The following is a 140,316-nucleotide window of genomic DNA, read 5'->3' as shown; positions in this document are numbered from 1 at the left end:
CTACAAAGATAGAAATGTCAAGCTGAACTGGGTGATGGGGGGGTGGGGTGGGGTGCGGGGTGGCAGGGGGGTGGTGGGTCGGGTGATGGGTGGGGGTTGATGTCAGGAGTGGTGGGGAGGAAAGACAGGAAGCCTGGAGTGATGAGTACATCGCCGCAGCCCCTGTCACTTCCTATTAGCACCCCATACACACAAACACACTGGCTGTGATTGTAATTAATTCATTAGGCTGGTTTGGAATGTGAGTGTTTGTCTGCCTGCGTGCGGGCCTGTGCACGTGCGTGTGCATGTACCACTGTATGTGCATGTGCACATGGACACATGCACGTGTGTATGTACGTATGTGTGTGTGTGTGTGTGTGTGTGAGGGGCATGAGGACCACCGTATGGAACGAGAGCTGACAGAATCTGTGATGGCTTGCTGTGGGTTAAACCAATAGGATGCTGTTCCACACACGATGACACCATTAACCCACTGTATGTTCTGTCATGCCCTGTTGTGGTGGCATGGATTACTGACCGGACAGCACTAGCATGTTTGCCGAGGAATAGCACTGAGTTGGGGTTTCGTGGATTAGTGGAGCTTTGGTTGCGCTCACTGGAACCATCGATTGAGACCATTTGGTCAAGTTGTACTATGTAAGCGATACGCTGTGTTCACGTGCTGTCGGATATTTTGGAAATATTCCCACACATTTTCCCAAAATTTTCCTACCTGAGTTTCAGAGTTATGATGCAATGATAACCTTTAGCCTTCACAACATGGTGGAAAAATCTAGTTTTGTGTCAGTCAACAGTAAGAAAACACATGCACCAACAGTTTAAATTACATGCATTAAATTCGCTTTTTAGCCAAATCCTCATCCTTTTCAGGACGTCGATGTTTGTTTATTGTTTGTCTTCCAGGTTTGGATTTTTGACATAATAGCATGTGAATGCAACGCTGTTTAGCTGGACCACCAGCACATAAATGCACAGCAGGGTGGCCTAGAGGCTGCAAAAAAAAACTTAGAATGGAAAAACACATAACAAACCACAAATTACTTCATGAAAGTTTTTATTACATTTTATATTTAGGTATTATGCATAACAGTGTTTAAAGTTCAACTTAAAGGAACCTCTTGGCGGTTATGTGTATCCATAGAGTGGTTGTTGTTGTTTTGTTATTATTTTCATCATAGTGACTGGAGAGTAGCTATTGTTTTGCTGTTGTGTTGTAGTTTTTCAGCCATAGGAGACATTGTGAATCGTCAAGGGACTGCACTGTTTCTGAGCTCTGCAGGCCTAGACAGACCCCCGAAAGCAGACCAGAGAGACTACATGCAAAAGACATGTAGCACCGCACTGTCTTCAGTGTACATATTGTTTTTGTTGTTCCCCATATATTTACATTTACATTTTAGGGATATAGCTGATGCTCTTATCTAGGGAGATTAATAATGAATGGAACACTTTAATTAAATCACAAGATAGAGAGAAAATGAACCAACAGTCAGGTACACGCAAAGGTGACATCCCTGTTTTCAAGAGCCGGTTGAAACAATGTGATATCATGGATGGGCTTGTTGTTTTATAACAAAACAAAACCTCTGTGTCAGACCCAGGTCTGCCCAGAAACCTGCAGGTGGTGCTTCAGGAGTTAGGCCCACTAATCTGGGAGTGGGCTCCGACCCAGATCTCACTGAGTGGGAACCACCCCGACCATCTGTGGGTCTCCACACCCTCCTGGCACCTCACACTGCACACACACACGATGGCTGTAGCACTATTCTTCATACACAGAAGACTGAGAAAGACAGAGAGACAGGGAGGGAGGGGGAGGAGAAAGAGATATATATTGTAAAGGCTATAAGGACTACTGTAAGGACAGAAAGCATGTGAGTGAGGGAGAAAGAGAAAGAGAGACAGAGCATAAAAAGACATGTCATTTGCGTGTGTATTTCTCTGGTAAAGTACACACTGTCGGTTTAAGGTCACCATTGTATATGCACCTGTTTAATGCGCTAGAATAATTTAGAATACACAAACTGGCATCTTTCATTGCTATTTTCTGGCTCTGTTTTTCTCTGGCAGGGAGCGAGCTGTTGGTCTGGAAGGCGGCGTTGCAGGGCAGGCGGGCGGCGCGGTCGAGTCGACCTTCTGCGGCGGCTGGGTGGGAGGGCAGGAGGACACCCCGCGCCCCGGCCCAGGCCTGCCGAGAGGCCATCTGGACGGGGGAAACACATGCAGAGTACCTGGCCAGACCTGGAGCTCAACTCTGACTCACACAATTGCACACGCGCACATACTGTATATATGCACTGACACATGCAACATACACATGTACGTACAAGCAGAAGTACACGTACGCACACGAGCACGCGCGCACACACACACGGGTACACACATGCTCACACTCACGAGCGCACAGGAATATGCGACTGCGTATCGGCATGCGTATCCGCAGAAATGCCACGCATTTACTGTATTCAAACAGGGATGTGTAAGTGTAACACACAAAATCGTGACCTTTATGCGTTATATATATAATCAAGACTGCACCAGGAATAGTCTGCAGCCTGAAAATCCCACTCAAACCCACAAATGCCTTCCACACCACACCATGCAGTCCTACACAACACTTGTCAGTCTGCGGCGATGTTAGCGTTAAGCCCCTCTGATTCTGCCTGCCGATGAGTGTTTTACATTTGGTTAAAACGGATTCTGCCTGGGCTGCTTTGGAGAGTGCTACATTTGGTTAAAAGCCATTATTATGGTAATGTGAGGGTGCTTGAGATAATGGCAAGATGAGAGCAGCTCGACTGCCTCTGACATAACAACCCTACTCCATCTATCTCTTCAGCTTCCTCTCCCTACATATTTTTCCCACCCCCTTCTCTATACCTCTCCGTTTCGCTCTCTCTCTCTGTCTCACCTCTCATGCTGATCAGTGTTTTTTGCAGGATAAAGAATACGTGCTCACTGCATAGGTATTTTGTCATTAAAATCAAACATTATTGTATGAGAGCCACGTTTCTACAGTATCCAAGAGATCCTATTTTACTCGTTATATCTGTGGTATTGAGAAACATTACATGGTATCCAACTTTAATCTGTCGCTATTAAGCCGGGGTACTACCTGTGACATGAGGAGCTAACAGGGTTTGTCCCCAGGGGGAGCCGCTGCCAGCCACAAGAAACAGAGGATCAGCTCATGAAAGAGGAAGGGACTGCATAAATCATTGGCAATGGATTTTTCAGGTCACTAGCGTTGAAAAACAGAGATAGGGAGGGGAAGATGATGATGATGATGATGACAGACAGAAAGAAGGACAGGAAGAAACGGAGTGAGACAGTCAAAGAGAGAACAAGGGAAAGAGGGAGAGAGGAGGAAGAGAAAGAGAAGAGAGGGGAGATTGAGAGCAATGTAATGCCATGCACATCGAATTTCCCTTAATATGATTTTGTGTTCTGTGTCTATTCAAGTCAGCCCTGATTTGGTTGTGTGTTATAATCGCATCAGAGCAGGGATTTGCTCTGGCTTTTTCACTGCTGTTGTGTTGTTTTTTCTCTTATTGGAGTTGGCATCAGCCTTCATGACACAAATCCCCTCTGATAAATTAAAAATGATTGATTCAGAGTCAAAGATGGAAACTGCACCGCAGGGAGTGAGCGAGTGAGTGTCCCCCCGCTTGCACACAAGTGCATGTGTAAAGTGCATGCATGTGCCCAAGTGCCGTACTGTACATGAGTGCGTTTTCTAAGTTCACGCATGTGTGTAAGTGCTGTGGCCTGCATGTGTGCAGTGTGCGCGCATCGCATGTATGCATGTACACTTGTGCGAGAAGAGGGAAGGGTGGGCTCATTACAGTGGATTCCTGACACTTTTAAAGAACGTGAGAAGATGGCAGATATCCGATGTGTGAACCTCAGTAGCATCGGCGTACATTTAATGCTCTAAGCTGAGTATCTTGCCAACATCAACTAAGAGCGTGAAATTCTGGACCAAAACGTGTGAAAATCCACAAAGAACACGGAGTGCGCTGCGAATAGCTACATTAGCACTGTTCCATACATCCACACACACACACCGACATACATTACGCAGGCTAAATTAAGTTAACATATATAAGTGTACTTTGTCTTACATTCACTTACTCCTCCTAAAACATATGCACAATCTCTCTGACACACACACACACACACACACACATACGTTGTGGGCTCTGGCTCTCCCAATTAAGCGGAGGAGTGTTGTGGAGCATCGGTGTCGGGGGATTCTGCTTTCTTCTCCTCTGTCAGGTCCCATCACAAAGGCTCCTCATTAGTGTCAACCTCAGCTGTGCCACCACTTTCTCCTTCCCTCTCCCTCTCTCTCTCTCTCTCTCTCTCTCCCTCTTTCTCTCTCTCCCTCTCCCCCTTCCTCCTTCGCTGCTCTCTCTCCCCACCTCTCCATCCTTCTCCCTTCCCCTATTTAACTCATTCACACGGCATTTAGTGCTGAATACCTTTCAAAAAGGTGCTGCTGATCACCATATTGTCACTCCTGTTGCGTCCGGTGCCGCTCACTCTGCCTCTTGCTCTCGTTTCAGAGAAGCACACCAGCATATCATCTCTCATAGAGCGTTAGAGCTGCCGGCAGCATGGCATTCACTCAGAGTGAGAGAGGCTGATAGAGGTTTATCGCATCTACAACAAACAGGTGTGTGTGGTTTTTTTTTACAGCATTTTAACTGCAGCGAACTAGATAAAAACAAGACATTTCAACAGATGAAGTGATCGCAAAGTTAGTCTAATCATGAGACCACCAGCAGGTTCGAAGTGAGTTGATTTGTGACTCCATGTGCAGTATCATAGGCGCATAATGACGTTAATGATCAACGCACCCGGAACACCACGGCAACAACAACATGTAAACAAGGCAACAGGGGAGTTGGCGTGGAAGCGTGGAGTTCAGAGATCACTCGATGCACACAGAGGACGAGATGCAGAGAAAAAGGCAGCGAGATAAAACAGACGATTGTTGTTTGTTGTTGTTGCCTCTTTTCCCTTAATCAACAGTTCCCTCTACCCCTTTACCCCCTACCCTTAGCCCATTCTTCCATCCCTTCATTCCCTCGCGCGCTTCTTTCTCCCCAGACCCCCCTCCATCTCTCTCTCTCTGTCTTTCTCTCTCTCTTACTTCATTCTGTAATTAAAAAATAGAGCTTTGATTTCAAGGAGGGGTTATGGGTGCCATATTGGGATACAGCTTAAGATCCTCCTCTCCCCAAGTCCCAGCCTGAACCTCCCCATACACACATTTCTCTCCCTCTCTCTCTCTCTCTCTCTCTCTCTCTCTGCACAATTTGGTATCAAAGACATGATAATTAGGCTGAACAGAAGTTCATCTGGCTTCTATTATATTCCTCTTTAATTAATAGTGTATAATAATGACATAGAGTTACTGCAATGCACTTTGTGACTCACTGTGTGTGTGTGTGTGTGTGCGCGCGTGTATGTGTGTGTGAGAGAGACAGAGAGCTCATGCCTGTGCGTGCGTGCCTGTGCATGAATATCTTTTAGAGCACACATAACTTTAAACCAAACCCTGAGACGCTGCACAGATAAAAGGCGCAGAGTGTCAAAAGCTCGCAAACTTTTCTCTCTCCCCTGCCTTTCCCTCTCCTCTCCTCTCTCCTCTCTCCTCTCTCCTCTCCTCTCCTCTCGGCTCTCTCTTCTCCCTGTGCAGCATGCCTCTCTTCATAGCATTTGTGGAGACCTAATGAGGACATTTCTGTCACGCTCCTCAATCACACACACAGCTGCCAGCCCCAGCCAGCTAAAAGTCCCAGGTATCTGAGACTTCACTTCTTTTTTCCCAGATGAAGAACAACAAATAAATAAATAAACAAATAAAAGCACATTTAATTCAGCGCGATGTGGGGAAGAAGAAGAGGAAGGGGGAGTATAAGAGGGAAGACTTAAAAGGAGACACGGCGGGAACAGAGCAGGGCTGAATTCACTAATCTCCGAGGAGGCATAAAGTGAACATGCCAACCACCTTCGGCTCTAAGGAAAAATTCCATTGGTTTGGTGATAAATAGGATTTAAGTTAGGGTGACAGCTCCTCTGTATGTGAATGTGTGTGTGCGTGTGCGTGTGTGTGAACACGCGCACATGCTTGCGTCTGTGTGTTTTTGTGTGCATATAGATATAAGCACATTCAAGCGATACGCAGCAGTGGGCATCCTTCCAGCTAGCCCCGGATGCTTTGCTCTGCGCCGGTTGTGACTTATCTCTCAGAAACAAAGATGGATGTGTCAGTGCGCTTATTAAAACATGCTTTTAGCCCTGGCCGCCACTCTTCAGGAGGAAATCGCTTTCTGGCGGAGATTGACAGAACAGAAAAGAGAAAACAACATCCTCATTTAGGCCCAACATCTCGGACATGATTGCTCGCTTTAAGCTGGGTGTTCCTATTGAGGTTTTTTAATTGTTGTTTGCAGCTTCTTTTGCTCATAGCTCCATATTCACCAACCAGGCAGCCATGGTTGGAATCTTTAATTACCTTCAATACTTCCCCTTATTTCAAACAATTGCATGATTAAATGTGTGTCCCACAGTATATGCCTTTTCCACTAAAGCCCACAGCAGTGCTTCCTCAAAAACACCACGGTTAAGTCAACAGTTTTTGTTGGTCGGCTTGTTTGTTAAACTGTTGAGCTTTTTTTTTCTTTCTGTTTTTTTCTTTTTTTCGCCACAGTGCACAAACCCGCAAAGGCTCCACTTGTACAGCGGCGGCCGGAACACGGTTTTGAACGCACACCGGCTCAGATTCAATCCAGCTTCGCCTCTATCACATTATCGCACAGACATGATGGTGTCAGCTTACAGAGGAAATGAATAGATTGTTGTTGACAAATCAACCCTGACAAGAGGAGCTGAAGAGATCCCTCCAGCTTCACACAGGATTAGCCGAGCGCCATCTTAACGACAAACACAGTGGCCCATGTGTTGCTATTTCCATCAGAGGCGAAGACAAAGGCAGGGGGGAGAGGAAGGCTTGTCTTAAGTCTCGGCTGGATGACGGGCTTTCTTCCCCCAGTATTAGCAGATTAGACATGTTTTATGAGCCAATCACTCTGGATGATATGCTGGTGTGTGTGAACGCAGGAACACAGCGGGGTGAAAGAGGGGTTTGGTTCACTTATAGATTTATAATTCAAGACGGAAAACAATATACTGTAGCATGGGGGATGTTGTGATTCCTGATCATGTAGCTGCACTATAATGCATCTGCTTCAGCTCAATCTTCTGCAGGCCCTTTGAAGTGACTGTCAGTTTAATTGAGGTTTGCTGTATGTTTGATCTTGAATGGATACTTTATTTATGAACCACAGGCCTAAACTGCTGCATGCACATGTAAAGCTGTCAGACCTGAGTCAGATAACATTCATATGCATCTGGTATGTTCCAGAAAAAATGGGGAAAAAAAGTGACAGATAAAGTTACAGAGTTACAGTTACATCTTTAACTTGACCAAAGTGTCTTACACACTTTCAGATGGCAGTAGCCCGCTAGCTACGATAAAGCCAGCCTTTCAGTCATGCAACAGTAATTCTTTGCCTTCTTTTTCCCTCTGTTTCCTGATTTCCCTCTGATGTCTTGCCAGAGTAATCGAGGTAATCTTCGGGAGGAGAAGAGAGGAGAGCAGAAGAGATGAGGAGAGTGGCAAAGTAGGAAGAGAGGGCCTGCCAGCACATCAGATCAGAGCTTATGTAAGTGTCGCTGAAACTCTTCCTGGGATTCACCTCTCTCTCACGCTGCTGGGCTACAGTGGGCCGAGGGCTTCCTTTTGGTTCTCAGGTTCTCAACCCTTTCACCATGAATGTGATTCACCAATGGCGTGCAGATAAACAAGACACCTGATGTGCAAACCTGTCTCTTTCGCTATCTGCTCCTGCCCTCCTCCGTCCCCAATGTCCTCCTGTCTACCTCCTTTCTATCCCAAATGAGGAGAAGCAAGCTAAGAGAAATCCTTTGCTATGCGAGGCTGATCAATTGATCCCAGATCGATTGAAGTCCCGTCTGCCCCCGGCAGTAATTAATCTGTCAACCAAGAAATCATCGATGGCTCGCAACACTGAACACAATGTCTGGTGTATCTTTTGAAGCTATGAGCCATGAAAATGTACCTTGAATATGTATATTCTTATAATAACATAACCAAAAATCAATCAATATAATATTTTCCGGTGAATGCAGGATATATTGCATTTTTCTTTTACAGTGACATGATGGGTGTGTTCAAACAGGAGTTCACAATTTTTTCATATCTATACTGCCTGGCTTATTTGGCGGAGTCTATTTGTCTATTTGTCAGATTTGAGAGGCCTGGGTGCACAGAAACATAGAGGAGCACTACACACACGCAAACACACAGCTCCATCAGATCAGCGCTGGTATCAGCCCTTAATCAGTTTTGTCAGTCTTTAATGTGGCTCTCAGTTTATGAGAGGTCATGCCGTGGTGGGTACAGCCTGCTGCCCATGTTAGAAACGCCTCTGTCTGTTTCCTGCCATGTCCAGGGGGGACAGCCTCTACAAGCCTGCCCTGGCCTGTCCTGTGCCCTCATGTGCCACCCTGCCTAGTCGTGTGGACATCTGCCATTCTGACTGGTGTCAGCGCCCGTTGCCTCTCCCTGGCTAACGGCTTGTGACAACCCGCACCCCCGGGCGCCAGGCGGCGTTGAGTGGTGGGCATCTCGTTTGTGTAGCGCAGCTACAAACCAGCAGACACATTGACCTATTCTTTTGGCTTTAGCATCAATGTCAGGCTGCGGCCCGCCGCTTGTTCACTCCAAACACCTCCAGATAGACCCGGACGCCAGATAACCCCGTCACTGGCGAACATCAAAGAGACAAATAAGCGTGCCGGCTAACGCACTCAGCAGGGGAGCTGTGGAGTTAACCCTTTCAGTGAAGCGCCTGTGGGACAACATCAAACACTGAGCAATGCCAGGGGCAGGAACAGCTAGTGATTACCACAGCAAGTGCCTACAGTGGTTGCTATAGAGACAGCTCAGGAACCAAGGAAAGTCTAAGCATGCGGCTCAAACCTGTTCCTAGCAGCAGTTCTGGCACTCCAGTCCCAAAGTTAAACTAAGCTTCCCTAGAACTGCTCTCAGCACAAGTTCCCTCTAAACTTTGAGGTAGTGGAAAATATTGTGGGATGCATATGCATCAGCACATGTGGCTCCTATGGCCTCGCACTAAACGACTCCATTGTCGAGCAACATCAGTATGGATCCTCAGTGTACAATATATCCTAGACACATTGTTATGTAAGTGTTAGCCTGGGGGCAGCTCTCTCTCCTCTCTGCTGCTCTCTTTCTCTCTCTGTCTGCCCCTCCCTACTTACCTCCTCCCTAAGCGCACATTTAGTATCCAGCGACACAGCCCGCTTCTATTTCTGTGAAGGCTACAATAAAGACATGGTTTTACTGTTTCTGTGCTCTTCCTTAGTGTAAACGCACATAAAGACGGAAGGGAAATATGCTACAGTTGCATTGTTCACACTGCACAGCTCATGTCTACCACATAAATATGACATGATCAAGAGACTGAGCGGAGCATTGGGTCACTGAATATTCCCATTGGTTTGAGTCCATCAAGCCCTGGCCTGTAGCCTCTATATTAGATCACTGTATACACATTATAAGAGAAAAGGGGCCGAGGTGTATTTGTATGAGTCCCAGGTATGGCGAGTTATGATTACCTATGGTGGTATAATTCTCAGCTTCATAAAGACAGTGGGTGCGGAGCAACGTCCAGAGGCGCGTGTGTGCATGTACATGCACTTTTTGTGAATGTGTGAGCACGCATATATGCATCAGTGTGTGTGTGTCTGTGTATGCGAGCTAGGAGGGCATCGGCGCACCAAAAGATCCATTTAGAAGTAATATGGTCTCTTTCTTTCCAAAGGTGGAGAAAGAGGGAGGGAGGTAAAAGAGTGCGAGGAGAGAGATGAGAGAACACGTGGACTTAAAAGCCTCTGGGCCTTTAAGAGATTACTGCCTTATTGCTTTGAGACTATCCACTCTGACATCAGCTGTGTAGCACTAAGAACAGCTGACCACACACACACACACACACACACACGCACACGCACATGCACACACAAACACAAGGAACCAGCAATAAAGAGAGTAACACAAAATTCAACAAAAACAGGCATAGAGCAATGACGCACAAAGTAAAGGACAAGGGATACAAAGAGAGAAACACAGAGAGAAACAGAGAGAAACAAAATGAGAATTGGCGATAATTAGAAGAGGGGGGAAGGGATAATGGAAGTCAATGATGCTACAGCGGATACTGTACATGTACTGTGCCTGTCGGTGTGTGGTGGAGTCGAGACGGGGAAGGGAGCGGGCAGGAAGGAAAAAGAAGGGAGGGAAGAAGGCGGCAAGGAAGGGGGTTCAGCCAGGTGGGTGGAGAGGTGGGGGTGGCGGAGAAAGGCCTTTCCTCAGACCACTGGGGAGTTCGGAAACCTCCATTCAAGAACAGAGGGAAGGGGCCAGCGTGGGAGGGAGAGAAACTGAGGAAAACCCATAAAGAACAAGGTGGAGGGAGAGGGAGACGCAGCGGCGGGCGTCGGAAGAAAGTAAAAAGATTGTGTAGGTGGGAGAGAGAGAAAGAGAAGGAAGGAAGAGAGGCACAGGAAGGGGGGTGTGGAGTGTGAGCTGGAGAGAGAGAAAGAGAGAGAGAGAGAGAAAAAGAGAGAGAAAGAGCGAGAAAAAGAGAGAGAGAGAGAGAAAAAGAGAGAGAGAGAGAGAAAAAGAGAGAGAGAGAGAGAGGTAGTCCCGTCCATCGCCCCCTCAGCCCAGTGAGTGTCAGGAGGAGAGAGGAGAGCCTGGCTGCCTGTAGCCACCCACAGAGCAACAGTAACCAGGGGAGCCCTGCTTCTGCCTGCCTCCCTCCCACTCTCCATCCAATAACAGCCAGTACCTTTCCTCCCACCACACCGCTACTTACAGAGTTTCTACTTATTACCTCACCCACACACATCACACTCTGTATCACTCCACACACAGGCAGACGGCTGATTAGTCATTAATGATGGGAATGAATTCATAAACGAATGATGCGCTTACTGTCGTATCACATGGAGCTGCACTGTACCTCTGTGGGGTTTCCTCTGGCATTTCAGAGAGTGGGTGTCAGGTCGACATGCTACTTCTTGTTGCAGGTTTCTGTGATTAAAGCAGAATGTATGCAGGTAAGATGGCTGATGCCGTCCAGTTAGTTTCAGCACATCGGGCAGCTCTGCAACAGAAGAGTAGTAAGTTTGGCCCCTTCAAAACAACCATTTCTGACACAATGCTTAAAGGAATAGTTCACCCAGAAATGAAAATTCTGTCATCATCTACTCACCCTCATGCCAGTTGAAACACAGGTGAAGTTTGTCCATATAACACACAGAGAGGTTGCCAGCACAACTCCATAGCAGCCTTCTCCAAAACAACTGAAGTCAGTGGGGACCAGTTCTTCAGAGTTCCAAAAAGACCTACAGTATATTTACATCATAATTTAGTGCCAATTTCAAGAACAGGTCCCCATTGACTTCAGTTGTTTTGGAGAAGGCTGCTACGAAGTTGCGCTGGCAACCTCCCTGTGTGTTATATGGACTAACAAATTTCACCTGTGTTTCATTTGGCATGAGGGTGAGTAGATGATGACAGAATTTTCATGTTTGGGTGAACTATTCCTTTAAGATTGTGATAAATATGATGCACCTTGTACAGAATAGTTCCACAGAAGATCATATATAACCTCATACAGAGTAGTGATTAGTGAGTCTCCTTCAGTGAGCAGAAGAGCTTACACCTTTGCTTCAATACACCACTGTCTAGCTATACTATGGATACATATACAAGTATATGCACCAAGGATCTGCTTAATTCCAGGTAAAGTCCAGGGCATTCTACTCTCTGTAAATCTCTACTGTGCTTACCCATAGATACAGACAGATAGTACAGACAGATATGTACAGACTCTGAAAGGGACAGGGGCACAGTTCTCTAACAGGCCAGCCCTGGACATCCCAGTGGCTCAGTGGGTTAAGGCGCCTACCATGAAAATGTAGGCTTGTGTTTGAATCCAACCTGGATCCTTTGTCGCTCGTCATTCCCCCCTATCCCATCTTTTCTGTCTGTTTTCACTAGGAAATGTCTGATAAAGCAGAAATGTCATAAAATAATCTTTAAAAGGTCATTTCCTTGGGAAGACATTTTTGAAAATCTGCTTTTAAAAACTGATTTCTGGTGGGTTTTGTAGCTACAGTGGCATATTTCAAAGGAGAATGTGCAATTTACTACTGAGCCTCCACTGAGATTTATATGTAATCAAATCTAAAAGTTACAGGTAAATAAAAAAAAAATCCAATGCAATATGAAATTAAACAACTTTGAAAAATTAAATAGGACTAAAGTAGTTTCTTTGTTTAGCGATTTTCCACTTCCATTTTAAGAAGAAATACTGTATGTATCTACACAATCTTAGAAAGAACTCAGTTAGTAGGCTATTAATATTTCTGGATTATATTACTGGTTTATACAAAATAATCAGTGATTGACATTTTCATCTTCATCCACAAGTTCCACTTTTCTATCAATAAGAGTCAATGCTCAACTCTTTTTGCCTCCAGATGAAACTGCACTAGTCTGCTGAAAGTGATGAGGCACTTTGAAAACCACTCTATTGATAGTTTGGCATGTTATTTAAACAAGTATAGATCCTGTCCAGGCCCACGGCGCGTGTGTTGAATTCCACTAGCTGCGGCCACACTGATCCTACCTGATCCACTAAATCAGGTGAAGCTGCTTTTAATAATCATGCTCCCAATTACTGGAATAAACTTCCAGAAGCACTGGGATGTGCTCCCACTGTCAGCTCTTTTAAAAGTCGGCTCAAAACTTTCCTTTTTTCTGTGGCCTTCTGCTAAATCATCTGTATGTAGATGCAACAGGTGTTATCTTTATTTATTTCTTTTATTTATGTTTTACCTATTTTATACAAAATTATTCATAAATTGGCGTCACGAACAGGATCCCAACAGGAGTCTAGAGGAACTCTGGTGAGTAGTTTATCCGATTTGACAGGATCCTCAAACCTGTATTGAGAATTGAAGGATTTCTTGAAATTTATAATTGTAATTGTTTAGATGATCTGTGTATTGTTCTACAGGAATATTTACAAGTCCTATAGGGGCTGTGGGGCCTGCCTATAGGGTGGGGTAAGACCACTGGAAAGACTCTAGGCTCCTTCGAAGAATCCTTCAAAGAATCCTTCAAGATCTCATCTAAATTGATTTCCTTTTGAGAGGAAAAATTGAGGGAGTCACTCTCAGAGAAGTTATACTGGCTAACCAGAGGTGTCACCAGTGTGAGAGTGACTGCTCAATATCTTTCTTTTCGTTTTTAATGTCATTTTATGTATTTTTTCTGTTTTATGTGAAGCACATTGTATTTGCCTTGTGTATAAAATGTGCTATATAAATAAAGTTTGCCTTGCCTTGCCTTGCCTTGATCCGTCGGAAAACAGACAGAATTATTGACGGATAGATTTCTGTCCACTGGGCTGTTTTCTAATGTCAACATGGTGGGAGAGGCAGAAATACAGTAGCCTAGCCTACCCTAACGGTGCTACTTCATAGAAACAAGTTAAATTCACTTGAACACATTGTACTCACATTGGGTTGAAAAAAAAATAGTGTAGTTTCTTCTTTCTCGACATTTTCACAACACAACATGTCAGCTCCGCGGCTCAGAGTAAACTGTCTGTGCTCGTCATTTGAATGTCCGTTTGTTTAATGTCGCTCCTAAAACAGGCACAACCACCGGTACTGCTCTGTATTTATTTTTGCAGAACCGGAATGCGTGTTATGTCGTCAAATTCACTCCTAGTGCGCTCCGGCCCATTCCTCTGTCAAGACACGCGGGGCCATCTCTTAGTCAGAGACGCCCTCTAGAGGCCATCTCACGACAGCGTTACCTGACTGACTGACTGACCTGAATTTGCCTCGTGGGCCGTGGAAAGAAAAATACAAATTATAGCCAATTTTCAGACCAAAACTCATGACACAGTTAACAGTGTGAAAATTAGACAAGAGAAACAGGTGTAGGTTTATTTGGAAGCCGTAATAGTTCCTTCTAATTCCAGCAAGGCATCTCTCACTGTTTTTTTTATTTTTATTTTTATTTTTTTTTCAAATCAAAGAAGCTTGACAATTTTTCTGCACACATTGGATAAGAGAAGGAAGCAAGTGATTTTATGATTTTGTGGAGAGGATGAAAACATTCTCGTGGCCTTAAATGTTCACTGCTGACTAACGTAAGTCCTCGAAGAGAGGGAGGGTGTGTGCGACTTGATGTGCGGTTTGAATAGCCTACATATAGTGGAAATACTGCAGTATCAATGCCCTTCAGACTAGTTATCTGTTGCTTTTAGTTCATAGCTCCTCCTGATCAGTGTTAGAAACTCTATCCAGCTGTTTCAATCTGAAAAAGGCACCTAGGAAAATATGGGGCAGGGGCAATCACCACCACCACCCCCCACCCCACCACACCACACCACCACCGCCACCCCAAATACACGCCTATATGTTTGAGTCTTGCCTTCCTCGAGTCGGCTTTGTGCCATAAGAGAGATACATGAGCCCTGCTGTAAGAGGACACAGACTAAAGCCTTATCTGTGCCCTTGGGTTGTAGAATAGAATACACTGGTGGGAGGAGGTGGGAGATTGGATGCATAAAGCTGTTATTGATTGGAAGAAAGACAACTAGAGGGAGCGAGAGAGAAGGGGAGAGAGATCCAGACGCTGATCTGTTTGTGGAGAGGGCGACAGTAACTCCTGAAAGCACACACACAATGGGTGCGCGCGCGCGCACACACACACACACACACACACACACACACACACAAGGGCACAAAGAGATACACACAGACATACAGAGGGAGACACAGTGATGCAGGGAGAGGTATCCAGCAACAGTGAGTGGGTGGAGGTTAGCCCCTGGGCTTTCCCCAGAAACCAGCAACCTCATTACAAAAGCAAACACACACACACACAAAGGGCTTCCCCCATGCTGTAACAGCTGTGAGGCCTGCGATCACAGTAAGGTATCAGAGCAAACAACAACACCTAGATGGCAGATAGCAGGTAAAGCATTTATTATTCACTGGCCCTACTGCTCTATTGTACCTACCAGACTCACACTAACAATACAGTCCAATCATGGATGAAAATGTGTCTATGGATATAGCAAACTATATTCCTACTGTACACACTATTTTAATCATGTACAAATGTGCAGTAAATAAACATATTTGGTAACTAGTGTGTGTGAGATCTACTGTATGTTTGCATATTTATTTATATAGTTCTGTCTATAGGCCTCTACACACAATATGGAGTGCTAGTTGCACAGTTTTGAGTTTTGAGGAGTTTTTGTTGTTTGGGTTGCTGCTTTGAACAAATAAGAAGGCAGGATTACATGGGAGGAAAACCCATTAATGTCAGATTATTGATGTAATATTTATGAAGTCATATCAAGAGGGTCGTGTTTCATTATTCAGGGAGGCAGTAGAGACTGTGTGTGTGTGTGTGTGTGTGTGTGTGTGTGTGTGTGTGCGTGTGTGTGTGTGTGTGTGTGTGTGGACTCAGCTGGCGCTAACAGACTGCAGCAGCGGATGTGGGTGGAAAAGGGCTTTCCCGATGCCATGGAACAGTGAAACGCTTGTTACTCTTATGTAAACAGAGACTCAAAGGATCTGTACTGTACACACCTACACACACACACACACACACACACACACACACACACATATGAGGGATGCATGTCAGCTCAGGGCAGCTGTTACATAAACACAAATAATGAAATGCCCGGCCTTAAATTATGCAGACTGGAATACTTGGAGCACAGAATGATCACATACATTTATACATGCATGAACATGAACAAAGAGCGGACACACAGAAATCCAAACACTGTACACTTGAGCTAATTCATAACACACACACAGCCATGCAAACATACATGCACATATACATGCACATACAGGGGGTGGACAAAATAACAAGCACACCACATGGAAAAAAAGACTTAACTTCTAAGTATTTAAATCACATTTACAAAGGCAGCAACACAGGTGAGTCATATTAAGCAGCATGTGTCAGCCTTAAAAGAGGTCTGACAATCCCCATTTTTATATGTGAGTTTTCAAAGCAACATGAGGCAACGACAAAGAGGCGCAGTGGTCGCTAGTCGAAACTCACCGACAGAGATAGGCAGACGTTTAGCAGAATAGTTGCCCATCACCACAAAAACTACGGCCTCTAAAATTACCACAGAATTGAATCAACACGTCTGTGACAGTCTCAACAAAAACTGTGTCAGGAGCTTCACAAAGCTGGTATTTAAGGCAGGGCCGCCATTTGGAAACCACTTGTATCCAAGGCCAACGCTCAACAACACATAATATGGTGTAAGGAGCACAAAACTTGGACCACTTGGCAATGGAAAAAAATGTAAAACATTTTCCTACATCTAGATGGGTTTGCATTTGGAGAAAGCCAAATGATGCCTTCAACCCACAATGTCTGACAAACTACTGAACATGGTGGTGGATCTGTAATGGTATGCGCAGCCATCTCATGGGAGTCATTAGGTCTGATGACTGCTCTGCATGGTCATATAACGGCCAAGGAATATGAGGCCAAGAAATTCAAGAGAGGCTTCATGAACACCAGGATGAAGTGAGACGCCCTTCATGGTCTCCACAATCAGATCTAAGGAGAGCAGCAGACTATGAAGCAGATTTTCACTCAAACATCTGGAGGATTTCCTTCTTGAATTCAGGTCACACACTTCAGGACTTGTATGACAGCCAGCGGTGGAACTTTGGGCACTAGCCCACTGGACTAGTAGCGTGAAATTTCTACTAGCCTGAACAAATTAATTCTGGCTCAATATAAGAAATGCAATGTTCACGTATAACAAGGTAAATCATGCTTTAAAATTATATACATTAAATTGCAATTATATACATTATATTACAATTATGTCAGCAGGCTGTCTGCCCCCTTCTTTCTCAGCTTTAATTTGATTGGTGGAAAATGTTTCATCATTGTCTCTGCATCCAAAAAATTAGGGGTTTGATCCAAAAATAGTTATGATTTTAGATGTTTTTTATCGTTGTAGTGGGAACACAAACATTCAATTGACTTAGAACAATTTAAATCTTTTTACAGTTATAGTTATCTTTATAGTTATTGCTCTAGATGTGAATGGGCCTCCTTTCTCTTCGTAATTTTTGGAGGATGGTTTATTTTCCAGAGGTGGTGGCAGTGGTGGTACATTTGCAAAAAAAATCAATACATTTAGTTTTTGGGTGAGGTTGGTGTTTTTTTTTTTACTTTAGATAGCTACTTCTGTCTATGAGCTAAAGAGCTAATAGGCAGTCTGAGGCAGTGACAAGCCATAGGATTTTAAGGTGGAACCTAAGACATAGCAACTGACTGAGGAGTACTCACATTTCTATGACACTTTAACTAAATGCATGAATCTACACTGTAGATTCATGCATGAGATCTCATTCCCTTTTCTGGAATCACCCAAATTTCATGCCCTGATAACAGCAATCCTAGGACTGAAGCCAAGGGCGGGCCTAGTCCTTTTTAAGTACTTAATATTCACATACTGTTGTGTTTCTGTTATTGTGTCCACCCCCTCTATACACACACACACACACACACACACACACAGACAGACAGACAGACAGACAGACAGACAGACACACACACACACACACACACAGAGGTGTTGATGTTCCCATTTGTCTACTGTTCTCAGGACCAGTGTGATTCATTTGTTCTGTCGTCTTCCAACTTCTCTCTTCTTCATTATTGATGAACGCTGCAGTTCTTTCTTAGTTCCTGGAAGCACACTGTGCAGCTAGCTTGTGTGTGTGTGTGTGTGTGTGTCTGTGTGTGTGTATGTATGCACATGCGTGTCTGTGTGCGTGTGTGCGCGCGTGTCTTAGATGCAAATTAAATGTCCCCAAAGTAATAATAGCTTTATTAAACCGAAGATTATCTGAATATTGCTTAATTAAATTCTACTTAATGTTACATTATTATGTATTTATTCCATAATCAAGCTATATCTCTCTTCACTCCCTTTCCCTCCATAATCAGCTCTCACCTCATTGGCTCGCCTATCACCATTCCATCATTTCCCCTCCTTATCTTAACCTTCTCTATTTTTTCTCTGCCACCTCCACCCCTTCTTCCTTCTCTCTTCTTGTTCCTCCCGTTCCTGTCTGTTCAGCACATTAAAGCTCAGCGGATGCCCCGAATTCTCGTGACTCACCCCTCCTGTGTGCATATGCGTGTGTGTTTGTGTGTGTGTGTGTGTGTGTGTGTGCGTGTGTGTGTGCTCATTGGCCCGGCATGGGGAAACAAATTGGTTTGTTTTCACTCCTCTGCTCCGTACCCGGAGAGATCTTCTAGGCAACTGTCAGGACGAGCCTGTGTCACTCATGCACTCCTAAGCAGGATTTCCTCATTCACTGTGTGTTCAAGCTACTACACGCAAGTTCAATGCGTCAGTGCATCTGTGTACTGTATGTGTGTTTTTGTCTGTGTCTATGTATATGAGTGTGTGTGTGTGGGGGTCTGTGCAGCAGTCATGACACACACACACACACACACACACACAAAGGGCCAGTAGATGAGTATATACTGTATGTGTGGCTGTAACATAGCAAGATACAGTCATTCTATAGTAGCTTCCTAAAGAAGAAGTACAGTACCATCACAGTAGAGCGAACTCATCTTATCGCCTCTACTGCAAATGCTATTGATGGGAATCCAATTCTTTGATATGCCAGTATGTACCATGAAGCACAAGCTATACAGAATATTAAGTGAGTTTTGCTATTTAATACGTGGATCCATATCATATCAAAAGAGGACTGCTGCTTCTCAAGCGCATTTCTAGATCGCTCACAGCCCAAAGCAGAGATGGGAACCTCAGCATGGCCCCTTGTTAAACCTCCCCCTGTGTGCACCACTCCGCAGCACGGGAGAGGATATCCTCTCGCCTGCGCGCACACACACACACACACACACACACACACACACACAACCACACACACAACCACACATGCACGTACATACACGGATACACATTCACACACATGCACAACAGAGCCTCCACACCCACTACGCATACACATTCATACGTATATAGACACCCACAACGCACCCACATTAAAGTACACACCCGCACCTCTACCAACCCCCCCCCAAATCTGTGTCGGTTATGTAAAACGCGGGGCGAGGAGTATGGGAAAGGTCCCCGGAGAGCGACGTTGTCATCATACATTAAACAGCACCCCAGGTCTGACTAAACACCCGCTCATTAATAAACAATGAGGAGAGTGGTTAAATATAGAACCTCCCTCCCTCCCTCCCTCCCCGCCCCCCTCCCCCTCCGGTTCTCCCGCTCTGACAGGAGCCTCTCCATATGGAGAGCAGAGGAGGAGGCCTGCCCCGTTCTGCTCTGTTCTGCTGTACTGGGTTCCTTTGTGTTGGGTTCAGCACCATGGAGAGAGCCAGTGTGAGGGCTGCTGTGTGTGTGTGTGTGTGTGTGTGCGCGTGTTGGGGGCGGGGTAGAGCACTCTGGAGCACAAGCACAGCCAACTGGAGCTTACATGAGAACGCTGAGTAGGAGAGGGGATGTTTGTGTGCATGTGCATTGTGTGTGTGTGTGTGTGTGTGTGTGTGTGTGTGTGTGTGTGTGTGTGTGTGTGTGTGTGTGTGTGGTGTGTGTGTGCAGCAGAGGTGAGGGTGGGGGTTGTGTGTAGGGGGTGATTGTTTATGCGTTTGTGTGTCCTTGTAAATGGGTGCAAGCGGAGTGAGGATATACTTGTGCGTCTGAGTTTAGGTGTGAAAGTGTGCGTCAGTGTGAGTGTGTGTTTGTACGTGTATGCGTGCACGCGCGTGCGCACGTGTGTGTGTGTGTGTGTGTGTGTGTGTTGACAGCTCACCAGGTGTCCTCTCAGCGTGAGTTCCACAGTAAACAGGAGCCGAGCGGTAAACACAAGGCCTGCTGACGGTAATGGTGTCAAACCCACATCTCACCTTATCTCCCCTCTTCCAGCGCTCTCATCGCTCACTCCGTCCATCCCCCCCTCCACATCAATCTGTTCTTTTTGTCTGCATCCTCCTCCCCGGGTCCTTTCTCGTTCTGTCTCCTATCACTTCTCCACTTACACTCTCCCCTGCCCTCTCTTTTACCACACTTTTGACTTTCAATCCACTCCTCCATCACTCCCTGCCTTCCTTCCTCTCTCTCTCTCTCCATCCATGCATAATGCCCATCGCTCACTCGTCCTATCACCAAACATTTCAATGCTGTCTTACCTCGGTGCTCCACTGAACACTTTAGTTTCCACTATCCACATTTTTTCTCTTCTTTTCCTAAGGACCTCTATCCATTCTTCTGTCTGATTTCAGCTGCAGGACTATTTTTTACTCCTTCCCCCTAAAGGGTAGATGGATCTCTTTTCATGAGCCTGGAGAACAAGAAAGATGGGGAGAATTTGAAACCTCAAGAAGGAGCGATAGAGGGGATAGGATAGAAGAAGTGGGTGATGCGTGGAAAGTAGCAGACACTACGGCACCTTCAGATCTATGGCAGAAAGGAGGACAGACGTGTTGTCCGTGCTGCATAGCTGCATATTTTAAGGATACATACAGTAAAATGTGTACACAGATGCTGGGATAAACAATAAATAGATAGAGGTATAGCCTCTGCTACTGCATGAAAACTATTTAGATCTTTCTCTTCTTTTCCTTGAATTGAAAGGGTTTTTTGTCCTATAAGGAGAGTAGGAGAGCAGTTTGGCATTTTGGATTCAAGCAGTGGGAAAGTAGAGAGGAGATGTAGTGCCAGAGGCAAAGGACTGAGTCATTCTATCTGTGGACACTTGAATTAAAAGATATAGGTTTGTCCCCATGGCACATATAACCCCAATCAACCCCAATCATGGTCAATCATAAAATCAGGTTGTTCTTAATTCCTGAAAAAAAATTATTTTATAGAGATATGTAATAATTTGACAGCAGAAATACATATAGAATAACGCATTTTTCTTGTTTAGGAGTGTGCGTGCCCAGGTAAGTTCACCCCACAGAAGCCACAGAATATTCTAGGTGTCTGTGAACGTTTCCAGGTTAGTTGATCTCGGAGTGGAATCAGATGCTGCTGTGGACTCCTGGAGGCTGTGAAGGTCAAAGCTCCACCCCTGGTTGGTGGCCAGCTGTCAGTCTGCCCAATCAGGTGGAGCGGAGGTAGGGAGGGAGGGATTTTCGGGGAAGGGAGCCAAGGATCTTGTGAAATTCATAACGCTCCCATCCAAAACAACACCCAAGAACTCAGAAAGACATGAGAGCAATAGTTATTTTGGAGCCAGTTACGATGCTAATAGCCATCAGCATCAGGTGATGGCTGTGAGGAGGTTGAGAGGGAGGGAATGAGGCTAAGGGCGACGGTGGAAAAAAGAGAGAGAGGGTGACAGAGGAGAGAGGAGAGGAGGGCAGGAGAGACTGAGAGGGAAGAAGGATAGAGGGGTGAAGGTGGAGTAGAGAAGTTGTCAGCGGAGGAGAAAGGGAAAGCGAGGGATGATACAGGAGAGGGTGGTGGATGAGGCAGGAAGGTGAGCCAATCGTCCTGCTCACTTGACCCCTCCGATTACCACGGCGACGGTTAATTAGCGCCGAGGTAAGCTCCAGTAATTACCACATTGTGTCTCGGACAAGAGGCTACACACGTAGATCACACACACGCACGCACGCACGCACACACACACACACACACACACACGTTGCTATGGATACCTGCAATCCTTTCTATCACTGTACTGGAAAACAGAGAACAAGAAGAGGAGCGATAGAAATAGATAAAAGAGATGAGAGGAAATGAGAAGGGAAGAGATGCGAACGAGAGGCAAAGCAAACAAGACTCTAGAAAGGCAAAGAATGTGGGAACAATGTTTAGTTCAGAGAAGGTGCTGCGTGTTGGCCGCACTGTCAGACCGGCACTTCAAAGAAGAACACTCACTCTGTCTAGGAATGAAAGTTGGTACTAATACATTAGCATTAAAAACAGTTTAATCTAATGCCCATCCATCTCCTCTCTTGTTCTTGCACTGAGACGATGATGTTAACTGGCAGTAAGCGTCGTATGGCTCTCTACAGCGCAAAGCCCAGTGCCTTATGGGATAGGACAGAGCACACTAACAGTAACTCTAGTCCATTGTTGCCAGGGGCAACCAGGACAACCTGTCCAGAAGTTTCCAAAGGCAATCCTGTTCGAGCATATAGGCTCTGACATACTGACCCCTGTCACCACCCTGAACAACCACACACACACACACACACACACACACACAGCACACTCGTATACGATTCTACACATACATACACACAGATACATGTGTGTGCCACGTATATGCACATGTACACACACACACACACAGCTCTGAAATTTGGACAGATAGGTCCTGACACTCTGACCCAACTTCTTGCCCCTGCCAACACCTTTAACCCCCTTAAACACTGATACTGTATGTCCTTAAACAGTAAACACACACACTCACACATACACACACACACACAAAAACACACACCAAATGTCTCCCCTGTTTAGTTGACATGTTACATAAGCCGTCAAAGAGTATATTTCTCAGAGGTGGGTGTAGCAGTAGCAGTAGCCTCCTTATACCTCAGTAGTGATGAAGCCTTGGTGTGCCGCCTCTCAGCACTCTGACAGGCCGGTGTCTGGGGCCATGTTTGGGTTAAAAGACATTGCCTTACTGTTAATACCTGGGAGGAAGCTATAAAGTCATGAAAAACAAAAGAGGTACAATGAAAATTCATAAGCAAACTGAATCTGCATACAGAAATATATGGAAATATGTGGAAATACATTTGTGTAGTCTAATGAATGGTTATTTTGTAATATATGAAGGTACTATGTCAATACTTTACAAACCTCTGTCCTAATTCTACGCACTATCAGTTGAACCAGATATCACTTTAAGCCAGCCATAATCTAGAGTGAGGCTGCCCTCTACAGCTCAAAGTGATGCCTCATTACTAGGTTACATGTTGCCACATGCAGATTGAAGCTCACCATCTCTCATTCTCTGCTAAGTAGACAGCTCCACCAAGTGTTGAGTGCACATATTGTATCTGTACTACAGACTAAACACTAATGTTATCCTGGTACAAACTTTTTCCCTGACTCATGTTCTGAGTCACAAGTTGGTGTTTTGTATTTTTGGAGCTAGCTTGTATTCAACAATATGACATGCTGAGACAAGATTTGCATGCATAACGTTTTATTTTATTTAGTGTACGTCCTCTAAAGTCCTGTATCCATCTGTTGAGCTTATTCAAAGTTTGAGTAAACCTTTATCACTGGCGCTGTACCTGCTTATCAGAAGGACATTTGGACTAAAATGTTACTGAGGCCAATGTAGTTCGTCAAATGTCATTGTCCTTTTTGTAAACGTTTGTCTTCCTTCAACAGCTTGAAGTAGTCTCTTGCTTATAAATGTAATCATTAACATAAACTGTTATATTGCAAAAGTTCAGCAGTGTAATCAGATGGCACTGAGGTACTTACAGGGGGTGCATAAAATAAAGGAAAGACCTAACAATATAGGGATATCCAGTACCTTATAAGGGGGAGGGCCAGCCTTGGATTATCAATTTAAAGTCTTTGTTCATGGGACCTTTCCATTATTTTCTCCACCTGCTGAATTATTTTGCTTCCATATTTTCAGTTTATGTTTAAGTGTGTAATTTGTGAACAACAGTACTTTAAACTCTAATTTGAAAAGCATTATCAAGGTAATATATAACTGTATAATAAATTAACATTGTGTCTCCAAAATCTCACAATAAAATTCCTCTCTAATGCATGTAGTCACCTAGTTTTTTGTGATCGAATTACTGTTATAATCCCATCATAATTTATCAGTTACTTGCTGCCCAATATCAGACACACACACACACACACACACCCTTAAACAGGCAACATGCACCACAAGATGCAATCTCTTTGACAGCATGCAGGGGGAAAGAGTGAGCCACATAACTTGGTTCAAGTTATCTAGAATCATCTAGTCAACCTAGTCAGAAACCTGTAGTGCCATTTTTGGAAAAAAAAAAAAAAGTTAATACACATATATATTATTAAATGTGAAGGGATACACTGCCAGATTAGGGATAGTAAAAGGCTCCTTTTGCAGTACTGGCAAAACATACATTTGCAGTTTTAAAGTGGACCAGTTCTTTGTGTACACTGGTAAAACAGATTATTACAGATATTTTGTATAGAAAAGTGCACTCTGAAGTATATCAGTATATAAGATGAAATACAGTTGGAGTTGGGTACTTCTGGGTGCTTCCAAGAGTGTTCAGTATAGGTAGTTGTGATTATTGATTGAAATCATGTTTCAAACTATAAACCATATTACACTCATTTGGAAGAAGAAGCAGTTTGAGCATCAGTCAGCTGCCAGAGAAAGCAAGTTTTATACCTTAATATGGCACAAAATTTGTAAAATCTAAAATAAACAATATTGTAGTTTTTGGATAGGGGTAAAAAAAAATAAAAAATCAAGCTATCATCAAATCAAACTATTTTTCATTACATATTTTTACAACTTATAAAATCTGTTGTTATCACCATCCAGAACAATTTAGTCAGTGAAGCAACTCCGTCACGTGATTTCCCTGAAATCTGTCCTGCTGCTCTTCTTTCATGTTTTATATGAAGCTTCAGATGATCAACAATTGGACCAATCAGGACTGACAGCATTCCATTAGTTAAACCTGTACAGGTGAAACAATTAAAATATGTTCAGTGGCATAATGTTAAAGAGAGAGTGAGCAGAGAACAGAAAGAAAAAAGCTTTTTAAAAAAAGTTACAAAGTGCTTCACAAACAAGAGAGTGAGCAGATGACATACATCAATACAACAGAGGAGCATTGAGGTAGAGCAGTGATAAAAAATTACTGAAATCAAGTAAAATAAAATAGAATAAATAGAAGGTTCACTCTCTGGATGCTCCGAATTACCCTTGACTGACACACACTGCTAATTGGCATTCAGCTGAAACCGAGTCGCCTATGTAACTGCTTTTGCAACTGTGATATATACTTCAAAGTTATAGTTAATTCATAGTGTTTCCATTACTTTGTCCACTGCCTGTAAGAATTAGGCAACTGTGCCTCCATAGTTTCAGTTATGTTTAAGTGTATAATTTGTCAATGACATTATTTTAAACTTTAATTTGAATGGTAATATACAACTTTCATTAACCAATTATTTGAAGTTGTATAAAGGGATTATGTTTCTATAATCTCACAATTGATTTACCCCTAATGCATTGTCTGCATAATTCAAATAATCACATTTTTTTTCTAAAAACGTCATATATTACTGTATTTTTTCCATTGTATCACATTTTAGTTCCCATTTTTTGTGATCTAATTACTGTAATCCCATTATATTTATCAGTTACTTACTGCCCAATCTTGCACACACACACACACACACACACACACACACACACACACATCCACATGCATACACTTTTCCACACAAAATTAAAGTAAAGCAACTCCATGTGACAAAGTGGGTGAGAACTCTCCTTTACTCACCACTTGTCCCTTACATAGTCATCTTATGCAGTACACCAGCTTATTTCTGTATGTGTCCATGTGGTTATAATTTACTATTGCTTTTGTAACATTGCATCACTTACTATCCCGGGTTTGTTTGTGGTAGCATTCTGTTACAGTTCACATCAAAGCACATGAGTAAGTTAAAGCAAACACACAACCATAAGTTAGTTTAAGTTACCTTTATTATGTTGCAAGTTGGAATAGTGTTTAAGTGTTTGTTCCTTTGTTCATACTTACATAGTGTGTTCCTTTGTTCAGACCCACCATGCAGGACTACTGTTTGGGAAGGGGCCCGCCCAGCATTTCCTGATTTATGGTATTGGTGATGTCATGCTGACATCACTGGGCCAGACCAAGTGGAAGGGTTTCTTTTTTTGTAGGAATGTTTCTTGGGGTTTGTTTAAGGCATTCTAAAAGTAATGTTAAGATTACTTACCTTTAAAGAGCCATTTAGTAGTGTAAATGAGCTTGTAAGTGAGTCAAGAACATCGTTTGATTTCTTGTATTAAGGTTACTGTGTAGGTCAACCTTTGTATGTTATGGTACTGGCTGAATTAGTCTGTGTGTGAATTGAACGCCCTATAAATTCAGAAGGGTTTGTGCTCCTGGGGGAGGGGAGGCTGTGCTGCCACAAACACGTGCCGTTTGTTTGATTTACCATGATTTAACTTTCAGAGATTATTTTTCTTGTGTTTTTTTTTGTTATTTAGCCTGAGTTACATGTGTAATGGCGAACACTGTAAATAAATATGCACCCCTGCAAACTGAAGATGTCTGCTGAGTCTGCCTACCTACCACCTTCCTTGCCATCCAAGCTAGACTACTCTACACTCCATCACGTGATTTCCATGAAATCTGTCCTGCTGCTCTTCTTGTCACATCATGTTTTATACGAAGCTTCAGATGATCAACAGTTGGGCCAATCAGGACTGACAGCATTCCATTGTTAAACCTGTACAGATGAAACAATTAAAATGTCAAAGAGAGACAGATGAGAGGACAGAAAGTACAAGAGGTATGAAAATAGCCTTAAAACTGACATTTAACACATTTGTGAACAGATTCAACAACAGATCCTGCTTTTAAGACAATAAAGCAATCTTGGGTCCTTCATTATTTTGCATTTCTATCCTTGCTTTACACTAAAGTTAGTATTTAAAAATAAAAGTAGATCCGGTCTCCCAAACAGGAACTATCTCTCCAAATGGTATCCATCCGCTATGTTCTCATCTATAATAGAAATGCTATTTGGCGAAATGACGTTCTAAAAATTAAAACCAAACATCAATTGAAAGTGACAGTAGTGGGATCTGTTGTTGAATCTGTTCACAAACGTGTTAAATGTCAGTTTTCAGGATATTTCCGTGGCCTCATTCAAATGAATGGGAAGTAAAAATCTGAACGCTACAAACTTGTTCAGCTGCATCCAATCTGGGTAATTAGTTTATATTCTGGTTTTCATGGCAGTCAAGTGCCGAATAACCCCATGTTAAACCTAAGTGGAATATTGCTTTAAGTTAATTAAAAACTTCATGCATTCAATCAGGTGTGTCCAAACTTTTGACTGGTAGTGTATGTGTTTAAAATTATAATGACTAACATAATCCATTGGATTGCTCAAATTCAATAGTGTAATCAGACTGCGTTGAGGTGCTTCCAATTTATTTTCGCATCATATTTTTAGTTTATGAATTTAAGTGATTTCCTAACAACTTTTGTCCCTCTCTTAAAGCTGACACATGCTGCTAATTGGCATTCAACTGAATCCAATTCGCCGATGTAACTGCCTTTGCAATTGTGATATATACTTCAAAGTTATAGTTCATGTAGCCTAGTGTTTCCATTACTTTGTCCACCGCCTGTAAGAATTAGGCAACTGTGCCTCCATAGTTTCAGTTCATGTTTAAGTGTATAATTTGTCAATGACATTATTTTAAACTTTAATTTGAATGGTAATATACAACTTTCATTAACCATTATTTGAAGTTGTATAAAGGGATTGTGTTTCTATAATCTCACAATTGTAATTGTAACAATTATAAATAATTCAAGTAATCACCTTCTTTTTTTTTCAAAAAACATCATATGATTACTGTATTTTTCCATTGTTTCACATTTTAGTTCCCATATTTTGTGATCTAACTATTGTAATCCCATTAGATTACATCAGTTACTTGCTGCCCAATCTTGCACACACATACACACACACACACACACACACACACGCACATGCACACACTTTTTCCACACAAAATGTCTGGTTATCACCATCCAGAACAAGTTAGTCAGTGAAGCAACTCCGTCACGTGATTTCCCTGAAATCTGTCCTGCTGCTCTTCTTGTCACATCATGTTTTATATGAAGCTTCAGATGATCAACAATTGGACCAATCAGGACTGATCCGCTTCCTTAAACCTGTACAGGTGACTTTACACCTTGCATTAAAATGCGTCTCGTATACAGATTGTATCTAGATATGATTTAACCTGATTACATTTACACCTGGTATTAATATGTGTCTCCAGTGTCCACGTTGAGATCTGATCGCTCTGTCCAGCTCAAACAACCGAACGTCACATCCTCCTCTCGTTTGCGCAGGTCCAAAAAGAAAAAAAGCCGCGCTATTGTATGGACTTACGGCCGAAATACATGGGACACGGATGCGACGCGTCACGTAGGCGGGGCGGGGCGGGGTTTTTTACCTGCTACACAGACTCCGGGTGCGTTCCAATACCCATACTTCCATACTATTTAGTATGCCAGAAAAAGATTTAGCATGTCCCAATTCATGCATGTCAATGCAGTATGCCAGAAAATACCCGGATACCCTACTACATCCGGTCGAATTTTGCAGTATGCAGGCCAGCATGCTTTTTTGGCTATTCTGACCCACAATCCTCTGCGCAGCGGAAGACACGTCACTTCGACTGAGCCGCATGCTGAGCCGCCAGAGAGAGAAAAAAACAAAACAAACAAACTGCAACCGTATTACTGCGACGGATATATAAGCAAGAGGGTCAAAGTTCAAGACGCAATGTGATGACGAAATAGTATGTCCCAATTGTCTGCCTACTACATGCACAGTACATACTTTCTAAGGGCAGATGTAGTACGTAGTGTAGTAAAAAGAAAAAGTATGTGATTTGGAACGCAGGGAACGTCTTTGTAGCGTGTGGTTGCGTGCCAGAGAGAGGCCAAAAGAAAACAAATAGTGAAGAAAATTATCAATCACCTGATGCTCCGACTGCAGAAGCTACTTCCTTCCATATGGCATCCTTTTTGAGGTTGTCCTTGTAAAACCAGTTAGATGGGTCATACAACTCCGGGTGTTTTTCAACTTCAACGATCAACTTCACCTCGTCCATGTTGATGTCCCTGTGTCCCCGTGTGTGTCTCTGTTACCCTACCCCCACCTGACAATCGTGGAGGACCTCCCACTCCCAACAAATTTGCATCTCTCCTGCTGGCTACATTGCCAGTATTTTTCCACATAGATGATCGGCTTCACTGTGTGCATATTGAGTTTTGCCAAGTGATAATGCAGTTGGTTATGCAGGGTTTGGAAGTATAGGCTATATTAACTGGTACTGAATTAATTAACTAGATCGTTTTAACAACAGGATCATTCATACACATTGATTTGATTGATTTAATTTAATGTGCAATGTAAAAACACCCACAAGGTTGCTCTGCTGCGTCACATTGCCTCTGGTACAATGAGGTATTTATTTTAATCATTTTTAAACAGATTGTACTCGTTTTTTATACAGTTCTATGGAGTTTTTACACGCCGCGTCCGTGTCCCATGTATTTCGGCCGTATGCTTGCTTTTGGAAGCTGGGGAAGAATCTGTCTTCAACAACTGGAATGCCGAAGACGAAAGTCGCGCGCGATTACGCATTTCCGCCCACGTAGTTGTTGTATGTGGATTGAAAACGCAATTGCATTTACACTTGTGTTCAATGTGGTCACCGTCAGTACCCGATCCGTACCGGCTGCCCAATCCGTTCTGCGCATGTGCGAGCGGGTCCGCCATCTTGGACAGCTAGATACAGCAACTCCACTTGGACAAACTTGATACTGCATGTTTTATGGTTTTATCGGGTTTTATCTTTAACAGGCCGTGCCGGCTGCCGTGCCGGCTGCCCAATCCGTTATGCACATGCGCGTTTGTACCACGCATGTGTGAACATTTTACGGTGGTTAAAACACTTGACGGCCGCCAGCGAGTTTACGTAACCGTCACGGTTTGCGGTTTCACTTTGGGCCAAAAGACTTTGGCTGGTGCAAACTAGTAAATAACTTTAGAAAACAACTATTGATAACTTAGCCACAGCAGCTGGTGAGCCAGAACAGTATCAGACATAGCTCAATCTCGTATCACTAGCTAATTTGACCCCGCATGTGTGGAACGGATCGGGCAGTGTATAAAACATGCAGTATCAAGTTTGTCCAAGTGGTGTCGCCGTACCTAGCTGTCCAATGCGCGCGCATGTGCAGAACGGATCGGGCAGTTGGTACGGATCGGGTACTGATAGTCACAATGCGTCCCTGACCACCTCCAGAGGAGGTTTGGCCGATCGGATCACAATCTGTCCTCAATGCGTCTTGGGTGCATTTACACCTGTACTTTCATGTGGTCAAGCACTATCCGACTGCAATCTGATCACCCAAAACGCATTTTAATGCAAGTTGTACATGATGGCAAACAGAGACAGATGAGAGAACTGACAGAGGAAGAGAAAGTATTTCTCTCTCTCTCTCTCTTTTCTGCCTGTTATTTTTATTTTTCTTGACTCTCTCTGTGTTTTATTTCCTTCTATGTGATGTCCCACTGGTCCACTTGTTCATTTTCTATTAGTTACTTTACCCCTATAGGGGACACCTAGACTTCCTGAGCACCTGTAGCCCAGATGGTTGAAACATGCTGGCTCTTTTAATGTGACTATTTACCTGCTGGAAAGCCAATAGAATAAAGACTTTTTACTGCTGTAACACCTTCAGCCCTCCTCTTTGCCTTTGGAGTGCCTATAACACCATAGTCTCTTGGACTATTTTTTATTAACATTACAACTTGTAAAATCTGTTGTTACCACCCAGAACAATTTAGTAAGTGACGCAACATTGTCACGTGATTTCCCTGAAACCTGTCCTGTTCTTATTTTCACATCATGTTTTATATTAAGCTTCAGATGATCAACAATTGGACCGATCAGGACTGACAGCATTCCATTAATTAATCCTGTACAGGTGAAACAATTAAAATATGTTTGGTGGCATAATGTCAAAGAGAGACAGATGAGAGAGAGGACAGAAAGAACAAGAGAAACTTTCCTCTCCTGTTCTTCACTGGTTTCCTCCCTGTGCCTGCTCTCTCCCAGCCTCTGAACCACAGAGCGGTTTCTCTCTGCAGCAATCGTATAACTTCCCACAATGTGACAAGGCTCCTACACGTCTCAGGCTTTTTGTTGATCAGCACTGCTGATTTCTGCCTGTCACATACACACACATAAAGAAATTGCATAAATAAGACACAAATAATTGATTAAAAGGCAATTAAATGTAATGTACTGGATACTGGAGGAACACTGTTGACCTTCAATAGTCCTACTCTTGACTCAGACACTACTTTGTAACAAACAGGAGGAGAGAGCCAGTCACAGTGTTTTCTTCCTGAGTTCTTATGCTTTTGGGGCAAACCACTTCTTACTGAGAGGTTTTTGAAGGGATAACTTAGTTAACAAGGATTTCTCAGACATACATAAAAATTATTTCACACCTAATGTTTGGTATATAGGCAATGAATGCTTGTCTGTCATGTTTATTTCATGTTCATGAAAGGAAAATGATGAAAAGATTTTATAAATGAGCTCATTTTATTGTTTTTTGGCTAATTAGAAGGTTGTGATTAAAATCGGACAGGGGAAAAACAGGTTTTTCAGTGGTATCCAGCTTATTTTTTTTACAAACAGATGATAGTTGCTATGATACATGATGATGGTATTTGTTCAAACATGATCATGTATTAAAATAAAAAAAAAGTTTCAAAAAATTTTCATGAAAAATATGCAAGATATACTCCATGGACATGAAATATCCCCCAATTATAGGATTACCAGTTATTCACAAAGAGATCCAGTTCTTCAGTCATTCAAGGGGAAAAATGCACCTCATCTGTCAAAGGTGTTGATAGCAACAGAGCATGTGTCATGCAAGTCCAATAGAAAACCAGCTTGGCCTGAAAGAGATCAGTGAAGTCCTGCATCATGTTGTCTTTGAATAGAAAGAAAATCACATTAGGTTTCAGTGTGTTTATCAATAGTCAGTCAAACCAGGTAATATATTTGTCAAGTATTATACCTGATGTTCCCGTTGGTGGAATAAATGTGCATAATAATGCATAGTGATAACAAGTTAGAGCTTTCTCTATGCTGCGGGGTTTGAACTGCTTGTTGTGTATCAGTAAGAACACAACAATTAAACATTTCAGATTTGCATTGAATCATAATAAGACAGGTATAAATCTCTCTCAGTGAAGACAGCTTAACGTCTGTGTGAGTGGTCATTATGCATCCTAACAATGCTTAAGCTTAACTGGAAATACTGGAATCAGCATTCCAGTATTTCTGTAGTCTACGTAGTGTAATTTGAGATGACAACAACCATTTCTCCAAAATGATTGGACAATGAAAGGATTCAGTATGCTATATATACAACATGCAAGCAATATTCTTTGTCAAATTCAAACTCAACCTGGTTGGTAAAAGGAAAAACGAAACTCAGGAGGGGGAGAAATCAAACATAAAACAAAGACAGGGGTAGGCAAACTTGCTTTGCCACAGGAATAACCTTTTTGAGACTTTGTATATTATAAACATCTTATCTACCAGTAAGATTCATTTATTTTTTTAAAGTTCAAGATCTATTTTCCTATAGCAAACCAGGTTTGTCTACCCCTTGTCTTGTCATTTTGTGAATCGGGCTGTGACAAGACAAAAAAATCTTGGCCCCTTGATCTTTCCACTCTTTCTTCATTTTCTGGTAAGTAATGACAACTTTCTGACAATTTTCGACTTATTTTTAACAGAGCAACTTGTATGCATCCTGAACATAAATGTGTGGGATTTGATTTTGGCCTATATCAATTCCTGATATGATAGGCATGGTCAAGACAACTGTAAAGGATTTAGTTCAAAGTTTTAGTCCAGTGCAATGATTTTAATTCAGTCAGGAAAAGTTTGCTATTTATTCTTGCTATATATATTTCTGTCAACAAGGAGGGTGATGATTTGATGATTCATCTAATTTGTTGTAACTGCTTTAGTGCTGAAATCCTCCTTCTGAAAGCAAAGTTTCTAAGACAGAGCGAGAGCCTAAACCTTCCCTCTAATTGTGCCATCCACCACATACAAATATATTTATATTTGGTGAACAAATATCCAGTATTGGATCTTCATCGAAAACATTATCGAGGCATCATGATTTTGGTGAGTTGGACAAATAGCAGCTAGCTCATTTACACTGGCAAAGTAGATTGGACATCTAAAACTGTTTGAATCTGGTGACAACCAATGAGTTTCTCAAAGGGTGTTAGTCAAATTTCTACAACACTGGCAGTTATTAATACTTCTGTAACTTTGCTTTAATATGTCCAATACCATAACATTGAGAAATCTGTCTTTCTGAAATCTGACTCTCAACACCTCACAGCTAATGTTATAGCTTTAGAGAGCACCTCACTAATTGTACCTGATTTTCCATTGCTCCTCCATAGATCTCTAACTAGCTCATCTTTACGCTTGCTGGGTGACCTTTACAACAGACATGGGAAAAGGTAAAACTTTTTAAAAACCTATTGTGCTATATTCTTCTTGGTCTAAATAAAAATAAAACCATTACTCAGAGGGTGAAGAAAATATTTTTTTAAATAACATATACTGTATAAGAAGGTATACAGTGCTTACCATTATAAGCATTCAATTAACTTTACACCTGGAAATGGTTTAACGTTCAAGAATAAATACAAGAAATAAATATAGCCGCAAGTGGCGATTGAGGGGTCCAAGCACAATTTGATAAGACAGACAGATAGAGAAAACATTACAGAAGGTAGAAAGACACACACAAAAACTGACATGTTGTGAAGTAGGGATGTGCACGATTAGTCGACTAGTCGTTTAAACGTTTCTACCTTCACTAATCGGCACCAGAAATACTAGTCAGTTAAACTAATTATAAATAATGTACGCCGCTTAACTGTTGCATCTAAGATATTACGCAGCCACTGCCACTAGCCGGGGCTGCAGCCCCAGCAGGCGGTAATGCCCGGATGTAAAGGTGGAAAGTGGGACCGGACAGAGATAACATCTCCAGCGTGGTTTGGCAGTATTTTGATCTAGAAAAGGAAAATAAGGTTGTAAACCTGTATCCCACCTAACGAAGATCCACTTGTGTGGTGGTGCGGGAAGACGCGACGCTTTCCAAAACTATGCCGGCTTGCAAGTTACTATCTCTGTGTGCCTGCAACATCTGTGCCAGCTGAGAGAGTTTTTTCAGCTGCTGGACTTATTGTTAATAGACTGAGGTCTCGCCTTTCACCCGAACATGTTGACATGTTGATTTCGCTGAACAAAAATGTTTCGCCAGTTGAGTAAGTAGGCCTACCACGTTGTGTGTGTGTGTGTGTACCTGCTGTTACCTGCAGGATTTCAACCGGCAATCTTTTGCATTGCAGACCTATGCATTAACCACTAGGCTACTGAGTCCACAGCATGACTGTCGAGGGAACACCAAAAAATAGGGCCAAGTTATGAGACTGTCCAAGCTATAGGCTATTTAGAGCCTTAGAGTATTTTAACTATGGTCAACTATGGTTACAATACCACCAAATGTTGCATGCTACCTCAGAGATGACCTGTGTACATATGTACCAAATTTGTTTGTAAGGTAGGCCAGCAACTTCCTGACTTATGGCAATTTTTGTATATTAGGCCTTGCCTACAAATTTTGAAAGCCAGTTGTAGCAAAACGGTATGTACTATCAAAAAACTACTCAATAACCTTTGTGCAGGACAGTCCAGACATGCTGTGAGCGAAAATTGGTGAAGATTGGACAAAATATGTAGGAGAAGAAGCGAAAAAACTGTTTTGGACAAAATTCAACATGGTGGAAAACCTTGTGGGCTGAAATGGGAGTGGCCTATATGGATAGATGCAACTTGGCCCAAGGAATCCAGCAATCAAGGAATTTTGTTCCTATGATCTACAGTCACCGAGTTATGGCCTTTTAAAATTTGAAATGTTGCTATAGCGCCCCCTATAGGTGAAATGTCACCAATTTTTGTATATTGGCTCAGAGTACATACCTGCACACGTGTACCAAGTTTGGTTAAGTTTGGTCAATAACTTTTGTGCAGGACAGTCCAGACATGCTGTGTTGCAAATTTGGTGACGATTGGACAAAATTTGTAGGAGGAGTAGCAAAAAAACAGTTTTGGACAAAATTCAAAATGGCGGAAAATCTACTTTGGCGGAAATGGGTGGGACCTGTATGGATGGATGCAGAATGAACCAAGGAATCCAGGGAAAGTGGAATTTTGATTGTGGCCCATACGGTTCCGAAGTTATAGGCCAAAACGTAAAGTTGCTTGCTATAGCACCAGCATGAGGCCAATTGACGTGGATTTCGTAACCTGAGTAGTGGCTGAGACTTTGGACCTATATGCCAAGTTTGGTCGCTGTAGCTCTTACGGTTTCTGAGATCCAGATACTTTTAGGGCAGAAGAAGAAGAAGAAGAAGAAAAAGAAGAAGAAGAAGAAAAAGAAGAAGAAGAAGAAAAACAATAGGGTTCCCCGCATGACGTGCTTGGACCCCTAAAAAACAATAAATAAGTATATGAAAAAGATCACCTGGGAGAGAAAAGAAAATTCAGTCTTTGAAAAATCTAACTTTACTTCTCAAATGATAACAGCACCTTAAAGTAGATGTTAATAACACCAGTATTTTCTGTCTCTCTCCACTATGTTGCTGTGCTCAGCCTTCAGTTTCTATCAGTGTGTAAACGGGAGCGGAGACCATCTATCTGACCAGAGCGGACCACAAGTTCCAGATATGCCTGAGAGGGGAGCGATGCCTTCAGACACGTAGGTTCATAAGTAATCACATAAACCGACAGACAGTATGCTGCTACTTGGAACATTACTCAGCACCCAGCAGGAGAGTTATAAATATCACTGGAAAACAACACTTTTAGAATTTTAAATTTGTATATGTGAATTAAATTAATTTTGACATTTTTGTTTTTCAGAGAGGAGGAAGAGGATGAGGATCATCCCTTTAACCCTGAAATGATGAGGCCTATACAATATTGTTTCTGCAGTCAAATTATTCAGTTATGCTTAATTAACTGGCACAGTGCACATTGCAACAAAAATCAGGATTTACAGGTTCATGTAAATTTGAAAGAAAAACAATACAAATTTTCCCTGACAACACTGCTATCTTTAACTAAATATATCAGCAAAGCAGAAATTGACCTTATCATTCAAAGTATTCAACAATTAACAGACTGGTTGGAAGAAATAAACTCTAAAGACAAAATACTTAGCTATAATCACATAATGAAACTGCCTTTAGAGGAATCTGATGATGATGTTGCAGCGCCCCCACATCTACTGGAGCTACACATGACATATCGACCTCAGGAAGAAGGAAAAGACAACCAATATGCGTATGCTGTAGTCACGGAAGACAATCATGAAAAGATTTTTGGACCATTCTATCCAGATTTAAAAAACAAAAAGCACTGCGAAGAACAATTGATTAAAGCAACTGAACCATTTTTAGAAAAGAGCAAGGGGGTAAAAGAAGTTTATATTTTTACATACAATACCCCATGTTTACAAAGAAAAGAAAACACTGACTCTTGCATGCTTCAACTTTTAGTTAAGGCTTGTGAATGGTACATTAAATATGGATTCATCACTTGTGTGTGCTACACAAAGTTTTGGGGATTAGCTGGCCCAAAATCTTTTAAACGTTTAACTTTTGGTAGCCGTGATTTTTATCAAAAGTTTGAAGAATGCAAGAGACCTTTCAAATTGGACCATAAAGAGTTAAGAGATAAGAGGATAGATAAACGTAGTGTGAAAGGAGACAAACAAAAATTACAGGTGGATATTACATCTGCTCGTCACAAGCTTGTGACACTGGCAAAGAGTTTGGAGAGTTCTGTCGGACTGTACGAGGAACATTTAGACAGGGGAAAGCAGAAGATCGCTTCCTTCACATTTCACCCAGAAGTGCATGATCAAGTTTGTCGAATATTACAGGAGGAGTGGGATAAAATGGTTAAGAAGTGTTTGATGACTACAGAATTCAATAGAAAAATATTTCAGATTTTTAGGAAACATTTAGAGAGAGCATTTCAGGGAAACTTCTGCCCCCTACTGCTTTACCATATTCCTCATATGGACCCCCCAAATAGACACACATTAGACCACGAACCCCCATTAGATAAGCTTTTGCCCAAAGTCTCCCCGTAGGAACATTTTTGGTGTTGATTTAATATTGAATTGTATAACTGCCTACACTGCACATTGTGAGATAATAATGTTGATTTTTATTCTACTACTACTACTACTACTACTACTAATAATAATAATAATAATAATAATAATAATGATATTATTAATATTATTATTATCATTTTATACATTATCTAATTGGGATAATTTCTAGTTAAATAAAAATGAATTTTTATTTTTATTTTTAATATTATTTAATTTAAATTAAATAATATTCTTCTGCTGATCTCTGCGGTCCCGAACCATACTTTGAGAACCAATGCCTAATTAGAGTCTTAATTAGATTATGGTTGGATCTCAAGTATATCTGTGAGCATCTGCTCTGGATCTTTTCTGTCTGTATTATTGGTCATCCTGCTCTAAGCTTCAGGCATATTCCTGTAATAAAAACTTTCTTAACTTCACCCAGGCTCCGTTTGCTTTTGCCCCCCCTTCATCAGACCTGAAGGCATAATGTGCTTTGGTCAGGTGTGTGAACAACTGTTGTGTTACTAACTGTGAGCAACCAGCTCCTAATGTATGAGGAAAAATGCACTTTTTTTATCTTGTGAGTTTAGTCATCCAACCACACATGGAAAAACAGAAGAAACAAAATCTGTCAAACCAAAAGCCAAATGTCATTCTTCAGTGGCAGGCCTGTTAGCTGTTTGAGGCTTTGTCACGTGGAAAGATGTGAAAAATGATCAGCTCCCCCCAAACTGCCCAATTGATCACCTCTATATACATAAGGATATTGATTTAACAGAAAGTGCTTGCAATGCTGCAAAAACTCAAATTGGCAGCATTATCTGGTTTAAATTGTACAACAGGCAGCAAATTACTGTTTTATTTTTCTTTATTAGTAGTATTTGTTACTGGTACATGACCATGTTAGATACCATTATCCCAGCACACAAACTTGTTATCCTTTATTACAGTGGAGTATTAAGAATTGGCACAAACAATATACTAATGTTGAATATTTTCTCACATGAAAGTCCCTGTATACAATAATACTGATTCCAAACACACAGAAAATAATCAACAATAAATATCCAAAAGGGAAATGAACACAAGTCAAAATGCAGAGTGGTGTCTTGGTGGCAGCAAAATTGTCATTTAATTATGTGCCACGTTTTCTTCCCTCAGTGCAAACTTAAAATAAATTAAAACCAAGCCTTTCAGAGAACCTGCAGCCAGCCTGAGTAGAGGGTGTGAATGTACAAAGTCAAAACCAGGCTTGGCTGCAGAACATCAGTTTAGCCTCAGGCAAGAAATCTAGGGATTCCCTATCTTGAGTTTGAGATGTTACGGTACAAGAAGAACTGTTAAAATGTCTCAAGAGGCAAAGAGAGAGAAAGTAAAGTACAAACATCAAAATGATTAAATTAAAAACACAAATAGCACTTCTGACACCAGAAGTCCTTACTGATGAAGGCTGAGCTTCCTTCCATTTCAGAACATATGATTCATCAGATTTAAAAAAAAATACAACCGATTAAAAAAGAAAATGAATTTAAGCCTTCCATGAAAATGAATAAGGCAAGCAAGCTCATTTATACAGTCAAGGTTACTATTTACATTGTGTTTACATTTTGTTAAGTAACTTTGCCAACAGTTGTGTGGGGTTTGTCTCCCCCTACTGGTTCAAACTAGTGTCACACTGCAGACAGCAGTAACAAGTGCAGAAGTAGTCTCATGCTTTCACTCATCACTCATTACAGAGCACTCAGAAGAAACCATGCCCAGTTCAACGGCATGCCCCCAAAAGAACCAACCCCCAAACAAAAGTCCAGTCTGATTAGAAATGCCCACAGCCTGGTTCCACACTCCCTCCAGGTCTGAAACGATAGGGTGGGTATGCGCAAATGACCGCTCCCAGTATCCTGACGTGGGTTTTGGTTAAGCCATTTCCATATTGCTTTGCTTTATCCTGGCTTCTAAGATCTATTATAATAAAGAGGCGTCCTGGCTTCTAAGATCTATTATAATAAAGAGGCGTCGCGACACCAGACAGCTGAGCAAAAGGGCCGACAGAGCGTAACGCTACTTCATGTCTTTCTAATGTAAAACACAAACAAAATACAGATATCATTACTGTAGTGAGAGGAGATTTTATGTTACCTCAAGTACACACAGGCAACTCATCTATGACTTACTGTATCTACTGGAGAAGACCGTTGTCATCACTGAGTGACAGCATTACCTAAAGTAAAGAGGCCAGGCTATGCACAACTCATCGTCATATTCACTGAATACACGATATGACCAAGTCAGCTGGATAATAGAGACTTAACAGTTAATAATCATGGATAAATACAACCTATGAGAGAGATGTCTAGATGAAGGATCGCTAAGCCAACACTAGACAGTTCACTAGAGAGAGGGAGTCGCCAGAGGTGAGACCTGAACTTAGTAGAGCCAGGCTCACTCAGAGGTATCAAGACTTGGTGGAAGGAAGCTACACTACTCTAGCAACCCTCCCACCTGCCAACAAGGAAACAGCGCACAAGCCATGGGGCCTAAAAAGCAGTCCAAGAGGTTAACCACGGTGCAGGTCAGATTTGAGGTAAAACAAGTAGAACGGGCTTTTTGAGTTAAAGTCAAAAATGTTTTGGTCATCAGAAATAGTGCTGTATAACTAGATAGTTACGTACAACAGTGTAAGACAGAGTGGTTGCTGACTGACAGGAGGCATGAGCTGAGCAGTGGCAGGGGTGAGACGGCTAAGGAGTGAAAAGAAAAAAAATCTCTACATCCATCTGTCAGCACAGGACTAACTGTTTCTCAGTCTGCTGCCCCCCCTGCTCCTCAGTACAGAAGTAGGGAAAACTGACCATGGCACGGGTCTAACACAGCTAAAGCCAACTGTCTTGTGATGTCCTCCGTTTCCCAGTGACGACCATCTTGGATCTACTATCTTTGACAGGACCAGATGAGGACCTAGACCTGTGGCCTCCTCACACCGAGAAGAAGAGAAGGGAAAGGTTTCTCTTCCTTTTTTTTTTTTTTTTAACTGGAACCTTGTAAGAGTAGCCCGCAAGAGACAGAAGAGACCCAAATACAAACAAAGTATTCCAGGAACGAGGAAGGTTAGCCTTGCCAAGAGAAGACCCCTCACTAAATAATGTAATATTCTACCGGTGAAGTATCTTTATCTTTACCATCGCTTATCTCACCTGTGCCCTATATAAAAAAAAAAATACTGTAATAAGAACAGTCCCCATAGCGTGTGGCCCAGAGAAAGTTATACTGCGTCCAGTGGAATGTGAACAAATACATTTGAGATCAATATGAGGCTGGAAGCTACACACACCCAGGAGAGGAACTTCACTGGTCTACTATGGGGACCCAAACGTCTGCAGAGGGTACAGGAGAAAGGAAAGCTAAAGAATAAATCACTGCCATTCTCTGACTTTAAAAAAAAACATAAAACTTCTTACTGTATAGTCTGAGATTAGCTCATAGTAGAGACTGAGACGAAAATAAGCAACAATCCAGCGAACGTAAAAGAACTGTGTTAATGACATGAGGCTGGCCACATACTGTTAAAATCTAAACCTGCACTTTTCACGAGTGTGACACAGTCTCCTTTCTTGATATGCGTGTGTGTGTGTGTGTGTGTGTGTGTGTGTGTGTGTGTGTGGAGACCGGAGACAGGAGACAGACGAAGGGGCCTGCTGGCTGTGGGAGGAGAGAGTGTCGGCCAGTGGATGTGGACAGCAGGCCTCATGGCGTCTCTGCATTAGTGGTGGTGGTCTTTTTCTTTGTCTGCTTCTTCACCGTCTTGGTTTGAGTCTTCCAGATAAACGACAAGAACAGGAAGGGGCAGAAAGCAAAGGACAATTAACAGACACAAACCATGCATATGTGTATTGAAAGCACATACAGAAACATGGAGCTGCTGCTGAGGTTTTAAGCAATTTTGTGCTCAGCCGAATATAATTCTGTTTTATTCCATAACTTTCATCACTATCACAGCGTCTCTGCCACACAACTGTTCCTGAAGCATCATCAGTGGTCAGGCACATGGCTAACAAGAAATAGTACTGGGGAAGAAATTCAGACATACCATCTTTTATAGTAGAAAAAATTGAGGAAGATGGAAGAGGAAGATTTAACATTCAAATAGCTGTTAATACCTAAGTAAGCATTCTCTGTCGCTCTGGTGCCTGTAATGATGCATAAGTCTTGCTCTCAGAGTGTGTGTGTGTGTGTGTTGATTGCTCCTACCTCTGTCTTGGCAGCAGCAGGTTTCTTGGTTGCCTTGACACTGGCGCTGCGCTTCGGGGCCTTCTCCCCCGCGTCCTCATCAGAGTGTTCAGTCCTTGTGTCTGACAGGTCAGAGCTGTGTTGGGATGACGCGTCGTCAGGAAGCGACATGGCCGCCAAGGAGCGGGCTGTGGGATTGGACAAAAATGGGTTAGTGGGCCACACTGTGATTGTAAGTCCTTTCATTTCCCATATAGGTGAGCAACCGGCGAAACTCGGCCGATCTGTGGAGGGTCAAAGGCTTGTCAGCCAAGAAAAATTGACCATGACTGAATTTAGGTGGCCATTGGCCATCAACAACCAATCAGATTTCCACGCTTCCTTGTTTCCCTACCAGTGTGATTACATTTCATGAATAACAGTTCCGCCTGGCAAGTGCAAAATGGATGAGAAGTTGATTACAAAGCATCCCAGTTCTCTACAATTCTTATTTGAAAGACTACAGGAATGAACGCCTCAAAAGTAATGCTTGAAGAATGGTTGCATCCAACTTGGGGGTCGATTGCAAGCTCTGAAGTAATGTTATTGAGATTTTTTCAGTTTTTTCTGTATTTTCGATTAATGCTACCCATCACGCGAGCTAGCTGTTAACTTATCAAACAATGTTACGTTATGAAAGCCAATACCAAAGCAGCTGTTCGGTCAGAAAAGAACAACACATCAACCAAGTTGCTCTCAGTGTGAACACAGGGTCAGGAAGAATCCTACACATTGTTTTCAGCATGGTTTGCACCATGGAGAGGTGTAGGATGACTCAAATTTGAAGAAAGGAGAAGATTTTGACAACTTTTTCACTGCTTCTTAATAGTGTAAGAAGAAAAAAAAATAAAAATAAGCCCACCCAGTGAGAGAATTTAACTTTATCCCCTCTTTCACTTCTGTGTTCGCTGTTCTATCTTTCTTTCAGTCCGTTTTTTGAAGTTGCACATGGCTTTAGATTCTTTTTTTGGCATAAATTGAATTGTACCACTTTGCTCTTTTCATTCATTGTTGCACTCGTTCTCTTTTCCTCCATCTCTCTCTCTCTGTATTCAGTTCACAGCTCGTCAGGCCCACACAGCCAGCCAGCCAGCCAGAAGTGTAACGTCAGACACAAAGAGTCCTCCTTCCAAGGCTCTCCTCCCACTGGAATCACATGCTTTTTTCCCCCTCTCCCCCCACCCTCCATCCTCTCCTCTCCCCGGAGTGAGTTTCCTCCCTGGCATCCTGCAGTGCTCTAAATCACATGACTCCACCCAGGCCGGCCGGCTAGCCACAGCCCCGGCCCCGCTCTGATAAGAGCTAAGCAGACAATAGGAAGTCCACTGACTGACACTGTTGCCAAATCAGCAAACTGGACTGGACACTGTTTGACTGCGCTGCTCTCCCTTCAATTCATTTTCAAAGGGTGAATTTGCAGTGCAAGTGACACATGTGGTGTGTTTGTTTGCATCTATGTATTTATGCAGGTGCGTATGCTTCTACACTCATCCATATGAAACTGCTCGGGATACAGCATGGGATGTGTGTGTTGTGTGGTCCTACTCTGCCGTGTCGCGGTGCTCTTGGCCCGGGGCAGCGTGCTGGCCCCTGAGCTCATGTCATCCATGGGGTCCCGTCTCATGCGGGGGTCTGAGGAGCGCAGAACCAGCTCGTCCTCGGCGTTGATCAGAGTCAGGTCCTGCATGCTGAAACTACGCAGCTTGTCTGACAGCACGCCCTGCCCCTGGGCGTTGAAGCAAAAACAAACACATTCACTTCAGAGTTAATAATATTAACTTAAGGTGTACAGCACTTTTTTTTTTAAAACAGTTTACAAAGCGCTTTGAGAATCAAATTAAAGAAAACAACATACTCATACATTAAAACAAGTAAAAACAAGAAGGCACCACAAGATTATAAGATTAGGGGGTAAAAAAAACAATATAAATCACAAAAATAATAGGATAAAAGACATCATATAAAAGCTTTAAGTAGTGATTTAAATATGTTACTGAATCTGCTAGCCTAAGCTCTTATGGCACATTGTTCCAAAGCCTTGGGGCCCTAATGGCAAAAGTCCAGTTACCTCTAGTATTAAGCCTCAACTTTAACAGCCAGAAGGGCCCTGAAGATCTGAGGCTGCACGCTGTGATATGGCTTAGGGCCAGACCTAACTATGCTTTAAAAGTGATCAGTAACATGAATGACTTTCTCCACATTAAGAAATTTTGGATATGGCTCTCAGCTGAAGCCTTTTCCCCTGTTCATTAAAACTTGAGTCAGCATCAAAAATTACACCCAAATAATAATGGAAACAATGCCACCAGTGGCCATGGCTCACCTTGGTGGCTGCAGTGACAGCAGCGTTAGCAGCCAGGTTGAGACCCCTCTTCCCAAACCTCATCATGGTCTCATAACTCCTGTCTTTGGCCTGTGTTATGTACTCATCTATCTCCTGTAGCAACAGAAGGATAGTCGAGGCGTCAGAGTGAAAGACAACAATGAAAACAATAAAAACAAGGACAAAATAGGAAAGCAAAACTGTAGAAGAGAGAGAAAACACAATATTTCCATGCGGATTGCAGTTCACAGTTACGAGGCTGACCGAACAGCTGAAAGGCCTTCGGTTGGGTTCCTACCTTCTCTTTGTTGGACAAGGTGGGGTGGACAAACTTGCGGTAGAGGACGCTGGAGCCCTTGGTGTACGGGGACAGGAGCCAGATGACAAAGGCAATCTTCAGCTCAAAGTAAAAAGGAAACCTGGGCAACGACACATTCCATAACACCATCAGAGGGGTTAAAAGAAAAAGTATAGAAGCTGTGAGGAAGATACAAGTCATCTTACATATAAAAAGGTTCAACAACTGGGCATGTTATGTTTTATTATGCTACAATGAAAACAAGAAAGAGTTTATTGTACTGAAAATATCAAGAACACTCTAGCCCTAGATACACACACATGAATGTGTCTATTGATATTATGTAAGCCGTTTATTTACTACAGGCCAGTTGCGGTAGGGACCACAGCACTCTGTTGGGCACGGGGTTTTTAGAGCCATGACCATCAGCATCTCCTGACTCACCATGACAGGACCAGGTCTGTGACTGTCTCTGCTGTTGTGAACAACGCAAACACTATCCAGTACATCATCCACTTCACCTGGACACAGACACACACAAAGAGAGAGACAGCATCACACAAATAGCACATGAAAAACCACAGCCTCCAGTGTACACGTGCTGAGGCACGTGCGGCCTAACAGAAGCTATGCACACATAGACATGCCAGCCCATAAACGCAACATATGTTTCAGCCCTTTCACATCACATCAGTATGCATGGTTGATCTCCTGGAGACAATGGAAATGTGGGGCATCTTATAAACTGAATAAATGCCATAAAGTAGGCAATTAGCAACCACTTCAATCTAGCTTAGTCAAGGAAGAACAGATAGTAAATGTCACAGATAGGGTGGAAATGCATTATAAATATAATCGGAATATAATATTAAAAATGAGAGATACATTGGATGGCAGTGGCGTGCTCAAGGCATTAACAGGCCACAGGCACCCTGTTGTAAACGCATCTAATGTTGAATCATTTGACTCATTAGAACAGAGACAAACAAGAGGATAAGGGCATGAAAACAACAGTTCTAAAAATGGCGTCCTCCACTCTCTCTTTCTCTTCCTCCTTCCCTCGTTCGCTGGTTCTGTGGCCGTCTGCTGGAGTAGTTATTGAGAGGGGGTTGCTATGGTAACCAGCCAGGAGGAGACTGTTCTCCAGTGCAAATCTAGGCGGAGGGCCAGAGTGCTGACGACTCCTCCTCCTCCTCCTCCTGTACCCCTACTCTTTCTCATCCCTCGTTCTCTTCTCCCTGGCAGCGATGAGGTAAGCAGGGAGGACCCCATTTAAAAAAAAAAAGACTCTCTCAGCCAAAGGCACAATGGGAAGCTGCTGCTCTGTATCCTGGTTTCCACTGGCAACACTGGATGTCCCATCCTAAAATCATTACCACTTTATCCTTTGTGTTATTTCAACTGTGAATTATTTTGGTTTCATTCTGAGAGCCATGACGTTGCTATGCGTATAAGTCTAAACTGGTCTCTGTGGGCTCTATCTGTTTTACATTCCTTTTCCTGATTAAAGCAAAGTTCAAATATGTACAGTTTATCAATTTCAGGCCAAGGGCTCAAACTACACCCAAATATCACAATGTGCATTTAAAGCTTTTAAAACATAGGACAACATATGGCAAACATTAGCCCAACAATGGCTGACAGGGTCCCGGGTGCAGTATCCAAAAAAGTCTTAACAGGGTAGACAAGGGTGGAAAACCAGTCTGTTGTGATTTGATAAGCAGGCTGATACTCACATATTCCTTCACATTCTTCGTTTTGACAGCCTTGTAGGAGGAGTATGCTGGGTAGAGCGTCCCAAAGGCAAGGCTGCAGACGAGAGATAGGCAAAAAGCCCTGGGTCAGAGGTGGGGGTTCAGGTTTCAAGGTAAACAACACCAATATCTAGAGATCATGGCCTCTGGGTGTTAACTTTGACACCTAACAAACTTGCTCCTGTTTGAATATTTTTCCACTAAGAAGCAGCTTACCATCTTTTGTCTAAGCTTATGTTTTTCCTAAGTAAACACAAGTCGCTTTGTGTATTCTGGGCTCCTTCTGCTTGAGCAAAACCTGTCTCTGGCTGGTTTTGATCAGTGAGGATGCCACATTAGTGAGTTGAAAGGCAGCGGCTTGTCAAAACACACTGGCCTGATAATCAGTGCAAAAAAAAAAAAGGAAAGAGAGGGATATAATGGAAATAGTGGAGCCGGGAAGGCTGCAGTCAGATAAACTGGAAAAACACACAAAAGACTGCCAGGGGTGGGTCACCGTGTGCTAGTCCACGTGCAGATGAGGACACCACATGCACAGAGCTGTGTTTTAGTGTGTATTTGGCCCCATCCTGTGCCACTGTGGTGATTTGTGCTGATGTGACAGGATGCTGAATGCTGAGTGAGGGGAGAGCAGGGAGGACACCGCCTGCAAATTTGCCACTATCACAGGAAGCCACCAGTGTGTCTGCATGTTTTGCACCTATGATTGGGACTTAGAATTCTCTATAGGCCGACGCTCCACGCCATGCCAATGAGATTCTCCCTTTGCTTTGCATCTGTCTGTATGAGCCTGAGCACACCCCCTCTGTTTTTCTGAGCATGTAACTAGCTCAGTCATGTGTGCAGTGCCTCTCAGCCCGGGTCTGTACAGTAAGCAGAGGCTATCTGAGGCTCGTGGCAGGCCTCTCGGCAAGCAGGCTCCCTCGGCAGATGCCCTCTGTCCCTTTGTGTCCCAATCTCAGGTTCACTTCTCTGCACCGATTTCCATAGCGCTCTGTCCTCCCGCTGAGACTCACAGATTATAGATTTCGGGCACGCATAGGATCGAGTTACGCTGTTCATCCACATGTATTGACTTAGGACTTGAGGCTGAGATCAAGTAGACTTTTTAGTTTACAAATCAGTGCGCTGTATAAGCATTCCAACACATCTGTTATCAAACTGCCCATGCGATATCTTAAACACAAAGTAAAGATGAAGAATTATTTATCTCGTATAAGATGTGCAACATCCATCATTTTGCAGATCCGGTCACATTGTTTGCCTTCCACTGACGCATGACTACCTGAAGTGCACTGAAGTGGAAGAGCCAGCTGGAAGCCACTAATATAGTAACAATTTGCCAATGTTATCCTCCACTTATGTAATCCTGGCAGAATATGCACATTATTTACAGGGATGAAACATCACTGACAATTATGCACCTGTTCCTGTCAAAGACAAGTCGCTGTGTAAACATAAGGATTAAACTACCAAACCCAGTTTAATCCACACCAATTTGACAGCATCACTACTAGACAGATAAATCAGGTGGATTTGCCTGTCTAGTAGTGATGCTGTCAAATTGGTCCAACCACACAAGAGCCTACGAAATGATAAGACCCCCAACTGTCACTTGACATTGGCCAACAACAAAAAGACAGCATCTTGAGTGTCTTGAGAAAACTGCACAGGGGAACAGGATGATGACAGCTGCTGGCTTTAGTTGAGTCATCCACACTGTCGGGCTGTGTACAGGTGGAAGCCTAGGCCCAGGCTACTGATCACAGCAAGGAATCTCTAATATGGAGACTACATCCAGTGTTTTGAATATATGCATTTCATTCACACATACATTACTACCAAAATCCTCCAACATAGGCCTATTCGTGGATGGATGGATGGATGGAGGGATGGATACACTCACATCCCTGATAGGGTTGCTGGGCTAAGCCTTGCCATCACATTTTACTAACATATGGTGCTGAGATGCTCACTCCAACACCAGACAGCATTCAGGCTGCAATGTTTTAAATAGCCATGGCAGGCAGTTTGGTGTCTGTTAACCTGCTTACCGCGAGGTTGGCATGTTAATTAGGTTTCAGTTGACAATATGTGGCAAGCTAATTCTTCTCCTTCTCCCTGCCATCACATCTCTGTCAGGTGGCTAGGCAACTAGCTAACAGTGGCTAGCAAGCGCTGGATACAGAATGCCCCGCACATATTGTAAAAATCACAAAAATAGGGCGATGGTCGCCGCAATGTACTTAAACAATTGATGGATACAGTTTTTAAATAACAGCTTGTGAACTGATGTGTTTTCATTATTAAATAATTGAAATATATGCAGACAGAAAAGGGATGGAAGCAGCCTAGCTAGTCGGTGCGGCGTAACGTTACACTGCACCAGACAGCTGATGAATGGAGGAGCCGCTCATTTGGCTAACGTTAATACACAACAGATGCCGCCGAGTCAATACTCACACAACTATCCTTGAAATAATCCAGGATACCATCTTGACGGACCGCCGTGAGCTTCCCCCGCTTCTCGGAAATCTAGCTGGTTAGCTAACGGGCTAGGTACCCCCCATTCCCTCCACGACACGGTTTGTTGTGATGTGAGCGGGGAAGCTGGCCGGCCTGTCTGCTGTGCTGCTGCTGTTGCTCTGCTCTTCTCAGGTAGGCAGCTGAGGATCTGCTGCAGTGGCTTCTGGCTGCCTTCTGCCACTGCTGGAGAGTAGACCCTTTCTCTTAAAGGCACAGAGCTTCATTGTAAACTGTGTCATGTTAGGTCCACAAAGCTTCTGCCTCCTATCCAGAGTGGGGACCATGGCACCCATGATCCAATTAGCTCAATTAATTGGTGAGAGTAATGTGAAAGCAACAGAAGAAAGCCCTGTATGAAGTGTTTGTGCATTGACTGAGTTTAGCATTCAACTACAGCTACAAATCATGGAATCATACCCAGTGGTAACCATTTGTTATGCATGAGAGGCCAGTGAACAGAGTATATTTGTAAAAAGGCCCAGGTTTGAAAATCACTATATATGCTCCAACTTAGTAAACTAATGATGGTACTTTGTTGCTTTACTCCTTTTATCTAACTGAATTTATACTTGCTTCCTCAGCTATGCAGCATCCAGTTTCACTGCCCCATTTCTGTGATCTACTTACTAATTCAGACACAAGCTGGTGATACCGTGAAAGCTAGGTCAGATAGGACAGACATGGACTGTAAAACACAAGATGTGATTTAAAGCCACACAGTAAACATCAGTACCATCTTGATTTGATGGCCCTTGAAGGATACATCAGCTAACAGAGTCCTGTATAGTTCTCAGTGGTATGGATATGTCCTTTGTAGGTGAAATAAACATTAAGCAAACAGTAGTTTTTGTAAACTTTATTTTGAAAAATCAAACAGACTGCTAAGATCAATATATATATTGATACAACGTTAACGGCCAGTAGTTCTGTTCAGCTGTAATTGTGATTCTTGAACAATGTTGTTGAAAGTCTGCAGTTCATTCAGACCATGGGACAGAGAGAGGTGACCAAACCAATGAAAAACAATTGTCAAAACCAGTCCTCTCTGAAGCATTCAATCGCACCAACCATCTTTGTTACCTTCTGGTGTATAAAAAGAAGAGAACACACTTTTTAAGTTCTTACTCTAAAAGTGAAAATAAGAAAACTAAAAATACAAAACTTTGGTCTGCTTCCCTTCACTGGCTGCTTCGCAAATTCATTTCAGCCACACAGGGCAGAAGGAATCAGCTGTTAAAAACTCCAACAACAAAAAAAACCTACAAAAACAGGTTAACCTCTCTCCTATTGAAGAAAAATAATATTGACGTCATCAAAAGAGGAAAGTTAGCCCAGTACTCACATTTTGTCAGACGCTTACACGGTAGCTGAACCTCTTTGCTCCAAAGGCACGTCAGCTTTTACCTCCCTTAGTCTCATGTCTTACATATACAATGAAAACAACAGAACAAACACACTGACCTTAAATACAGAGTTAATCAAAAAAGAATTGGAAAACAACTAGACGTGTTTGAGCGTACTGTGTAACAGCGATGAAGAGCTTCTTTCATCAAAGCGCTGACTAGCCCCTCCCCATCTAATCCCACCCCACCTCAAATGTTCTCTTTCCCCAAACCCAGACCTTCACTGCCCCACAAAAACCCTACACTCTATCACTGCAGCTTGTTTGTGTGTATGTAGGTAAGTAATGTATAGTGTGTGTGTGCGTAGAGGAGTGGTCTTCAGAGGCTGGTTGCCTTGGGACAGTGGTAAGCGAGGGAGACTAAGGGCGTGCTAGTTTAGGTTCGTGGGCCCTCAGTGTCCCAACCGCGTCCTTCACTGCATGATAGATGATGTTCTTCACCTGAGGAAAACAGTGGGAAACATCCATTAGAACAAAGACAGACATGGAACAACAGAATGGGAAACATACGGTTCGTTATTTGCTCATATCGAGTAATCTGCAATGTACTGGAATAGACAGGAGTCAACCACAGCCGCACAGGGATGACGTCGACTTCGGCTCCCTGTTGGAATCAAGGTTGACAGAACAACCTTTATTCCAAACCCTAACTCTTATGCCATATTTGAATTTCAGCCAAATGTCAAAAAATCATAACATTTGATGGCTCCTCGTGGCTTGGCTCCACAGACTCATTCTCTCTTGACCTAGCATTGCTCTTCTACTAGCCTGCTAGTTTGTCGTTAGCACACACATGCTTACTATCGGCATCCTGGCAGAATACACCCAGCTGAACGAGGAGATTACTACTCCTCCAAGCGATGTTTGGAAGATATTTGGACTGAATAAAAGAAAGCCTCTGTGAATCAACTCTGGGTAGAATCTGTATCTGAGCCCTGGTTTCATGAGTCAATATTATATAAATGTTATTAATATTTGAATTTCAGTCAAATTTCACTTATTTCAGTCAAATATATTTCATATTTCATAGTCAAATAATTTTTTTAGGGACAATTAACAATCACAATTGCAATGAATGACTTCTGGTGTCCATCAAACCAGCGGCACATGAACACAGCATTACATCAGCTGTGGCACACTGCTCAGGATCAACACTAAACAAAGGCTATTATCTCCGACAAGCTGAATACAATAACATGTTAGGCAGATGTTCAGGGAAAAGCACGGGCAAACCGACCTGTAGCTTGTCCTCGTGGTTGGAGTGAGTGGTGGACAGGTGTCTGAACTCCTGGGTCAGTCTGAAACAGTGCTTCACATGCTCTGGGGATACAAAGTCCTCCGCCACCTTGATACAGCTGTACAGGTTGTGGACCTGTGGGTACAAGAGGGAAAGGAACGTGAAAGACAAAAAGGTAAATGAAAGAATGATTGACAGACATGGACAATGAATCTTGAATCTAGGGGTATTTCTGCAAAAGGAGGAGAAGTGTCAGGTTATGTTCTCTTAAAATACCACAACATGTCTGACCTGGTGTGGCGCCCCAGCAGGGATAAAGACAGCGTCTCCTAAGAACTGCACAATGGCCCAGCCCTGGACGCCGTATTCTTCATAGAGCCTGCGGCGGAGCACCTGGTCCAGGTACCAGCTCTGGTCGTGGATGGGGTCGTGGTCTGGAGGGTTCTCCTGACCCTGCTCCTCTCCCACCTGACACAGATGAGGACAAACCATGGCATGGTGCCTTTCATTAATTTGAACCACACAATGATCTTGGGTCGTTGTTGGCCAAGTTACTTTCTTAGTATAATACACAAGGATGTAGTGTGGGGTAAACCTACCTAGACTCAGTTTACCCAGGTGCCGTTTTAGGCTGACAACTTTGTAGCATATAAGTAGCATCAAACTGTCTGTATGAAGGTTTGATCTTTTAAAGGATTCCAAAATGATTGGAGTTTTTGCTCATTTCCTGTATTCCCTTACTGTTGTATCAGTATGGGTTTCCAGTACTTTTATCACATTTTGAGATATTTGCCATTTTTCCCTCAACATAGTAGTTGTAATTACTTTGAAATTAATGCTGTGTAAATATTTGTGTGGTACTGCAGGTAAAGAAGAAGGTGCCAATTTTGAGCCGGAATTGTGTGAAATCAAGCTTTATTTTCAGTTCAATTGTGCGGACTATAGCTGGCGGAAGCATCTTGGTTTGGTTTTCTGTTGGCTTGACTGAGATGTGATTGACAGAAGGCAGGTCCTAACGTAACCGCAGAGAACATTAGCTATTGGCTGAAAGTTTTATCTTAGTGAGGAAAACGCAGAAAGTGAACAAGTAACTAGTAGTAAGACAGACACTTCTAGTGTTTACTGTGGGGATTGCTTGTAGGCGTGGTGGCATAGGTTGCTTTGGTCCCAGGCAAATAAAATCCAAAATGATTAGGAAATGGTCAGTATATGTGATTTTTCAAAAGTGTCTCAATAAAAATAGTAGTAATAATAATAATAATAATAATAATTATAATAACCGTTGACAATATAATTTTGAAAATGTTTTTACTATGAAAAACAATTTAATTCAAATATGGATGAAGAAATAAAACCTAAAATATTTACACAAAATATAAACTTGGTTTATATTTGGTATCATCCAAAACTTAACAATAAAGGGATGGAAAAAGTAAAAAAAACAAATTAGCAAAAACGCAAATCAAGCTGCAATTATCCTTAAAATGGGGGAAAAAATCATAAATTAATGCTTTTCTGAGTACAACAGATTTTTGTTTATGTTGGTGGTTGTTTGCGTTATAATGATCGACTGGAGGTCACAGGCTGCACACCTTTGTATTTACTAAATCACTGTTAATACATCAGTGTCCTTGTAAGAGACCCTGAGAGGATGAGGCTGAAATATGTCACCCAAGGACAGCCAATTATACTGCAGCTCAAGGGATCAAATGTCATGTGAGACAAATATACTGGCTGCTGACCTTGCGGAGCAGTTCTCTGATCTTCTCAGCATCCTTGGCGGCATAGATGTGCCAAAGTGCTCCAGGCTTCTCCTTTGCCTCGTACACCCTCCGCTTCGTCATTTCATCCACATCACCCTCCTCAATGGTGGTTATGACCTCTGCAGGACCAAACACACACGTACACACACATAGCATCGAAGGGTCACAAGCAGAGTCTCTCACTGATGGCGGCATTCAACAGTGATGAATCTTCTTAATGTGCTGCTTGAATTCTGGCCTACTAAATTAGCATTCGAGCTATGGTCATTGAAGTTTTGACATTATGAGAAAACTAGAGTGTCTCTGCTGACTCCTATTTTGACAACACCCTGTAACACCCTGTAACATGACTCAATCCTGGTCAATCAAGTCATTTTGGGCTGCCATGTTAAAACTGTATTTCCCATCTCACACAGTGTAATCCATAGACCAACATACTGTTTGAGAGGAATGGTATAAAGAAAAGGACAAGTTACAGACTACACAATCACATCTACTGTCACAACGTTCACATACAGAGGTCAACACTACTGCTCGAAACTACACCCACCTCTGACTTTAGTATTGATTCATTTCATTGATTCAGTATTTCATTCAAGACGCTACACGGAAACAGACACATCTGTGTATGATGCGTTTGCTGTGGTGGGTCAGTTTGGACCTATGGCTTCCACCAGCTCAAAGCTGTTTAGTCCCAGTGTTTCTCAGCAGTACCTAACCATGTGTATGCATTTAACTCGGTGCCCAATGAGGTATCTGAAGGTAGCATACTGCCATACATTATTAATAATCCGGTCACTCACACAAATGATCCCTAAAGAGCCATAAGTCCAAGTTGCTGGGCTAAATTGTTGCATGGGTGTGTGTAAAGTCCCCCTATATTCTCCTCAGTAGAAGCGAGACCAGTGAATGGGGAAAGTATGGCTACTGTTCCTGCAGCCTGCGACGAGTGAGAGGGAGCCTGCAAGGGAACAGGGATGCCAATACTAGATGCCCTTCATTCATAGCTTATCTCCCACAAAGTAAGGACCAGAGCACCACTCGCCCCAAGGCAACAGAAATAAAAGAACTGAACTGAAAAACACTCCCAGGGCAGGGGTCAAATGAAATCTTGTTCAATTCTGTCAAGGAATAAACTGGAATTCCATTTCAGTTATTTTTTTTCATAGGTTACTGCATTGACTGAATTGCAAAAATACACATTTTAACCTAACCCTGACATCTACACAGGAGGAAAGTTTGGGTTTCCAAAGGGTATTAATAGAGATTTCGACAATAACCGTTAATGAAGGTTGCGTTTACAGAAATGTAGAACAGGGTCCCACACATGCCACAGCAGAACTTTAAACAGTGCTCTGGCCCCTACTGCACAGATAATAACAGAGGGATGGGGTGGAAGAGTGAAGAAAGGGAGTTAGTCAAGAAGAAGGGCATGCTACTGGGGTGATACAATTGGAAGTCTACAGACCTTTGCGTCCAGCGATATCTGCCTCTGTGAATGAGAAATTTAGCCACAATCAAAACGAGTGAGACCCACTGAAGGGTCTTTTCAGGGTCCTGTCCAAGCCAATGATACCAGGAGTAGCTAAGACAGTAAAAGCTAGAAGTTTGGGACAAAGCTGTGAGAATATTCTAAAGGAGCGTTCAGGAGTGATCAGTTAAAACAAGAAGGTAAGATTAACATCCTCTGTTACAAAGGAGTTTATTATATTCTATGTAAGATGTTTTTGATGTGGTATAGAAAATGTCAAGACAATTCAAATAATTGTGATTTTTTTCAATTAAAAAAAAAAAAAAAAATCATACACAATGATTGCATGTGCTGGGAGGAAGGCAGTGCTTTTGATGAGATGTAGTGGCTCAGCCATCGGTGGCAATAAACAGTGTAATGGCTAAAAAAGCCTTGCAATAAATGAGGTGTGTGTGTGTGTGAGTCCACTCACCCTGCTCGTGGTCTCCCTCTCCCTGAGGGATGCCTACATAGACCATGACGTTGACGGCGTCAGACACATCCAGATGGAGGTTAGTGGTGCCCACCTTCCTGTCCTCAGTTGAGATCAGGCCTGAGGGAAGGAAAGGGGATGAGGGAGGGGAAATAGAAGACAAAAAGAGAGAGAAATGAGGACAACAGGAGGAATACCAGAGAGAGAGACATCTATTAGAACTGAGGTGAGTGAGTGAAGATGAAAGATTTCTACATTTGGTCTCAGTCATTCTTTCTTACCATAGGCGTTGTACATCTTAGGCCCCAGGTCAGGACGCACAAAAAAGTTGGGCAGACGGGCAGCCAGGTTTAGGCGGCCATCTCTCTTTGTGTACTCGGGCAGGGGGAGGTTGTCCATCAGATCGTCAAACCTGGGACACAAAACACATGAGAGGTTGTGTGATGGCTGAATACTCTTCTCACAGATTCTTTCAGGGACTCAAACTAAAGATGAAATGGAGAGCCAGTGGGGTGGGGTTGGGTGGGATAAGGCAGGTGGCTGGGTTGGTAAGCAAGTGTGTGAGTGACACCAGAAGTAACAAGCCTCTGGGGTGCCTCACCGTGTGGGCATCATGTCCCTGAAGTCTTCTCCTGGAGGCCAATCCTTTAGTTTCAACACCATGGGCTGGCCATCATTATCCTGCAGTCGCTCTGCACTCACAGGTAAACACACACATCAGCCACCATTTGAGCAGCATGGGAAAGAAACAGCTACACAAATGAATGCAGAGGCATGAGAACAAACCAAAAAACAAATAAGCGGAATCAAACACAAATAGTTTGGTTACTCACTGGAGATGACCTGGAAGCCGTCCCAGAATTCTCGCACCTTCACGTCAGAGATGATGGCACAGTTTCTACAGTTGACCAGGTCTACATCCTGGTCTCCAAACTCCTCACTGAAGGCCTCAGGTCGCCACAAGTTACCTTTCAGACGTTTATGTATCCCTGACACCAACACAGGCTAGACACAATGGAGACGAGATTAGAGAGATGAAAGAGCAACAGAATTCAGTGCAGTAAATTATGACTGCCAACAGCCGTCTTTGTTGTTCTGTCACATTCCAACATGTCGCAGATGCCCCTGAAGTTATACCCAATGTGGTTCTCTTACTTGTCCCTGCTTCCAGCACTCTCTGAAGATCTTCCAGTTGTTGCTGTTGCCGGGATCCTGTAGGCAAAGGAGTCGTCCGTCACAGAGCCAAGAGTGGGAGGTATGTGGGTCCAGAACACTGAGACCCATTACTCCGTCCCTGCGGCCACCCAACACACCAAGCTCGCCACCCTCAGAGCCCCCAGTGCGACGGCCCTCTGCCTTCTTGGTCTCCACCACTGAGGCGATGATGTGATCCAGGAAGTGCGGGAGGCTGCCCTTCAGCTTGTCACCCTGACAGACAAAAAAAAGGACTTTTGGGTTACAGAACAATGTACTCTGGGACACTACGTCCAAATTTGACTAAAGATGTGTACACTTGAGCCACTTATGATAATCATGTATGGAATGACAAGATGTTTTTAGGTAAACGTACGCCTGCTGAGGTAAAGACAGAAGGGAAGGGTACCCCACTCTCTCCGGGGCCCTGAGGGAGTCTGCCAGGGCCGGAGTTGAGCAGGTCCCGGAGACTGGAACCCTCAGGTTTGGGCTGGGCCATGCTGGAGCCTAGTAGCAGGCTGTTGAATAGCTTAGGGCTGGAAGCAGAAGGCTTTGACAGGGCACTGAGCGAGTCCAGGCCAAAGGGTGGCCGACTGTCCCGACTCATCATAGAGCGGAGCGAACCAGATTCTGGAAGGAGAAGACGGAGACGGTAACTACGAATTCAATACTGATCTCGACTTTTATTGCCAATTGAGATGACACAGATAGTTTCTTCTTTCAAAATTACCTTTCGTGTCATCCTTGGCTTTCTGTGTGGCCAAGTCTGCCAGCCAGTGCAGGGCAGAGCTGTTGCCCTCTCCTGAGGAGCGGGACTCCTTGGCAGAGGTCGGAGTGAGGTTACTGGGGGCACTTGTACCACTGGTGGAGTTACTGGTACTCTCCACAGACTCACCACCACCACTTTCTGATGATGTTGCTGTTTGTGTAGGTTCTGCTTTGATCGCTGATGTTTCCCCCTCTGGTTTGGGAGTGGTGCCAATGCTGGAGGCTACAACTCCGAGGCCACTACCACTGCTTGCTGTGGACTGCTGAGACAAGCACAACCAGACATTAGAGCCCACCAGTTTAACACATTTCACAATGCAAAAAATGCAGGTCTACATAAAAGATGGTGTGGCATAACAGAACCTGTGAAATCCCATTGGGGGCACTAGGGCGCACTAGAGGCTTGGTGTTTCGACTGGTACAGGGGCAATTGGCCTTAATACCCCACTTGCCTCTCGCCGAGTGCACCATGTCGCCTATGTTGTAGAGAGCTAAAGAAGAGCGGAGATAAAATCATTCATCACAACTCAGAATTAAGGATTCTGTACTAGGGATTATCATCTCAAATCCTGTCTTTATCTATGTCTGAGGTGTGTGCATGTGTGCATGTTACCTGCCCCCGGTATAATCTGTGTCGGCATGAGGTTCTGCGGCTCGTGAGGTTGGCCTTTGGCACACTTCAACCAAGAGAAGACCTCGTCCTCTGGACCCTCATCCACATCTGAATGAAAGGACACAAATTTTGACCCATGTGTATCCAATGCACACACAACCTGAAGGACTCACCAACTATCAATCTAGTTAACAGGAGTTTCATTCACACACAATACTGTTAAGTTAACTAAACTAAACTCTAGAGTTTGGCAAATGTCACCACAAAGACTCACCCTCCCTAGGCCTGTTCCTGCGGAGCCGGTAGCAGTCTAGACACACTCCAAAGCCACACTTGCGACACACCCAGTGGATGTTGAACAGGGTCGTCTCACACACGTCACACATTTCCCTGACGCCTCGCACAGCACGTTTCCACGCCACTTTCTCTGAAGGACAGGCCAGAAAGGAGGATTATATGACAAACAGCAGAGGGTTGACTTTTTTGAGAGACTATATGGAACAAAAGCACAAGAAAATATGATTCAGACACACTGAAAGCATGAAAATCGTCAATTAGATCTAAAATTAACTGAGTCCAAGTTAGTGCTTCCTGTAGATTTTTTGTATTTGTGTAGGGGTGGGGGTAATTTAACTCTTCGTCCCATTCCAGGATCAGTTCTCACATGTGAATTTGCTTTTAGTTGCTGTTTTCTTGCTGTGGGTAATGTGGGAGACCACAACAAAATGAATGCAACATTGGATTAAGGGAGATAATGGTTCTTTATACTCACGGTGAGGCTCCACCATCATCATGGCCTCCTTTTCAGACATGACCAACTGGCAGAACTGGTCTCCCACGTTGGCCAGGATGTACTTGGACGTATCCAGGTCCAGGCCCTCCTGGACAGCTGGTGCAGGAAGCCATAGGCCCATCGCCATGGAATCGCTCTGCTGGGGACTGAGGAAGCCCTCCACGCGCAACACACCTTTACGGGTGAATGCCAGCCTGGCCATGGGCGGAAAAAAAACAAGGTCAGGTCAGCATTTTTTTTATTTTGCTACAATTTAACTGAATCTCATACAAGAATGAACATTCAATGATGGTTAAGTATATGGCCTTTCCACTATGGTGACAATACACACACAAAGTAAGACACTGTTGTACACACAGACCAAGTACCATACTGGCATATAAATACACACCTGCGGAAGTGGAAGAAACGACAGGACACATTGGGGTCGTCGTCGTCATCAGTGTCTTCATCTGTATTTCGGTATTTACGGTAGCGCTCTAGACGGCATTCCCGGCACTTGTGCAGGTGAGGGGCCACGTTGATGCAGGAGCCGTCCTGGAGGAAGGACTCACCAGACTGCTTCAGACGACGCACCTTAGTCTGGTCTTTTAACACTGACTGGCCCACTGGAGGACACACACCACAGCATTATGTCCATTGTTCGGCTTGTACATGTCATTACAGAAGATAATGAGCTTGTCAAGAGTGTTCGAAGCTTACCTTTAAAAGGCTTGTTGCGTGGACGGCCCTTGGCAGCCCCTGGGACTTTATTTTTCTGCAGCATGGCCCCATCCTTGGCAGGGCCTTGTGGTCCTCCTGGGGCTTGGCCTCTCTCCGGGCCCTCCTCATTCTCACTCAGGTCTGACAGGTCACTGTTGGTGCTGGAGTCAGAGTCACGCTTGGATGCCTGGCCCCTTTCCTCCAGGGTAAACACAGGCACGTCGTCCGTTTCACCAGGGCCAGTGCTTCCAAACAGGGGGAAGCCTGAGGTGGATGTAGGCCTCTCCCCATCCTCTTGCTCCTCCTTGGGCTTAGTCCCTTCACTCTGTGACCTCTGAGATAAGGCAGGGGCTGGAGATGAGGAAGAGCTGGGGGAACCAGCTCCTGAGAGGGCTGCAAAAGGGGAAGACAGGATCCCCTTAGGCGGCTCTGCCATAGTAAACAGATTTGGGTTGCTGTCCGAGGCAGGGCCCAGGTTCTGCGGCTCAGTCCCAGAGAGGCCAGCAAAAGAGGTGTGGGGTGTTTTGTCCCCATATGCCAGGAAGGGGTTTGAGGGCTCTTTGGAGGCCTGGAGGAACAGGTTCTGGTGGCTGTCTGAAGTCTTCGAGCCAGAGAGCATCCCTAAGCCCCCTGCAGAAGTTCCATTACTGCCACTCCTCTTAGCAGCACCTTGGGCTCCAGAGGACGCAGCCAGACCACCCATACTCAGTCCAGAGCCTCTCAACCCTCCAGACCCACTCATGCCTGGGAAGGCGGATGAAGGTTTGTCTCCTCCAAAAGGCTTGTTGAGCACACCGTTTCCTGTTGGATGGGTCTCAGGCACTTTGGGCTGCTCTTTGTGTGGTGCTAGAGTTGAGGCTGGTGCTGACCCAAAAAGCCCAGCTGAGGCCCCCACAGGCTTTTTCAGGCCCTCAGTGGAGGTTGCAGGCTTGAAAAGGCTTGGGGGCTCCTTACTCAGGCTCTCTGACACTGCAGTGAAGTAGTTGGTGTCCTTTGACTGGGTCTGACCAGCAGCTGGACTCGGGTTGGGGCCGGGGCTCTGGGTCATGCATTGGAAAAACAGGTTTTGGTCTTGCTGGGATTGTGTCTCGTTCTTCGTTCCTCCAAAGCCAAAGCCAAAAGGCCTGGAGGTGTCCTGGGAAGCTGTAGTGGTGGTTGGGGCTCCGTTGGTCTGGGAGCTAACATCTCCAAATACTGGAGCAGCAGTGGGCATGGCCTGGGGCACACGGAAACCCAATGGAGTCTTAGAGCCCTGAGACACAAAACAGAGTAAATAATTTTTTTCACAGCAAAAAAAAAGAGATGCATCATGGTCAGGTGGTCAGTATGCATTCAATGCAATCAAAGTAAAATGATGTTAGTAACAAGGACAACACAGTAATGTCTTACAAAGGCTTCCTGTTGTGGTATTGACTATATTGATCATAATGATTGTCTTACCTCAGTCTGGTTTCCCCAGGTGGGGGCTTTAGGGCTGAAACCCACAGAGGCAGAAAGGGCCACACTGGGGCCACTGCCATGCGAAGAGGAAGAGATGGTGACAGGCCCCGGGGACACAAGAGCAGATGTTCTGGGGTAGGCTGACTGGGAGGGCTCCTCTCTGTCTGGCTGGGGGGCTGGGGAGGCCTTGGGGGCAGGAGCTCCAGGGACCAGGCTTGGCATCTGGCCTAGTGAGGGGAAAGATGTGTTGGAGAAGGGAGAGGGGGCCGGTTTGAGGGGAGGAGGGGTGGGGGTGTGAGTGACGGTGGTGGTGGAGTCCGCTGCCCCCTGTGTGGAGAGCGAGCGCCCATTTTCCTTGACGTGGGCAGGGTAACGAGGAGCATTTGATTGGTCCATTTGGAGTGAGGGATTGGTGTTGGGGGACGCCACTCTGCCTTGAGGAAAGGCTCCTTCTGAGGAGCTTCCGTTTTTGGTGGTGCTGCTGACTCTCTCGCCTCCTCCAGCCTCTCCTCCCCACATCCCCATCCCTTCCACTGAGGCTAAATTGGAATCGCCACAGTTTTGTCCATCAGCTCCCGCCTCTCCTGCGCCTTTGAAACGTTTCAAGTTCATGTCATCCTCACCCTCGGAGGCAGTCCTACGCCTACGCCCACTATCACCCTTCGCTGTTTCGCTTTCCTTTCTGCGTCGCCCATTCTTACCAAGCTGAGAGGAGAAAAGAGGAAGTAATGGTATTAGTTGGTTTGAAAAAAGGTCAATCTAGAACTAAAATCATTACAACCATTACAAATAATTACATTCATATGACCACCTTACCTCCTCCTCTGTCAGCATTACATGTATCACGCGAGGATCTACTACCTGATTTTCATCTCCCTATGACACAAAAAGTGACAATAACAAAAATGTACAAAACTGTTTCAAGTAAATCAACTCTTTAAGTGGTATCTATCCACACCATAACAGAAAAAACAAAACAAAAACAAAATTTGAGTGTCACCTTCTCCATGGTGATTTCCATGATGTGTGAGACAGGGTCGTGCTGAGAGACCAGTCCTAAGGCCCAGCACTCTTCAAACTCTGGCTGGTACACCCGAACCCTGCGTCCTTGAATAGTGTAGGAACCTGAGAACAGGCAGTAAGAAACGGGGTAAGGGGTAAACGCTGGCAGATAGTGAATCAGTGTCTCACAACACCATGCTCTGCACCATAGGTGCAATGAATTATGGTCGGTGCAGCCAATCATGCTTTTTAACATGCTTTCACGACTTGACAGCATTAAATCTTGTTGGGTTTTTTTTTGACAAAAAAAGTCAGGTCTGAACATCAACTTTGTGCATCATAGCACCTGAAATTAATCTAAAACAAAAATGTACTTGAGCGGCTGTTAATTTACTTGAGCGGACCACCCAGAAATGAACATTATGGGAAACACTGCAGAGAATATGGGGTATCAAAGGAGTCAAGAAAAGCAGGCTTTAACTGAGCTGGCCGCCCAGGAATATTAGCGGCCACCCAGGTAGATTTGGAGTCCCACTTTAATAATTTTCTACAGTGTGTCCCATACATAGGCTCATCCCATACATAGGCTCATCCCTTACATAGGCTCATCCCTTACATAGGCTCATCCCTTACATAGGCTCATCCCATACATAGGCACATCTGTGGTGCACCACCACAATATTGACATGGCCGCCACAAAATAAAAGGTTGGTCAACAGAGCAAGGGCATTGTCGGGATGGCCCGGGGGAGGACAGTATTAGGACAATAATGAGTTGGAGCGCAAGACTCACCCTTCCTGAAGATCTCCTGCAGCTCAAAGTCACTACACCAGCTGGAAATGGCAGCCTGCAGAGAAGGCTGCTCCAACAGCAAAGAGTGTCTTATGTCTTTATCCACCTGCACAGGCACACAAACCACAGTCATGAAATAGTGCTACAGTAATGAGACAGCACTAACACAGGAAGAAAAACAGCAGTAAAGCTTTGCACTAGAAAGTTATGTTGAAAAGGATGAATACCACTATAGCATTATTGGGCTTTGTCAATCAGGCTTACACACCTCAAACCTCTGGACAGATTTGTTATCAGGGAGGAACTCAAAAGTCCTGTTTCCAAAAAACTCCACTGGAACCAGAGATCCCAATCCCACTCTGTCCACTAGGGAGCGGAAGGCCTGAGGAGAAACGGAATACCATGTTATGGTGTGACACTGCCCATGTAGAAAGGCACATTACATTTCCATTTGTTTCAATGTGATAATTATAATGTTCTCATCATCTGATAGAGGACACTTGAATTAAATTCAACTCTCAAAAGGAGCAGATTACTGGGCTTTTTGCTATGTAATCCAAGTCATCCAGACTTCCCCCGGCACTTTGATTACAATTACAGAAGCTGGATTCAAGTCAAAGTTGCAGGCTCAGGGGAGTAACAGACAGAGTCTTTCTCCTCTTTATCCTCCCTAACAAAACTAAACTTGATCCCCATTTACAACTTGTGGACCAATCAGAGGCAGTACGGCAAGTTATGCCAACTTCCTGGAAACTGCTAGGATTTGAAAAAGTTAGGATTTGTTGCTTAACCTTAGTTAGTGATGGTCAAGGTCCAAACTTGAGAAGGCATACTCAATCAGGCACACTCAACACTAAAGTTAGTGAATAGCACCATGCCTGCCAAAGAGGAATAAGCCGTGCTGGTGCCTCTCTCACTACTTTAGTGTGGCACTTCACTTCAACAGTCACATTGTTTGAAGAAGTCATGACTTGTTCTTAAGCATGATCCAGGACGACCTGCTAACATCCACTGTCCAACTGAACACTCACCAGAGCGGGCCAGGCAGTGGCTGATGCTGGGGCTCCTGCAGTCCCGGTACCGTCACTCCGGTTGGCCCAGACGATGGACTCTTCCACCAACACGGCTCTCACCCCCTCACCATACACCTGTACCCAAGACCACCGCTGCACAGCATTCTCAAACTCAACAAACACCTGCAGAAGGAGGAACAGAGAGAAACAACACATAGGCATGAGAATAGCTAATGTAAAATGTATTGTAACTCTGTGCACAGTATTTATGTAACCACTTACAAAAGAATCCAGAGATTTGCATCACATGTCCTATTTGTAATTTCTGTTCATTGAATGCAGTGATTCTCTTTTACATATGAAATGGAAATTAGACATATTCTGCAACCATGTTTTTGTGTTTTTATCATAAATCTCCGTATTCCTTGCTAGCCAGTTCATCTTTCATTGAATAATATTTCCTATTTGTTTATGTCAATACAGCAAAGAATGAGGACTAGCAAAACCCACTGCTGCAACAGAAATTGACCAAAGAAAGTAATATCAAAACTCTAATGTACACTCTAATGTAAAGTACGTCTCTCATGGACTTGGAGCTTAAGCTTTATGCGCCAAGCATAAAACTAAACATCCATTGTCAGAAGAAGCGAACTTAAGATCTTTCCTCTCCTAAAGTACATTCCAAAACTCACTCTGGTGTGTGAGGTTTGGAAGCTGGGGATATTTCCAGATTTGTGATATAATTCAAAGTTCCACTTCCTCAGTGGCTTTCTTCCATCACCTGTCTTCATTGATAGTTGCTGCGTTCATGGTCGCCACAGGGATTACTCCAGTCAGTGTCATTGTGCTGCTCTCACTATCAGGATAGCTTGGATGATAACGGTGTCTCTTATTTTGATCTCCTCTGCTAAAATATACGTATATGGCTATGATCATATTTAGTCTGGGTCAATGGTAACAATGATGATGATTTATGTTGACAGTGATGATGGCAATCATGTTGGTAAAGAAAAGGGTCATGATTATTACAATGATGATGATGATGATGAAGTTTTTAATATATTTTCTGTTGCCTTATGTTTTTCTACTTGTTATGCATAGGTTTTATGGTGTTTACTGTTTGACAAGTTTTGCTTTTTATCTCTCAAACAGATATTTGTATGAAGAATTATGACTGAAATTAGTTAACTTGTGTAGTAGCTTGGTTAGCCACTGAACAAAAGTTTAGAGAACCAAGTGTATTAGTATGGATATAAAAAATAAGTAAAGGCAGGCTGCAAATGCAGCACTCTTTCTCCAAATTAAAAATCACCCTTGAAGCTAGAGAGCATGCTAGATTGTAAAAGAAAAAAAATGAGTGCAAGTATGAGAGTGTGTCCAAAGTATGGATCCAGCACAAAATGTCTATTGTGACATTTTCGTATCAGAAGATTTGGTACCATTAACTTTCTCTACATGGCTACTGTTTTGACCTCCAAATCATTTAGGTTTATAGTTCCAGGAAAGACTCATAAAATGATCTATGTTGTAGGCCTGACAATAAGATACCTAAGAAACCTTTACATCACAGCTTAGGGGTGCAAAAGAATAGTTTTTGTTCGGGGTTGTTTTTTTGTTGTTGTTTTTTTGCCTTGCTGGGAAAAAATGAAACATTAGGCCCTGTGTTGGCAGGGCAAGTGTGGGACAGCACACTTGACTCAGCAGAGCACTAGGATCTGACTGCCTCACAGACACGGTCAGCTTTTCTGCAGCTCAGCAGTGATCCCTTTGGCTAGTTCCCAGGAGGAGCTGCCTGTCAATCATTAAAGAACTCACTCACTCCATTTTATGTCCAAAAAAAAAAAATGTTAATCATTCACATATATTATCAACAAATAACAAGAACGGTTGAAAATTGCTTAAAATGGACCAGTTAAACACAAGTAAAAAAACCATAGCCTAAATGAAAATAACGCCCGATTCCATCACACATCTAAGAGTCTTTTGCTGCTAACTGGACAAGAGGCTTAGGTTCAATTTGAGTATTTTTTAGGGAGGGGGGGGGCTCTAGGATAACATGCTGAAGAAACTGAAGAAACAAGCAACAAAAGAAACAAGCAACAAAAATAAGAAGAAAATAGCTATTTGTTATGTATATATACAGCAAAAGCATACATACACCAAAGTACCATCTATCATCTATACCCAAAGCCCAAAACTCAAGAGCATCCTAACCTGGAACTGAGACTGAACAAAAAAGGCAGCTAGTGTCTATATGCTACACTGCTTTGTTCCTGCTAGAAAACTTTTCCCAGCAGCTGGTTTTGAGGAGACTTGCTATAAAGTGTTGAATAATCTGGATTAACTAGATGATACGATGCGACAGGCAATTGTACTGCGTTTTAAACTTTAATTAGCACAGATCCGTGGAGAGGTTCAGTGTTTGCAACACAGATCCTGAAACAATATCCCGCAATCAACACTGCAGCTATCTTTATGCTAGATGTTTTAGTGATGCATTCACCTCGCCATGTCGAAATACATCAAACAAGCGAAAAACTGATGAGCACAAGTATGCATGGATGCACAACAAAGAGTCCAATAGCCAGGTTTTAAAAGCAAAACGAAGTTAACCGTTCATAGCAATGTGTCACAAAGGAAATTTATGAAAATATGGACAAAACGTAACGTTAGGCTGATTAGTTCCAATCATGTAAGTGTTTATTTGATGGAAAACCTTTTATCAGACTTCAAAATACCATAACGATCTTGATGCCGTAGTCAGTCAAAAGAATTCCTGGTTTCACCCTTATGTGAACTTGTAAGGCCTTGAACTAAACTAGCTAACGTTAACGTAGGGAACTGACAAAGCTAATGCTAGCCTTCCCTGCAGGTTACATGGGAGTGAACCATAGGCTAAGTTATATAGCGACAACATGGTGAACCTTTAACAAACTCCAACGCATATATGCTATGCCATTACCTGCAAGACGTTAACATGAATATTGCTGGAGCTGAATGTCACCCGTGAATTTGATAAAAAAGCTAACAAAGCAAAGCCGAGGCCAGAAAATCCCCGGCCTCAAGTTTAGCTTCGCGTAACTGCCTGCGACTTCTAGCTAGCTAATACATTTAGGGGCGAACGTTACCTGGCATAAAAAATAATGCACCAACATGAACTATATACAACGAGCAGGAGGTGAAATTCACTGTCAATAATTAGCAGACGTAGTATGCATTACATTTAGTGGCTGTTTAGTTCAATGATACGACAGCCTTCGTATGTAAACACTGACCGTCAGTCCCGTAGCTGCTGTGCTTGTTGTTGTCGCCTCTCCTCCGCTAACCTCGGGGGCGGCCAGGCCCATGACGCTGACTGCCCGCACAGTCCCCCGGAGCCAGTCCCGGGCCCAGACGGCCAGCTCCGGCTCGGTTCCGGTCGTGGACCTGCCGTCGTTGAGGAGCAAAAACAGACGCTTCCCTATCAACTCGAGAGAGTCCCCCATGTTTTGCTTGCTAGCTAGCTAGCTCTAGGGAGCCACCATGAACAGAGTAACTTCGTCGCTTGGGATGGAAACTCAAAGATTATAGGAGCTAGGAGAGCAAGCAGAGTGTCAAGTAGCTGCTGCAGTTTAGTACTAAATGCAGAATAGACTCCCTTTCGACTGGCTCACCGCAGGATACTCAGCGGCGGACCGAGTCAGCCAGGAATCCAGACAGTAGAGATGTTATTGTCCTCGGTGCTAACGCCACTATCCCGCTCTATCCGCCATTGAGCCCTGCAACAATCAAACGCACTCCTCGTAGGCAGCACTGCAGAGACAGAGACCAAGTCTGGGGAAACAGCGACCTCTAGTGACAAGCCTGTGCTCTGCGCATAGAAGCTGTTTCTTGATTACCTTATTTTGTCCTGTAGAATAATTGTCTTTCTCTTATTCCGAGGCCGTGTATATTCTCTTAACGTTGTAAGCATTTGGATTTTATTGTGACTGTCTTTTACAAAAAAGAATGGCACAACCTGACCTGGGGCCACACATCACAACCCCCCCCCCCCCTTCTCCTCATACTCTGTTTGAATTTATTTCATTTTCATACAATATCGTTATATATTTAATTATCATACAGCTTCTTTAAAAAACACAAACATCTACCGTACTTGGACAGTGCAGACGGTTGATTGCCGTCAACTCGTGATAGAATTGTTTATCCACCACAAGGGGGCGCCAGACCGCCACTAACCCCACATTGCAGTGCAAGAGTCCAACAATACACCGATATTTCTAGGAGTAGTCTAGTCAGGAGAGTGGTCACTCACAGTCATAACTTTGACCAGTAAAAAGGTGGCATATACATCCTTCTGTTGCCCATCCAAATACCATCAGGTAGGAAAAGTAGCTTGATATCCCATTGTGCGCCTTTATCAAGGGCCACCTACCACTGAGTGATGGGTGACAATTTTTGGGATAGATATAATTTTCATCCATTAACATGTAGTACTATGGCATCTTCTATTTTATTTTTGTGCATATAAACAGTATAACCTTTTCACACTGTGATATTTATGGCTGTGTATTTTTGCTTTTAGGCTGTGAGTTCTTTGGACACGCAAATAAAGAAGTGTCAGTGCTGATAAAATTATAGTCTGGCATACACAAATAAGTTGATGTCATCATGTATTACTGGAAGCCTCACAGACACAAATCAAGGATGTTCTTTGGTTTGACAAGAGTTTCAGATTTGGACGTTGCCTTTGCATAACACCATAACACTTTCCAGCTGGAAAAAGAATTGAGAGGCAAAGTAACATAGACCTTTCCTATTTAAAGAAAAACAACACCTCCATATTTATTCATGAGTTATACAAGATCAGATACATCATACAGTATATACAAAATCTCAACATGTCCTACAATATCAAAAGAGATAACAGTACAAATACCTAGCACTTTTTTCATCTTGAAAAACCTGCATCTTTTAAAACGGGCCAGTTTCCTCACATGGGCTCCCAGCTTAAAGTTAGTCATCAGTTGTTTCTTGTGAAAGGTGATATTTATAAATTGGGCTGTGAGGTTATTTTGAAAGAGCTGCATGTGCCAAGCATGTATAGGTTACGTATGTAAACTAATGCCTCCGTGCCTGCAAAGTTATGTAGTATGTGCAAGGACTTAGGTGTGGAGGGTTGTATGTGCGTGCATGTGTGTATGTGTATGTGTGTGTGTGTGTGTGTGTGTGTTGAAGATATTGTACATTGCTGACTCTGGTCTACCAGAATCAGCAGATTGGTTAAATACATGTGTGGCCGCTAATCATAAATCCAGTCTAATACTTATACAGGGCTTGGAGGGCATGCGTCTGTCATGCATTTTGTTACCATTTGCCAACATGAATTCTGTATCCATGACAATTTGTATGAATCACTTTTTACCTTGACACATTTAAAGTGTCACCTGGAACCTGAATAGAGGAACAACAGCACACTCAGTCCTCAGAGTGCCTTTACTGCCATGGGAGGAATCCACCCAAAGCAGTGTATTTTCTAATGCTAATGCACTGGAAAGGTAATGCAGTAGGTCTAAATATCAACACTGTGACAAACACAAAAAATCCCTTGCAGTATCAAGGGGGACACTTAAGATGCAGCAACATTTTCTCAGTCCAGCAGTAATAAAATGATAGTCCCAGTGTTACATACTGGCTATGTCAGTGGTTGTGTGTTGCGCTGGGTTACTGGCGTTTCAGACAGTTGTGCTGTGTGCATTCAGCCTGTTCCTCCAGCTCGGGGCAGGGGGCGCCAGCGTTAGCCGGCCGCAGGAGGATGTAGCGCGTGCGGTGGCGCACACCGCCCCGGGAGCAGGGGCCTAGACACAAACCCCAGGATGACCAGAGAGACACCTCACAGTCCAGCGGTGTCTCTGGGATGGGGGGATAGACATGTAAGAAAGAAAACAGTGTGAGTAAAAAAACATGGAAGTGCATGAGGGCAAAAGGGGAAAAAGAGGTAAGTAACAAGAGACAAACCTCTGGAGAAACAAGAAATGTTTGTACTAGCATTTGTTTGTGCATCTGTATGTGCAGAGAGTCCTGTTGCCTCACCTGAGAAGCGCTGGGGACTGATTGAATTAGGCAGAATATGATTGGACATGGGGGTTTGATGGGCAGGCGATCTACTCTGCCGCTTGATCTTTACGCTGGCGATTGGCGGAAGCTCCTTTAGGCGTGGATAGTAGAAGGAGTTGGCTGGGTGATTGGGCATCTGGGATGTGATCTGGACAAGACAGCAAAGGACAGGCAGACCATCAGTCAAATCATCAGGCGGTCCAGCAGAATCTCTACAAAGCTCAAATATACAATAGCTCACTTTAAAACAAATAGCATGCTTGAGTGGGCGAGGATAGGTGGTCTATTATGTAAGAGAGGCTCATTTGACTTAAAACACTTCAGGTCAGGCATGCGATCTGCCAAGCCATCACTTAAGTGGGGACAGCTAAAAATGATATCCAGTTCCCACAGCTAACCTATTTAAAGAATAAGATGAGGGCCATCCTCCTTGCCTCCTGTCACTTTTTAGATGGAAGTGAAAGAATGGAATGAATGCATGAATGAATGAATGAATGCATAAATGGATGAATGGGTAAATTGGTCCTTTCAAGGACAAGGCGTAACAAGCGCACCAGGGGCCACAAACCGACACGCCCCAACAGCACAGAGGGAAGGGTTGGCTCACCCTCGTGATGTTTTCGGCGGGACTGGTGGGGAAGTTGGGAGAGGAGAAAGTGAATCCGCTGTCTGTCCCCGCATCATAAGGCTGGAGGTCAAGGGTCAGTTCCTGTTTCCACTGGCCGCCTTCGCAAAGGTTGAAGCTGTCCACACCAACGAACCAGTCTGGGCTGGGGATCACCTTCACCATCAGGGACAGCTGGTGTGCAGGGAGAGAGAGAGAGAGAGAGAGAGAGAGAGACAGAGAGAGAGAGAGAGACAGAGAAATAAGTTCAACATTTATTGTCCTATAAGGGACGTTTGGTTTGCAGTAAAACACTCAATAAGAACATAATGAAAAACAATAAAAACAGTAAGAGCAATAAAACATAAAAGCACAATAAAACACATAACAAACCACCCCAGTATGCATCTATATAGACCAAAATCTCTTGACAGAAGACAAGATAATCAATCAACAATCATTAATTTTTATTGTCCCACCAGGGTAATATGCTGTGATCCTGCCTTGCCTGCTGATAGCATCTGGGATAAATGAAGCCCAAGGAGAAAAAGTAAGAGAGTTTTACTGTTTTATTTATATCATACTGTAGTCTACTGCATTTGTACTACTGGCTTTACAAGAAAAACAAGACTTTGATAAGAGCGAAGAGACAAACGATTGCACATACACAAGCAAGAATGACACGGTCCCACACACGCATACACACACTTGGTGCCGAGATTTATAAACTGTGTAACTTATAAATGCGGGGGTAGGGTGGGAGGTTGCATGCGTGCACATGCATGCACCCACTGGGTTTCCTGTGCAGGGACTGCGCTCTCTCTCCTGTGTGATGGATGTTTCCTGAGAGCTGATGAACTCATACAGGAAGTGGCCCGGGGGTCAGCGCACGCCGAGGTGGCAGACGCCCAGAAAATAGCACATTTAAAGACCCAGCACCGCCTCCCCCGAGGGGCCCGGTATTTGTGTGCTGAGCTGCTAAGACTCAGGATGGGATGGGATGGGATGGGATGGGATGGGATGGGTGGACTTGGAAGGCCTCAGATGGCTGGGAGAGGCCGGGCTGGAGTTGGACAGGCTGCTGGGGAGAGGAGTTGGATGAAAGGGTGCTGGAACAGACATCAAACCAGAACATCAGGGTGGAACAGACCGCCGGGGACAGGAGGCAGGTAGTGTCAGTATGACACATGGGGCCCGTTTCTAACCTGTGACGCACACTGAAAAAGAGAGACGCCAACTCAGAAGCAGCTCTGTTGCTTTTTAGAATCCTCCACCGATCCCCTCCTTCCTTCCTTCCTTCCTTCCTTCCTTCCACCCTTCCTTCATTCGCTAATATTCCTCCCTCCTCTCGTCTTTTTCAGCCTCCCCTCAAACAGTGGTTTTTCCAAGAAGTCATCTTGCTATATCCATTGGGGCTACTCAGCGAGGATGTCTGCTGAGGGGAATCTCTCTTCACAGGCTACATCGGTCCATGGTGGTTTGCAATGTAGAGGGTGGTGAGTGTCTCTAGGGCACAGATAGTTACTTAAAGCTCCCATGATCCCTCTCACTCACACTCCATCCCAGCACACCTTCCTCAGAGAAGACCTAGACCACATGCTACCCAGTCCGGCAGCACAAAGTAGGTTTATACGCAACTGTTGTCCCATTTTCTCTGGTCCCACTAATCTCCCAAAATACTGCGGCTTTAAGAGTAATGCCGGTCGGCCCGGCATGGTACTTAGTTGTTTGGTGTTATCTGTCTGTTTTGAATTACATGCTTAACAGCAATAGCAGGGGGTTTATGAATATGGAGATAGGAATCATATGTGTTTGGGATTTTTGGGGCATTGCGTATGCATGTTTTGGTTTGTGGGAAAGAGAAAGGGATATGACTGTGTGTGCGTGTGTGGGAGAGAGAAAAAGAGAAAGAGGGTGAAACGGACTGAGAATGAGAGATTAAGCTGTCAACAGAAAAGCAGTGTTTGATCTGTCACTGTCACGTTCTACACAGTCACAGGTCGTCTTCTCCGCCTTACTGCCCGCTGATCTAAAAACAGATGGACCGGTGTAAATGCAGCCGTAGGGGTCACGTATCCAGACGACAAGCTGTTAAGCTGCTGTCCATGACCGGTGCTTACCGAGGATGCCCTCCACCGGGGTTGTTTATGATTTGAAGCGCCCACAGGTTCAGGCAGTGGAATAACCAATAAAGCAATGTAGGTCACCAGACATTCAGGCAGGCACGCTCCTATTTCTAAAACCTCCAGTCGGTACCCACCCTTCCTCCTCACCTCCACCTCGTTCTCTCGTTCCCCTCTCCCTTTCATCCATTAAAACAAACAAACACAAGAGGCAAACTTAATTTCCACTTTCTGGTGTCCATACCAACATGGCTTTCCAAAGTACCATGCCTCATTCCCAGCTCCAACCCTTGCCCTTGTTTATTAATAATAATAATACACTTTATTTATATATCACCTTTCAAAAAATTGTTACAAAGTGCTTCACAAAAAGATAAAAGTATAGACTACAGAGTTACAGAGTTTCAAGGAGCTGACGGCAAAAGCCCGGTCACATTTACATGCTAACTGGGACATAAGCCTTTGCTCCGAATTTAGCCCAAGCCTCAGGCATAAAGCCCAGCCCTGACCTTTGCCTCCAGCCCAGGCTCGGTCACTGTCCAGTAGTAGACTTGCGCCAGTCGACCCCAGTCCACACTCACTAGCCCACAGCACATAATAAACTCCACGCCACAGCCGTCGCTATAGCCCAGGCCTTGGTTGTGGATACAGTCTTAACTCCAGCCTCAACCCCAGCCCCGGTTCCTGCCTCAGCCTGTAGGTGCATTACTAAACTTCAGCCTGGGCCCCTCTGCGGAGCGCAGAGAGTTCAGTGGGACAGGCTGCAGACAGAGTGCAGACCGCGCAGGACGGATGTGGGCGTTTGTGGCTGCAGGGCTTCAAGAGCTTGGGCTAAACATAGGCTGATTGGATAGTGGAAAGAAGTGGTGAAGTGTTTCGGGTAGGGCGGATGAACGACGTTATGGGGAGGGGAGAGAAGGCCGGGTCACCAGATGACTGGATAGAGAGAGCCAGCGTGTCTGTGTGTGTGTGTGTGTATGTGTGTGTGTGTGTGTGTGTGTGTGTGTGTGTGTGTGAGCGCTGGCGTGCATTTGTGAAAGTGCGTTACCTCTACTCAAGTTTTATATGTGTGTGAGTCGTGCCTACCAGTGAGCTCCGCGGCTGCATGAGCAGCTCCGTGGAGCTGTGCCCGATGCCGTTAGGGATACCGGCCGTTCGGTACATGGCGCCTACCGCACGTCTCTTTCTGGCCTCCTTGGCCTCCTTCACCAGCTCCACCGTCACCCCGAGTTCAGCGAAGCTCTGCACCCCTGCGCTGGCCGGAGCACCCTGCTCCCACAGCCGAAATTGGGCATTATGGGTGACCGCTAAAGGGAGAGAAGAAGCACAAGAGAGAGAGGAGAAAACAGTTACCGGAGTGCTAGAGAAAAGACAAGATGCTTATTCACTAGAGTGCATATCAGTGTCAATTAAGTCCCGCAGAACCTCAGGCACATGGTGAGATCATTTCCACCACAGTATGTATTTCTATGCCTGCCTCCAACTTCCTGTTCCTAAACAGATAATTATGAAGGAATTGTCCTCATGTATGTCTTTGGAGTTATTGCACGGTTATGGTTTCATCCTTTCTCCATCTATCACTGATAAAACCACAACACAGGCTGGAGCTGCCAGTGGAGAGGTCAGGATCTCGAAGTCAGCGGCCAGACAGCGGACAAAAAACTCATTTTGAAACCTCTGTTGATTTTCTTTCTTAAACCTCGGTCCAACTCTACCGTTTGCTTCACATTCTCATATTTAGTTTTGGTTATCTATGAAATCTGTTAGGAATCAAGAGACTGATTTAGGTAAAACTGTTTGTACCACAATTCCTGGAGCTCCATACCGAAACCCACAGAGCCACTGGCCTGGGACCAGTGGTTTTAAGGGCAGCGTAAGGTTAGCCAGCAACACACTGACAAATGCTCTGATGGTTCTGCCTTACCTCACCTTTCAAAGCTGCATACAGGCACACATACACAAGCATGCTTTCATACTTAAACACTCCTGACACGTGTATTAACACACACACACACACACACACACACACACACACACTGCACCGAGCCACACACACAATGTGCCCAGCGCACTTCACACACTATCTTGTTTCTCCCCAAACTGCCATTACTTATGCGCTTAATTGTATTTCCATCCTAACAGGTTTCCCACAAGCGTCAAGACCCTGAAATTCGATAACACATCACGTTTGAGCCCCACCAAGACGTTAAAGCCCACTTCCCGCCCCTTCGAAATTACTCATGTTTTTTCTTTGGCCATGACAAACTCCATTCCCCCTTCCCTCCGGCTCTGTCCTTGGTCCCCTGCCCCCTGGTCTCCACAACAAAGACATCAGAAACCCACCACAGGCCCCCAAACGCCTCGACAGGTTATGTTTTTCTTTTGCTGTGACGAACTCCATTTTCCTCCAGTCTCCTGTGGTCTCCTACCAGCGCACTGTCAGCCCGCTGAGGCCCCCGGTCCTTGTGTTTTTCTTCTCTCGTGACAAAGCCCATCCCCCCCCCCCCCCCCCCAGTCCACCGGTACCCGGCACCCTGGGACATTAAAAGCCGTTAGAGGTGTGCCAGAATCCTCACGGCCTGTCTCTATATGGAGTAAGTAGGCCATCATCCTCTGGCAGGGCGACAGGGCACGGCTGGGAGAGCTGGAAGCCAGACAAAGCCACGGCCGCCACAGACGGTGATGCACAAGAGTAGTCTAACACACACACACACACACACACACATATACTATACAAACATCTGCCATCCATCCCATCCACCATGGCTTGGAAAAGAGAGGGGAGGAGAGGGGCCTGAATCCCTTCCTCTCCTCCCAGCTCTGAGGTAAGCGGTCTGACCCCACCACACCCCGACTATCATCACCCACCTCCATCAGAAAACCTCCTGAAACCTCCACTCCAGTCTTTGCCGCCAACACTGCGGTAAACCAGCGGAAAGTGTGGGACAGAGTGCAAGATGGAGAAAAATAGAGAAATATTAAAGATATGGGTCGAAAGAAGTTGGGAGACAGAGCTAGAGAAAGGGAGAGAGAGAGAGAGAGAGAGCTGATGAGGTATCTGCCCTGCTTCATCTGGTACCATTTAGCCTGTCTTTCTTTCTCACTGCTCTCTGCCTCTCACTGCTTTGCTCATTAATATCTCTCACCCCGCGCTGTGGTGCGTGTGTGTGGGTGATGAGGCCCTCCACCTCCGACACATGATGAGGTGGGAACGACCTGGCCAGAGCTGAGGCTGGACCAGTGTCCCCTCCAGAGCCAGACGTGTCCCATCTGCGGTCACCATCACTGTCCCTCGCTCATCTACTGTATCACATGGAAACTGTGCAAGGGTACAGTGAATTTTGACTGCTCTAATCGCCCAAGGAAAGACTCCATGCGGTTCAAATAATATCCCCCAATTCATCTCTGCCGTTAGAAATCATCAAGAGCGACTGAACATGAAGAATTCGGCACAGTGGGATCACAAAATGCTCTGCTAATCCAAATCCAATGGATAATCAGTTGCTGAAGGTCAAATTTAACCCAAGAGGTGGGCTGATTTTGGAATAACCAATCTCCTTCCCTCAAGCAGGCTTTCTCACCTATGAGCTTGGACCACTGGGCGGGGGGGCGGAACAGAGGATACTGCTTGGGGAAGGTCTGTGGGCTCCAGTGACCTGTAAAGACCAGGATGTAGGAAGCGGGACCTCTGGCTGTGCAATCCGTCCCATTGATTGGTCGCACAGGGACAGCACAGGTCAGCGAGAGCTTCAGGAGTACGACAACTAGCCGCCGCAGCCAACCGCAGGTCAGGCGCTCCGATGACATCATCTGAAAGAGATGGAGAAAAGAAAAAAAAAAAAAAAAAACGGTTGTAAAAATATTCCTCGCCCCAGGCAGACATGTACTAAGTTTGCACACACTGCTAAGTGGTCAGGTTCCCCCCACAAACACTGACAATAATGTGTGTAAAAATTTACTGCCCCTGCCCCTGAGCTTTCTCCAAACTAATGAAACATGCGGTGCACATTAAAGTCGCTGCACAAACACTGGTGTCCCAAAAGTACTTTGGCACCAACATAATCTTTGTCCTTTGGCAAGCAAATGGAACTCAAAGGATCTTAGCGCGAACGTTTAGGAAACCAAGCCCAGACAATAGAGGAAAGTCAGCATAAGGTGGGAAATTCTGTGTCCCTGCCCTGATACCACGACAGATCCATTTTATCTATGTTTAGAGACCGAGGCTTATTGAACCCATCGACCCTCCAGCCCTCCATTGACAAATCCCTCCTATCCCCCTGGGCCGAGCTGAAGGTGCTGGTCCAGAGCCCATCTGCGGCTAAACGTCATAACCGTTAACATTCATCACTGTCATGGTAATGTCTGGTACAGAAGCCACCCTTAAATAAAACAACATGGATGACATCCCTAAGGATAGACCTCAGGCTGACCTCACCGACTGACCATCCACTGACCACCGGCTGCTGAGTCAGACTCACACTGTGTGTGTGAGAGAGAGAGAGAGAGAGAAGGCGGGGGCATGTGCATAATGATTGCTCAAAACACATTTTTGTTTACGTGCATCACATGTAAAGCTGAAGGTAGCAGAGCAGAGCAGCACTGGATGTAAAATGCATACAATGTGTGTGTGCATGGGCTGATGCATTCTTGTGTTTCTTCCTTTGTGCCTAAATTCAGTCTCTGCTCTCCGAGCCTGTAACTGTCAGCGGGTGTTAGTGGATTTTTTTTTGAGACGCTTCAGGAGATGAGTGTAAATCAGTCTCTTCTCTGTGCCAGTCCTCTCTGAACACACATCCGCAAGCCTCCCATCCGCCCCTCTGCCCTCCTCCGCCCGTATTCTCATCCCGCCGCTGCTCCCCAGCCCTGCTGCCGCGACTCACCACCCCGTTTATGGGGATGGCAGAATTAAAATAACAGAACAACAGCCTGACAACCTATTCTCAGTATGCCTCAGTATGTGTGTATGTGTGTGTGTGTGCATGTGTGTGTGTGTGTGTGTGTGTGTGTGTGCGTGTGTGTGTGTGTGTGTGTGTGTGTGTGTGTGTGCTGCAACAAGTCATTTAATCTAGAATTGAGTTTTAAAATCTCTCTTCAAATTATAATCTTAAAATTTCACTGGTTTCTAAAGAATATAAACTTGTATAAAACATTTTTTATCAAATGATGATATCTTGAAGTCGAGTGATTTGCCCTTAATTCAAGATGCTGTCACTTTTCTCAAAAAAATTATTGAAATGACAAAACTACACTGGAATCAAGTGAAACTGATTGATGAATCACCCCCATTGGCAGATTTTTGGACCAGACAAATAAGATTTCAAGACTTGAGACTTAATATTAAGTTACTTTTTAACATTTTTTGCAGTGTGTGTGTATTACTGAAAGGGAGAGTGATGTTTCGAAGCTGCAGCATGGTGTGACGTTTCTATGGGTTACCGTATACCATAACTGAGACTCCAAGCAGCCACAGAATGCAGACAGTTAAATTTGGGCAAGTCGAACAGCACACAAACACATGCGTGTGCGCGCACGCACACCCAACGCACATAACACTCATATCTTACTGCACATTGTCCCTGAAGTCTATTTCCAGAGGTCAGATAGTGTTACTCTTCTAATATAGCTGCAAAACTCCAACTCTGCCATTTTTCTGACCGCAGCCTTATATGTCATTGGGCATGTTATCCATTCCCCGTCTCCCCTAAACTTATATTAACCACTGCAAAGTTTAACAGCCAGCCATAAAAATACCTTGAGTATGGAGACACACAGAGCCCAGCTTTGATCTCACTGCTCAGCCATCTGATCATCTCACTGGCTGCAACTGTGCTGCAGCGCAGGAGGCAGAGAGCGTTTGGGATGCATAACATCGCTCCTCCAGAAAGTCACCTTTTTTGGAATTAGGGGATGAAAGTCTTATTTTCATCGCATTTTTGAACTTATTCACTGTTTTTTTGGATGAGTTGCATGGGCCCTGGGTTCATGAAACTTATTCAGTTCACCAAGGACCATAACTGGAGCTACAAGGTTTTCACATTAGTATGTGATCCTCCAGTACTATCGTCCTGTTTGCACTGCCCTGCCCACTATGTTCAGTATAGAAAAGGAGGTCAGCTCAGTCACATGCTATTAAAGAAAGATTAAACTATTTTCTGTGTCATTTCATAATGGGAATTGCACAGCAAGGGGTAAAATTGCATACTGAACATGAATGAAAAAGGGTTTTCTCACAAATTATTTACGTCCAATATGAGCTCTCCAGTGGGCCACACCATGAATCAGGGACGAGAAGATGACCTTAGTCGACTGAGACTTTGACTCAGCAGACCGTCACACCTTCCCTCTGAACTTGTCCCACTGACACCGTCCTAACACAGTGAAGAGACATTTCTAGCATTCCCACACTGACACACTGAACTTCATCAGTCAACACTCACAAGGAGCTAAAGAAAAGCACATGGACACATCGCCGCATGGACACGTGTGTGGACATAGATAATCATAATAACAATAAACTTTATTTATATTTTTATTTATATATACTGTATATTAATACACAGACTGTTAGATGAATTCCTTTCCATTGTTTCAACATTATAACATCAGTCAAACCAGGCATGCATGACTGCGTATACACACATGCACACACATATACACACAGAGCAGAGTTATTCTCATCAGTCGACATAGACACACAAACACACACATGCACACACACTTATTCTGTTTAATCGACATAAACACAGACGCACATATATACGCACACACCACAGACCTATTTTCATCAGTCAAGATAGAAACACACTCTCTCTCTCTCACACACACACACACACACACACACACTTATGCTACTACTCATCCTGTGGATGACTTATTATTACTTGCACATCCTTTTATGACTACTTGCACTACTGTTATTATTGTAGTTTTTTTGTTCTTGATCTGTGCCTTGTTATTGTCCTCCCAGACCCCAGCTTGACTTGTAATTATTTAAATTCTTAGTCCTTTTTTAGTATCTTTTTATCCTAGTATTTTTTATACCCTTGTTGTTTTGTTTTGCAGTTGTATTTGCCTGCACCATGATCTGAGAGAAACGGCATTTCGATCCTCTGTATGTCCTGTATATATGGCAGAATTGACAATAAAGTTGACTTTGACTTTGACTTATTCTCGACAAAGACACAGACACACACACAGCAGTTTTCTGTCTTTCTTTCAGGCACAAGACACAATAAAACGAGGGGATGTGGCGTGGTGCCAAGCGTGGAGGCTGCAGCCCTGTGGGCACCTTCACTATGTAATTACATCGGACTCACGCAGGGATAATACACACATTCATCTAAGCTCATATACACAGGCACGCAGGCATGCGCGCACAAGCACACAGGCGTGCAAACACACATGCACAGACACAGATTTGTGTGCACAGCGGGAGATAAGTTCAATTTTAACAAGGGGATGGTGGGGAGGTAATTTGCTGTTTTTTCCTAAGATTTTCTCTCAAATCTATTGTTGACGGGGGGGGGGGGTTCACTAATATGTGCTGAGGAAGGAGATGCCATTCAGTCTCATTCACTTTCACTCTCCCTCAAATTGCCCTCTTCACACACTCTCCTATAGACACATTTATGATGTGCACATACATGCTCTTTGTCTTTCTCACACACACAGAGACATACACACACACACATATGGTCAATGCGTCAGAAATTTGGCTGTTTCCCTTGCTGGCTGAGGGGAAACCACGGCAGTGTAGGCAGCAGTTCAGAGAGAGAGGGAAGAGAGAAGGAGAGAACTGTGCAGATCACTGCTACCTTGGTTTGCCTGAAGCAGTTACCCAGAGCCACAGCATTGTTCTTTTTACACCGGTGTGGTCAGCAGAAAGACCAGAGAGGAAGGACAGTGGCATGCTCATCATGGAGACATGCATATACTGTACACACATAAAGATGCATAGAGGAAGTTGAAGCTACATATCGTCGCTGTCGAGTGAAAACCCCGAACCTCCAAAATGTCGACTTTTCAGCAACTAAGAAAAAACAGTCTTTTCATTACCTTGATGACAATACATTATTGATATTATCCAATGGGTTTTAAAGGGTTTTATAAGCCCAAAAAGTCAGAGAATGTTTTCAACCCATGGAATAGCATGTAATCCTTCACTTGAAATGAAAACATGAAAATCACCAACATTGTTGCAAGGTTTTCACAACAGCAGTATGTGCAAATATATGCAAAACTCTCTACGGATGCAGTTGTTTCACTGTATAATGTTAATGCCAACAAATTCATATTCAGGTATGTGGGTGAGATCAGTCAGAACAGGAATCCCCATTAGAAATGAATGGGATCCTGACAAAAAAGGATTATTGCTGCATGAATACATACATGGTGTATAAATTCACTTAAAGGTATCTTCCTAAGACAAAAGCACTGCCAAGCAAGCTCCCTGGATCTCATATAGCTACAAAAGCATGCATGCATAAAAGTACATTCGCACTCTTTCAGATTCCCACCCATGGAGAATGAATGGAGCTCTTCTCGGTGTGTGTCCTACCTGTGTTGGATCAGTCAGGCAGTGACAGAGAGGAGTTGCAGCAGGATTGCACTGTTGGGACCTCAGGGAGTATAGCGCTCCACTCACTCACTCACTCACTCACTCACTCGCTCGCTCTTCTCTCCTCCTCTCTGCTGCCACAGGCCGTCTGGTACAACCGTGTGAAACCTTATCAGCCTTTATCCCCTCTATCCCTCACTCTTCTCTATCTCTCTCTCTCTCTCTCTCTCTCTCCCTCCCTCCTCCCTCTCATTGTATCCCCTTGTATTACCCTCCTCTCTTTCTCTCTCTCTCTCTCTCTCTCACTTTCTCCCTCTCTCTCCTCCCCTCCTCCTCTTTTCTCCCCCTACCTTTCCTTGTATGGAAAGGCAGTTAACAGCCTCCCTCCTCTCCTACAGTATCTGTCCTTTTCTCTCTCTCTCTCTCTCTCTCTCTCTCTCTCTCTCTCTCTATCGCTCTCTCTCCCTCCCTTTCTCTCTCTTCTTGTGTACACACACACTCTTCCTCGTCTTTCAGTGGCTGTGTAAACTCAGCAACCTCGGTTCACATTGCTGACAAGGTAATCAACACCACATTGGCCTCTTTTAACATACGCCACTCAGCACTGGACTCCTGGTGTATTTTCTTACTCCGGTGCTTCAGCTCATGCCGTCAGACTTCAGAGGTGTAGAGTTGCTGAATAATGACATGCCAGTAGAATAGAAGGAGAAATGAGAAATAGGGCTCACAGACAGACATGCAACCTGGATAACTCACCGAATGACACGTGGACTCTGGACAGAAGCGTGGGCTATCTTTTATTCCCGCAATCAATTTACTGATTGGACAGTTGCGGAGAATCAAAAGCTTTTGAACGATAGCCCTGCTTTCTCCCTTCAAACAGCTCTTCCGTCCCGTGGCAGATCCAGCTGTGATCTCAGCCGAGGAACCCCTTTTCCTCAGGTCAGAGAAGGAGAGAGGGTGTGTGTGTGTGTGTGCGTGTGTGTGAGTGTGTGTGTGATGTGTGGTCACCAGTTCCCACAGCTGGTACACACATGGACAACCAGGGAGGTTTCTGTTACTGGTCCGCCACTCACTGATCAACGTGTCAAGGCTCAGAGTAAGGAGAGAGAGGGCGTGTGTGTGTGTGCGTGTGTGTGTGTTAAAACTCCTAAGACCTTTTTTTTCATTTCCTGATTATTATCCATTGCCATGATGTAACAAAGCAGTCGTCAGATGGCCTCTAGGTGGGATGAATATGAATATGTGTAATATATGGAACATTTCATTCACTCTCACACACACACACACACACACACACACACACACACACGCATAAGTGGCCTCAATTGAAGAGGTATGTCATTGTGAAATACAGGCTGTGGCCTGTCCAGAACAGACCCTGCTAGACCTTAGATCTGCACTGTCATCCCAGCCAGAGACGACCTGGCTAGGATTAGCCAAAGCTAAGAGACACTTTGGCTGTGGGAAGACGAAGGAGCAAAGAGATTTAAACTGACTAGGCCACGTCACTGTATGGCCCAGCTGTTAACCTTCCAGGAATGAGGAGAGACGAGGAGGAGCAGATGGAGGAAGAGGGGGAGGAGAAGTGGAGTTAGAGATGGATAGAGCTACGGTTTGGGCTTTGTGTCCCGTAGTCATGAACAATCAAACAGACAAACAATCAAACCTTCCCTCCGTCTGCCTCTGCCTTCATCCCTCTCCATCTCTCCTCCTCCCTCGTCTGTCTCCCGCTCCCCACTGTTCCTCACTCTTTCCATCTCCTCTGCTCGTTTATCCTTCCTCTACCTGTCTCTCTGTGGAACATTCTGCCTCCGTCTTTCTCTCGGCACTGGGTTTTTATGTCGCTACCTATCTATCCATCTATCTGTCTGTCTGTCTGTGTGTGTGTGTGTGTGTGTGTGTGTGTGTGCAGCTGAAAGTAGGTTACGGGAAAAACCCAGACTTCCCCTCGGCTGCCCGCTGATTAATGACAGCGAGCTCAGCGTCCAGATTGACTCACGTTGGCCTCGGTGAAACGTCATTCACACAGGCACAAATACACAGGTGTCAATTCAAATGGTGTGTGAGTACGCACACATTTGAATTGAAAACATACACAGTGCTTTAATTCACTCATACTGGTGCAGACACAAACATGGGGACAAACAAACAAACACACACACACATATGCTTGCAAACCTGTGTGGGAACTGATGATTACCTAGGCCTGGTCTGGCTCTGAGTCACTAGAATACACACATTCATGGTGCATGCACACACACACACACACACACACATTAAATCACAGGTCAAACAGGTACAGGTTGCCTGGCTGACGCAAATCTCTAAGAGAGTTGGACGTTTTCTTCCTGTCAGTCACGTGCTCACGTCAATGTTAAACTGGCCAAGTGAGTGAAGCAATGAGAGGAAAACCATGAACTGAGCAGCATGTTGGGCTGCTGCCACGCTCGCTCCAGCGGGAGTCTCAGCTTCACCCCCTCCAACCATCCAGACACCCTCCAGAGGCACACTGGAGAGGCTGGAGGGATAACATTCACTGTGTATTGTGTTGCCATATTAGGGGGGGGGGGGGAGGATGGGATGGCTGACTGGATGTAGCAAATAATTAGAGATCGCTTGTTAATGTCTTTTGATGTGTTTAATGTGTTTGATATGTTTCCCCTTCTACTCTAAAAAAACACCAAAAAAAAAAAATTCTGATTCTACAAATGCTACTTATTCTTATTAAAGGCTTAAGCTGATGAAGACTGATATACGGTTGGTTTGACTACTGTTGACAAAATGCACTTATTGTAAGTCGCTTTGGACGTAAAAATAAAATGACATAATGTAATGTAATGTAATGTTAAACCGTATGGCTGGTTGAATACAAGACGCACAGCAAAATCTTAGCCACACAAAAAGCCGGTGTAATCTGAGGTGATGCAACATCTGAGTCATCCAGTGGCTGGATTCATTTTTTATTCCACAGAAGGTAAATATTTGTCCAACTGTCTTTGGGTTGGTAGTACAATCCCTTCAAGTGGGATAGGCCATCTCTCTGGAGACTAATGCATCACACAGACATGAGCACACATAAGCTCTCACTCTCTCTCTCTCTCTCACACACACATATCCTGACCTCGTCTCGTGTCAAACTGCTCTCTTCTTTCTCTCCATTAAGGTTCAAGCAACTTTTCCTGGTTGATGTCAAACCTTCTCGCATGACCTATGACCCACTTTAGGCTGTTTTTTTTCTCTTTTGTGACCCACTCACTAAAACCAATAGATGTTACCCAAGCAGGAAGACCCATTTTACAGAGCAGCTCAGATGCTCATAACCCACGTCATATAATTGTAGCTACTGACCCGGCATTGCGGGAACCAGCGTGCTGAAGCCCTATTTTACAGGTTTGGCTAGTAGCGAGTTCCCAGATCTGATCAAATCCCTCGAGACCCTTAACCCCTCCTCCCCCCTGACCAGAGTAAACAACCCCCCCACCCAAATAAATATCTGGCCTGCCCAGCATGGGGGCTGACAGGGGGAATGTACGGCACTGGGAGTGGTGGATGGTGCAGTGCGGGTGCTGCGCTTTGTTGCACAACGCTCCCCCCTGAGTGGGAATAGGGAAGCAATGAGCCGAGGTGTGTGTGAATCACGGCAGTTAAAGTGCTGCTCGCATCCTGGGCCTCCTTCACCTAGACACACACACACACACACTGTTATGCAATCTGCTCGTCCCTCGCTTGCGCAGAAACTGGCGTGCGCAGTATGTAGCCGCTGCCATCTTGGCAACTTGCTCCCAGTATCTGTGAATGTCAAAACTGTGAATAAGTATGAAGTAACTATCAGTCAAAATCACAGAGGGGGTTCACTTACAGTTCTTCTGCCATAGAGTTTTTGGACGGGTAGAACAAAAGCACATTAACAACTGCAAATGGTTCACAGGGGATATTCTTTGCACCACATGATACAATATAAACTGTTCCTGAAAAAGAAAGAAGGAACAATAACAGATTCCAAAAAGCATACATCCTGGCCATCCCCACTTGTGGCTGGTTACAAGCCTACAGTGACATTTATCTATCTATTTATCCAAGATATTTAACTATGAAGAGAGCTACCTAGTGTTGGTCTGAGGGCTGGAAAATCTTGGGATGCATACTTCAGAGGAAATTCAAATAGGACTCATGTGCATTCAACACTTCTTGCTCCTGAGGGTGCTGGCCTAAAGGCAGCAGGCTCCTAAGGGGGCCTCAAAAGATGGGACTTCAGCTTCCAGTCACTATGCTGTTTGGAGAGCAGGCTCCTGGTTATGTGCATGTGGTAGCAATTTCGGGGCCGATATCCTCCCGCCCTCCTCTATGCCCTGTGGGTCTCAGACTACACAGAACCCCACTCCCACTCCCTTTACACTAAACCTCGTCTGCCCGCTCATCAAGCTGCCGCCATGCGCCCCTCTTGGCACTGCATCACCCCTCGTCCCATATAAAAAAAGGGCAGACAAACAGTGGTTGTAAACAATTTTGTTTATGGCAAAAGCTCTGTAAACATGGCTCCTGTCCTCAGGCTGCTGAGTGTAATCAGTGGGGAGAGAGGTGGACAATAAACACAGATTGTCACCAGTTGACTGACAACTATGCCCTTTATCCAGCAAATCGTATGGAAATCTTACAAAGACATAAACAAAAACAAAACAAGGTAAAGGTTCAGTGTGAATTGAGCTGAATACACATCAGGATTCCAGGGAGCAATAGTTGAGAAAGAAAGCAAGTGATATTGTTAAGAAACTCTGGGATATTGACAGCTGAGTAAAAAGGCAAAGCTAAGAAGGGAAAAAAGTGACAGACAGCAGAAAATCTGCATTTTATTTTATCAGCCAAAAATGAGAAAAGCAAAAGGTTAATTTTTTAAGATTTTATTAAAATACGGTGTGGAGTTTACCATCGGAAGTTACCATCACAAACATGATTGTTTCTAATAAAAAAGTAAACAAAACAAAAATAAAGCTTAAGAGCCTAGTTACAGGAGATTTTTTTTCTCTTTTTTTGTGGTTTTTGCAGTCTGGTGAAAGAAAAAAATCAATTAATTCACAATGAGAGTGAGTGGAAAAAAAAACAAAAAAACATGTTCACATGTTGTAAAAATACATTTCCCAATTTTAACATTACACACAGTCACCTTCAAACATTCATTCATTCATTCCTTGTTAGATGGTTAGATGTCAGTGCCAAAGAAAGAAAGAAAAGAAAAGAAAAAAAAAACCCAAAACGTTCAGACCTGTGCACAAAGGGAACGAGGGGGGAGCGGGTCTATAACGCAGGAGGCTGTTCTACATTCTGAGGGTGGAAAACCGGACGAGGGACAGAGATAGAGGGCGACTGCAGGAGGATATGTGTGCATTTGAACCCTGAGAGAGAGAAAAGTGACCAATTCTGACCATAATTTTCCGCTTTTTGACAGACCACACCAGTGTCCGCTGTGCCCCCCCCCTCCCCAACCCCCCCACACCCCTCCTCACTGGGACTCTGGCCACACCATGAAAGAAGCATTCAGAGCCCCGGAGTGTGTGTGTGTGTGTGTGTGTGTGTGTGTGTGTATGTGTTGGGGGGTGGGGGGGTGGGTGGTGGGGTGGTGGATGGTGGCATTCTCACACCCAAGAGTGAAATATCAGCTGTGGCTTTGTGAGCGTATACCCCAGCACTGTGCTTATCTGTTAGCCTACACACATACACACTTGCTGGGCTGACTTGAACTACTTAAAAACACAACAAAACACCTCTTTCCTGCACAGTTAAGAATTGACGCTGGGTTTGTGTGTTTGCAGAGTGAGACAAAAATCAAAAGCAAACTCAAACTAAACACGACTCTTCGCTGACAGGGGAACGAAAGGTGCTTTTGATTTGCTTCCATAGATAGGCCTGTTGGGGGTGTGAGGTGCTTTGCGGAGGGGCCTTGATCCTAACGGCCTCGTTTTCGACTGCGTGCGTCTCCTGACCTCACCTGCTGTGGTCAACTGTATTAAGGCAGTGAGTGGTTCCATGGCGACTTTCTAAAATAGCTACTTTTACAGGGAGAGATAAGGCCCAGAGGATAGCGGCTGGATAGGGCAGCTAGACTAAGATTAAAAAAGAAAACAAAAAAAAAAAGTCACAAAGTTTCACAGGGAGAGGGATCTCTTATTTTCTCTGAAATGTTTCAGTACAACATGTAGAACACAGAGAGAGCAAATCCATAAAAATGAAAATTCTACAATAAAACAGAATGGTTTTTTATAACAGTGCACTGCTGAACTGAAAAAAAAAATATCATAGTTATCATCAACAGCAAATTTAAGATTACTATAATGCTCATAATCCAAACTATGGGGGTTATTTTAAAAATATATACTCATCACATGACAGAGGAGCCTAACATCTCTGGACACGGACACGCTCCATGTCGCTCATAGACTCTGGGGAAAAAACTGTACATCACTGGAAACTGACCACGACAAAATGGCAACTTGGGTTTAAACACTGTGGGGGAGAGGCGGGGGAGCAGAGGGGAACAACAAGATGACAAATTTTTTAAGCCAATAGCATTTCCCCTAAAAAAAAATACCTCACATGCACTATAGATAGAGCAGCATGACATTGGGGGGGGAGGGGTTTAAAAAAACAAAACAGCAACAGCATCTACCTCTAATGTTCTACTAAAGAAAACTAGCAGACCATGACGACCGCCTTTCATTTTTCCTCATTTTCATTAGCCAGTAAGATGGAGGTCGAAATATGTTAAGATAATCTAGAGTCTGAAGTCAAAATTCATAATCATGGGAAAGCATTGTGCTCATTTTTTCCACAATGAGGAAAAAAAAAAGGTAAAAGGCAAACAGATACACATTGGTTTTGAAGCCTGAGAATTCAACAGTGACCTACAGCAAATCTACAAAGATTTAGTCAAATCATTTTATGGGGCGATTCTTTTTGTTGTATCATCAATGCTACAATTTCACAACCCTTCTGGTGAGGAATAGCAAAGAAGTTATCTAGAAAATCTGTACAAAAAAGAAAAGGGTATGCACGGTACATTCAATATCTGTTACTGAGGTACTAGAAAGGTGTTCCCTTGACACCAGGGCAACGGCGTTAAGAGTTACTCCTAGGGACTATTCCTTTGGAAAGACAACAGCTTGTTATCACAACAGGGTGAGGGAACACACACGCACACACACGCACGCACACAAACACGCATGCACACACACACGCACACACACCACTGTCATTAACAAAGCCAGCATGCAAGAACACTGTCCCCTTGCTCATATAGGGAATCTAAACACTACTCTGTCCCGTCTCGCTTAAAGGGATTGGTGGATGCATACTGGTTCAATGAGCAGATGTGTAGGGTGGGCTATGACAGTGGGAGAGGGCTGGTGGGGTGGAGTGAGTAAAAAACTGAGATCTAAAACAATAAGGCGGTAGTCGATCCCTGGTCACCCATCCCGTTTTCTGAAAGTCGGCAGTGCGTGATCGCGTCAGGGAGGCAAAAATCATGTTCTTCATCACTGTCTCTCCTAAAGCTAAACCTTAAACTGTTTCAGTGAAATGATCCATTGTCTGAACAGGGTATTACCCACTGAATAATGCTGCAGCTCTCTCAGCTCTCAGCATTCAGACAGTGCCCTCTGGTGGCAAGGCCCCTGGTGTGCACCGTGTTGTTTTTCCAGCTAGGAAAGCTGCTGCATTTGATTCCATGTGTGGGCGCTCTGTGTAAAAGACACCTCACACACACACACACACACACACACACAATTCTTCAGCCATTTTGCATGAGATTGAAACCCAAGCCTAGGTGCTGTCTGATATGACGCCGTTCTAAGAGATTCTTTCAGGACACGTTAAAGACAAAACAACCCCCGTGGGCCGAAGCACATGTAAATATAAAAACACATCATAGATGTCTGGCCCACGACTACAGGGTCACAGCAAAAAGGAGTTGAGGAAGGATCTCAGGTGTCACTCCATCAAAACAGAACGTCAAACAGTTGTCAACTCCCGGCGGGGAGAGACAGGACTCACAGGGGTGAGAGCTGACTGACTGATCAGAAGAAGGATGAGCTGAGGAGACACAACATGCTTTGATGGGCTGAGGGCTGGTCAAAACTGACAGCATTATAGATCCCTATGCTGGGCAAGCAGACAACGGTACCAGGGAGAGGTCAGGGCGAGATGGGGGTGGGAATAAAAAACGTAAAAATAAAAAAATTTGGGCTGGGGTTAGTCAGATGCCTGGTGGGGAGGATAGGATGTACTGTCTGTGATTCTGTCTTGTTTACTTTTGTACACGTTTTTCCCCACCACGAGAAAGGTGGAGGTGAGAGGAAAAAGAAGCGAAGAAGAAGAGAGCAGTAACATCAGCCATTAATGTACATAGGGGGGCTTCAACCTTCCTGCCTCTGCGCCTCGACCGGTCAGAGTCAGAGCAGGACGGCAGGGGGAGGCTTACTGCAAAGCCTCATCAGAAATGCTATTTTTACAAACAAACAAAAAAAACAATAACACCTAGAACCATAACAGATCAACTTTCCATTGAAACAAAAACAGCCAACTAAGGAAATAAACCAATCCAATTATTGAATCCTTGAGAAGAGAGTTATTGCTGACGTTGTGGGGAACTGAAGGGGGGGAGGGGTTGGGAGGGGACGGGGGTGGGGGGGGGTGGGGCGCTGGTTGGGCACGAGGGAGGATGGAGGGATTTGAGTGTTCTGGGGTTTCTGGCAGTGGCAGGGGTGTGGATAGGGGGGGTAGCTGTGGATAGGTCACTCCTGGGCTGGTTATGTGATCTGAGAAACTGGACTGTGTAGATCCACATCAGGTCAAACTGGTGCTGCCAATGTCAATGTACTGGAGGGTGGGAGCTGTGTCTGATGCCGGGAGGGGGGCCGGGGTGTGGGTTGGTTTCCAGGGGTGACGGAATGTGTTGGCGGCGGTGGGGGGGGCTATTGGTCGGAGGGGATGTCTCTGTCGGCCTCGGCCTTGGTGGGCTGCCCCGGGGAGGGGGCGTGGGGGGGGTGAGAGACAGGGGTGATGCCATGTGCCAGGGACCCCGTCACCAGGCCTTCAACCCCTGCACCAGCCCCTTGGAGACCCCCTGCTGCTGCAACGCTGATCAGATTTGCAGGAAATCTGAAAGAAAGAGGCAAAGAAATCATATATGGCTGCCCAGTCAAAACCTGTTAAAAGAACCTGGTGCAATCTGCTCAGCCTTTACAGTTAATGGCATTCATTGTATTACAAACATTGAATCTAAAGACATGTTTAGCCATCAGCTACGGCCCTCGTAACCCAGTCTAGTCCCTGTCCTTTCAGTTATTTCTCTCCTCTCACCTGTAAGCGGCGGTGGCTCCGTTGAGTTCTGGGTGAACCGTGGCTGCTTCCATGGGCCACTGAGAGGCTGCCATCAGATACTCCTTATTCACACAGTTCTTCAGACTGTCGGGGATACGGCCTAGAGCAGGAAAAACAGCATTACCACTCTGAAGAGGTTTTCCCAAAGCAATATAGTATTAATTCTACTGGCCTACATCCTTTTTCTGGCCTGCCTGATTAGGTGTTTTTTTTTGGTTTATTTGGTTTCCTTTAGATTATTTGCAAATATAAAATGATAAAACAAAGAAAAAAACGTTTTTGCAGGGGTGATAAAACACACATAAGCCCCTCTCGAATTGGCTTTACATTATTATATTTTAAGAGTAAAGATTGTAAGTTAATCAAGTCAAGTAAGTGACAGGAGGAGTTCCAGACCTCCAACCATGGAGAAAATTTTGGCGTACCAACTCCAGTGTGCACCCGTAGTGTGCGCTGAAATTTTTTGATCTAATGTATGTGTGTGCTGCAAAAATAGCAAACACAATATTTTTGATAAATTATGTATTTATTGAGCCCTCATACCTAAATTCTGACATGTACCTGAATTAATTATTGAACCATATACAGTAGCTCAACATAAACTAGCGGTAAAAATAATGAACAAATTAAAGTAAACAGATGATATGACTACTACAGCATTTTGTACTAGGGATGTCCTGATCTAATTTATGTTAATCTCTATTCCCTAATGTTTGCTGCTTGGACACAGACTGAGCTTGTGGTACTCCTTTGAGTGGTGTTTCTTCAACTGCCTGATTAAATTAGTAGTATTACAATTAGCTCTGCTGCTGCCACCCATCGCAACACTTGTATTGAAAATATTACAATTTGCTGTTTTACTGCTTTCAGTCTCCAATTTAAAGCAATTCCAGACTGCAGACAGGACTGCTGCCCAGCTGCTTTCAAACCATGCACCGCACTGCTGTAAGTGGTGGACAACGCTTGTTTATGGCAAATATTTTTGTGGTCTATTTGCATAAATGGATCAGAGGGAGAAAATGAAATAATTTAATTAATAAATGAATAAATAAATAAATGGATCAGGTTGAGCGACCGACCTGATACCAATACAACAAAAGTTGCCGGATTGGATAAAATTCCGATACTGGATATCGGATCGGTGCATCCCTACCTTGTACCAAAAGGTTGGTGAACAAATTGAATGTTAACCTAAATCTTGGGCTTGAAACGACAAGGAGCAGAATCAGGAGCTAACGCAGAAGGTAGTCGGAGCCATAGAGGGGATAGAGAGGTCAGGGCTACCAGCCAAGTTAAAGTTGTGGTGCCTGCAATTTGGCCTGTTTCCTTGGCTAATGTGGCTCTTGACAGCATATGAGATACCAATATCAAAAGGTAGAAAAATCACACAGGTTGGTTAGCTCGTATGTCAAGAAATAGCTCGTGGTACCATGGTGTCTTAGTAGTATGAATCTGTATAGGAAACTATCCATATCTGGCCAAATACAGAAGTTCAAACATGCAAAAGTAAGACTGGAGATGACGCTGACAGAGCCTAAAGGCCTATCCTCCTAGTTAAAACATAGCACCTACTGAATGAGCAGGGTGAAAACAGAGCCCAAGAGAGGCAGTTCAGCAGGCACAGTCAGCGCTCAGGTTTAGGGATGTTATGTACAGGTACAACACAGGCAGTGAGGTATAGGGCTAGGCTTTTATTTTTCCAGTAAAGGTAGCAGTTTCTCTTGTTCACACAAGACGTGCCTTTCTGCTTTTTAAACATAATGCTACCATTCACACAATACTAGCGTCCTAATGTTGTGCATGCTTGTGCCGTTAATGTTACGGCATCGTTCACACATACGGTCGATACAGAGCTTTACTGGTAACGCTACAAAGTCTTGAGCGGTGAAATTGGCAGAACTGATTTACTGGCATTTCAACACCGGCTCCTTTTCACACATGACCGTGCCCTTACATTTACAGAACAGGCTGCATGTGTGAAAGGGGCTATGGAGTAGGGCAACTGTGTTGGGGAAACATCAGCAGGAGGAAGTGACAAGGTGTGCAAAGGATGTCTCTCAGGCAAAAGCAGGATCAGGGATAAATTGGGAAAGTGTACAGAAGACTTTACTTGACTGGAAGGAGCGGATGGGTATTGAAGCAAACCAAATTAGATTCATTATAGATACAACCTATGATGTGCTACCATCTCCCTGAGATCTCAGTCAATGGGAAGGTGAGGACCCTGCCAGTCCCTTACGTTCAGGCATAGCTACTCTTAGACTTACTTTGTGAGGACATAAAACAAGTCTTTCCCAAAGACAATAGAGCTGGGGAAAGCCTAGAACCCTTGGAAACCAAAGTTTAGGTACAGGGTAGGATAGGTGACTGTAGCTGTGTTTAGTGTTTAAAACACTTGATAACTCCCATTGACATACCCGCATTCACATACTAAACCCTGTATGATTTAGAATAGGTGGTTGTGAATGGTGCTGCCTGATAGTCTTGTAGATTTGTGACACAGTAGCCTGATATCCGCTACGGTCTCCATCTGTAGGTTAGTACATCACTCGTAACATCTGAATTGGGCTTCTGTAAGGCTGCTCTCACGCTGGATTATAACACATGGGATTATAACATTAAATCCTGTGTATTGGCAAATATTAAACCATTTGCTGACACAAAGTATGATGGCAGTTGGCCAGTTTTGTTAAACTGAGACTAACACAGTTCAGGTGACAGTTGCACTTGTGTTCTACAGCCTCCTAAGTAGCAGACTGAGCTATTTTAAGCAAGGTGTCACTATAACTCGGCTGTCTTTTTTCTGCAGGTACGGTTTCTTCACTATCTCTCTTAACTGAATCTGATATGATTTGCTACTCTCACATCTACTCTAACTACGGCTAGGTGGCTGCAGGAATGACTAAGACTTACTGTGCATTAGTTTAGGGGGTCTGAACTATCATCCTCATACTCGAAAAACAAGCAACACTTGTATTTACAACATAGCTAATATTAGCTATCTGTGGCACACTGTCAAGGACGTTTACCCACCTATAGTCACTGGAGCACAGCTAAGTTCAGCTAACAAGTGCATTTAACAATGTTGTTTGGAAGATGGCTTCATCATGCAAGCCAGCAGTACACTAACTACAACGACATTTCATTGATTAAGCGCCTAACACTTCAAATCTTATGTTTCCTATCATGTTAACTTGTGAGTGATCTGACAATTTCAACTTTCCGTGTTTACTTTAGCATAGCTGAAGATCAGCAGTGAGAAAGCAGGAAAACCAGCCAGTGAGAGAGAGGGTGAGAAGGGGGTTGATTGTAAGCAGAGGAGGAGGGATGGAAGAGGTAGATACAAAAGTCAAGAGTACCTATTAGGGAAAATTATAATAAACTATTGTCAATCACCCCACTTTCAGTGTACTTTGAAATCAAAATACGGAGCCGTTAGCAAATGTGTACAGGTTGACAGGTCTGGGTATTCACCACCTCCATTCTAGGGAGATTCCTGGTCTGTGTGTGTGTGTGTGTGCAAACAATTCCAGTTTCAAATAACTAGGCATGTGGAGATCAGAAGGTGGCACTGAAAACAAAAAGTTACTGAAAAGAAAATTCAGTCTTTCAAATTTTCAGTGTTTCTCCCTCATTTTTCCCATCTATCTTGCCTTTCTCTCGTTTAGTATGGGCATAACTATTTGTTCATGTTTTTGATCATCATGTTTGCCCTCATGTCATAATGTGAGTGAGAGCACACTGGAATACAAAGCTGAACAACAGCCGTCAGTGACAAAAAGTGAAACTGTAAAGGCTAAATGTAAAAACCACATCGCTCATCTAGACATAATGGAAAAGCACGTAGGCTACATGTGTTCACAGGTACCGCATGAGAAACAGCTGTCAGCGGTGTCCGTTTTGGCACAATCCCTTTCTATTTTTGGACTAGTCATTTAGTTTCACTGATGAAACTGTGCATCCTGGTGTGTAGGTTCGTCTTACCGGTGATGGCACGGCGCACCTCTCTGGCTGCCTCCTCGCGAGCCTCCACAGACGCCTGCTCACTGTACCAAGATGTGTGCGGGGTACAGATCAGGTTGGGAGCATCTTTCAGAGGGCCTGTTGAAAAACTAGAAATGGAGGGGAAGAGGATATTAAAGAAGGCAGTAATGAGGATGTGTACCGTGCAGGTCTGTAGGTGTATGTGGGCCAGCGTGGCTCTGGTGTGTCTGGATTACCTGAAGGGCTCTGTCTCGTGGACGTCCAGGGCGGCCCCTCGTATCCGGCCCTCCTTCAGGGCCTGAGCCAACGCTTTCTCGTCCACTAGACCCCCTCTTGATGTGTTCACCAGAAAGGCCCCCTGACGCATCTGCAGCACAGAGTTAACAGTTATATTAAATAGGGATGGGACAATATATCGAAATTCAATATATCACAATACAAAAATGTGACAACACATATCGTGAGGCAGAAAAACAAATGCCAATATTAGCTACATACAACATAATTCTGCACAGTCAGACTTTGTTGTCATTGAACCTTTATTTATTACATTGTATTGAATCTTGAACCCCATATCGCGTATCAAATCGTATTGTGAGATAAGCATATCGTCCCATCCCTAACAGTAAACTGTATGGAGAGGGTATGGGGCTTTGTACATTATGAAACATAAACCAATGTTTCTCACAGGCTGGCAGTTTGAGAAATGTTCTTTATTCCTCTATTCAAATAATGATGAACTTGACTGCCCATCACAGACATGTTAAATCACAGTCTTCAACTTTCAGTTGTGTTAATTTATTATTCATTTAAATTTGCTATATTTTGCCTGCAGTTATGTTGACATTTGGTTCAGCTCTTTGTTCAGGCACTAGCCTCAACTTCAGCTAAAGGGTCCACCCCAGCTTGCAGGAAGAAGACAAAAACACTCGACAAGATTTCAAGGCGACAGACAGGGCAGCCAGAGTGCTGGGAGTGCTTCTATTATAGTAATACATAAGAAAATAAATTATTTGATTCTCTATGCAACATAGAAAGTACACATCTATCAAAAAAATGCCTGTCCCCATAAAACTGTGTCCCTTTGCTGTTAATTATGTTGTCTTGAAATATTTACAAATCATCTGTCTACAAAGAAAGCAGCGGAAGGACGGGAGATAATATCTTTTTTTCCTTGCATTTAATGAATTCATATGCATTATAGTGCAGTCATTAGCTGAGTTTCCATCAAAGTATTTTTATGAGAATTATGATCCATCACATTAGAAAGGCTGAATGGAAATAGTGCAATCTGATAACATTTCCGCAATATTGCAAAGGTTCTTATGCTCACTTGAGGCGGAAACCATCTTTGTCAATAAAGAAATTATGCAATAAGTAGCAATGGAAACACAATTGTTGAATAAATAATTATCTAGTATAGAGACCTTTTCCATTTTCCTTGTGGAAGCATTTTCTGACATAGCTACAGTCATGAAGTTCATCAACACAGTTGATGGAAACACACATAATTTGCATGTTATGTTTACTCAACATTTCAAAAGTTTATCTGGTGACTGGATGGAAACATAGCTATTGATGAGCGATTATGCTTGAGAGAAGCAGGGTGTTATGTCTATTGGACAGCGTGTCCTCCTCACCTGTTTGATGGTGAAGTCATTAATGAGGTGGTGGTTGTGCTCGTTGAGGCTGCAGTGCAGGGAGACGCAGTCGGAGTGGATGAGCAGGTCTTGCAGGGTGGCCATGCGCTGCAGGCCCAGTGAGCGCTCCACGCCGTCCGGCAGATAGGGGTCATAGAAGATCACGCCAAAACCGAAGGCCTTGGCCCGCAGAGCCACGGCTTGGCCAATACGCCCTGGAAGGCCATAGGAGAGGTTAGGGTTAACAACAGCCACCGTGGTGCCCAAGCTGGAGCCAACCAGCATCACCCATTCACTGAAGCATAAAAACCACACAGGCCCTCCAGCATATTGCTTGTCAGACCATCATCTTTCAGCTTGGATTAAGCGCACCAATCGCTGATTCCCTAAAGCACTTTAGCACAAAATTCATCTTTGTTCCATTACAAGTCAATAAGACAGATATAATCTTAGAGAAAAGACACTGTTGGAAAACCTAGCTGCATGTTCCTCTGCAAAGCTAGAGACTAGCCGCCCACATCCACACCCTCCACTCACCCAGGCCGATGATGCCCAACGTCTCGCCCCGGATGCGGGCAGCACCGCCGGCCACCTCCCTGATCTGCTCCACACTGGAGGCACGGGTTCCCTCCCTGAGGGCCTGGTGCATCCAGGTGACCCGCCTGTACAGGTTGAGGATCAGACACAGCGAAGTGTCGGCTGTCTCCTCCACCGAGGAGGCCGGCACATTACAGACAGCAATGCCTGGATGAAACAGTGGACAAGAGGAGAGAAAGATGAGCCTCAAATGGCAGGACAGCAGAAAATATAATTTGAAGATTGCTGCAGATGGAGCCATAGTGCCACTCTGAAACTGCAAGATCTGTTCCGTGATATACGATATATATATGAAACTGTGAATCACTTTTTGCAGATCAAAGTACCAATGAATGTATGTGTCCTCCCCTGTGTGTGTATGTCTGGTTATATTTTAAAGTCCCGTCGCCTCACCTAGCTCGGCAGCTGCTTTGATGTCGACGTTGTCGAAGCCGGAGCCAATCCTGACGATGACGCGCAGGCCTTTGAACTTGTCCAGGTCGTCTCTGGACAGAGTGATGGTGTGGTACAGCAGGGCACCCACTGCCTCATTCAGCACCTACACACAAACATTTTAAAAACTTAATTTGAATGTCTATCACATTAAATTACACTTGACTTACCATTTAAATATTACAGTTGTTCCACAAAGGCCAAGGACATTTACAGATTCAAGATTGTTTGTCTAACCCATTCAGCCTGGCTAACTATTCCTGCAAAACAGTAAGACGTAGAGGAGACAATTCTGCTGGACAGAAGTTTGCTAGTTGTTTAGCTTTGTACACTGTGTATCCATTCTAAAACCTCTGCCTAGAGAATGAAGAAGGTAGCATATGGTCAGGTGTAGTGCGAGTGCATCTTCTGTACCTTCTCATGAATCTCTTGCGTGGACTGGGCATCGCAGAAGGCCACTGTGGCCACGTCTTTGAGGATGGGCATTTCCACAGTGCAGTCGCGCCCATCCAGTAGTGCCACAAGGGGCCGCGGGTGCATCGGCCCGTTCAGGATAGGGGGGCGAATACCTGGGTCAAGGAGGAAGAAACACGGTGGTAGTTACATGTGTGCAATCACAAGAGATGCAAGTAGTCACTGTCCGAATCCAAAAGTTTACAACATCTAATACTCATAAATAAGAGACATCCAAAACATGTTACAAGGCAAATGAACACAGCCATGCTAACATTCAGAAGCTTTTCTTATCTCCAACTCTTTTCCAGTATTGCAATGGAACAGAGCTTGTTGACGATACTTACTATACACAGCTAGTACCAGCCACTTGTATTTCAGAACCAATAAGGTTAGGCTAGAGGTTAGTGACTCAACACTCTGCTGTCCCTCTTTGTCTGGACTACCCAATGCAATGCAGTCATCATTGCCCCCCCCCCCCCCCGCACACACAACTAAAGTTAACAGGCCTTGCCACCATACTCCATGGACAATAATAACTCAAACTCTCATGACTCTCTTTAGCCATAGCCCTCATTTCCACCAGCACCCTGAGGGAACTATCAGAATGATGTGTGTAAGTGAGTGTGTGTACCCACCGAAGGTGTGTGTTCTATGGTTACATAAGTAATGTGTAACTGAATCTGCGATGGGGCATGGGGGCTTCCGGGCTCCTGGCCTATCCAGTGTTCATAGGCACTCATCGGCTCCGCTACCATTCAAGAATGCACATACACTTTGTCTGGCCTTTATTGATCCATCCGCCTCCTGCTCATACACTCAAAGACTCAACATAAGAGGAGGCTTACCTTCTGATCGATCAAAGAGGGCTATTTTGCTCAATCTTTAAGTACTAGGTCCAGGAAGGCGAACTGCCTACTGTATGAGACGAGCGCACACAGAAAGGAGGGGGCTGGGGTGGGGTGGGGGGTTGGAGAGGTGGTGGAGTGTGACGGCTGGGGGAGGGGTGGAGAAAACTGCAGGGTCTCAGAGAGGAGGTGGTGGGGGTTCATGAGGGGGTCTGAGTCATGACCTAAATTCTCCTGTCTGGAAGAGTGCCCCCCCACCCCCCCAATTCACTGGTTCTCCTCTTTCCCCAAATACATACATATACACACACACCTCGCTAGCTAATCACATCTATACATACAGCCCATGTGCACAGAGGCCATTTGCTATTATGCCACCTAACGTAATGCTGCTTTTCAAATACAAAGACATATCATGGCTATAAATGAATGTCACATCTCTGCCAATATTAGTGGTAAACTGGGAAAATTAACAGTACATTCAAGACAACCGCTAAAATATATAAGTAAATCCTTTTTAGACCTCCTCTGCTTTCTGCCTTCCTTTCACCAGCTCTTGGTTTGGACCAACCCACACATGCAGCAGTACACACACTATCCTGTCCCCCCTGCATGACAGGTGTGTGTGTCCCAGGGTGGGGGAGAGTGTCTAGCTGGAACATTTATTTGGACAGAGGGCAGGAGGTAATGGTGAGACTGCGGAGGAGGGTCGGGAGCTGGTAGCAAAGGGTGGAAAACAAATATTTGTGAACACTTCCTCTGACGTCTGAGTATTTCCCAACGCACGCATGCAATACACAGAGAAAAAAAAAAGAAAATAGAAAAACATTCACACCAAATCGTACAGCCTGGTACCCTCACGCATATGCACAACCTATTGCACTCCATTTACCAGTGTGACTCACATCCAGCTGCACAAGACTCAAGAGCGCTAACAAGCCTACTGCAACCCACTGCAACCATGGAGCCTCGCTGTAATAACTGACACCATGTAGAAAACCCAAAGGGATTCATCACACAATATCCAACAAAGACCCCCTTCTGAAAAAAGTGCTCTGGAAATATACAAGTAGGCCTAGACGCACGCACACATACAGAGTAATTTGAGTAAAGGACACTGGCATACTCGAGGCCTACGAAGCGAAAGCATGGCCGCACACACAATACAATTCATTCAGTGATTCATTCATTCTCCCTCCCTCTCACTCGCTCTTTCTTTCCCTCGATCCCTCCTCCTTTCTCTCTCCTCGCTCCCTCTGGCTGCAGTTGGAGGAGTGAGAGAGAGAGCAGAGAGGGAGAGGTGAGGGGGGAGGGGCAGGGCATGATGATAATGCAGCAAGCAGCGGTACTCCACCCAGACACAGCCAGACACACACACACACACACACGGTTATTCAATTCCTTTTTAACGGCTACGACAACACAAATACGCGCCAAGCAGAAAAGGGAAACTGCACATACATGGCTGCACCACACCCAAACCCTAGATCTCCCCCCTAGTTCACAAGCATTGCTTCAAACACACATTAAAAAAAAAAACACGAGCACCGGGCCTAACCTTGCATTATGAAGTCTGTCAGCCTTTCTTCCTCTCTCTCTCACTCTCTCGCCTTGCTCTCCCTCTATCGTTCTTTTTTTCCTCCCTCTCTCTGTCAGACTGTTCTTGGCTGGCTGGATCCCAGCTGTCATCCACACCCAGCCCCTCCCCCACAGACGGCCTCCAATCAGAGGCGGCTCCATTGAGGGCCAGCCAACCAGCACTAACCTCATTAGCATAGCCAGGCTGCGGCCGAGGGCGGTTTGGCTGTTGTCGTTTTTTAAAGAGACAGCTGGCCCGTTTCCCTGTAGCCGCGGCCACGACCCTTCACCTCGTCCTCTCCCTCTCGCCTGTCTCCAGAGACTCTCCCAGACTGTTCCCTCCATTTTAGTTCACCATTATGTCTGATCTCCATCGCATACTCTCCACTCCACAGCAGCTGCAAATACTATAATACTAGAGTTTTCTAGAAAAGTCAGACACCTTCACTGGACCATCCATGACCTTATATACTTGCTGGGCTACATTAAGTGAAATTATTTTTTGTGTTATATTCAATTTCAAATCTACTGCAAAGCCTTAATCCTCTCAACAGCTGGCCCAAGCGGGAATTTCAACTTCATTTCAAAAACAATTAATTAATTCTTACATCCCTTGTATACTGATACGGATCCTTTTAGCAAACAGCAACCCCCTCCATTCTCACATGGACTGAGAGGAAGGAAATACAATTAAGAGTCAGCACTTAAACCAGTCGCTTCACAATACCACTTCAGGTACAGAACACTGCAGACACGTATTACACAAACCAATATTATGTAATCATCCTAAAACAAAAGAAAGCTACCCCAAAACACTGCATTCCTAAAAGGCCAGTAATAATATATTCAAAGCAACATAACTGTACAAGCATAATCAAGTCTGTAATATGGGGCTTACGACACCTGGTTTCAAAGAGCGCACAACCATTAGAGAATATTTTCTAGTATAAATGGGCAGAATCTGGCTTTGAATCTTACTTTGGTCTACTAGGGCTGAAGGTTGCAGGCTATAGCTAAAAAATCAAGTGACTTTCTTCATGTTGACATTGCAGAGGGTATATCTTTTTGAAGTCAGGTGTGAAAAATTATTTTTCACTAGTATAATAAGCCATGGCTATCTGGCTATACAGGTAAGATGACTTAGGCATAAAACATTACAATAAAATTCAAATTCAATTATTTACATTAAAATGATATAATATAGCTTATAAATGCATCCGCCCAGTACCGTACTCCTTTCCTTTGTGTATGAGTAGGTTTGAAATCTCACCCTCACAGATGCGGTCCAGTCTCTGCCGCTTGACTTGTTTGTGTTTGTCCATCAGAGCCATAGACTAAGCAGTCTGAACCTGGGACAGAAGAAACGAACAGATCCAAGTGCTAGGGAGCCCCTCAGTTACACCTGCAAACACAAATGGATGACAGTCAGTAAAGATACAAATTCCATTTATACTTTTACTACCTTTCCTAGCGTAACTGACCTAATGACTTAATGTTCTGGAGTAAAAATTATCAAAACTGGTAGACAGGAAAAAGGTACCTAATAGAAAGTACGTTATGGCATTGACTTTTGTGTGCATAAAATAAGCAATAACTAAATCTTGGCAATTGGTCTCAGAACCTTATGTATCAGAACCTAATGAATGGCAATGCATTAGCATCACCATTCATCACAAGCATGTCTCAAAGGACTTTACAGAGAATGAGCCTATCTAAAACTTACTAATCAACAATTAATTGCAAAACAAAATGATACAATACAGCATGCAACACAATAAAACACAAGGAAACAAAGCACAAGACAAAATATCATGTTGGAAAGACATAACAAACCTACCTAACATGCCCAGTTGAATAATCTCACATGCAACTATTTAAGTAGGATAATAACGGCTAATAACAACTTGAATCAAGACTCAACAGCAAATCACTGATAATTCGGAATGGAAAAAGACACTTCATGGTAATCAAATTGCAAGCGACTATGTGGGCTTCCACTATTTCTCTCCATGTGTATTTATGGTCATACATATTTTGAAACTCACCAGCAGAACAATTCCGTTTGTGCCTTTGTGCCAATCAGGTTGACAACTCTGTTTACACTGTAAACAAGGAAAAAGTATACTGCCTTTAAAAATATAAGACAACAATATCATACAGTTGATAGCATTGCAGGAGGCTCTTTGGCACACAAAATGGGCCATCCCACCTCACGTTTGCAAGTTTGTACACACAGCAATGAGGATTGACTGTAAAATGTCGTGTTTGTTAATATATGCTTAGTTTAGTGACAAGTTTTGCCAATAATTTGTTGTCATAAGCGTGAGCAGGTTAGCTATTGAAGCTCAAATACTTTTGCAAACTCTTTCTATACCAATAAAACCGGTAGCTAGCCATGCTTTACTACAGTTTGTTAGTTAAAAACAGTAATATTTCAACAGCACAGTGTATCTAATCACCTTTGCTACGTGTAGTGTAATAGACAGTATGACTGACTAATTTCAACAGTAATTTGAAGGTAAAACCCCAATCATGAAGGGAGCCGCTAGCTAGCAACTTATGCTAGTTACCGTTAACTAGCTACAAAACTCGCTAATGCTAACCCGTTCTTTAGCCACAAGAAACACAAGGCTTGCAGTGGCTTTTGAATAACATTTGTCTCTTTCATGCAGATATTCCAAAGTACCGTGCAAAATGACGTTTAGCTCACGTTAGGCCATAAAACTATCACACCTAGCGTGTAACTTCTGAGTTGTTTTAACTTCTAAATTGCCAAGCGAGCTAACGTTACATAGCTAGGTAGCTAGCCAATGTTAACGTTGGCTACCCAAACACAAACACTGTTGCGGTTTGTAACGTAAGGAACAAATTCAAGAAAACATCAAATTCTCCCAAAACCACAGCCAAATACAAACAACCAACCCACGATTATTTAGCTAGCAAGCAAAGGTGTCAATTTTGATCATATCCATACAACTATGGAGACGTTTGCATCAGACGTTTGCTAACGTTAGCTAGCCACCGCCGTTAACTAGCGTGCCGCTGCGTGTGTGGGAGATGCAAGCGGAGGGGGAGCCCATTTCGTCCGATTTGTTATCAGCGAGTGGCGCTACAATGTGAATATGTGACATAGAAGCTACCAGATTAGCTTAATTCTACAGGGAAACATGGATCGCCCGCATAATTAAATTCAAGTGGCAACATTCCCTACCCCAGTGACTGAATCGTGCAAAAATGGTGGATTATTTACCCCGATTAAACTCTTTCAGGAGTGCTGAGACAGTGTGCGTGCGTCGGTGGTGTTCCCTCTCTCCCGATCGCCATGAAATCAGAAAAAAGAGGAAGTGGCTTGTTGATGGGGGGTCAGACCGTCTGTGAAGAAGCATCAGTGGACTGGAAGGAGCGCCCTCACCTTCCACGGCGGAATGGCAAATGTGCCAAGGATGCTGAAGACTTCAATAAAGTTACAGAAACTAAGTCGCTATCCCTTGCCAGTTGCCAAACTAACTCCTGTTATCTATCGAAAACTGTTCTTATCCATTTTACCCACTCTTAAGTATTTGTAAGTCTAACAATTTATTTTTCTTAAACGGCAATTAATCGTTACTGTTATAACTCTGTTTAATCAAAGTTCCTTAGTGAACTTTTTGTTTTACCAGAATGTTATGCATCAATTCGTACTGTTGGTGAAGTCAATAGACAAAATACATTTATATGAAACACCAGTCATGCTGAAATCAACCACTAGGTGTCACAATAATCAATATTGCCCAAACAGATTTGGACCCCGAGTTCATGTTTCATGATCTGACTAAAAGCAAGTTAAACTATCTTTGAATAGAAGACATGACACTTTTTGAAAAAGTCGTTCTCTATTAAACTTTATTTGTACACAAATTGTGCGAGAGGAATATCTCCATCTGAAAACACATTAAAAATCGTCTCTGAAAGGCCACCAAAATCCTCTGCATCGCTACTGGCTTTATCACACATACACTCACACAGAATCAGCTCAACATGTGTAACCACTGTACAGTACATTATTACATTGTGCCCTATGGGATCCAACTGCAGCATTGATTCAGTTATTCCATTGACTATTATAGTGCATGTGCCACCCGTTCATAAGTATCTGAATCAGCGCAAATAGAGATTCCAAGAAAAATGTCTGGCCGTGAAACAGAACACTAGAACAGCAAGAGCTCTTTGTACTTCAAGCTTAAGGCATGATCAATTTACAGTATCATCCATAATTATTGTTGACAAGAAATGCGTTAATGTTCAAGCAATTGAAAAGTCTCTCACGCCCAAGAAAATATGAACAAAAAGGTTGCAATCCTTCTTGCACTACAAGAAAGCACACCGTTTCCCTTTGATGTCGTAGTGTTATTCCACAGGGTCAAATTAAATGCAGGACAGCATAACCATAGAAGTAGATGTGTGTCTAGAGGGTCTGTTCATGTAACATGGCAGGGCTTTCAGCAACTGCCATGGCATTCAGGAATGTATCCTAAAAAAACAAACAAAAGAACTACCCAAGATAGTTTGTTCACGTGCAGATTAATATTCTTATATTGTTTGGGATACTCTATTATTTTGAATTACACATGTAAACACTATCCATCTTAACACCTCACATAAGGTCATATCCAGATTGAGAAACCCAAATAAAATAGCTAGGCTACACCAATATCAGATGGGATACTGACGCATGTTTACATCTTATTCCATTTACTGCTGGCTTTTGCCATGTGTGCAAGTCATTTCCATGGTAATATTCAGAATATTCTGCTTATTCCATTATACAGTGTTATTTGTGATTAGGATATCAAGATGCATATAAACGGCTTATGCTGATTAGGACATAAGTAACGATATGAACTATTAGCCAGAATACTGTGTGCATGTAAACTCACTTATTTACTCATGTGCACATTTTCCTATGGAGTGCTGAACGGGCAGGCACTATGACATTCTTGTGAAATGTTAAAGAGTGAGCTTGCTCAAGTGTTACAATCATGATCATATTGTAGTATTTTGATATCAGCATCTTATTTCTTGGTTCTTTGATTATGAAGAGTCCAGACATGTGCCTTAGGAGGGCAGCGGGTTCCCAAGGACTCTGCCAGAAGAGCGCACATCGCCTACATGTGCGGTTAACATGGTGATGAATGCAGTCGATCACACAGGGAGCGCCGAGGAGTGGTCAGTTCTCTTCTATAAGGTTCAAGTCCAGTTCTGTGCAGTCTCTTTCAAAAACAATCTTTTGTCCCCCATCCATTACAGTCCCTTTTCTTTTATCCTCCTCCTCCTCTTCACTTTCACTTAGTGGCCCAATGCTGGTCCGTCCCAGGAACTCGGCAGGGGAGAAGGCAGAGCGCCGGCCTCCCTGGGAAGACTCCAGAACTATGCAGCCACCTGCACCACAGCCCAGGGACTCGCCATTACCAATCTACACAGGAGAGAAAGTGACATGCACATCATGTGATAATTCTCACTAGGCACTTGCTCATATCAACAAATGATTCACCAAACTGCATATGAATATTTATACATGCATTGTTTACAGCACAAATCAAACCATCGCCACACTGTTTCAGCGACCATGTGCTGACTGCCTGAAAATTGCGGGGGGGGGGGGGGGGGGGGGTTGTTAATGTCACTAGCAACACCAGGAAGTCAGCATGGATGGCAGTGCCTGGTTGATTCATTGGTTAAATATAGATGGTTTGAGAACAGCGTTTTAAGGCTAAGAGTCAATGTGCTTGGCTAGAATGAGTGACCCAACACAGAAACACAAGGGTCAAACCCAAACACACACATTGGGGTGAAACACACCTTAGAACCCAATCCTGACTGCACTGGTCTGAGTCAGACAGGAATGTGAACAGTTATGCTTCACTGGTGGGAGGGGGGTGTGGGGGTCAGGGAACCAGAGGCCCACTTCTCACTAATGATCCCAACATAAACAGCAGTCTGTGAGGAGAGAAGCGGGAGAGCTGGTGGCATGGGGGGTTGAGCTTAGCTGTGTTGAGCTGGGGTTGTGGGGGATGGGGTGCTGCTGGAGGCCTCCTGTTGCTCTCCAAGGCCCAGAAGGAAAAAAAAGGCAAAAAAAGCATCCAGACCTGCTGAGGACCTTGTTATTGATAATCCTCTGGACCATTAACATACAGTATGCATAAATATGAGGAGGTTGGAACCATGGAACCATGTAGCTACCATGATTGCTTATCGAGTCTCTTGCTCACCTGAGTCATCTTGCTGAAGTCGAGGCCTGGCCTGGCGCAGGGTAGAACGTCTGGGTCATGGCGTCTCTTCAAGCGAGGCTTGCGCATATCGCAGGGCTGAGAGTGGCATCGTGGCAGGACTGGGCGCAGGACGCGCCTGGAGGAGGATGGTGTACTGCAGGCCGAGGTGGGAGATGCGGAAGAGGCTGGGGGCTCCATGGCAGAACAGCTAGGGATCAAAGCAGAAGCTGGGGAGGGTTGGGGAGGAAGGAACAGCACAGAGGCCTCCTGAATGTGCACAGGGGAGAGGGAGAAGCGGCGCTGCAGCAGTGAGTGAGAGGGGGCCAGCGGGGCCGGGGAAGAGGAGCAGGAAGAGGGGGCGGGGAAGAACGTAGAGCAGGCTCCCCTCAGTGTGTCACAGGGGTCCCAGGGGAAGCTCCATGGTAGCGGGGAGTCAGAGGACAGTGCCAAGCTAAAGAAAGTAGGGCTGGAAGAGGAGTGCAGGGAGGAGGAGGTGAGGGAGGAACTAGGGCCACAAAGTGGCAGAGAGCTGGCTCCAGACCCTAAACTGGCCACTCCTCCACTTTGGCAGCCACGTTTGACAGGAGTCCAAACCTTGGAGGCGCTAGGACGCCAGGTGGAGCGGCACCGAGACAGGTCCTCTGGAACAGAAAGGGAGCGGCAGTGGCGTTTTGGAGGAGGGGGTGGGGGAGGGGAGCTCTGGAAGGCCATGTCTGTGACTGATGTGCTGGGAACTTCAGGTCTGTGGAGAGGTTCTCCAACTTGGACAGGGGGCCATAGGGGGTCCAGGCCAGAGGAAGCATCCAGAAGGTGGGCCTTGGATGATGGGAGCATGGCCAAACCGCTCTCTGGGAATGCAAAGAGATAAACATGTGATTGATATCCTAACCAGTTAGTTGCAAAGATGCTAGGCCCAATTCAATTAACTTACCTGGTGTCGATCCATACGCACTCCATGAGACTGTGGGACTGGAACCGACTGCAGGCAGTGACTGAAACAGCAACATAATGAGTCAAGTACAACACTAGAATCCCTTAAATTTCAAGTGAAATCAAAAAGGGCAGGACAGCCATTTAAAGCACATCCAACTCACCACATTCACATTGAACGAGAAAGCCTTGTGATAAGGCTCTTCCAAACTCTGCTTACGGAGCTGCTCTGTGATAAGTGTCACCATAGTTGTAGCTATGACCCAAGGATAGACATGAAGATGAGGAGGAGGAGAACTACAGGTAGTTGGAGTTTTGCTTTGTCAGAATTCTGGCGTGGTTTGTGGCGTCTCCTCGGCACCTCAACCGGCCAGACTGACCAACTTTCTCACTATGCAACCATCATCTTCACACCACCTAGAGAGGAACAGTGGAGGGACGGAGATAAGACAAGTAGGCATCAGTATGAAATATACCAGCTGAATTTGGCCAAATACAGAAGAAATCACACATCTCAATGAACAGTGACTTTCATAAAATGCCTATAATATAGCTAGCAGGTCTTTGACAGAAACATGATATAAAAAGTTACTGATGTGGACTTCTGAAATATGCTACCACTATTATAGTTTAGGGAGAAAAAAGCCTCAGGAGGAGGAACAGAGAACACCTAAATAAGAGTCTTTTGCTGACTAGTCTGACCACACATTGCTATATGAGACTAAGGCTAGGATCTATGTGCTGCCTCATGCACACATAAAAGGCAGTCGCAGAAGTTCACTTTCACAAAGGCAGAGAGCACACATGGTGGCTAGGAGTCACAGAACAAAGAACACTTCACATTCCATCGTGCACACTTAGTGGATGAACATAACTATTTCTTGTCTGGACAGCATGCACAAACATAGGATAGTGTAAATTTGAAATTAACACAAAGAAGTAGGACCTAATTGAAAAACTTTGGGGGAATACCACAGCAATCAAAGCCAATTGGGTCCAATTAAAAACAAGTGATAAGAGCCTAGTCCTTGTAGAGGGCTGTTGAGGAGAATGGAAGGGGGAGGGAGAGAGGAAGAGGGGGGAGGATGGGGGAAGTGTGTGAAAAATGAAGGGGATAGGGGCTGAAGTACACCATAGTTGCTTTGCAAGGAGGACAAAAGAAAATGAAAGTGACCACGTCTCAGGGACATAAATTGCCAGGGCAAAAATCTGAAGTGTGTCCGGAGAGCTAAGGACCACAAGACAGTCTAGGTGTCCGTTTCATTCACGCACATTCCTCAGACATTTCTTTGTATGCAAATAACACAGAGATGGCTTTTAAGATATAATGGTTATTGAATCTAGACGCACCCTTGGAGATTAACCTGCACTGGCCCATATACAACATCCTGGCAACCTGTTTCAACCTTTGCACTGCTCTATAAAATTCTTGTGCACCCAAATGTACATTTCATGCTGAAACTAAAACAGAAAGACAATGTATAAACTCACTCTATCCACTGCTTCAAATTATGCAGCACTATGGTCATCTTAATTTGAATGACAAAGCTTGGGGATCTTGAAGTTTCTAGCCTTTAGAACTGAAGAGATTTCTCTTCCTCAACACTTGCTGATGATAGTCACAGATGTGGCCTTCAGGGCCTTCCTCCTTGTGGTAAGCATGGTGCTACAGTGTTAGCACAACTACTTCAACATGAGATTCCAACAGCCAAGCTTCATAACTGGCACAAGGTTTTGCCTAAACATCATGAGGCAGCAACTACTGAGGCGTTGTTGAAGGGAGAGCTAACCCTATCCAAAGAAATGTGTAATGTATTCAGAATCAGTCAAAAGCACAGCTTTCACACAAACAGCTGATTCTGAACTTTAGTCACCATTAAATCTGGCCTATAAACTGAAGTTTAGATTAAAAAAAGAGCTGCCAATTTTTTATGTGAAATCAGATACCTATAAGTTAATGTGATAATTATTATGGGTAATTCTAGATTACAAAACACACTATAAATGTATCAGGTTAATGATGAAGAAGATTGGTCAATTGCTGAAGACCAGTTACAATCGTTGCCCGTCAATGCTGGCAAGCGAGTGAGCTAGCAAACAAGTTTAGGACTGTGCTGTGCAGGTTGCCCTTATCAAATCCAGAAAACTAGTAACCCGTCAGCCAATACAAATCTGTGTCCGCTAACGTTAGCTGTAACACAACTATTCATCTCTGATAACATTCAAGTGCCATGACTCGTTACTTTTAGGCTAGATGCATTGGCTAAATCAGACATAGCGTTAAAATATTAGCTGGTAGGCTAAGTTAGATAGTTAGCTCAGCAACATGATGCAGCCCGTGGGAACTAACCCCACGTTAGCTGGCGTATGTTAGCTGGTAGGCTAACAAGTGCACTAACAGCTAGCGTTAGCCTGCTAACATTAGGCCTGTTTACGCCTGGTTAATGTGTTGTCATTCTACCAAGTTGCGACCACAATTCGTAAAACCAGAATATAAGATAGGACGTTCATTACTACAGTGACTGGGCTGGTAATCTATCTCTAAATCACTGTAGCGTTAGCTAGTTTACGATGCTTGCTTGCGAGCTAGCTTGCTACAGCTGTCCTGATGTATTACCTGCATTCCGTGTTTCCTTAGCAACCGAAAGCTGCACACACTGCACAGGACGGAAAGTAGTTTCGCGGAGTATTTATACCGTTTGGACGATACCAATACAGAGGTGTTAGAAATACTATGTCCAGAAAAAAATCGTAATATTGACATTAACCCTTAATATTAATTGTTCTAGCAGTAAACATATATGTATCAATATGCAATTCATTAATGTGCTCTTAATTGAAAAATAATTTTCTATACTTTAGACTTCTTTATGTACGTCTCTTTCCCCCGGTAACGCCCCCAATCAAGCACACTTCCTGAATAAAGCAAAATAGCTTTAACAAGTAACAGCGACAGTCAAACATAAAAACATTTTTTATTTAGTATAGTGTAACACGTACATAGATTTATTTGGGGAAAGGGGTTCTATGCAAAACACTACAGTGAAACCTGAGTAAAACATACGATGGTTATGAATAACGCATGCGTAGTGGATGAAAGCCATTGGAGCTGCTATCGCCACATAACGCCACATTAGTCTTTTGATTGAGTGTTCGGAGTCCGTTTTACTCGCACTGAGTTATCTTGGTATTCTAGTATATAGACAAAGAGAAAGCAAAGACGGTATGGCATTAGAAAAATTCAGAAAAGAAGATACTCTTGCAATGAGAAAGAAATTGATCGGGTAAGTCGAAGGAGAAGAGTAGTGAGTCGTCAGTTAATGTTATGTTATGCTAATAGCCATATTTTTCAACACTGGCTTCAGTTAATGTTTGCGTCAAGGTCAATGATATGTTTTCTTTTAATTTCAGGCAATCTTGTAGACTCTTTTATTCAGACGACCCGGTGAAAATAGTGAGAGCAAGAGGACAGTACTTATTTGACGAAAATGGCATGCGCTATTTGGACTGCATTAGCAATGTTCATCATGGTAAAACTTTTTTCCTTCGTTCACCGGCTTTCCATAACAATTTCCTTGTTGTGTAGACGCTTGAACGTTTGAAAAGAAATATGAACAATTCAACTGTGCCTCCTAGTGGCGAAAGTGTCGATGAGCTGATAACAACGCATGTGTCTATTGTAGTGGGCCACTGTCACCCCAGCATTACACAGGCTGCAACAGCTCAGATGGATCTCCTCAACACCAATGCACGCTTCCTACATGACAACATAGTCCTGTATGCAGACCGCCTGGCTGCCACTCTGCCTGAGAAGCTGTGTGTCTTCTACTTTGTCAACTCTGGGTAAGCAATGATGCCATTGCCACCAACGGCCTCATGTCCTCACAGAATGATAGCCTTGATAGCCTAAAAAGTGGCATTCCCAGTAATGTTATATCTGTTCACTTGACAGTTCAGAGGCCAATGATCTTGCACTACGCTTGGCCCAGCAGTACACCCAACATGAAGACGTCATCGTGCTTGACCAGTAAGGTTTCTATTTTGATGCATCAGATTAACTTGCAGACCATACACTTCCATATCAATTACAATGCAACTCTCCTTCTATACTAGTGCTTACCATGGGCATCTTATGTCCCTCATCGACATTAGTCCGTACAAGTTCCGGAAACTGGCAGGACAGAAAGAATGGGTTCATGTGGTGTGTAAGCTTATATAACCATCATTTCACAAACTGCTGACCAATAGGGGACATCTTCCTTTCTAAAAGGATGGGTTTCGTCCTCCTAGGCACCCTTACCAGACACCTACAGGGGCATATACAAAGAGAACCACCCCAACCCAGCGCAAGCGTACGCTGACACTGTAAAAGACGTGATAGACGAGGTGCACAGGAAAGGTCGTAAGGTACAGTCCGGTAAAATCCAATGCTGCCTGAATGAAATCTCTCTTTATCTGACAGAGAACACTCATAATAGCGTTAAACAGTGTAATAAACATAATCAGTGCATGTTTCTACTCCTTATTTACCACTCTTGACATGGTTTCTTGCCTTCCATAGATCTCTGCGTTCTTTGCTGAGTCATTGCCAAGCGTTGGAGGACAAATCATTTTGCCCCAAGGATACTCAACTAAAGTTGCAGAGTGAGTAGTGACTCTGAAAACATGTCTGTGAAGCAATTTCAGGCTCAATATTTGCCTGGGCATGTAAAAGACAGTGGTGACATGGTGTGTCTCTCCTGTGCTCTCCACAGATATGTGCGCTCTGCTGGCGCAGTGTTTGTGGCAGACGAGGTGCAGACAGGCTTTGGACGTGTGGGGAGTCACTTCTGGGCTTTCCAGCTGCAGGGGGAGGATTTCTGTCCCGACATAGTAACCATGGGCAAACCGATGGGCAACGGGCACCCCCTAGCATGTGTGGCAACCACAGTAGAGATAGCTGGGGCGTTCACAGCCAACGGAGTGGAGTACTTCAATACGGTGACTATGGCTGCTGTAATAGGAATAAATGCTCTTGCAAATTGGCATCCACATCTTTTCACCCGCTATGAACACAATAAAGTTCAAGTAATGATACTTTTGATGTAAAACAAGGGATGTATTTATTTTTATGATATAGAATAGTTTATCATCTTTTTAGGCTGACATAAACCCTGACATTCATAGTCCATAATATTATGTTACATCATAGAAAGTAATATTAAACTGATGTAAGTTATGTGAAGATAGGGTCTTTTAAGGGAACAAAACATAAATTAATTCTTATAATTCGTATAATTTATTTTTGTTTCTATTGGTGGATGTTTGCCTTACAATGATCACTGACTGGAAGTCGTTTTTTCAATTTTAACTATTCAGCAAAACGGCCGATAAGGTTATCTCTCTGGAAATACTTATTAAAGACATTTGGTTTGGCGTAAGCATGCATATGTCAAAGTGAGAATTAAATAATTTTGTTTTTCTTCTGACTTCATGCAGTTCGGAGGGAACCCGGTGTCCTGTGCAATTGGCCTGGCAGTCCTCGATGTGATAGAGAAAGAGGACCTAAGAGGAAACGCCATGAGGGTGGGAGCACATCTCAAAGACTTGCTCTCAAAGCTACAAACGCGACATCAAATAATTGGAGATGTCCGGTAAGGGTGCAGTGACTAGTGCAGTCAGGGTGCAGCAGGTTTATTTAAAAGATCATTCTCAAAGTTATCAAAGTTATTCATACACAACTTCTTTTAAGTAGTTGGGATCTTAAACAGTTAAGTCTATCCTCAAACAGAATCCATGTCATTCAGAATCAGAATAAGGGCTATGTAGAGATGCACTGATATCACTATTTCCCTGCCAGCACTGACTGAGAGTAGTGATATTAAAGTATCCTATTAGACACAACATGAACCTATACCACTGACATTAAAGAAAAACATATTTATTTTGAAACCACACCCTAAAACAGGAGACATAACCAGTTTTGCTAATGATGTCATTAATCAAACTAATTAATGCATTAGCAAATAGTTGCAAGGCAACATATCTGTCTTCACATTACACATGGGTGGTATTAATATGAACTCCATAAAGTATCAAGGAATTATAGTAGTTTGAAGAAAATATTTAATATGAAAATATATGCAGCAAGGTGCTCTGAAATCTGATCAGATCATCTACTCTATAGGGGGAACCTGTGGTGTAAGAGTTTCTCATGTTTATCATGTATTGTTCTTGAGTTACTGCGTTCAGAAGAATGTGTCTACACACAGATGCCACCATGAAGACATAACGTCCTGCATACTATGGCATGTAACATGGTGGCGGGTAATAAAAATGAAAATGCCCATGTGTGCCAGATACCTTAGTGACCTTTGTCCCAAGAAATGTATTCAATGTAATTGGGTTTCGGATTAGTACATTAGTTCAGTTAGTAAATTAACACTTGTGTGAAACAAACTTTTAACAACGGTGTGTATGGCTGCATAGCTATGCATTCTGGGTTTCAGGCAGTGCGTCATTCCATTCTTGATTCTTTGCAGAGGGGTGGGGCTGTTTGTGGGCCTGGAGCTGGTGACAGACACAGAGAAGAGGACGCCTGCCACAGATGCAGCATCCAGGGTGGTGAAGAGGTAAGAGGTTAAAGTGCAAAAGTCATGACTGGCTAGTCACAGGATAAAGGGTCGTGCATGTTTTGGTTATAACCTGCCAAACAAATTGTCAGTATGAGTTGCGGACACGTTGACAAAATGGACACTCAAAATACCTCCAAAACCACCAATTTGTTCTCTGCAATGTTGCGTTCTATCTTTGGACTCAAGGACAGCATTGGGAAATGTTTTATCTGCTATATCAGGTTGAAAGAGGAGGAGCGAATCTGTGTCAGTACAGATGGGCCCTGGGAGAATGTTGTGAAGTTTAAACCTCCCATGTGCTTCAGTATGGAAGACGCAGAGCTGGTGGTACAAAGCATTGACCGCATCCTCACAGGTTAGTTACACAGGCTGGACTGATCAAATAAGTATAGTATAAATATACACTCTACCTGTTACCATATGATTGACCGTGGATATGTTTCTAGTTGATTCAGATACAAAACATTGAATACAATGAGGGTAAAAATCTTAACACCATTTTAGAGATCCACAGAAGTATTCAACAGATCACGCACACATATAAGAGCATAAAGATTTATCAAATTTCCTTTGTTCTCCTAGACATGAAGACCAATGACCTTAAACTGGAAAATGAAGACATCTAAGGTTTGGTAAACCTGTAGAAAAAAATTTTAATAGCATCAGACATTGTGAGATGGTCACATTCAGAAGGTTCAGAGGTAGAGATATGAAGATCTTTATACTTGAGGCTCCAGTAGATGAAACAATTTCATTCATTTCACTTTGGCAGAGCATGTTGCCGTTTTCCACTCACCACTGCTGACCACTGTGGGACCCGTAGTTGCTACCATATACTTTGTTTTGAAAGCCTGATCTTATAGACTAACTTTATATATTCTTATGACAATAAGTTACTTTGTTCTATCAAAGCTTAGAGCTAGGGAAACCCTGAATGACGGTTGAGACAGTAGATCTTCAGGACAGCCAATATTGGAGGATGACTGCTCTCGAATTCCTGCGGCGCTGTGCATGCTACAAGTCAAACTGACTACCTGAAGTGAAATATCCCTTTCATTCTGTTCCTTTCTAGGCATTCAGTGCCAATACCTGGTATTAATTTTGTGGAACAAAGTGAGAACCACATGCAGACCGTTCTGCTTTGACATAAAGCCAATTGGAGGTATCTGCACTTTAAGACTTTGATAATTGTACTGGAATTGATGACAGCTACAGCGGATTGTGACATACTGCCTGGGAGACCACCATTAACAGAAGAAAATAATTGTACACTAATCTTTCAGATACATTTCTAATGAAGATAAACCAATAAACATTTTAAAACACTTATCCCAATTCACGTCTTTTTTTTCTTACCCACAGTAGCAATTTTGAAGATACCAATCTTGACTTAATACTTCTCAGCAACATGTTCTCAAGACACAGTATGGTTGAGATAAGCACTTACCAGAGCACTACCTTTTAACTCCAGGACATTCACAAACATACTCAAGTATCGCAGTTTCACATCTAGTGGGGTGAGTATTAAAACTTAACCTGTTATCCTGCAGGCAGCGAAGCCCTCTCCCACAGCTTCCAAAGAGAAATCCGTAGATATTAGCATTACCCAAGACAAAACAAGCAAGCCATTTAACAGTACAAAACATTTAACATTAACTTTACAAATAATAACAAAAGGATCCATTTGTAATATAAACCAAAAGTTTATTTCTACCAATTTGCCCAAGACACTAGAGGAATGAGTTTCCAGTGAGAGAGGGAGTGCCCTCTTACATTAACAGGCTTGCGCTCGGTTGTATCATAACACTAGTAAAGCCACTTAAAATTGCAGACATGATGGGGGAAGAATCTCCTTAAAAGCCAAAAGAAACAAAAAAAACAAAACAAAAAAAATATATGCTGGTTGTCCTCGTCTACTTAGCCAACTGCAAACATACACTTGACACGCTTACAATGAACCCTTTGATTAGTTTAAATCCCTTATCTTGCCTCACCCCACATCTGAAGCCATGCAACTCGCATCAAACACTCAGCACGGGAGAAAAGAACTAAAGATCTAGAAACACCAAAAGAAAAAAAAAAAAAAAAAAAAAAAAAAAAAAGCAAAGTTGTTTTTATTCATGAGCTTCAAAAGCTCTTGCTCCTGCTCGTTGGTAAATCCAGTAGACATGTAAAATACAACCATACAATACATTAGATTCAAAAAGGTACCAAAAAGTACAGTAAAAATAACACTTCCATCTCTGGAAATGTAAATGGACACAAAACAATATAAAATAAAAAGTGGAAAAGTGACATTTGCTTCCCCAGTTCCTCACTTGATCTGTACAAATGGAGCATGAGTCCAAATTTCTGCCAACTCCAAAGGAAAAGCCAGAGCCCATGTTCGCTGTGGCCGGACCATGGGTTTCTTTTCTTATTTACTTTAGACCTTAAGAGAAAAACACGGTGCTTAACGTTACTGAGAATAACCAAATATGGCATGCAGTTACAGACAGACAGACAAGTGCATGGATGAGTTTGACAGGTCAGTGAATGGACACAGACACACCTAGGGGGGACACGACCACTAGCTGCCACACCCAGCACCCCAGTGAAAGGCCCTTATTCCTAGTCTCAACCACCACCACCACCTCAACCCTTATTGATCAAGTAGTGTTTGTAGGGATGCATCTTAAAATGGTTGGCACGTGGAATGAATCCATCTTTAATGATTACAGACCCCACGACACAGCCCCTCCCCCCCTCCCCCACCACAATGTTTGAATGGATTTAGACTAGATGGAGAAATTTTGAGTCAAAAAGGCACTAATGGTTACAGCTATGTTGTCGTATTACCATAGATGATGCAAAAATGCATACCTGCACTACATGTGATCAGTATGGCTTGTAGCTACTCTGGTGGCCTCCACGTCTTGGAGTTTTCCCATAGCTTGTATTGCCCTGGTCTGGAGGACAAGAGAAAAAGGGACTGAGTTCTTCTGTACAACAAGGAGGACCAAGAAAATAAAGTTTCTCTCATTCTTAGTTTTTTTTTTCCTGGGGGCAGTTATCGCTTACTGTAGTCGTAGCCACCCCCATAGCCGTAATATCCAGCCGTGTAGTCGTAGTTGCCGTAGCCGCCGTATCCGTAGCCTTGCTGTCCGTAGCCGTAGCCCTGGTTGTATCCCTGGTTCCAGTAGTTGTTGTAGCCTTGGTTCCAGTTCTGGCCCTGGCCTAGAAACAACAGGTAAAACCTCTATAGAGATGCTCTAGCACATAGGACTCACATAGGTTGTTGTTGTCTGCGTACTCATTACAAATCAATGTAGTTCACACAATGAAGAGGTTGACAGTAAGCAAACAAATCAGAAGTCTCAATCAATGTAGTTCAAGCAATGACATCATGATAGTCAGCAAACAAAGCAGTTGTGGCGCTTACCTCCACGGCCCCTTCCACGGCCCCCGTATCCACGGCCACCATACTGCTGCTGCTGGTAAACCTCTTTGGGCTGCGCTATTTTGATCTCACACTGGAACACCACACAAATGCACATTAGACTGCAGCGGAAAGTAATTCTAGTCACAAAACACTAGTACGAGTACATTGCGTGCTGCGCCTTTACCTTGCTTCCACTGACGTTATGGAATTTTTTTTCCAAAACTTTCTTGACTGGAGCCTCTTCCTTATATGTGATGAATACAAAGCCCCTCCTCTTATCTGTCTTTGGATCTTGTGGAAGCTCAATTGTCTCAATCTGCAGGAAAGGAAAATGAGAGCTATTGGAGCAGCCAACATTGCTAAGAATACAGCAGCCATGCAATAAACTGATATACATTCACAAACCCGCTCAATACCGCACCTCTCCAAAGGTTCCAAAGTACTCCTGGATTACTTCCTTTTCTGTGTCTGGGTTGAGGCCCCCCACAAAGATTTTCTTGACCGGCTCCTTCTTCATGGCCATGGCCTTCTTGGGGTCGATCTGTCGGCCATCTAGCCTGTGCTCCTTCTGTTCCAGGACCTAAAAGAGAAACATTAAAAGTCAGCTCTCTTCTGATCATAACAGAATTCCTAAACACCTTGCATAACCAATTGTTTCCACTCACCTTTTCTACACTGGCTGCTTCTTTAAAGAGAATGAAGCCGAAGCCTCTTGACCGGCCTGTCTGCTGGTCCATCTTTATGGTGCAGTCTGTCACCTCACCAAATTTAGAGAAGTAATCTTTGAGATCCTTCTTACTCGTGTCCCAGCTGAGGCCGCCGACAAACATTTTCCTGACCATAGAAAGAGGGAAAGGTTTACCATTACAGCACTGCTACAGCCACAACTTTATGGGGAGGGGGTGGTGGACAAGTGCACAAACTGTTCTAGAACATCTGTTGCCACCGGTGACGTAGGAAGGCTGGGGAGCTAGTCGCTGCCCGCTCCACCGGATTGTTTTATAACGTTAATTAAATAGATTGAAAACCATTGGGATGCGACCGCAGTATAAATCGCATGCCCGGAGATACACATAAGCCAATACATGTTAGATTTGATCCCTGCTCAAGTGCCCATCCCCCCTCCGCTCTGCACATGGCGCCAACAAAGCCCGGCGGAACAAAGGAACACGGCAAACCGTGGGTGCTTTACTGCTGCCGGCTACACAAATTCATCCACATTAAGCTGTTTAACTCACCCGGCATCCTCCTCGCCTTTGCTGGCGTTAATCTGGCCGCCCTCCGAGGCACCGTTTTGCGAATCGCCCTCCGCTGCCTCTTCCGCACAGGCTTCAGGCCCTGCGTCCTCCCCGCATTCATTCACGGCTTCGACTTCGGCTTCGGCTTCGCCTTCGCCTTCGTTCCCCTCCTCGGTGTGCCCGGCTCCGTTAAAATCCTCGTCGCCTTCGTGGCCGTTTTCTGATGTTTCCATAAACTGCTGCTCAGTGTCAGACATTTTGAACTAGTATGATCCCTTTTCCCTGAAGAAAAAGAAATAATTTGGTTACAAAGCGGCGGCGATTATATAATCCATGATGCCGTACATGCTTCGCCATTTATGCTGTGGCAATGCATACATTTCCCACCATTTTGGCCGGCAAGATCGCCTTCCATACATTCAAAGAGAGCCACGCTTCTTGTAATTTCAGCAAATGGCAACAAAGTAACCATATTAGTCTACAACAGAGTGGCCACTCAGCATTTACCAGTGAATTTTAGCTAGAGGGAAAGATTAGACACATTGTAACAAGCTGTATCGCACTGATAAACCAAGCCTGGACCGTACAACTCAATTCGCAGTTACGTAATGCGGAGGCCGTGCTCGCTACACTATGTTTTTGTAACAGCAAACATCTAAACAACATCCACTTGAAAAAACGAACGATGAATCTACTAGAATCAGAGTACTTACGCAAGTATTTAATAAACAAATTGAGCGTAATGGATGCAAAAGAAGCCCGAAAAGCTGCTTACTGATCACACAAACGGAGAGCTCTCTTCAAGATGGATTCTCCCATACGACGCCAACTCGTGGTTGGTTTTATAGAACCGGTAGAAAAAAACGACGTTGCAGCCAGGAAGCCATTTGATTTGACCATCAGCACTGCCATTCATAGCACCAACCAATTACAGACGCCCATATTTTTTTTTTTACAGAAGCTGTTCACGCCCTTTACACACAGGAACTTTCAGTACCTTTTCTGATTCTAGGTACATTTTTGGGACACTAGATAATTTTGACTCGTCATGTTAGCACTTGGAGAAGGACCACACTGCTGTGTTGCATTATGTTTCACTGTTTTATCATTTGCTTTATTAACTTTGCTTTGATTTACGTAGAATTTGACAAATAAAAATATAATCGCAAGCAACGATCGTACAGTTCGTGTCCATGTGTGAATGTTGAAGATTTGTCAATGGTCACTAGGTGTGTGGCAAATGTGCAAAATGTAGGTCTTGGGGTCTGTGCATGTGTCTATTTATATTACTCTGGGCAGCTAAATGCACAAAGTGCTGCCATTCAGCCCCTTTTTAGTGATTTGTGAAGTGGTAACACTGTACAAGACAACTTCCAAAGAGAAATGATCAGTAGGGAATAGACATCTTTCTAGGAAACAACGCTTGTCTCTCTTTTTCTTTAGAATTTAACTAACTCTGATGTTTTGACCTGTCCAATAGTAGGGAATTCAATTGATTCACCAATACAAAAATGAAGAACAAAAAAGAATTTCATAGCCAACCGCTCTTCAGTCTATCACAACCCTCTGCCCTGCCCCAACATGATGAGTGAAGAACCACATAGATGAAGCTGCAACCATATAAACATAGGCCAAATAGCCTACAGTCTAATAAGAGAGACTGAATCAAACATCCTTACCTTTCTACCATTTAAAGTAAGTAGGTGAAGTCAAGTCTCTGATCATGACAGTCACAATGGTCTTAGGATTCATTTCTTACATAAACATACTGATTGCTGCCATGCAAAGTGTTGAGAGGCAGGTCCCTTTGCTGGTAATGGTACTTTGAGGGTTTGACAATGAATTAATTTAGAGTTTGAGTTAGTATTGGAACCAGTTTCTGAAGAGCAGCCAGAATTGGAGTCAGCGGCAAGGCAGGTAGGCCACAAAATGTCTTTTAACGCTTGATTCAGCTTACTTATCATTCTCAACCACCCTAGTTAAACAATTCATGCGATTCATTCAAGTGCGAGTGATTCAGCAGGTATGAGCAGATTAGACATCCTGAATGACAGGATTCCTGATCAGATTCAGCAACTCAATTGCTAACTCCTGAACACATTGATTTATTCAGAGGGTCAAGTCACCTGGCAGGAAGGAGTACTTTGTTCAAAAATGAACAAGTTCCAGATATGCAAGCTATTGAGTGATTGGGACGGGGTCCTATTGAGCGTGTTCTTATGGAAAGCTGCTGTTGATTGAAAATTTGATTCAGTTTGTAAATACTAAAAGGAAGATGTGACTCCCTCTCAGTGTCTAAAAATAGATCTCTATTTATTAGTTAAAGCCATGATGTTTCAGTTCATCAGACCTGAAGTCTATCCTAGTAGGCATTTTTACATTTAAGGTTAGCATCTCTTCACTTGTTGCTGGAGCATGGATTTCCTTTGATTCAGTTTGTGAGTCAAATCACTCACTTTAAAGAGTTGGCCACCGCTGTTTTTCATTTCAGTTTACCAGAGAACAAGCAAAACACGGATAGTGGCAAAATGGCATTTTATTTCATCACAGGACTGAATACAATTGCTTGAAAATGACGTTGTCTGAAATGACATATTCTCCACTCTATATCACCTGCTGTTGTCCCTCTGCTTCTTCTACAATGGCTCCATCATATATTTGAGGCTTGTTTGGATTGTTTGTGACCAGCCAGTTAGCAAGCCAAATCTATTGAGAATGGGAACAAAAATGCAGGACAATGGCATAAGATGTTTGAGGGCCCAAAACTCAACAAAAGCAAACATATCATGGTAACGGTGACATTCAATGGCAATACATAATTGGATAATGGTTAAATCTGTCCTGTTGCATATCTTAATTATGGGACATTGTTATACATACACAGGGATTGAGTGGCTTCTGCTTGCAGAGCTCAGTGAGTCCACGGAGCAGAGTTGGGTTCACATACTTGCTCAGGTACTCTTTGGCTGCTTCTCCCCTTGGAATGGGCTCGATTACAGCTGGAGTGAGAGAAGGTGTGGGGGGTACAGAATGGTAAGTGTTCACAAAATGAACAATGCATTTATATAACAAAAAGTGTGTGTGTGTGTGAGAGAGAGAGGGGAGACTCACTGTTGGGGAACATGTACTTGATCTCCCTCACAGCTGCAGTGAACGACTCGCTGCCATGCAGTGCATTACGCAGGTCAGAGGTGCCATACTTCGCTCTCAGGCTGTGGAAGAGATAAAGCATACTTTGTAAAAAAAAAAAAAAGTTCCTGCTATGGTTGTCATGATGTCATGAGAGCAAAATGTAACATTACATTATGCAAGACCAAGAATCATGATACCAAGTCATATCATGACCCACACTGCAGAGCACAGCAAACTATGTATGTCTTGATAGTTTGATGAATTGAGTCCAAACTACAGACGCTGTTTTAACGCAAATTTCAAACTTCTACTAGTTTGTTTTGTCATTATTAGTAGTGCTCAAACAATACAGGAGTTTGGGCCCAGTAGCAACATCAGTTAAAGGGGAGTAAAGTTTACACTATCTACTGACAAAGATTTTCTTTGTTGGTTGTGTGAGAGATTGACATTTGAAAAGATTTTTCTCACATTATAATCATGGGAAATATACTAATCCACATAGGACTATATTCAGTGTGATTTGTGTGGTGAAAATATGATTAGTTTTAGAATCAACTATAAGTGAATGTGCATATATCTTACTCAAGCTGATTTAAATCTGTGCACCAGTTCCATATATGCCAATACTAAAAAGCATGTACTGACCCAACATTATCTTTACGTTTTTTATATATGCATGATGTGCATATTTTTTCATATAACGCCTCCATCACAATCTGCTGTCCTGTCTGGACCATAAATTGTAATCATTACGATGCTGATACTTTGTGGAACTATTGTGACACCATGAACTGCACGCACAGTAAAGCATATAGCATAAATGCCTACATTAGGATAGTGGAATGAACAGTGGTACTGAATATCCAAGTACACCGAAGCTCTGTTGTAGATGAACCAGCCTTTGTTTAAAGACAGACACTTGACCTCAAATCTTGTGTTACCAGGCAGTTGGGTGGCTTGCATGGTTACATGGGCTAGATTGCAGAGTTTGTGTCTACACCCCGCTTTCTATCAGTGGCCCAGTGGAAACACCCAACAAATAATACAATTTATATATTAAAAAAAAAAAACCTGACAGATGTGCAACAGGAGAAACAGACTGGGTAAAGAAAACTTTTAATCAACCACTTGTAACTAATAGACTGACCATTCCGGGTGCATCTCCCTGGCCTTGGTGCTGTTGACAGGCCCTATGATGGCCTTCCAGTGGGCAATGGCATTGTCCCGGGCCAGTGTCAGGGCAATGATGGGACCGGAGCTCATGAAGGCAGTCAAGCTGGGGAAGAAGAGCTTTCCATACTGCTCTGCGTAGAAGTCACTGCACTGCTCTGGACTTAGCTGCAGCTTCCGCCTCTGCCAAGGATGAGGTGAATGATACACTGAGTAAATGGTGTCTTTGGGAGAGCCATTTGACACCATTCACATGCCATTTAATGCAGTAGTTGGCCTAAACCCACTGCTGGCTTCACTCCAGTCTTTTCTATGCAAATGAATTCACAATCTATGCAAAATTAAAGGCAGTAGGCCACTAAACCTAAAATAATGGGGTAATAAGTCTTGAAGTTTGCCACACATGTATATGAAAATACATAACCTGCACTGTCTTGTAACCGGCTACTAAACACAAAGACTGTCACTAAACTCTCATGTACCCTCCTTAAAATTGTAAAAAGCTGTAGTTTTCCCTTGCCTGCCTAAGGCATGTGAATGTCATCCAACAGCGTTCCAGGTATCAAGCTCAGGATAACAGTGTTCAAAGTAACGCTACACCAACCTGCAAAATAGTGAAGCCAGATTTGAGGATAATGTCCTCAATCTCCTCTGCTTTGTGGATGGCATCTGGTTTGATCAGTGCCAAAGTTCTCTCCACGTAAATGCGAGGACATGGTATCTTCACTTGTTGAGTTTCGTCCATCTTCCTCTGAATACAGCTTCAACACAAGCATCTGTTTAACGCTGGCTAGCGCTACCTAACGTTAGCTACCTAGATATTTGTGTTCGTTTGACTCCGTCAGGTCAATCAACGGACGGCTAACTTAAGCAGTCAGGTTAACCGTAGCAATATTGGCACTAAATTAAGAACCAACGTGACATTCACTGGATAACCAAATCAATTACTTTACTTATTTCTACAAACGTTTACTGTTAGTAAAGCAATTGAAAAGCTCAGACTCGCTTGTTTAAATTACCACCCCAGACGTTCCGACTGCTCTGTTAGTCACCGTTGCTAGGACACCATCCAGTCTACGGCAAATCAAGAAGGCCAAGCTATACAAACGGTTATGTGGCCAAGCCTGCCTTTCAGTTGAAACCCGTTTGACTTGCTGTGTGGAGTGGCAAAAAATGACAATAGCTGTTTGTTACAGTTCTGTGGTGTGTATTAGGAGGCTGCAAGAACGCAGTTAACAAATAAGTCAAAAAATAAAAATAAAAATCCACCATTACCAGTGTTTAAACCAATATCTAGCAGTGTTTAAACCAAGACGGCACACATGGTCTTTTAAAACTGTCTTTTATTCAATGTTTCAGCTGAGAAAGTTCTTATCGAGTTCCAATGGTGACCTGCCACACTCTGATCAGGTTGTCAGTGTAGCCAGCGAACAGGGTCTGTTGAGAAACAAAAGTAATTAACATTGGTCAGCATCATTCCTTCAATTCAATCCTTCAATTATTACATTGATGGAAGCAATGTACATTTCCAGCGCCCCTCATATTTGCAGGACTGTCACCAGTGGACATCAGAGTTTTAAGTGAATGGGTATAATCACCGGGGTGAAGGACTAAAACTAGCAGCCATTCGTTGTAGAACAGCCAGAATTGTGTAGTGGATGTGTAGTACCTGTCCATCAGCAGACCAGGCCAGGGAAGTACACTGTGGGGGTTCAGCCTTGCTGTTTGTGCTGATCACCTCCTGTCTCAGCTCATCCACAATGATCTTGCCCTCCAGATCCTACACAAGGGGAAAGGCAACACCAGAATGAGGTAGTGTAATTAGTAATTGTGTAAAAGCACCAGTGGATTAAATGCATGGATGTGGACTTCCGTTTAATTCAATTAATCCAAAATTAAATGAAAAACTAATGAATGAGAGGGTCTAGGTCAGAGCTCAGAAACAGCCTCTTTATCATCACAGGAATACAGCTGGCATTGAAAGTTTCATCACTGCCCTTCAACACTGAATATAGCTTTAATGCACCATGTAACTTCCTCCTTGCCCAAAATCAAACTGGTGTCAAGGTCTATAAGTGAAGGTGTCTTACCCAGATCTTGATACTGGGGCCGGTGGCAGCGCACAGCCAATAACGGTTGGGGCTGAAGCAGAGGGCATTGATGTTGTCACCACTGTCCAAGGTGTAGAGGTGCTTGCCCTCATTCAGGTCCCACAGCATGGCCTGGCCGTCCTGAAGAGAAGAAAGAAAGATGGCTCAACAACCAAATTGGTATGCCAACTTATAGCAAGTTATGGGATCTTTCCATTATGCTCAAAATCATACACAGCAATGTGGAGTTGCTGTTCATTTTAGTTATGAAAAGCCAGTAGTCTGTTGCATAGTCATCTTTACAGATCTTGGCCAGTATCACAATCACCTCTTTAAGTGCAGGTTACCCTCAGAAACAGCCTCTTTATCATCACTGTGAAACAGATGCATTTAAAAGTTTCCATCACAGCTGAAACCTGCACTTTAACTGATGCTTCACTGAGTCCAGAATTGGTGAAGGAAATCCAGCAAGTATCAAAGGCCATTCTGTGGCAGTCTACAGATAAAATGCTTTCATCATACCTTTCCACCGGAGGCACACAGGGAGCCATCAGGAGAGACAGTCACTGTGTTCAGGTAGCCGGTGTGACCAATGTGGTTGGTCTTCAGCTTGCAGTTGGCCAGGTTCCACACCTATGAACAAAGGACAGCAACACCATGTCAAGAGCAGTTCACACCTATGATAGTTCAAAGTCTCTCTAAAAAAAAATATAAATAAAAATGTGGGTTGTGCCCTCAGGTAATATGACAGTTTTTCCAGATCACTAGGCAAACCAAACATCACTTGCCAGACATGCATTACGACTCTCAATATGAATTTAACAGCAGACAGCAGGAGAATCATCAATCTTTCTACCATTCATTTAGGGCTTACACTTAAAAATAACCACAGGCCAAGCTCAAGTAAAGTTTTAGAAGGATTACGTACCTTGACCATCTTGTCCCAGCCACAGGAGACAATAATAGGGTTGCTGCTGTTGGGGGAGAAGCGCACGCAGGATGCCCACTCAGAGTGGCTCTCATCCTAGAAATCAAAATTGAAGAGTTACATCAGAGTCAAATCCAAGGTTCTCTTGTTACTCATTTTAATTCATAAGTGAATAAGCCATGGCACTAGTACTTCACACACACCTAAGGATAGTTGTCTTGGTAGAGGAAACAGGCCGACTGCCCACACCGCTCCTGGCAGTGACAGACATACCTGTTCTGCTGTACTAGTTAGCAGCTCACCTGGATGGTGTACTTGCAGACTCCAAGGGTGTTCCACAGCTTGATGGTCTTGTCCCGGGAGCCAGACACAATCTGGCGGTTATCGGCAGAGAAGGCCACGCTCAGCACATCCCTGCTGTGGCCGACAAAGCGGCGGGTGGTGGTGCCACTGGAGGAACATGACATCAAACATGTCAGAGGAAGAAAACTGATGCATGCCTATAGACAGCCAAGTAGAAGGAAGCAAGAGCATAAGCTTATGTCTAATGAGAGTCACAATCACTGATGCTCTGATGCCCAGTAGACAACCATCTCCAGTCCTGTTTACCCAGTTTGTTGTTTGAATCTTTGCATCTAAAGTCAAATCTGATTCCAAGCATCCTGGATTCTTTACAACTACAATGAAACCCAATTCTCAAGCTTAACTTTGTTAACCTGTGGCCTCAAGGCTATTCAACAAGGACATAGATCAGATCTTCCACAGTAACCAACAAGAGGCCATAGCTTTTAGTTTCCATTTCCTTCTGCTGCTGAAACATCTGACCAAAGCTGGAACATTGTCCACTCCTATGACTTACGTGGTGAGGTCCCACAGGCGGAGGGTCCCGTCCCAGGACCCGGACAGGGCGAACTGTCCATCTGAGGAGATGACAACATCACTCACAAAGTGAGAGTGGCCCTTCAGGGCACGCTGGGGGATGCCATAGTTGGTCTCGTCACGGGTCAGCTTCCACATGATGATAGACTTGTCTGCAAAATACAAACATAGTGTTACGATAAACATACATTAAATTAAATCTTGACCAGAGACATGTTTCCTAATAACATTTGAACAGAACCATGATTGGACTACAATGTTGACACCGTAGGAGAGTGCACTTCCAAGGAAAGATGTCAAATGTCAAACAGTTGACAGATGGGCACGCTACTTTTCTCGACTTAACCTGGTTAGGTCGTTAGTAAGTCTGTGGCCACACATTTGGGCATGTAAATAAAATTGTGGCTTCTTTTATTACACGTGTCACAGATGTCGGCATCCAGTGACGGGGGGAAGTTGAGGAAGGTAACGTTAGCTAACTTGGCTAACTCTACCGGCAACTCTGCTGGGCGCTTTCCAGCAGAGCGGGGACTTTACGTTAAAAACACACGGTGCGGAGAGAGGAATACATGCTTCTGTCGTTATTTAACGGTCTCCTGTTTGTCATTCACACCACCAACGCCATTTGTCCACGGCGGTGCCAGCCGCTGGCTAATGCTATCATGCTAGCGTTAGCCATGTTGGCGGAGCCGGGAAGAAGCGCTTACCTCGGGATGCAGACAGAATCATGTCGGGAAACTGAGGAGTGGTGGCGATTTGGGTCACCCAGCCACTGTGCCCCTTCAGGGTGCCCCTTACTGTCATCTGCTCGGTCATTTTGGCGAGGTTTTGTGGTGCCTTTTACAAGGATGGATTTAGATTTTTTAGAGGTCCAGGTTACCCTAGGTCCTCATCGCATTTAGGCACAGAGAAAAAGGAAGTTCACACCCGGATGCAAAACCTATGAGGGGTTGAGCGGGCCGCAGAGCATGCTGGGAAATGTGGACCTCAGACTTTTAACAATACTTTTAGGGCCTACATGCTTTTACCGAAGCGCAAATTGCTTACAACCATCAAGATTAGGACAATGAATAAGTAAAATAATAGAATAATAACAATACCTTCAAAGATATTATCAGGTTCCCAGTAGCCTATCATTAAATGTTAGTACGGAAGCGTATTGCATTCACCTGAGAAAAAAAAAAAAAGACAGTTTTTTTTCGAATTAATTAGATATGGTTGATATAGCTAATGAGTCATTTACCTTATGATGATCATTTACTGGAGATCATAGTTTACCAAACATTTTATTTACCATTTCGTCACTGCTTATGTATCTTAATTAGAAGTTCTGCATAATGCTGTCCACCCCTGTTGTCACTGTGTGGGTGGTCTATGTGTTTATCACCTCTCACTGTATATTTTCAGGCCAGTGCCAAATGGTAAGTCTTTTTGTGAACCATATTATTGGTCCTCCTGTATGTACTGTATTTATCAAATGTTCTTTTTGAATACCTTTTTATTGATTGATGAGCCCATGTCAAAGACCATTTTCTGTCCAAGTGACAGACAACAAGGTTTGCTGAGTTAACATTGTGAGTTTTACAGAGTTGAAGAGGTTGTTTAAATTTAGAGTTTGGAATACTAATTCAAGAGTCTAGTAAATTGACTTGGTTGCATTGCTCCTACGCTGTCAGTCATAAAACTCTAAAACTATATATATATATTCATATTGGCCAATTTCATATATTTCATTTATACAAAAAGGCCAAAAAATCAGGGCAATCTTTTCCACATATATTCCCCTTTCTTCACAAGCCTATGAACTATTCCATTGTTGCTTTTTGCTCTCATGTGTATCTTAGTTTGTAAATATGTATCAAGGAATATGCATGTCTGCCATTTACAAGGCCAGATCTTGTCACACTTGAAAAAAAGAGATAACCAGAATGCAATGAAGGTTATATGGCCAAATACTTTTATTGAATAATCACATGCTTGTGTGTTATGTCATCATATGTCCTCATCTCTGTTAATGTATGTACTTCCTTAAGTCCATCCTTCAACAGCTCAGCTCAGCTCAGTGGAGGGACTGGCAGAACCTCTTGAAATTATTGAAGAGACTGAATAGATGTAAAATTAATGTCAATGAAATTATGATATATGATATTTAATTGACGGGACAAATAATGCAATGAACAAACTACCAACCAGAAAATTGTTTGGAGAGTTTATTTCAGTCTACATATTGAGTTGACCAGATTTCACGATATGCATATTTAGACGACGAGTAATTACAAAAATAGCTTAATTCTTTTACAACCAAATACACAACCAAATAAACATTCTCACAAAGTCAAGATAATACTGTGATATTTCTGTTAAAACACCAAACTGCATTCAGATAGTGTGCCACTTACTGATAGCACTTAAGCCTTAAAAGTGAAACTGATAGAATCTGCAAAAGAAATAAACACATATAATAATGTAAGTGTCAGATAACTATCAGCTTCCAATGAAATCATGTCAGAAACTATGTTGTTTGGATGTAAGCCTTTCTCTATCTCAAGCCATTATTATCTCAATGATGTGTGACTCATTTACAGACATTTCCAAATACCTTTAGCTTCCTAATTGAGTGTGTCCTCAGTTATGTTTTAATACACAAAGCACTTTTCTTTGCAAAACTTACTTAAGTGACGAAACACAGTGTTGGGGACTATACATCAAATTTATTAGCAGAAGTTACTGATATTAATATGGAAAAGGAAAATGTACTGTGTGTTGTCAGATATGCATGTTTTGGGCACATAAAGCTAACAAGTGCTCATTGACTTTGGCCTCAATTCAGAACAAAACAGAACTGGCACTGGTAGGGGTTGAGAAAGGTGAGATGTGGCCTATTTGGCACGACTGTTGTAACATAACATGAGACATTTAACAAGTCAGTTAGTGGACACTTTTACCTAAACGCCTAACAAGCCAGCACTATGACTGCATGCATTTTCTAGCATGGGTGGACGCAGAAGGAACTGAACCACCAACCCCAGCAGGGCTACTAGCTTGCTCTTTCAACAAAGTGCTTCAGAGTGGAAAATGGAGTAGCCTAAGCAGTTAGGTAGTGTAATAGCTAATGTGGATGTAAAGGAAGCCCTCATCAGCTTGGTAAAGTGATTTGGAGCTTTTGTACAACATTTCCACCTTTTGATACCCTTAAATGCATTTGTGTTCATGAATAATTAAGCACATATTTTGTCATGTTACTTTCAATTTGGAAGTCTTGTCTATAAAATCATACTTATAACACATTTTTTCTGTGTCCATGGTCATAACTTTCAAGAAGTAATTTTAGATGTTTGCAAATATTCACAACAATTGCCAAAACAGCCTGAATGCTGATGGTTACAGAGAATTTTCAGGACAGCTAATGGTAGATACTGACTGTTCTTCAGTTCATATGGAGGCTAAAAATGAAAATGTTTGACTAAAGTGAAATATCATTTTGAGGTGGAACACAGGCAATGATATGAACAAATTAACAAATAAGGCTTTGCACAATGGATCAGAGCAACTGAAATAGCCAAGTGAAATAACATAACTTAAAATATTTAATAAGGCTGAAATTGAATTCCCTTTTTGTCACCATCATATTGTGAATGATTTATATTAGTTCATTGCTAGTCACCCATATGTAGTAAGTAACCAGCTGTCTAGCTGCAAACTGATAATTACCAGTATTGTATCAAAAAGTGCAACTAATATCAATGTAGAAAACCCATACTGATACCCACTAGGAAAAATCTATTTTGAGAAATATTGCCATTAATGTAAATGTATTCCTATCCATGGTAATAGGACAAAGACAAAGTGATTCCATGCAATCTCTTTTCTTTGTAAATACATACAGTACAGCTTAGAACTTAAAAATACTTTGTGGTATATTGATAAAGCCAAATACAAATTCTTTATTCCTATGTTCCTAGAAAGTTGCTGTCCTTTTTTTTTAAAGATTATTTTTGGGGCATTTTTACCTGAACTTGATAACTGTCAGTGGAGATAAACAGGAAAGACTTGGAGGGAGAGAGAGGGTGATGACATGCGACAAAGGTCCCAGGCTGGATTCAAACCCAGGACGTCACATTTACATGGTAAGCACCCACCACTGAGTCACCAGGACGCCCCAAATTACTGTTTATGTATGTCTGTGTGTGTGTGTGTGTGTGTGTGTATACCTGCCATAATTTACATGTTTATGTGCAAGATAGCGAACAGCTTGAAACAGCTACAGAAAATAAACAAAGTATTTAAGCACCAAGAAATTATTCCATCTGAGAAAAATGTATTAGAAGACCAAAACACATCAATAAAAGTTAACTGATAGAAAAGACTGAAATCTGTTGTGATAATTGAAAAAAAAAATTAAACAAAAAAGCATAATAACTGACAATTAAGAACCATTGAGTTAAGGTGTATTGCTGAATAAAAATGAACACAATTACTAACAAACCAATGGTTTTGTATACATGTTTCATATTTCATACCTTAGTCTGTAAGTCCTAGTCCAATTGACTAATATTGGTTAAAAATCAAACAAACAACACAAATTTAAGTCAGCAGCAAGAACTGATACTGTTGTTCAGAAGACAGTAATTCATCACATCTTCATCTATGATTAAGAGATAATACATCAGTTAAAATATTTCAGTTACACTGAAAAGTCTTCGTGAATTATTTTGATTTGTCAAATTAATCACAATAGAACCAACTTGATGTCAGAGTTGATCAGCCTCCTGGTTGAACTCCTGCATTATCATGAATACTGTAAATGGTTCCTTCAAATCTGGCCTTGGATGTAACACTCGCTATGTGTATATTATACAAATATGTCCATGCACAGGAATGCAAAATGTAACTGGACAAGCATAGATTAGGATAAAACAAAAATAGAATACAACAAAACAACACACAAGTCACCGCTGGCAGAGGTGTAAGCCATAAAGAAAAGGTAGACTTACTGACCTTACTGAGCGGCTTGTTCAAATGGAAAGACTGTTAAAGATTGCCCATTGCAAATGAAAATGAAACTAGTTTAAGGTTTCAATGAGAGACCACAAGTCATACAGGCTGTCTGGGTACTAAACAACACTATGCCTTGTTTTGATCATGCACTTAATTAGTGAAAACCTTTATAAAGGAGCAAAACAAGAGATCACCATAACATGTTCAATGTATCTGTTCCGTAATTCTTTCCCTATGTGCCAGTGACCCACAAATAACTTCAACTGATTATCAAGCTATTGTGTAACAGCAACAGCCGCGGGTGTGTGTCTTCTCCTCAGGTGAGTGTGGAAATGCAGTGTTCTCTGTCGCCCCCTCCTGGAGAATTCCCATATCGGAGGATCTGAGTGTTCAGTATGACACGAAGGCATTACACGGCTTGCTCTGCTTCACAAAGGCCAACCTGGCCCTTGTGCTCTCTGTCCGTCTGCGTCTCCTCTGTCCGTCGGGGCCCCCGTCTCCCCCTTCAGGGCTGAGAGAGACGCTTGCGTTTGAGCTTCTGCCTCGCCATCTCCTCCTTTTCGGAAAACAGAGAGAGGAGAAGAGAGCACTGACCCACGCTCCTCCGTCTGCCACGCCAGGAGACCCGCCCATCCGCGAGGCCGGGTGAGCACACACACACACACACCGTCACTCCCATGCAGCATTCATGATCACAGTCAGGCAACAAAGTCAGACTCTGTTAATAAGGCAGCAAGACCACCACGCTGTCCAGGTGTTCCTCCTCTCCAACACTGGCAGGCGGACTGTCCTTTAAAGTCTGACCGCCAGTTCAGTTTCCTCTCTTTTAAAGACATCACCGGATCTCAAGAGTTTATGAGTTAAAAAAAAAAAAGAAAAGAACGTCTTATACATCTGGTCTTGATAATACTGTTGACTCAAAAATGTCCTTGTTAAAAAATCTCAATATATTATATAAAATGTTTCTTGTAAAAAAGGAAAAAGGGGGGAAAGTTGGTGTAGTATTCAGTTGCAATATATACCATATCAATATGTACAGATGCCATGCTTCTGGTTAGTCATCACTGCAAAAGAAGAACAGGAGGGATTGATTGTTAGTAGCATCAAATCACAATCCAAACAGAGGCTACTTATATTAAAATTAGCAAATAACCACCGACCTCAGATACTCATGCTTTACAATTACAAGCTCAGACCATAATATACTTACAAAATGCCCCTGTATCAAATTAGAGTCAAGCAATGGATTTAATGCTGGCAATCACTGCATGAGTAATAATCTCCATGTATGCATATTGTCAAGCCATTGTTTGATTACAGATATAGTTAGCTCTATGACCGTGCCAGCTGCTTATCACTTTATAAAGGCCTGTTGCCTTTATAAAGAAGGTCTGTCAGATCTCGTAACACTCACCTTGTGCCAGCAGCCTGGTATGGGTAGCCCATCCTGACCCTGAGGGCGACAGCAGGGAAGAGTTAACATGGCAGAAAATGTCAAGTGAAGCAAGGTGAAACACACCTTAAAGTACTGCATCCTGTCAGTTGCAATGTAGTCCTATCAGTTTTCTTTTGTATTCTGCACTAGAGGAACACAATGGTTTGCATACTCCTGTGCACTGCCTGTCAGCCAATTCATGTTATAAAAATCAAAGTTCTTGCACTAAAACCATGGAAAATGAAATGAAAGAGTATGTTGAGATACAAAAATACATAAATTTATTCCATCCAACCAAAAGAGAACAACACAAAAAGTGAGGGTGCTGAAAAAAGTGCTCTTTTTGTCATTTGATTGATCATTTGTTTCATTTTTTGTAATCTACAGTTATATGAAGGAAGATTTCTCATTGCAGTAACTGTTTTTTCCCTTTTTTGAGCATAGACTCTTTGTATTGTTCTCTTTTGGTTGGATGGAATAAATTCATATTTTGGCATCCCGCTTTACTTCATTTCCATGGTTTGAGTGCGAGATGTTTGATTTTTATGGCATCGTATGGATTCTAATGCCACCTGGCCACCTACTATTGCCTATTGCTTATAGGCATAGACCCTCTCTTTGCTCTGAGCCAATTAATGTTGAAACACCTTTCTTTTACTGTTGTTTTCTGTGAATGCTTTCCTTTACAGTGAACACTTGTAGGACGTTGATGTACTATGGGTTGATGGTGGACAGCACCATGTATAACAGAGTTTGAGAGACACATAAAAAAGAGAAGACAATGAGAGAGAGAGAGTTCGTAAACAGGACAGCTCGAAGCAAGAGTGCTGATGAATGAGAGGAGAGGAGGAAAGAGGCAGAGATACTGTACCACAGGACAGGGGGCCGCAGGGCCGGAAGGAGGAGGAGGAGGTGGGGGGGCAGAAAGCTCTGCCTCCTCAGACAGACCTTTGGCCTCATCGCAACCCTGTCAGCAAGAGCCAGCCAACTGTTATACATTCACCAGAGAGAAGAAAATACAGTAGGAAGTGACAGAAACAGTGCTGAGAGAACAGAAAACAGGGAAATGTGTCTTCAAGTTAAAGACGTCAAGTTGAAGAGAAAGGGGTACCAGATCAGTTCAAAGATGCATTATTGTGGTGTGTGTGTGTGTGTGTGTGTGTGTGTGTGTGTATGTGTGTGTGTGTGTGTGTGTGTGTGTGTGTGTGGAGGTGGCATACCACAGGACAGGGCTGGTCCAGGCCTGGGGGCCCCTGCTCTCCTTTCTGGCCCTTCAAGCCTCTCTTTCCCACTGTTCCCCTGTCACCCTGGAGACGAGGAGGACAGCAGTCAGACAAAACTCACAATCACAATTGTAATGCTAACAACACAACGACACAGCAGACACAGCAGACATCCATAAACCTGCCATACAATATGCAGTTGCCTTGACCCTTCTGAATTATTTCTAACATACTGATTTAGGCACAATGAATCTGTGTGTAGTGTCAGGATTATAGAGTTTATATCACTGCTTCTAAATCTTTTCAGGGCTGCAGCACAGTTCAACAAGACAAATGTTTGGACAGGTAAAATAAAGCCTTGTTTGGCCATTAAGTAAGGATAGCTCATGATGCAAATAAATGCTGGACTAGGCCCACAATACATTAACGTGGAGAAACAAATCTATGATTACAAGCAATTTTGGTTGAAGTTTAATGAAGATAATATAATATTTCTTCTAGTTCTCTACTTACCTTCTCTCCTCTTTCCCCTCGGTCGCCTTTCTCTCCGATCAGACCTGGGAAACCCTGCAGATGAAATGAGGAACAGGTCAATATGCAGAAAGTAAATGCCTGAGTATCATCTGAATAAAGTCTAAGAATCAAATGGGAAATAACAGTTAAAACTTAAATACTCACATCCATCCCAGGCTCCCCTGATCTGCCCTGTGAACACATATTTACACATAAAAATCATGTGGCAAGTCCCTCAAAATCAAAACAGATGTTGGGGTAAAATGAAGGTAATCAAATATCAACGTAATCAGCTGCTTACTTTTTCCCCCTTGGCGCCTGGAAGCCCCACTAATCCTGTAGATCCAGTGGGACCCTGGGGGCCGTCCAGTCCCTACAGTTAAAGTACATTATCAGCACTGCATCATCATCATCATCATCATCATCATCAACTGGACGGTTCTTCCTCCATCTCAAACATCAGGGGTTCCAGGCTTCATTATGGTAAAGATGATCCAGTGTCACTCACCTTTGTCCCAGGAGCTCCGCTGTCTCCCTTCTCTCCCTTAGCTCCCTCTCCAGGCTCGCCCTGCAGTGAAGCACAGTAACACTCAGTGCCAAAACATAGCATGCAAACAAAGCATCCAACACACAGCAGACACACGGCAGCAGAGCCTTACCTTGGGACCGGGCATTCCATGATGTCCCTGAAAGACACGGGGCACTGTGAGTGAGGGACAGATACAGGCGCAGGGGCAACAACAACTGCAACTTGGATAGTTCCTACCTGGATTCTGACAGCGACACGAGTACTCACCATGAATCCTGGGGGCCCGGGAGGTCCTGGTGGGCCGGGTGGGCCTGGCTGGGAAATCATCTGAACCTAAACACCACACACATTAACAGTGAGCTTTGTCCGCTCTGTCTCCCTCTCTACCTTCAAACTAAATACTGAAAAAGGTTTAGACTGATGCAGATGTGGAGTGCATGTGATGATACACCAGTGTATGTGTTCCACTGACCAGGTTGTCTTCCACTCTGCAGTCGCCTTTCTCTCCTTTGTATCCGTCCACACCCTAACCCACAAACAACAAGATTATTAACTGCCAGTTACTTACACACATTTCACATAACCACAATTTGCAGTACTACTTACAGCAGGCCCAGAGAGCCCCATCTCTCCCTTTTCTCCTCTTTCTCCGGCCGGCCCTGTCTCACCCATGTCACCTTTAGGCCCCTGGAGGCAAAGAATAAAGGGGTGATAGCGTGTAAGTCAAGTTCAACATTATGAGGAACAGAGAAAAGGAAAGCAAGTTCTCAAACTACAACACTAGCAAATGGTGGCATATGACAGCAAGTATAGGCTGTCCATAATTTCTGATGCATTGCAGCCATACCTTCAATCCATCAAGTCCCGATGGCCCAGGTAAACCAAGCTCACCCTGGCACAAGACAAAGAGAGGCTAGATTCACCTGACATATGTGACAAATGCTTCAATACTAACATTTGACTTATAAGTTAAATGTAAAAGTCAGCCATTTGAAAACATCGGCAAACGTGTCGATATTGGTGTGATGACAGGAGGGTTAAAAAGCCCCTTACCTTTTCCCCTGCAGGGCCTGGGGCTCCAGGTGGTCCAGGTGGACCCTGGAGAAAGAAAAACAGACAAGACAAGGCAGTCAGAAGTTGGGCAAGCAGTATTTCCCCAGATAAACTGAATAACCTGTCTAATTTATTACATTTTATTACACAAAAACATCCACCCATCTTTAATTACATTAGTCATCCTCAGGCAGTCTCACAGACCCGTAGCTGTTTGTTATCAGTGTGGATCATAGTGGGTCTAGCACTGGGAGTGTGTTTCACCACTGCTGGATTTCACAACCCCCGACCCGACTGTAAACAAAACTGAAGATTTCTTTCGTTCACTCTGTCCACTGATCACAACCAGCATTGTTATGGATGCGTTGACGCAATTTGGCCTTAAAAGGGCCATAAAATAGTTCAGAAAGCGGTCTGCGATACACAATAGCCTGGCATCAGACCACATGACATTTTCTATAATGTCAACTGTCAGTTTCCATGCAGGATTAGATTGGTGAACAAAGGAGAGGAAACAAAACATTTATGTAACTTTATGAAACAGTAACATTGGATGAGGAGTGGTGGAGCAGCCCGACGTGCACGGCTCCTGGGGGCCACAGAGGCTCCCAGAAGATCGCTCCATATCCAGTTGTTCTGTCAGGCTCTCTGAATCTCCTGTGCTGGCTGATGAGTGACAGCTCTCTTACATCACGCTCCTCAGTCTCCTCCGCATCCACAAAGCTACACTTGTTACTCAGCCATCTGAAGTGCTCTGCCATCTTGAAGTAATAAAAAAAAAACGGAAACCATATTGCCTCCCGGAGGTGTGCATGCTGATTTCTCTCCATTCCTCCCTCCTCTAAGTTTTTGTTTGTCCTCTGACAAAGCCATGGCAACACACAGATGTTTACAAACAACTATTTATCCTAAGATACTCCATCATTGGAACGTGAAGGCCACTCATGCACATAATTATGCAAAAAAGCCATAAAATGAAATAGCGAAAAGGAATAAATCAAAACAAATTTGAGCATGGTTTTGAAGACCAAATTCATCATCACCTCAAACCTCCCCACAGATGAAACCAATATGGCCTTTCACACAAACAAGTGAATGGATAATAACACAAGCTGGGTGGGCAGAGAGCATTCGCTTTTCCATGGACATAACTCTCCCGTAAGACCTTGTGTGTGATTTGATGCCAGCTAATCCAGATTCAGATTGGCACCAGACTACTGATAAAAATCTCAGCTCCGTGTTTTGACCGACTCCTTTGTAACTCGCTCACGCAGCTGTCTATGGCGTTGCATGCAGGAGCCCGTTCCAGACCAGGTCCGAGGGGACCCGGCACATAGTGGTTTTTAATCAAATACACACTCCACTGCAGAGATAGGCATCTGTTATTAGCATGTAGCACGGTACACGGCAGAGTCAAAGGGTCCTGTGTATGAAACTGAGACTGTGAGGGTTTCCTCTCCTTCATGTGTCAGCTGAGTTATGTGGAACAACACAAACGCACAGAGAAGGAAACCTTCAAGACAAACTAACACCCTGCTGCCCCGTAGCATGTTAGAACCCACATGTCCTGTGAGGCACACGGAAAACACAGCATGAAAAACACACTCAGAACAATGCACCGACGGCTGCTGGTTTCCCTGCATGATTTAGCATGGCTCTTTAGGCGATGCGTTATCTGATAGAGCGGTGCAGCTGCGTTATATTTGCTGCGGCTGTGTGTTTCATCCCCTATGTATATGTATGAGAGCCTGGTAGACCAGTAAACCAGGGGCGTTTGGTTACGTCATATTGATTGCTTGTTAGCCGTGGAGTGACATCCAATACACGTGAGGTAAGGAGTGCATCTGATTAAACAAACACACACAGATCCACGGGCTGGAGCAGCTGGGATCGGGAGAGGATGCTCACACTGTTGGGAATGTGAGGGTGGGTGTATGTATGTGTCTATGCTTATCATACGCGTTAGTCACAGATCACACCAACAACAAGACCATGCAGAAATTACCGAAACGCTGATGATGCTGATAGCCTGCCAAGAAGAAACAGCAACGTATTCAACTGTCTTGTTTAAGCTATGCGTGAATCCCAACTTCAGATCCACACACTGAGACATCATTTAATAAATGCTTGTTGGCATACATAGTGGAAGTCTAGTGTTACAGACAGTGGAGTAATGCTGACCTGGAAAGCATCTAGAAGCTTCCCATTGAAGTCAATGATGTCCGAGGAGCCGGTGGCACCTTTCTCACCAGGATAACCCTGAGGCAGAGAGAGAGGGAATGAGACAGGGACACTGAAATAAACAATGGAAGAGGGTCATAAAACAAGTGTTCAATATGATCATTGAAGAATTAGAGAATTTAACCCTTCGGGCAATACTCGTACCATGGTTCCCTGAGGTCCTTGCTCTCCTGTATCCCCTTTGTCACCCTATGTGATGCACAAACACGTTACATTCTGCTTTAAGACAGGCAGTAGGCTGTTTCAGACGTGACAGTAAACATTGCGTATAGTCAGGAGTAATAACAAGCTATCATGTTACGATTAGACAAGAGCTATACAAATATAGTTATCATTGATAGTAATTGCAGTGGTTGTTGTTTTTGTTGTAGTTGTTGTTGTTGACTGGTCTTATACCTTGAATCCTGGGAGTCCATCCATGCCTCTCTCTCCTTTCTCTCCTGTACCTGACTCGCCCTGTTTCAACACACAAGCGAATACAAGGCCAATGTATGAAAGGCAAATAAAGGATTTAAAATAATCTGTACGTAAGACATGATGAGTAAAGTTTGTCTGTACCTTTGCCCCTGGAGGACCCTGTGGTCCTGGATAGCCTGACTCACCATCTTCTCCCTGTCAGTTCACAGCAGACAAAAAAAGTCAAAAATGCTAACTTCTGGGCACATGTTACTTCTGTAGTAGACAGCAGATTGTGACAAGGGGTTTGTAATGTATGAGGAATACAAGAAGTAAGGGAAATGAGTTGACAAAATCAATAATCCATCAAGGATCTTACCGGCTTTCCAGGCAAGCCTTGCTGTCCCTGAGACAGGAATAGATTCAATTACCATAATTATCCAGACAAAGGCGGATCATCAAAACCAACTTGAAACTATACTTTATGAACAACAATCTGATCGAGGAGTAGAGTTTAGAACTCAAGAATCTGATCTGAACTAGACTCACCTCAATGCCGTCGCGACCTGGAAAACCCTGCGGAGAACAGAGGAGGAAAGAAATTACTCATCATCTCAGTTTAAGGTAAATCTCCATCTGCATTTAGGCTGAATGACCACTAGATGTCAGTGTCCAACAGGGAAAGACCAGACCCTGGACCCACGTCGATCAAGTGTGCATTCAGAGTAGGAGTGCCATTCAAGTCCTGCGGAGAGAGATGACTATGGGGCCCTGGTCAGGACTCATACTTTGCACAGCTTGATACATGAGGCCGAGGTCTCTCTTTACACCGAGGCCTTATTGCTGGCTGTGGAGCGGTGTTGTACAAGATGAGTTTTGCGGTTGGTTGGACAAAAGCAGACTACTGCTCTGTGTGCATGCGTATGTGTGTGTGTGTGTGTGTGTGAGTGTGTGTGAGAGGGAGACAGAGAGAGAGAGAGAGAGAGAGAGAGAGAGAGACAAGCGGTGTATGGTGAGCCACGAGCCTCAGCCCCCCCAAACACAAACACTCAGAGACTATTCCATTTCCATTTCCTGGCATCTATCCATCAGTGATTTGGATAATTTAGGTAAACAGACCTATTGTGTGTGTGTATGTGTGTGTGTGCGTGTGTCTGTGTGTGTGTGTGTGTGTGCACACACACCAGGTGTACATGTGCTTGGAGCAGCTAAACATCTGCTATGAAGTCATCCATGGCAAGGCTATAGCAGGATCTTGTGTAAGAGCGCTCTCTCTCTCTCTCTCTCTCTCTCTCTCTCTCTGTCACACACACACACACACACACACACACACACACGCACACACTGAGCTATCTGGTGGTTGTGTTTACTCGTTCACTCAAGTAGTCACTAATGCACTGTAATAAATGTCGTTATAAATTTGAGGTTATTAGCCTCCTCCGTCCTCGTATTTAGAATAATACGCAGAAGCTACTTCGATGTTTCCCGTCTGCTCTCCTTCCTCCTGCTGTCTCCCACACACACACACACTGTCATCCTGATCCCCTCTGCTACGTGGTCCTCTTTTTTTTTATTCCATCATAGATCGCTCCAGAAGCCTTTTCCTCCTCATCTCTACATCTTTTCTCCGCAGCAGCACAGGATCAGACAGCTGTTACATTGTCAGTCACTGAGTATACTAAGAATGCTAAATGGCACTTACATAGGTTAAAACAAAGCTTAGAAAGATTATGCAAATACTCTTTACCCATCCACTCCACTGTCATAGATGGATTATTCTCTTGCTTCCCACTTACTCTCTCTCTCTCTGTCTCTCTCTCCCT

General features: G+C 43.7%; 10 protein-coding genes and 1 long non-coding RNA gene across 17 annotated transcripts in view; 2 read left to right on the top strand and 9 right to left on the bottom strand.

Moving 5' to 3' along the window:
• Positions 1-32,555: 32,555 nt before the first annotated feature.
• On the top strand, positions 32,556-37,753 carry LOC139644480 (uncharacterized). 2 transcript variants are annotated; one of them, XR_011695199.1, is made up of 4 exons: positions 32,556-32,830; positions 33,564-33,623; positions 35,827-35,932; positions 36,097-37,753. It is a non-coding gene; the product is annotated as an uncharacterized lncRNA (long non-coding RNA). The 2 variants fall into 2 exon arrangements; XR_011695198.1 differs by lacking the exon at positions 36,097-37,753 and having other exon boundaries at positions 35,827-36,085.
• Positions 37,754-41,013: 3,260 nt separating this feature from the next.
• reep2 (receptor accessory protein 2) lies at positions 41,014-48,475 on the bottom strand. 2 transcript variants are annotated; one of them, XM_071519845.1, is made up of 8 exons: positions 48,444-48,475; positions 45,963-46,035; positions 44,671-44,747; positions 44,227-44,347; positions 43,929-44,042; positions 43,139-43,331; positions 41,588-41,733; positions 41,014-41,152 (listed from the first exon to the last, which is right to left on the bottom strand). In XM_071519845.1, the coding sequence occupies exons 1-8, from the start codon at positions 48,473-48,475 to the stop codon at positions 41,084-41,086; spliced, it is 825 nt and encodes a 274-aa protein (XP_071375946.1). In that variant the 3' UTR covers positions 41,014-41,083. The 2 variants fall into 2 exon arrangements, with proteins under 2 accessions (XP_071375946.1, XP_071375945.1); XM_071519844.1 differs by having other exon boundaries at positions 41,588-41,754; positions 43,151-43,331.
• An 872-nt stretch (positions 48,476-49,347) lies between these two features.
• On the bottom strand, positions 49,348-66,922 carry kdm3b (lysine (K)-specific demethylase 3B). 2 transcript variants are annotated; one of them, XM_071519831.1, is made up of 25 exons: positions 66,444-66,922; positions 63,187-63,351; positions 62,424-62,537; positions 62,156-62,261; positions 61,362-61,486; positions 61,178-61,237; positions 60,362-61,066; positions 58,922-60,173; positions 58,611-58,827; positions 58,199-58,413; positions 57,701-57,853; positions 57,427-57,534; positions 57,177-57,304; positions 56,776-57,076; positions 56,422-56,675; positions 56,007-56,279; positions 55,685-55,856; positions 55,453-55,543; positions 55,133-55,263; positions 54,852-54,971; positions 54,377-54,400; positions 52,888-53,027; positions 51,437-51,613; positions 51,146-51,280; positions 49,348-50,349 (listed from the first exon to the last, which is right to left on the bottom strand). In XM_071519831.1, exons 1-25 carry the CDS (start codon positions 66,651-66,653, stop codon positions 50,269-50,271), a joined length of 5,457 nt encoding a protein of 1,818 aa, XP_071375932.1. In that variant the 5' UTR covers positions 66,654-66,922; the 3' UTR covers positions 49,348-50,268. The 2 variants fall into 2 exon arrangements, with proteins under 2 accessions (XP_071375932.1, XP_071375933.1); XM_071519832.1 differs by having other exon boundaries at positions 56,776-57,073.
• A 1,949-nt stretch (positions 66,923-68,871) lies between these two features.
• On the bottom strand, positions 68,872-80,661 carry spon2a (spondin 2a, extracellular matrix protein). Its single transcript, XM_071519853.1, has 6 exons — positions 80,549-80,661; positions 75,573-75,801; positions 73,078-73,298; positions 69,872-70,063; positions 69,241-69,412; positions 68,872-69,059 (listed from the first exon to the last, which is right to left on the bottom strand). Exons 2-6 carry the CDS (start codon positions 75,799-75,801, stop codon positions 68,872-68,874), a joined length of 1,002 nt encoding a protein of 333 aa, XP_071375954.1. The 5' UTR covers positions 80,549-80,661.
• A 6,127-nt stretch (positions 80,662-86,788) lies between these two features.
• Positions 86,789-102,769, bottom strand: LOC139644457 (C-terminal binding protein 1). 3 transcript variants are annotated; one of them, XM_071519818.1, is made up of 11 exons: positions 102,706-102,769; positions 101,501-101,557; positions 100,726-100,857; positions 96,991-97,145; positions 96,538-96,682; positions 96,085-96,291; positions 95,548-95,762; positions 94,144-94,274; positions 93,908-94,035; positions 89,903-90,023; positions 86,789-89,701 (listed from the first exon to the last, which is right to left on the bottom strand). In XM_071519818.1, exons 3-11 carry the CDS (start codon positions 100,784-100,786, stop codon positions 89,515-89,517), a joined length of 1,350 nt encoding a protein of 449 aa, XP_071375919.1. In that variant the 5' UTR covers positions 100,787-100,857; positions 101,501-101,557; positions 102,706-102,769; the 3' UTR covers positions 86,789-89,514. The 3 variants fall into 3 exon arrangements, with proteins under 3 accessions (XP_071375919.1, XP_071375920.1, XP_071375922.1); XM_071519819.1 differs by lacking the exon at positions 102,706-102,769 and adding an exon at positions 102,382-102,482; XM_071519821.1 differs by lacking the exons at positions 100,726-100,857; positions 101,501-101,557; positions 102,706-102,769 and adding an exon at positions 99,436-99,471.
• Positions 102,770-103,346: 577 nt separating this feature from the next.
• Positions 103,347-109,281, bottom strand: LOC139644458 (protein FAM53C-like). The gene is made up of 5 exons (XM_071519822.1): positions 109,251-109,281; positions 106,798-107,050; positions 106,635-106,695; positions 105,704-106,551; positions 103,347-104,907 (listed from the first exon to the last, which is right to left on the bottom strand). The coding sequence occupies exons 2-5, from the start codon at positions 106,879-106,881 to the stop codon at positions 104,662-104,664; spliced, it is 1,239 nt and encodes a 412-aa protein (XP_071375923.1). The 5' UTR covers positions 106,882-107,050; positions 109,251-109,281; the 3' UTR covers positions 103,347-104,661.
• A 505-nt stretch (positions 109,282-109,786) lies between these two features.
• On the top strand, positions 109,787-115,354 carry phykpl (5-phosphohydroxy-L-lysine phospho-lyase). The gene is made up of 13 exons (XM_071519817.1): positions 109,787-109,917; positions 110,045-110,163; positions 110,317-110,476; positions 110,586-110,660; positions 110,747-110,834; positions 110,924-111,040; positions 111,195-111,277; positions 111,388-111,613; positions 112,112-112,266; positions 113,155-113,244; positions 113,469-113,602; positions 113,830-113,874; positions 114,320-115,354. The coding sequence occupies exons 1-12, from the start codon at positions 109,859-109,861 to the stop codon at positions 113,871-113,873; spliced, it is 1,350 nt and encodes a 449-aa protein (XP_071375918.1). The 5' UTR covers positions 109,787-109,858; the 3' UTR covers position 113,874; positions 114,320-115,354.
• hnrnpaba (heterogeneous nuclear ribonucleoprotein A/Ba) lies at positions 113,882-118,730 on the bottom strand. 2 transcript variants are annotated; one of them, XM_071519823.1, is made up of 9 exons: positions 118,620-118,730; positions 117,907-118,188; positions 117,334-117,502; positions 117,090-117,248; positions 116,853-116,984; positions 116,669-116,759; positions 116,308-116,463; positions 116,110-116,195; positions 113,882-115,678 (listed from the first exon to the last, which is right to left on the bottom strand). In XM_071519823.1, the coding sequence occupies exons 2-8, from the start codon at positions 118,161-118,163 to the stop codon at positions 116,125-116,127; spliced, it is 1,035 nt and encodes a 344-aa protein (XP_071375924.1). In that variant the 5' UTR covers positions 118,164-118,188; positions 118,620-118,730; the 3' UTR covers positions 113,882-115,678; positions 116,110-116,124. The 2 variants fall into 2 exon arrangements, with proteins under 2 accessions (XP_071375924.1, XP_071375925.1); XM_071519824.1 differs by lacking the exon at positions 116,110-116,195.
• Positions 118,731-120,461: 1,731 nt separating this feature from the next.
• On the bottom strand, positions 120,462-123,525 carry nme5 (NME/NM23 family member 5). Its single transcript, XM_071519815.1, has 5 exons — positions 122,813-123,525; positions 122,186-122,391; positions 121,018-121,118; positions 120,787-120,905; positions 120,462-120,612 (listed from the first exon to the last, which is right to left on the bottom strand). The coding sequence occupies exons 1-5, from the start codon at positions 122,951-122,953 to the stop codon at positions 120,511-120,513; spliced, it is 669 nt and encodes a 222-aa protein (XP_071375916.1). The 5' UTR covers positions 122,954-123,525; the 3' UTR covers positions 120,462-120,510.
• Positions 123,526-123,533: 8 nt separating this feature from the next.
• Positions 123,534-127,023, bottom strand: rack1 (receptor for activated C kinase 1). The gene is made up of 8 exons (XM_071519814.1): positions 126,813-127,023; positions 126,086-126,257; positions 125,529-125,676; positions 125,227-125,322; positions 124,821-124,931; positions 124,299-124,439; positions 123,878-123,988; positions 123,534-123,645 (listed from the first exon to the last, which is right to left on the bottom strand). The coding sequence occupies exons 1-8, from the start codon at positions 126,919-126,921 to the stop codon at positions 123,580-123,582; spliced, it is 954 nt and encodes a 317-aa protein (XP_071375915.1). The 5' UTR covers positions 126,922-127,023; the 3' UTR covers positions 123,534-123,579.
• A 1,322-nt stretch (positions 127,024-128,345) lies between these two features.
• The window catches only part of LOC139644461 (collagen alpha-1(XXIII) chain), a 118,478-nt gene continuing 106,507 nt past the window's right edge, over positions 128,346-140,316 (bottom strand). The window contains exons 12-32 of the mRNA XM_071519827.1: positions 139,043-139,069; positions 138,873-138,899; positions 138,656-138,709; positions 138,494-138,553; positions 138,242-138,286; positions 138,038-138,115; positions 137,862-137,885; positions 135,857-135,901; positions 135,651-135,695; positions 135,410-135,490; positions 135,276-135,329; positions 135,071-135,136; positions 134,934-134,960; positions 134,783-134,842; positions 134,576-134,647; positions 134,440-134,466; positions 134,275-134,328; positions 133,759-133,845; positions 133,410-133,505; positions 132,518-132,556; positions 128,346-131,659 (exon numbers count right to left, since the gene is read on the bottom strand). Of these exons, the coding sequence (XP_071375928.1) occupies positions 131,609-131,659; positions 132,518-132,556; positions 133,410-133,505; positions 133,759-133,845; positions 134,275-134,328; positions 134,440-134,466; positions 134,576-134,647; positions 134,783-134,842; positions 134,934-134,960; positions 135,071-135,136; positions 135,276-135,329; positions 135,410-135,490; positions 135,651-135,695; positions 135,857-135,901; positions 137,862-137,885; positions 138,038-138,115; positions 138,242-138,286; positions 138,494-138,553; positions 138,656-138,709; positions 138,873-138,899; positions 139,043-139,069 (1,119 nt within the window). The 3' untranslated portion in view covers positions 128,346-131,608. The remainder of the gene's footprint in view (positions 131,660-132,517; positions 132,557-133,409; positions 133,506-133,758; positions 133,846-134,274; positions 134,329-134,439; positions 134,467-134,575; positions 134,648-134,782; positions 134,843-134,933; positions 134,961-135,070; positions 135,137-135,275; positions 135,330-135,409; positions 135,491-135,650; positions 135,696-135,856; positions 135,902-137,861; positions 137,886-138,037; positions 138,116-138,241; positions 138,287-138,493; positions 138,554-138,655; positions 138,710-138,872; positions 138,900-139,042; positions 139,070-140,316) is intronic.

This window comes from Centroberyx affinis, unplaced genomic scaffold (genome assembly GCF_046629955.1).
Source record: "Centroberyx affinis isolate AG114_WGS23_722 - 3 ecotype Tasmania unplaced genomic scaffold, CSIRO-AGI_Caff_v1 ptg000743l_1, whole genome shotgun sequence".
NCBI lineage: Eukaryota > Metazoa > Chordata > Actinopteri > Beryciformes > Berycidae > Centroberyx > Centroberyx affinis.
This window is presented reverse-complemented; position numbering and strand designations above follow the sequence as displayed.

Bases quoted from the DNA above. Each gene is read 5' to 3' on its own strand.
- reep2 (XM_071519844.1), bottom strand. From the start codon at position 48,475: ATGGTATCCTGGATTATTTCAAGGATAGTTGT. The intron at 44,748-45,962 runs GTGAGTATCAGC...GTCTGTGTCCAG, and splicing joins CGAAGAATGTGAAGGAATAT to GTGAAGTGGATGATGTACTG. The intron at 41,153-41,587 runs GTAGGAGCAATC...TTTATCTGGAAG, and splicing joins CTGCTGCTGCCAAGACAGAG to ACTCAAACCAAGACGGTGAA.
- kdm3b (XM_071519831.1), bottom strand. From the start codon at position 66,653: ATGGGGGACTCTCTCGAGTTGATAGGGAAGCGTCTGTTTTTGCTCCTC. The intron at 61,487-62,155 runs GTGAGTCTTGCG...GCCTGTTCTCAG, and splicing joins GCAGGAGATCTTCAGGAAGG to GTTCCTACACTATTCAAGGA. The intron at 50,350-51,145 runs GTCGGTTTGCCC...TGTTTTCCTCAG, and splicing joins ACCACGAGGACAAGCTACAG to GTGAAGAACATCATCTATCA.
- spon2a (XM_071519853.1), bottom strand. From the start codon at position 75,801: ATGATGTCATCGGAGCGCCTGACCTGCGGTTGGCTGCGGCGGCTAGTT. The intron at 70,064-73,077 runs GTAGGCACGACT...CCTGCACACCAG, and splicing joins TGCAGCCGCGGAGCTCACTG to CTGTCCCTGATGGTGAAGGT. The intron at 69,060-69,240 runs GTGAGGCAACAG...CCCCCATCCCAG, and splicing joins CAGTCCCCAGCGCTTCTCAG to AGACACCGCTGGACTGTGAG.
- LOC139644457 (XM_071519818.1), bottom strand. From the start codon at position 100,786: ATGGCTCTGATGGACAAACACAAACAAGTCAAGCGGCAGAGACTGGAC. The intron at 96,292-96,537 runs GTGAGGCGACGG...TGTTTCATCCAG, and splicing joins CAAAGCAGCTGCCGAGCTAG to GCATTGCTGTCTGTAATGTG. The intron at 89,702-89,902 runs GTGAGAGGAGAG...TCTTTCTTTCAG, and splicing joins GGAGCCACCGCCGCTTACAG to ATTTCCTGCAAATCTGATCA.
- LOC139644458 (XM_071519822.1), bottom strand. From the start codon at position 106,881: ATGGTGACACTTATCACAGAGCAGCTCCGTAAGCAGAGTTTGGAAGAG. The intron at 106,552-106,634 runs GTAAGTTAATTG...TTGCATTCCCAG, and splicing joins TGCGTATGGATCGACACCAG to AGAGCGGTTTGGCCATGCTC. The intron at 104,908-105,703 runs GTGAGCAAGAGA...TCTCCTGTGTAG, and splicing joins ACTTCAGCAAGATGACTCAG to ATTGGTAATGGCGAGTCCCT.
- phykpl (XM_071519817.1), top strand. From the start codon at position 109,859: ATGGCATTAGAAAAATTCAGAAAAGAAGATACTCTTGCAATGAGAAAG. The intron at 110,477-110,585 runs GTAAGCAATGAT...TTCACTTGACAG, and splicing joins TTCTACTTTGTCAACTCTGG to TTCAGAGGCCAATGATCTTG. The intron at 112,267-113,154 runs GTAAGGGTGCAG...GATTCTTTGCAG, and splicing joins CAAATAATTGGAGATGTCCG to AGGGGTGGGGCTGTTTGTGG.
- hnrnpaba (XM_071519823.1), bottom strand. From the start codon at position 118,163: ATGTCTGACACTGAGCAGCAGTTTATGGAAACATCAGAAAACGGCCAC. The intron at 117,503-117,906 runs GTGAGTTAAACA...TTCTATGGTCAG, and splicing joins AAAGGCGAGGAGGATGCCGG to GAAAATGTTTGTCGGCGGCC. The intron at 117,249-117,333 runs GTGAGTGGAAAC...TTTCTCTTTTAG, and splicing joins AAGCAGCCAGTGTAGAAAAG to GTCCTGGAACAGAAGGAGCA.
- nme5 (XM_071519815.1), bottom strand. From the start codon at position 122,953: ATGGACGAAACTCAACAAGTGAAGATACCATGTCCTCGCATTTACGTG. The intron at 120,906-121,017 runs GTGAGTCTCCCC...CTCTCACTCCAG, and splicing joins CAAGTACATGTTCCCCAACA to CTGTAATCGAGCCCATTCCA. The intron at 120,613-120,786 runs GTATGTATAACA...CATTCTCAATAG, and splicing joins AGAAGCCACTCAATCCCTGT to ATTTGGCTTGCTAACTGGCT.
- rack1 (XM_071519814.1), bottom strand. From the start codon at position 126,921: ATGACCGAGCAGATGACAGTAAGGGGCACCCTGAAGGGGCACAGTGGC. The intron at 126,258-126,812 runs GTAAGCGCTTCT...TGTATTTTGCAG, and splicing joins GATTCTGTCTGCATCCCGAG to ACAAGTCTATCATCATGTGG. The intron at 125,677-126,085 runs GTAAGTCATAGG...ATGTTCCTCCAG, and splicing joins CGCCTGTGGGACCTCACCAC to TGGCACCACCACCCGCCGCT.